The sequence below is a fragment of the Phalacrocorax carbo genome, chromosome 3 (assembly GCF_963921805.1).
Source record: "Phalacrocorax carbo chromosome 3, bPhaCar2.1, whole genome shotgun sequence".
Lineage (NCBI taxonomy): Eukaryota > Metazoa > Chordata > Aves > Suliformes > Phalacrocoracidae > Phalacrocorax > Phalacrocorax carbo.
Window position 1 is genome coordinate 64,128,881 of NC_087515.1, and position 144,179 is coordinate 64,273,059.

A 144,179-nucleotide genomic window follows, 5' to 3' on the forward strand; every position below is an offset into this window, starting at 1 on the left:
GAAAAACATCTTAAACCGAAATTAATCAATTGAAAAAATCAGTGTATCATGATTTTGCAGCACTCACAAAGATATGTCTGATAAGAAAACAGGGTTTATCTTTATGTTTCCAAATAAGGGGCTACAAAACTTGAGTTTTAACTAGTTTTAGGAAATATAAACTGTTTTGGACTATTTACATTTACTTTGCTTGCCTTTCATTATTTTTCAGGGGCCCAACAGACTTACTGCACATATTTCAGAGCAAAACTTGAAATGTACTGAAACCAGGTCCGCGGCTTCTGAATCCTATGGCCCACGAAACAGCTGCTTACACAAGTGGGAACAACACTTGCTGGTGCCAACCAGAATGCAAGGCTGAGGCATAACAGGAAGTAATCCACATAGAAAGTGTGTATGTAACTAATCTTGAGAGGGATACCAGCAAGCCTCCTCTGCAGCAAGCATTCAGGAAGGGAGAAGCACAGATAGGCATCTTCTACACTGAGAATGGCCTGTCTGAGCGAGATTAACCCTTGCCACAGAGAACAAAGATAACATATCTGTGTTCCAGAGAAAGACAATGTGAAGTGCTGGACTGAGATGAGACCCAACTTGAAATATAAATCCTCGACATAGAAGGTTGCAGTAAAAAGGGTTACAGGTTCCCAACTACAGAAAAGCAGTGAAAAACCACTGAAAAGATGGGTCAGACTGGAATGATTTCCAGATCCTTCATACTTGTAAAAGGAACCCAAACTGCAGAAGGTGTATGTGAAAGAAGTTGCCTAAAATGCTGAACAAGATGAGATGGTTTAGTGCTTACAAATTCTCAACCACAGCATATTCGTAAAGGCCTGGAATGAATGCTGCTGCCATTACCACACAGTACGCACATTATAATTATTTAATTTAGGAGAAAAAACATAATTAAATCAAAGGAGAAAATGTAACTGAAACTGCAACTGTCTGTTGACAATGTCTGACATGTGACCAACACCGCAGCTGCTTGTAACCCTTTATCACCATGAGGAGGATTAAACTAGTTCCCTATTTATTTGAATAAAATTCAAAGTCACAAGGATGCTGGAGAAGCTTTAGCGACCACAGCGATTATACTGAAGAACTACTTTCCTACATGCTACAACACTCTGTCGGCACACACGCGTCTGCTGTACACTGAGCCCTTGTAGAGTCCCATGGAAGTCAGTATTTCCCATGTGATCTAGAAAAATTCTGCTGCATGTGATACCGTCAGGTCTCATAAGCATGTCCAAACTATGTGCTTGCCCAAAACTAAATTGACGTTCATTACAGCAACAGAACATTTCTCTTATATAACTATTATGTTAATTCTACTAACATTTTCTTTGTGTCAGAAATATTGGAACTGCAAAGGGAAAATGTGGACTTAATCAAGGGACTAATATAATTACATTTTAGATGGGGCATTATTGAATTCCAGGCCAGACACTCACACAGATCAGTGTCTTAAGTGGACTGCTGTGCTGTAAAGATGCGACCACCTGGAAATCTAGTCCCAAGTACAGACCATCGTTGGATTTAAGTTGTGTCAATTTGATCAGTTGGTGGTTTGAGAAGTCAAGACTTTGTCACCCTTACTCATACTGAGAAGTATCTTACTTCCTGCGTAGCCTCACTGATTTAAAATAGAATATTTGTGTGCAGATGGGAAAGAGTAGGGTACCATGTAAAATGATCTGCCTAAAAAATGTGACGGTCAATCGTGTGTATAAATGTATCCTGGATTGGGGCCTGTATTTGTAATCATTAATCTTTCCTTTTTTGGAGCATTCCAATTCATTCTAATAATAACCTTCAATTATTCAGTGGACTTCAAATAAATTACTTGTCAACTACCAGTTCAATTAATTACAGAATATAGGCAATGAACACTTTGGGTGTAATCATCCAGGTCTAATACATACTTAGAAGTATGTACTCTGCTTTCTAATAAATCTTTAATTAAATAAAACATTTCATTCTACCTGAAGTTTTTTAAAAAGTCTTTGTTGACCCAAAACAGTATTCTTATTACTTGGCTGGGTCCCCAAACAGAACACCTAGCTGGTGACAGCCTTCCATCTCTGCGCTTGATTCGAACCTCATGTCATTTCGTTTACTACAGAAGCTACTGCCACTTTCTCAAAGGCACCTGGACATGTTCCCTTTGCTATTTCTTGCTCCCACTGACAGCCAAAAGTAAAGGTCAGCAAAAAGGTCCATGTCGGGGTTATGTGACAATACAAATAGAGTGATACTAGAGTAATGACTTACTTTATGGTTTGTTTATTTTTGTATATTAACATCTTCTTCAGCCTCTTCAAGAAATAATGTTCTTAATAAGAATTCCCATTTTTACAGATTTACTTTTTCAAAGAAAATACCTTGCAGTGAAATTACACTTAAGGAAGAACCTCGGTTGCGACCATAAGGCTTGAAGCACTGCACTGAGAGGGCGTACTGATAAAACAATGGAGCTTGTCACCCTTCCCAAGACACTCTCACAAGAATAAGGCGATGCAGATGAAGGGTGCAAAGCCACATTTGTCCTTACTGATATAAAATACACCAGCATATTACTATCTTGAGCCATCTAAACAAACAGGAAAAGGTGGGTGGGGAGAGAGTAACACAATTTGCATAGCCTGTGTTCCTTAATTTAGAACAGCACTTTGATGGGTACATCTTTGGCTCCTGGCACACCAGCAAGGGACGCAAGAACATGAAACCCTCTAACATACCCTCAAATGCTTCAGGAAGCTCCTTGCTCTGGGTAACTCTTTGCTTTTCATAAAGATTTGTTGCTAACAAGTACACTGGTAACCCCCACTCTCAGCAGAGTAACCATTTCCAATCAGCACACAGACCAATTACTTTGTACAACCTGGTCCTGGGCTGACTGGCGGAGACCGCCACGCTCTGTCTCTCTCTACATTTCCACCGATGCTCCCACACCTGCCAGCTGTGAGGAACGCAGTACAGATTTGCTTTGACATCACTCCAGTAGCTCCTTGTAACACACACCACCGCTGAAAGAAATCCCCGGTGGGTCATCTCCTCCACACTTGGGCTGCCTACCTGTACGTCAGGTGCACTACCTCACAGAAGGGTGGCCTTACCCAGGAGAGCAGACTGTTGAAATTGCAGGGCAGATGCTCAGCTCTGGGAAATGCCTGCCTATGCCTGGACCAGCAGAGGGGAGCTGTGATGGCTTTAAGAAGCTTGTGCCTGGTATCGAACTAAGTAAACTGAGTTAATCCTATGTTTTCTGCCATAGTCTGGACTTTGGTGCTGTACAAACAGCTGAATTTGCCAAGGTAATTCCTTCCCACCTGGATACTCAGAGGATCTTATGCTCAGACCCACTGCTAATATTGTCTCCACTCTTCCCCCAATCACATAAGAATAATAGGTCTCTCAGTAAAGCATGACAGAAAATGGAACTCCCTTCTAGCCAAAACCCGTGTGTTTTCAGCCCATAGGGAAAAAAACCCACTGTTCTTCCCACAAAGGGAATTCCGGGGGTGGGGGAAGGCATGTTGAGAAACCAGAACACCAGAACAGATTTCTCTGCTTCCTGGGTGCCCATCTGGAACAAACCTGTCACATTCATTTCTTTTCCTCGAGGTGGGCAGTGAAACCAGCAGCAGCCATCCAGCTCAGTGCTGGTAAAGCAAAGAGCTGGGGACCTCCTGCACCGCAGTTCCCTCTCGCCTCCCAAGTGCAGGTGCCCCAGGAAAGGGTGGGATTGAAGGAAGCTGTAAGGAGGTCAGAAGCGAGAGCAGCCAGAAAAACATGGCTTCTCTTCTCAATAGCAGAGCTTAATCATTTCTACAGAAAGGGCATTTCTTCCAGGATATCATTCTAATATAAAATTTCCTATCAGATAACCCTAGCAGATGTCCTGAACTGGGTTTTCCTGACTGCTTTGTGTTAGCATGGGAGGGAACATATACAAACTCACCTCCACAGTGATCTGGGACATACAAGTCTCAGAGACTTCGGGATTATATTTTCAGAGTTGCAAAAAAGGACTTAGAGATCCAAGTTCCTCTGAAATGCATTGCCCTGTGTATCTTGTTCCAGTGATACATCCCTGGAACTACAAGTATACAGCCGGCTTGAACGTTTCCAGTAAATACCTGGAAAAACACCATCTGGGATTCTCCTTTTTGATTTTTGCTTTCCTTCCTTTCGCCACACTCTCCAGAATTTCCAGTCTGGAAGGAGTGAGTGGGGCCACATCCGCAACCCAGCCTCAGTGCCTGCTCGACCTTCCGATCCAAAATGTTAACACCCAACTGAGGATCCATCTTTCCTTTTCTTTTCTGTTGTCGTGTTTGATATTTCTCAGTGATTCTTCCTAGATGGGCACAGCAGTCACATTCTGCTTTCAACTACACTCAGATTCTTCACTGAGGAGCGACTCTGTGAACCCTGCTGCTTTCATTCCTGTCCCCGGCCATCTCCGGCATTCTCCCGATAGGCAGTGCCCTTCTTTCTCGCTGTTTGACTGAAGAACCAACTCAGGTATGCAGAAGACTTTGAAGAACATGAGTGAAACGGTTTCTTTAAATAACTGTGGCTTAGATCAGGAGAGGCAAACAGATGAGATTTGGGGCTTCCTGCTAGCTCAGTGGTGATGGGCTCATGCTTTGTCCTGCATTCCCCTAGCTGCCTGTCACCAGTTTTCCAGCCATTTCCTGGAAGGCAACCAACTGATTGTGTTCCCACTTTGCTATGGCCATAAACAATGACAAACTTGGCTTGTCTGGCACAGCTCTGCTGAGCCTTATCTGGACGCCATTGCAACCCCTGATGAAGAAAGCACCATTCTGCCTAATTCTTTGCGTGTGGGCTGTAAATACCTGGAGATCTGTTTTGTACGAGTGAGGTGCCATGGAGCCTGTGACTTCCCTACTATTGCTTCTGGCGGTCTCATGCCAATTCTCCATAACTAACTCGGCAAGCTGGCAGCTTCCAGCATCTGAAAGCCAAAAATAGGAAAGGGCATTTGCAGGGCGGTGATATGATGTGTGCTTGGCTTTAAAAAGGATCACAAACTTAAGGCAGTGGAGAGCAAAAGGCATACCAGTATCACCATGGATATGTGACATTAAACAAACCACTTGTCACGATACACAGCTGACTACTTGCCAAATGGAACAGGATCTTCTTATTATTCATTGTTTTGCCCTGCAAAACCTGCACAACCATGAGAAGGAAAAATCTCCAGGAAGGTACTGTCAATTTTCTGACCATCCCTTGCCAGGCTGCAGGTCCTGGTTCAAGGGCAACTCCCAGGCATCCACCTACTCACATGCATTTGAAGGTCAAAATGTGAAATCATGGTGGGCACCCTACTTAAATAGCCACAGGAAACGGAGTTGCAGGATGAGGTCACTTCCTCAAGGTAACTCTGACACTTGTAAAGCTTCCTGTCTTCCCAGAGCTTTGATTCCATCCCTGCCATCCTTCGCAGCTGGGGTGTCACAGCCAGGTATTTTTCCAGCACCTCGTGTGTGCCTACCCACTGCCGCCTGCCCGCATGGCTTTGCTAAGGATTACACCAGCCACGGGAGCAGGGAATCACCCTTCTCCTCTCATCCTCCACACCTCGCTGCACCCAGGAACCCAGCTCTGTCTCCACCCCAGCAGGAGACGAGGTGGAGCTAACCCTCCTTTTGTTTCCACCTTAATAGGTCACTGCGGCCAGGTAAGGGTCCACCCAAAGTGGGTCAAGGGAGCTGCCACATGGACAGCATCTTGAAGCATCGCGTTTGCTCTCACCTCTGCCTCCCCAAGGAAGACCTCCTGCACCCCTGCGACCTTGTGGGGTGCGTGAAGGAGCAGAAACCTCACCTCAGCCTATGTGATGGATGCTTTGACCTCAAAAGAGGAGCACACAGTTCCTCCTGCCCGGGGAGGGTGTCCTGCCTGTCACTGCCCCCTCGGCATGCCCACTGGGCCGCGGAAAGGGGGAAAGCAGAGAAGGGGAGCGGGAAGCCCGTCGAAGGCACTAGTGGAAATAGGCCTCCATCCAGCGCCTCTCACAGCAGGCCGCCCCCGGCCCCTCAGCAGGTGGCCCTTCAGCCCGGCCACCCTTCAGAGAGGAGCTGCTGGATCTGGAGCGAGAGACAGGAGCACCGGTCTCGGGGCGCGTGGGGGTTTGGACACGCATGGCACGGCCCTGGCAGTGCTGCGAGACAGGGCGCTGCTGGGCTCGGAGGAGGACTAGGGGATGTGCCCTGCCAGGGCGACTGCCTTTGCAAAGCTCCTACCCACCCGTGCTCCGCGTGTTCTGGTTTTCTTTGCCATTCCAAGAAAAACAATCATAAATAATGCTGATAAAACCCATCAAACCGGCCAAGGGCAAGAGTGGGTGGGCACTCGCCCCGCACGGTCCGGGTGCCTGTGGGGCAAACACGAGGGGTGGAAGGGTGGGGGGAGTGTGCCGGCACCCCCACGCGCACCTCCCGCACGCGGCGCCCGTGCCTGTGGAAAAAGGTGGATGTCGGATCTGGCCTCCGGGAGAGGGGCCGGCCCCGGGGACGCCCACGCGGGGCCCGGGGAGCCAAGCCGGTGGGGCCGGGCACCTGCCCGGGCGGCGCGGCCGGAGCGGCCGGCCCCACGCAGCCGCCGCGCTGCAGCGACACGGGCGGACGGGGCGCGACAGAGCCCGGCCACGCCTGAGCGCCGAGCCGGCCGGGGCCGTGGGCGGCGGGCGGCGCCCCGCGCCGTGGCCGCCCGGTGGGCGGGTGAGCGGCGGCGGGGTGCGCGGGGTGCGCGGGGCGCTGCCCCCGGCCGCCACGCCGCGGAGCCCCGCTTTGTTCGAGGGGCGTGTGTGGGGGGTGGGGGGAGGCACACTGAGCGGGGCGCAAGCCACCCACGGACACACGCGTCGCCCGACCCGGGGGGAAGCGGGGTGCTCGGGTGCCCTCCAGAGCCGCCGGGCCCCTTCCCGCGCGTCTCCCTGCGCGCGTGTGCCCCTCTGCGCGCGCGCGCGCGCTGGGTGTTGGGTTTTTTTGGATTTTTTTTTTTTTTTTTTTTTTTTTTTCCCTCGCTTGCTCCAGGTTTTACTTCTGGTTGCCTGTAAGGGCTTTGCTCCTCCCTTCTGAAATCCTATATTAGCTGCGGCCAAAGCTGGGTAAGAAACACAGCTCATTGTTGGCAAGTGCCGATGAGCCTCGCAGAGGAGTGAGAGCCGGCGGCGGGGCTGCGGCAGCGATCTCGGCACCCTCCCGCGGGCGCCGGGGAGAGAGCGGGGGGAGCCCTCTCTATGCTGGGCGACTTCTCCTGACTGATTTCACCGCCACCTTTGAAGCAAAAGAAGAAAAGCAAGGCGGGAGGTGAGTGCGGCGGTTCTCGTAGCTGGTGCCGGGTGTCCCTTTTGTGTGCAACAGGAAAAAAATGGGACTGCCTGAACACGCGAGGAAAGGTATTCCTCGGCTGCCCGGCTTTACCTCCTCACCCGTGCATTACTGCCTTTTTACCAAAATAATTCGGACTCGGTTCCAAAAGTTGCTGACAGCGGCTAGGTGGGACTTCCCAATTCTTTGCTCCTTCCCCGCAAGTTCGCGAGAGTGCCGTGGGAATCCGCCGCCTTCCCCGGCGAGGCCGGGGGGCTCGGGCGCCTTCCGAGCGTGCGGGGAGGCGGCGGCTGCCGTGCGCAACGCTTTCCGCTGCGATAGGTATGCACGAGTCGGGGTGGGAAGGCGTGTTGTGGTGCTCGCCGGGTTAGCGGAGGGGACCGGGCTTCTCGCACCGCGGGCTCCCCTTCTATTTTGCCCTTTGTTACTCCACGGCACGGAGATTCTGGGGTTTTCCTCCCTCTCCCTCCACCCCCCCCGCCCCGAGGAGGAGCGGACGGCGGGACCCGCGAAGTCGTTTCTCCCGGAGCCGGGCAGATGCAGCCGGTCCGGGGGAGGGCGGCTGCGTGTCCGAGGCTGTATTTCGCCCGTGTATTCACACGCTAACTTTCCAGGTGGGCAATGGCAGACCACATGATGGCCATGAACCACGGGCGATTCGCCGACGGATCCGGCGGGCTTCACCACCACCCAGCGCACCGGATGGGCATGGGGCAGTTTCCCACCCCCCACCACCACCACCAGCAGCAGCAGCAGCCGCCGCCGCAGCAGCAGCACGCCTTCAGCGCCCTGATGGGCGACCATATACATTACGGAGCTGGGAATATGAACGCGAGCAGCGGGGTGAGGCACGCCATGGGGCCGGGGGGCGTGAGCGGAGGGCACCCGGCCGGCAGCATGCCGCCCCCCGCCCGCTTCAGCGGCTCCCAGTTCATGGCCCCCCCCGTCGCCAGCCCGGGAGGGCAGCTGAGCGCCAGCATGCAGCTCCAGAAGCTCAACAACCAGTACTTCAGCCACCACCCCTACCCCCACAGCCACTACATGCCGGACTTGCACCCCGGCAGCCACCAGCTGAACGGCAGCAGCGGCCAGCAGCATTTCAGGGACTGCAACCCCAAGCACGGCGGCGGCGGCGGCAGCGGCTTGCCGCCCGCCGTCCCCCACGTCCCCGCGGCAATGCTGCCGCCCAATGTCATAGACACTGACTTCATCGACGAGGAGGTCCTCATGTCCTTAGTCATCGAAATGGGGCTGGATCGCATCAAGGAGCTTCCCGAGCTGTGGTTGGGACAGAACGAGTTTGACTTCATGACAGACTTCGTTTGCAAACAGCAGCCCAGCAGGGTGAGCTGCTGATTCATTTAAAACAAACAAAGGACTTTCTATCGGTGCGAATGAAAACATTCCCCTAGACACGGTGTCTCACTTTTCAGGGCTTGAAAAGGTGAGAATCTGGAAAGCGGAGTCAACTATGCGCTTGTATAAATTCTATTTTTTTCTTTTGTTCTTAAATCGCTGCCACTTTTTTTTTTTTTTTTTTTTTTGTAGGTTTGACATTCACGTCCCCTCCCGTAGTAACGATTTCTAGCGAACTCTGCCTTTTTATGTTGGTCGTCCCCCCCTCCCCTCCTCGCTCTCTTAATTTCCTCGCAGTAACGTGCCCATAATAATTCCCACAGTGCTGAACCGTTAGATATTAATCTTGGCGAATTGCTTGATCTTGTGGATTTTGTAAACCATGATTTCCAATGACTTGAACTGCATTCAAATTCTGAGCGAACAGGGAAAAAAATTTGCATTAGTTGGTTGCATGAACTTTGAAGGGCAGATACTACTGCACAAATGCTGCCATCTTGCTTAATTTTTAACTATGCATTGCAGTGCAGACTAAAAAAATATTTTTTTTCCTTTTTTTTTTTTCCTTTCAAATACGCTAAACTGGAAGCTTAACAGATGTGGGCCAAACCTTTCCAGATCAGGAAAAGTAATACGGTTACTTAAAAAGTCTGCTACCCATTCCCCCTCCCCCATATGTACAGACAATAATATGGTGTGGATGGAATGTTGACTAGTGGCAAACATTTCACAGATTATTTTTTTTAATTATTATTTTGTTTCTGTCTTCGGCATTTTGACACTGTGCTAATATAGTTTATTCAGTACATGAAAAGATACTACTGTGTTGAAAGCTTTTCAGGAAATTTTGACAGTATTTTTGTACAAAACATTTTTTTGAGAAAATATTGTTAATTTATTCTATTTTAATTTGCCAATGTCAATAAAAAGTTAAGAAATGCTTTAGTTTTTCTAGAAGTCATTTACCAGTATTTTTCTTCAAAACTCTTCCCCACTGTCCCTGGTAAGTAGAACATCTATCTGTACAACCGTGTTGGTGTGCAAAAAGACATTCCAAAATAGAAAGTACACTACACCCATATATATGTCATGGTGAACTCGGTAGGTGAGCGGGATTTGAACATACTTACAGCATAAAGCCTCATACGTAACATTGTAATATGCCTGTCAGTGTGGTTTTATGAAAAATAAAGTTGCCGAGGCGCAACTTTTTTGTGACTTGCCAACATACTTGCTTTAAATGTAGTTGTCCAGAGTTATGATGCATAAAGTATTTATTATATTTATCTATTAAACTTGTAATTTTATAAATCTGCTTTCATTTATATAGTAGACTTTGTTCTTTTGTATATTTGTTATCTCACCTGGAAGAGCTGTGTAGAAAGACGGAGCGCTTAAGGTGCCAGTATTCGTCACTTGGGAGGGGAGGGTGGTGGGTGTCCTCCCGTCCCTCTCGGCCTCACAGGGGTAATGTGGGAGGTTGCTGCATCGACCCAGATCTGCATCACACCAGAACCGGTTTGTGCTTCATTTCCAGTGACTTAGGAGAAGGGGCGTACATCCCTAAAACTGTACACGCTGGGACATCTCTAACCCCTTTCTCCCAGCAACTGCTACCCACTAAAGCCACCGAGACAAATCCATACAGGTCTACACGGGAGAAAAATGCCGGTTTTCGTAAGGCGGTTGACACCTTGCTCCTTTAGAGCCAACTGTTGCAGCCTCCCGCCCCCACTCAGCCCTTGGCAAAGCTCCTGCACAAGTTGCTACTCCAGTGAGGACTGATGGATCGGGACCCTAATAATACATGTAATCCTGTTTAGCCACGCTTCCCAAGTTTGATACGGGAGCGATACCACCATGCTTGCTTTCTGCTGACGTTTTCAGCCTCATCTCCTGAACGTATTAGGAAGAAAAACAGTATGGTGGATGTAGTTAAATTTTAGACCTGGGCACGTAAACACGGGAGGATATCGCCACACAATGGGACTGTAAATAGCAGTGTTTTGAATCAAGCTGGGAAATTAAACTGATTACTGTTGCTAAAATTGTCCCAGCTGGTGAGAAGAGCGATACTTGGCCTTCTTTGCCTTACAGACGTGAAGCAGCTAATATGTTTTATGAATGTAAAAAGAAAATTGCTTGCATTAAAGTATTAGCAAAACTAGAAAGAAGGAAGTGTACGCTTCTGGGAAAAAGTGACGACAAAATGCTCTCTGCAGGCAGTAACAGCCTGTTCTTAGACAACTCTCAGCACCCAAGAATTTAAAAAAACAACCGTCCAGTTTCAGCCAGTGGTCGCTAATGTTTGTAATCGCTAAATTTAACATCAAATGGCAGTGAATCATAACTTATCAACTCACCAATAATGTAAAAGAGTGTTTAGAAGAATACAGCTGTAGTTTTAAGAGCTGTTGCCCAACTTGCCACTGTATAAATCCTCTTCCCATTTTAAGGCTGTCTGAGCTGCACACATTGCATTGCCGCCTTCTGCTGGAGTTTGGGAGGGTGATTTTTCTGATTCTAATCAACTTCTTATAATACAGCCTATCAAATTACGTGCATACCAAACTGCGTAGATGTTTAAAGCCTCCACGATCTCCTAAATGAAAGGGAATGCTCTCGCTTTAATGACAAGCACTTTTGCTTCATAAAGTTGGTTAAACAACAGATTCTTCACAGTTGAGACATCGCTACTTAAGTCTGTCAACATTAAATCCTTCCATATAAGCTTTCCCCAGAATAGGCAGTTTCACGGGCAGGCTGGTGGGGTCTATTTGCGTAGGATTCCTTGTAAAACTCCCCAGAGCCTCTAAGCAACAGCAGCTACTGGCGGAAAGCACTGCCTTTGGGCAAGGCATCGTCAAGGAGTTTTACGATTTCTTAAAAGTAGACCCGGGGGAGGGGGCGGAATCTGCAGAACAATCACATTGGCTACCTTGTTCCTTAATTTCTAATGAAAAGTCACGTCCCGGTAGCACCACTACACGTTTTCTTACTTGTAATATCATTCACCAAGCAATATTGGGGGCCTGACCCTCATCTTCCAACGTGAACCCCTTGGCAACGCTCCCACGGCTGAAGCAGTAACAGGCCTTCAAGTAGATCCTCCCTAGCCTCCACACTGTTTAGAAATACTCTGAAGTAATTTATTATTTGAACCCAGCGATTAGTGAGAAATGCGCAGCGACCCAGTTTTCCAGCTACCGCCAGATCCTCGCGAAGGACGTTGCCGCCTCGCGTCCCGCTAAGTTGCTCTCGGCACAGGAAACCTGACCTCTGTACTTTGGCTGTTTTTCAAGAACTCGCAACAGGGTACACGAGATCTGCTCCTCCTTAAGCCACGGCCACAAATAGACGCGCGGCTTTATTTGGAAGGGAGATCAGCCCTGAGCCGCCCCGCCACGCGAGACACGCTCGGCGGGAAATTAGGTGCCGATTAACGCAATCCTCTGCCTTTTTCCCCGGGGATAAGGAACCGAGGGCTGGGCGCCGGGGCGGCAGCGGCCCCCTCACCGGCGGGGCCCCGCCGCTGCCGCAGACACCTGCGCGCGGCGGCCGGCGGCACCACGGCGCCCCCTCGCGGGCGGCCGCGCCCCGCCGCCGCCGTCACCCGGGCGCCGCCGGGCGGAGCGGGGCGCGACGGGCGAGGGGGGCCGCCGCGGGGCCGGCAGCCGCCCACCCGGGGCCGCCGCGGCCTTGGGCTGGCGAGGCCTGCGGGAGGGAGAGGAAGGCGAGGGGAGCCGGCCCTGTGCCCTTGCGGCGCCGGTGCCCGCCACAGCCCAGCCCGAGGCGGCCCCGAGGGCCGGTCGGGGCAGCGGTGCCCGCTGCCGGCGGCTCGGCTCGGCTCGGCTCGGCTCGGCTCGGCTCGGCTCGGCTCGGCTCGGCTCGGCTCGGCTCGGCGGCCCGAGGGGTGCGGGGCCTCGCGAAATTTCTCGGCGTGGATTTAGAGAAGAGGCAAACAAACCTTGTGAAAACATGCCTGTTGGTCTCAGGTTTTATTAAAAAAAAATATATATAAAATAAATATATATAGATATAAACGAGGATCATCCCCTGCTTATCTTGTCTTGCTAGGGGGACTGGAAAATTCCAACATCTGGATTTGCAGAGTTACTTTCCTTTGTTTCCTTTTCTACTTTCTTCCCTTCCACCCCCCTAATTTTTTTGCCCTAGGAGATGTTTTCCACTCTCCAGGTCTTCTAGAGAAGTTGGATACGAAGCCCCGTGGAACACTGCTGTTTGCCGGAAGGCTGTGGCACGTGCCTGTGGAGCCTCAGCATAATGCCTCTTCAGGGCATGGGTAGCTTCTGCGACAACATCTTGCTATAGAGGCCGTGCTGTACCTACCCTGTTCCTCCTGCCCTCCGCCTCCGCTCCCTCCCGGCCGTGCAGCCCGGCAGGGTTTAACACGTGAGCTGGTACCCAAGGGACTGATACCCCTTTGTATTAGAAACCTCAGCAAAACCGGGGTGGGCACGGGCATGGACAGAAGGGAAACAAAGTCAGAAGCAGTTCTTGTCCCTGACCCTACAGCTATCGTATTCGAAGCCTTCATTGCCTCTAAAATACTCGCTGTGGGGCTACCGCCGGCAAGAATAAGATATGCCGATGTTACAGATCTAGGCTACACACACCGACCTTAACCCGATCTATTTCTGTACCATCACTCATAGGGAGAGCAGTGTGAACCAAGGACTAAGTAACAGTGGCAGGAACTGTTTAAATGACAAGATAAAGTATTTTTTACATAGGCAAATATATTTGTCAGATAACACTGCATGTGCAAGAAAACTAAGATGAGGAATCAAAGGAGTTTAGAACCCAAGGCAGCAGCATTTTTTCAGGATTTCATGTATTCTAAGTGCATCATTTTGTCAGCACAGAGGAGGTGTTTTACATAGTTTCTGAAAATATATTTACACATTTCAATATGGTGCCACTATTGTGCTCGTGCACAAGATAAAGCTGACTCTTAGTAACTGTAACAATAACAAGATACATCAAATGACTGAACAGATGAGCTCCTCTTATGGTAGGTTCTCTGTTAGTCTCTTTGCCTCATTTTAGAAAGACATTTGCTATACCAGGTTTTTAATAGAGATGGGTCAGGTATTTTATCCATCTGCTGTGCCCTTCCCCCCTTAAAAAATTACAGAGGGGCAATTTGATCACAAGCTTGAAACAGATTTTGAAAGGCGTGTGTTTTTCATATTAAAAATAAGCAAAAGATTTTCCAGCTTATCAGGCTTCAAAAAATGCTGACCACTTTTCTCAACTTCTTTCTTTCACCAGGCCATTTTGTTATCTCTGTCTATTGGCGTGTTCATTTGGCAATACTTTCCCTATTTTATCAGCAATAAAGTAACATGAAGGAAACTTTCAGAATTGTCAAGCTCCTAAAACTGGGGCTGAAGTTACTGGAGTGAGTACATAGCATTTCTTGAGCTCAGACACTAAATATTTAGCAGATATTAGTCACAATAAGACGCTGAAGGCGCACCTACTTATGTGCAGTTTTGGCCAAGAGCCTCCTAGCAATTGCACTGCTAGTGCCTTGTGCAGGAGAGGGTGAAGTTTCTGAAAGTCTATAAAATGTCTTATCTGCTGCCATTCAAACAGAAGTAGCACAGATTTCACACTCTTTCTCTCTGCCAGGATAAATATTTAAAGGCTTCTTACTCAAAATCTTTTCTGTTTTCTTCCAGCTACATTATTTAGTCTAATAATTGATATTATCTCTGGCTACAGACTTTGTACAGCTATATGTCGTCCATCAACTTTATATGAAGTAATGTATGTATTTGAAAGCTTCCTGGGATTTTCCAATGATAGGAAATGACACCAAGCCTCTGCACACATCTGCTTTGTACAGAAGCTAAATACTTATATTTTGGATTGCTTATAGGATTATAAGGGTTATATAGTTATATTTGGGTTGCTTCTGCGTTGCTTATCAGCAGGCCGCACTAAGGCTGGTGTTGATCTGAAAAGGAGATGAAGGGCAAGGTATGAATACGGGTATGGAGATGAATGTAAAGCCTTTCTAAGTAGTAGACAAAAAAAAAATATTAGTTATGATCATGACTGAGAAGGTTTTAGGGGATAGGTCTGAAAACCAGTCAGGCCTAACCCACAAGCTGTAAACAGGTGCCTGTCTGTGGAGTGATGGGGACAGTTTGGTTTTGCTTGTCACGTCTGACACGGTGCAACGTTGTACACTGGAGAAGTGGAGAATTTGAAAAAACATGACATGTTAACCTTCTTCACAGACCATTATTTACAATAAACCTGAATTTTGTCTGGTGGAGATAAGTGAAAGCTGCCATTGGATGGAGCCAATGAAGCCTGCAGTCCTGTGTGCTGGCTGCTCCTGCCTCCTGCTTAAGGATGGATATGGGATCCGTGTCCTCTCTCCTGGAAGATGAGTAGGGAGCAATCCCATTCCTAGTCAGCCACCATCCTGGAAACCATTGCAGCCGGCAGATGGCCTGTGCTCAGTCCCGCTTCTCAAAACCACCTTCTCTTCTTTCAAATCCCCTGAAATCCAGTATCTCAGCTGTTTCTGGTGGGTTTCTTTTCAGTGGCCGGGAAGCACTGCAGGCCCTGTGCTTTCTCTTGCCCTGACTTCAGTTCAGTCAGGGTGCAAATAAACCGTTGAAAGAGTTTCGAGGTGGTGTGTGTTTGTTTTGGGATGCGCAGCCGTCCGTGCAGTGCGTGGTGCGGTGCTTTGTAGCAGCCATGCCCTGGGGTGGCAGGGGAGGGCGACAGCTGGCCTGTCACAAGTCACCTCGTGTGTGACTTTGCCCTGAAAGGACAGGAGCAGCCTCAGACGGGTGTCTTGCCCTGTCCCCGGCTTCGCAGATGGGGACCTGCTGCAGGGCAGCCCGCTGTCCCATCCCGGGCCTGCTTCTTCTCTTTCTTAGCTCTCCCCTTTTGAGACGGGGTCCTCTTTGCCCGACCTTTTAATCAAGCGCTTTACAGGAAAGACAGCAGTGCACAGATAATCACACAGATTTTATTTTATTTTGTTTTGGAAGGAGCTGTTTAAATTGCCTATGCTTACTTGGAGGTGTCTAGTTTCAATTCGCAGTTTATTCCTTGAAACAGAGCAGGAGTAATTTAACATGAGAGACAAACCCACGTTCTCGGAGTGGCTGCAGAAAGGCTGCAGTACTCAGAGCTTGTCCACTAGGTGTAGCTGAAGCCCCGCTTTTCTTATTGATTAAAGTCTTAAAAAGCAGCCTTTTAATTTGATTTATCGTATACGTTTTAATGAACGAAAGGTAGTCAGAGTGAATAGTGATGGATGCTTATGGATTAGAGCCTTTACCTAATGCAAGAATTACATCTTAGCAATTCCACAACGCCATCACAAAAATGAGGTTAATATGCACAGGGGCTCTTTACTCTGGTTCCTCTAGTTTAGACCTTCTAGTCCAGGAGTCTTTTTGACATGGTTCATTGTACACCACAAGCAATGAAGTCCTCTGGTAGAGGACCTGGGTTTGGTTGTGTGTTTTTCCCCCAGGCTTTATTACCAAGGGCTGTGTTTAAAGGAGGAGGTTGGCACCACAGAAACCAGTGAAGCAGAGCACTTCTAAATTCCAAAGCTGAACTCTTAGTTAGTGTTTTGGCCTAAGGAAGAAAGGGAGAATACTTTGCTTCCTTGCCTCTCCTTCAGATCTCTCTAGCAATTTCTGCACTTAACAGCTTTGGCCTGAGTGGTATCCTCATAACTTTGATTGAAGATAAGGCAAAACAAGAGATAACCTCCTGTATAAAGAATGGGTTTCTGTTTTAGGAAAAATGTCTTTACTTTAGGAAAAATGTCTTTAATTTAGGAAAACTTTCTGTACTGAAAGAGTGGTCAGGCATTGGCACAGGCTGCCCAGAGAGGTGGTGGAGTCGCCATCCCTAGAGGTGTTCAAAAAACATGTAGACGTGGCACTTCGGGACATGGTTCCTAAACCATGTGGGCATGGTGGTGCTGGGCTGATGATTGGACTTGATGATCCTAGAAGTCTTTTCCAACCTTAATGATTCTCTGATTCTATAAGCCAAGTTCAGGAGGTCCATTCTCCATTTTGGTGTTTGTTTTTTTTTTATGGTTAGCTTTCAAAAGGCAGTGATCTCAATTTATTAATTTTGAAGATTAACAAGAATTAAGATTATTATTCACCTGTGATTTTCCCAGATGAGCATCATCACCAAAATCTAGATCAGTGATACTCTGGGTCTAGTTCTGACCTATGTAACTGCTTGGACAGCAGTGTCCAACTGAAAAATCAAGGCCTGACTGACAGCTTATTCAGTATAGTCCTATGCCTGGGATCCCTTTTGGAGCGCAGGCAGTACTTTATGCCAAAATTGCATTGCCTATTCTAAATCTAACACAGTTATTTCAGTTTTCCCTCAGTTACCCCACCAGCATCAGTGGGCCTAAAAGTGCTCTGAACACATTATTAATTTTAGGAGGACTGTACATTGCTTGGCCAGGGTACACCATACTGGTGTAAACCAGGTTCAGGTCTTGTAAGTCCTTCTTGAGAGTCTGGAAGGGTGTTGCTGGAGTCCCTGCTCGACCAAGTTGAAGCGTTGCATGAGCGCAGTGCCATAGGTGCAGATGTGAACCATCCTCTGTAACTCCAACCCCTCATGTAATGATGATAACTTCAGACTGGATTAAGTCAGGGTTCACAATGGTAACCAAAAGCCTGTCTGAGGTCCTTATTAACTTAATTCAAATATATAATCATGTATTTGAGTATATTCTTAAAGTAGTGTTCAGATCAGGAATGGATTAGAGTATTTTCTGATCTGTATTTTCCTCTGACATTAGCTTATTGTTTTTTATTGCTGTTAAAATCATTCTAATAATGACTTAGTGGGACCTTCTGGTTACTTTTTTCTTCAGCGTAAGGTAAAATAACTTGAAAATATCTTCTTTCTTAGTTTGGGGGGTTTGTATCACCCTTAACGGTGGCCTTTAACTACTGAAAAGGAAAGGAAAGTAGATGGAGAGCTGAGTTAGATGTTTTCTGCTAAATCTGATTGACTAACATTTTCCTAATTTTTTTTTCCTCCCCTACAAAAATGAACAGCTCCAAACCGCTTTTGGTCAGTGGCTTTTCCCAGACTCTTTCATTGTGAGGAAATTGCATGTTACTTTTTAAGGAAGCTTAAGTGTACGCATATTTCACTTTCATGTATGTCACATCTTAGGGGTATAGATGCTTTTGTCTTTCTGGTTGTTCCGTTAAAATACTGAAGAAATAAATATTTATAGTATTTAAAATCCCAACCTATTCAGGTTGCCAGGAAAGCATCCATTGTTATCGGGGGTTTCATACTTTCCTGTAGTTGCCAGCTTATACCTGCTTGTGCCAGCAGTTACTGTGTTCATGATTCCACAGTGTTTGTTGCTTGAGACAGGTGATCATGCTGAAATGCTGCATTTATCTTTTCTTCCACTTTTTGATGAAGGTTATCTGGAAGATTGATGACCTGTGAGTATGCTTGACACCTGACAGTATAGGAAGGAACAGAATGACAGAACAGGACTTTGAACTTGATAAAAGCCTCATAAGGAGCCAGCTAGTCAAATATTAGCTGGTGACAGAAAAGGAAGGAGACAGAGCAAGCCAGACTTAAGGGAACTGGATCTTCTCCTTGTTTGCAGTTGGCTAGCACACAGGAGTGTTTTGGGGGCCTTAGCGCCTGGTGTGCCTTCCAGTAGCTTCTCCTTTTTGTGACTGGTAAATATGTGAGAAAGAACAGGACTAAAGATAGAGTTTATTTTTTCCATTTTCTGATTGCTGCAACGGTCCACAATCTTATGAATAATGACTATCCTTCCTGCCTGCTCTGCTAGATGACCACCTAGTGAGAAAAGATTATGGCACAGAAGCTAACACTGAAGAGCCTGGAGGTGCAACCAGACAGCAGGGGCCTGCTGTGCCAGGAGAGTACAAGCATGCAGCAGAAGGGTGGCTCTGGAGGACTTACCCACTGGCTATGTTACAAGACAAAGAAGGCAGGTGGGAGAGCAGATGATGAGAAAACAGAAAACAAACTGAGAAAGATAATATTTATTAGTCATTAGAATAACAATAAGACAGCCCTGGGATTTTATTTACATTGTCCTGTGTGGGTTGTCGTAGTCACAACCCCTGAAATGGCTCAGAGAGCTCACAGGTGTCTTATGAATTTAATGAAAATGAGAATTTCAATTTTCCACGGTCATGTGAAGTACAGTTCCTTTGTACAGAGAAGGTTACTTTATGCTGGCTAACGTTTAGGCCCTACAGTCATATAATTTACGTAACTTAGCCCTCCTTTGTGCAAAGTAGTGTGTTTATTTTAGACTGTCTTTATTCAAGCTGTCTAGACAGGTTCTATGAATTTCACAACTGATGCAAACCCTGTGCAGAAAGTCAAGGCACATAAAGACACAGAACATTGTTATGAGGTGGACCTTCCCTTCACTCAGAGCAGGCAACTCTCGTCCTCCTGCATAAAGCAAGCATGCCACAATTAAAGTAGAAGCTGAGCACATCTTGTTCCTGTCTGCAGGCCCTTGGGCAAGTCATTATTTATTGTGTATTACAATGTAACACTTCATGTCTCAGTTTACCCTTTCAAATAATGAGTACAATGTGCTTTTTGCAGTTCACTGCTGCTTGATGTTGAACTTGCTTAAAAGGTTGTATTAGATCCTTGCATGCAAGCTGCTACACAACTGGAAATCACTGCCACGGGAGTTTGTTCTTACATCTTTAATTCTAAAATTTTATTTTAATATTATAACCACAGATAACTGTGATCTGTAGTAAAATACATTTTGGGTTCAGAAAACAGAACTAAGAGCCAAAGGAAAAAAAAATTAATAAGGTAAACTAACTAGTGATGTATCTTGCAGAGCTATAGGAACAGAGTCAATATTACAGGTTGGATGATGATGATTTCAGAGTGTGCAGATGAACTAGAATTGTTCTCCCTGATTCCAAGGAGGTGCTAAATAGTTGGGTTTTCCCTAGTTCAGCAATTCCTCACATTCCAACTGGTTTGACACTCTCCGAATTACATAACCTCTGAGGTTATTGAGAAGCACTGCGATCTAACCTATCCCCTCTTTTAGAGTACTATTGGAAGAAAAAACTTTTTAAATTCATGGTAGTAGTAGAGTTTTGGAGGTACCTCTGAAGATACCTGAGACTAAATATTATGCATATATCTGTCTGTATACTCCTATTCAAGTGAAGGATCTAAATTAGAGACCAATTTGCCTTTCACAATAAATATGACTTGCACAGGCTTTTTATGTACACAAAATGAAGATTTACTATATTCTAACAAATAGGTGACATTGGTGCCACCTCTTGTATTTGTCTTTAAGCTCAATAAAATATGAAACTCACTCTCACCTGATCTTTTATTTATTCATCCTTTCATCTCTTGGGTTCTATTTTCTTCCTTACTCATTTGGTCCCCCAAACATGTTATGTTTAATGAGGTGGTTCTACCTGTACAGCCAGAAAACCCTTGTAAAAAAATCCAATTAACACCATTTCACAGTTTTGATCTGTTAATGCCAATATATCTTTTGCAGCCTTTTGTGTTTTCCATGTAGTGATTCTCTTTCCACGCATGTCTTAAAATAGGTCATTGGTGTTTACATCAGCAGCAGTTTTAGGCATCAGACAGTAGTGCTGCCAGCTCTGCAGATCACCGTGTGGTTCTTTCTGAACTAACAGTTCATCAGCCACCCTGTCACCCAAAGGAAAAGATTCTCATTAGGACTTATTTCACCATCAATGTCTCTGTTATTTTCCCCCTTCTTTCTACACATCTTTATCTTTCACCACAAATGTCCCCCTCATTTCCAAGTGTTGTTTAAGTGTTATCTCCATCTGTGTCATTCCCATTGTGTCAGTCCCTATTCTTTCCCCCCCCCCCCCCCCCGCCGTGGTCTTAGGCAGGTTAGTCATAACCTCAGTGTTGTTCAGCCCAACTCCCCCCACCCCCTTTTATGACTGTCAGCAGAATTTGGACCTTGTCCTTTCCAGAGAAAGATGTTTGCCTCCAATTACGAGATGCTTTACCGCCCACGTACAGCCCGTACAGCTGAGAGAGCTAGCCTTCAATTTCTAATTTGCTTTATTCTCTGTGCTGCTCACCAGCAGGTGCTGCTTGGGAAATCAATGGCAGTTCCACACATGGAGCAGCTGCAGGACTGAGCCTTTAATAAGTCTTTTCCATCTCTAATTTTTACAAGCCAGCTTTAGCAGCAATCTGAAAAAAAAAAAAAAGAAACTGATGCAAGTGAATGTTACTAGCAAATGGAAGGGGCTAGAAAAAGGAAGGAAAAACAAAAAGCTACCTAGGAGCAAGTCAGTTTACATTATCTTACTGGAATAGATTATTTCTTCTCTACAAGTCACCCTTGACCAAGGTAATTCTGGCATTTGAAAGACTTCCAAATTATGCCCGATATGTGATTTACAGCATGATTACGTCTGAATTGGGCCCCGAGATTTCCCCTGGCAGGTTCACAAAATGTCCAGGGTTGACAGTTGACTTGGCCCAACTCTGTTCCCACAGTCTGTTGATAGAAGATCATTTCTAGCTAAAGGGGCACAATTATAAAAATAAATAAGATTAAAATTAGACAGTTTTAGGTCTCAGTACCTTTTTGAAGTTTTGTGTTTGCTTATAATGGTGTAAATCAGCAGTAACTTCACTGCAGTACCAGAATAACTGGAAACAACTAATACTGTTCTTTTCCTTCCCAATAAATTACCCATATATATTGGAGAAGAGTTGTCTCCAAACTGCAGAGGTGCATTCAAGTGTGACTGCCTGCCTCACCTGAGGGATTCCTTTACCTTATGTGTGATTTTTCAAGTGAAGCTATCCTCCACTTTGCCAAATTCTTCAAATAGCACATAGCATAATGTATTTATGGAGAGCCTATCTCCTGGGCAAGCTGAAGCGGTGGAAATTGCCTGGAGAAAATTGAAACCCTGATAATTGATTTTGCTTGCTCTTAAGGTTTCAAAAGACTTGAATCTTTCCAAGAATAAATCAAAAACTGTTCAGTAGCAAACCGTGGGGAATTTATCCAGGTTCTTAGAGTGGTTTCCGTGCTAAATTTCAGAAATTATATTCTTACTGATGTAGATTAAGAATTAAATTATTTGCTTAAAATAGTTAAGTCTGTTGCCTATTGGGATTTTCTGTGTCAGCTCATTTGGCTGCATTATTAACTGCCATTGGATCCTGCCTGGTAGCCAGGATCTTTGAGCTGTAGAAGAAAAAAAACTGGCAAGCCATAGGTATATGACAAACCCTTCAGGCCATAAAATCTTATTAGAAGGCAAATCATAACCTCCCAACCCTTTAGAGATCGATTTGGGACTCGGAAATCTGTAGAAAATTGATGCAGTGTGGAACACCTGCTTTGTGTATGCAAATAAATGCAAATATGGGGATTTTTTTTCCCCCTTGTTTTTTTGTTAGCACAGGACTAAGCAAAAGAGAAATGATTCCCAAGAGGTCACCATGCAAAATGTCTGATTGGTCCAGATGTTTACAACATTTCTATAGAAGTAAATTAAACCCAATGGAGATTGGTCTTGACAGACTTTGAATTGGGACCTCATAGGACTCTCCCAACACTGGTTCAGCTGCAGAGCTGCCCAAAGCAGGGAAACACTGCCAGACTCAGCAAGCTTCTGACTTCTAGACCACTGCTCACACATCACCAATCTTCTGTGTCTCGAGACCTTTATGAGGGCTCTTCCTAAATTCTAATTTTGCATTGTATGTTGTAGGCATCTCTAAATCCTTCTTCACACATGCTATGCTTTCATTATGTATCTTACATACCTGCTTGTTACTATATATTATCACGTTATAAGTATATTATATAATTATGTAATGGCATAAATATATTATCGTAAGGGTTTCAACAGAATGGATCCATTTTATTTCCAATATAATTAACTGAAGTAGTGGTATTGCAGGAATTGGTTCTGCCCAAGTACAATATAATCTGAAAGACTTGTATCTTTCCAAAAATAAACCAAAAGTTGTTCAGCAGGAAAGTTGTGAACAACTCCTCCAGGTTCTTAGCAGGGTTTCCTTGCTAGAATCCAAAAATTATGCTCTCACTGATATAGACCTGTCATTCAAGTGGCAGGCCATGGCAGTCCACTGCAGTCTGCATCCCCCTGTGACCAGAAATTATTGTCTCCAGATTTTCTTGTGCTGCTGGCAAACAGGAGCTCGTGGAGCAGAGCAGCTAGAGTTTGCAGAGGGGAGCATGTGGCCCTTTTCTGGCCAGTGTAGAAGGCATGAGACCCTCCCAGCCTCTTCACTTTCTGTCAACAGACTGGCCTGCAGGCCAAATCAGTCTGGATGGCTTCCAGGGGATATTAAGGCTTCTGTACAAATCAAGCTTTCGTTTAGGTGGAAGAAGAATAGAGGCTTGCCATTGCTCGTGGTGAAAAAGAAACCCTCAAAACTTTTTAAAGTGGTTTTATCCAACAGAGTATTGCCTTCAGACAGTCTGAATTTTGTAAAGCTCTTGAGCATTTGAAAGGGAGACTCTAAACTTGAACTGTCAGTCTTTCACCTAAACCTTCTCATGGCACACAAAAAGTATACATAAAACCCCCAAAAGTAACTGTTTCAATGCCAATGATATTAGCACCAGAGGGAGGGGGAGACCATCAGCAGGTGAGACCTGAATGTTGCAGTTGAGGAAAATGACCTGGGGAAAGGAAGTTATGCCAAAAAAAGATAGGAAGAAAACCCAAAAACTTCAATAGAATTGACTTAATGATGAACTCGTCCTTCCATTTGATAAGGCTGAATGCATTGAATATCATATAGAAAAAAATATAAATACAGGTAGAAATTCACTTATTAGATACATTTTCCCCTGGGAAGCCTGTTTCTTCAGTAGGTTTATGTTGTTGATGATTATCTTTAATCCAGAAACAGGCTGCAAGACAAGCAATTTTTGTGTAACTTCACCAATTACATCGGTGGAAATGCCACTGTGCACCAAAGAGGGGGTAGGGTTATGGATAGGTAATCCAGCTCACAACTGAACACAATGAAAAAAGAAATTCAGCCTTGTTACAGCGAATCTCAAGGAGGGGTCTGGCTTTAATATGGGGGAGGTACATTTGTCCTTTCTTGTGGATTAGCTTTTCATTCTCTTCCCCTAAACAGGGACATGAAACGCCCAAAGCGTTGCAAAAGCAGAAACCCCAGAAGCAGTGCAGGTTTCACAGAGAGGGTTTTCAGACAGCTCTCTCTTCAGCTTACCAGATGCAACCATGGCAGTGTGCAGTCAGAATGCCAGCTGGTCAGTCCTCAGCATGTAAATCGACTGCGTGACAGTTTCAATGCACTCCTCTAAATTTCTCAGTCTGAGTTTCCCTTTCCATTCTTCAGGTGGTTGTCTCAGTTCATGGGCCAAAATCCAGAAAATGCCTTTTAATCTTCTGGGGCTGTACAGACATACTCCCCACATACTCAGGAACACTGATTTTTATCTGCCCCTTCCCATTCCCTGACTATACCAGTGACTGTTTTCTTTACTTGCATGTTTAGGAACAATTCAGAACATGTAGCTTTGGATTTCTTGTAGCTAACTTTTATAATGATGACCCCAACTAATTTCTTCTTATCAGCGTGCTCTGGTGTCTCAAGGACTCCACCAAATTCCTACTGCCCAGTGAATCCTCATGTGTCATTTGAACTGCGATAAGGGTCTGTGCGCATGCTGTCAGGCTGTTGCAAAAATGAGCTAACACGTAATAGCTTTGACCCCAGCAGAAGAGGGTGAAGCTGAACGTGTCTTGCCTTGTGTTTGCCAAGGAGTGAGGATATGCTGGAGTAACTTTCTGCAATGCAGCTGTTGGTAGCCCAGTTACGCATTTTGATCTCAGAAACCCTGGAGCTGATTTTATTTCAAAAGAAAAATTACTAGAACAGGAGAATTCTCCAGTCAAAACAGAAGGAGCCCAAGGAACCTGCACACACACTCTTATCTTCACTGGTATTCTGCTCATTCACAGTGCCTTGTCACAAACAACCTCAGAGCTTTATCTTCTCTCAAAACACATCCAGATGGTTCCCAACCTCCTCCAAAAGATTTGCAGCAGAAGCGCCCGACCTTGCAAGCTCCCTTTTATGATCCTTAAATCTTTGACTTCCGTAGGAGTGCTACCGAGCCAACACCAGTGTCTGAAGAAGATTTGAAGAACTGATTTTTTCCTTAAGCCATGATGCCCACATATTCCCAGATAATATGAGATGACTTTTCCAAGTATACTAATAAGACTAATGAGAAACCAGCCCAAGTATGTTCTTTCCACCCCACAGACACTACCTCCAAAAATATAGCAGGACCTTTAGTCTATGATTCTATGATTCCTCTCCAGTGAAAGTCTGGCATGCTACTAACATATGGACTATTTCTAAGCCAGTACTTCTTGATACTGAGCTGCCTGGTACTTTTTCCTCTTACATCCCTCATAAATCAGATGCAAAACATTTCTGATCCTCTAGTCCCATGCAACAACGGTTTTGTTTGAAGGCTTACTCCAAATGATTGTAGTATACATGTGGTTTTTTCTCCTGTTGTTGTTCTGAGCCTTATTATTTTTCACTTTTTCTCTTCTCATAGCACTGGCTGCCACTTCCAGTACCAGCTTATTGCATCTCAGTTGTTTGCATATTTGTGCATTAAACTGACCTACATCTCTCTCTAGGGAGTGGGCAGCAGATGGTCCTTAGGCCATCTGGCATCTCAGGATGCTGCCTGAGTGGTTTGTGGGTCACAGCAGTGGGAGATGCTGGTTGCTGGATAAACAACATGCAGCTGAGCTTCCCGGGGAGTGCTCTGCTTGTTTGTATAAACAACTTTGGGCCAATGTGAGCCCACACAGTAACATGCAGAAAGTAGGTCAGGCAGGTTACCTTGACAGCAACAAGAACATTTGTTTGAGAGCTACTGGGGTCAGGGGAACAGCTACAACAGCCATCTCCTTTACCATTGCTGCCCCATGGGAGAAGCTGGTCAATTCACTGGAGGGGAACTGCGGTGGCTGGGGCTGGAACACTTGTCCCATGAAGAGAAGTTGGAGGAAGTGGGATGTTCAGCCTGGACAAGAGACAGCTTTGGGGGCCCCTAACTGCAGGCCCCCAGTGCCTATGAGGAGATTATCAAGAAGACAGAGACAGGCTTTTCATAGGGACGTAAGGTGGGAGGACAAGAGGCAATGGGCACAAGCTGAAACAAGGGAGGTTCAGGCTAAGTGTAAGGAGGAACTTTTTTACAGTGAGGACAGTCAGGCAGAAGAACAGGCTTCCCAGGGAGGTCATGCAGTCTCCATCCTTGGAGGATTTTAAGGCTAATATAAAGCCCTGATAGACCTGGTCTGAGATCACAGGTGAGCTTGCTTTGAGCAAGAGGATGAACTAAAGACCTCCTGTGGCCCCTTCCAGCCAGCGAGTCTATGATTAAGAATGAGTCTGGTTTTCAACAAATCCTGCCCAAATCCCAGGTTGCGAAGGGCAGTCACAGCTGGGAGTTCACATTATGGAAAGCCATCCAAGTCTTTCTGGAACAGACAGAAAAATTATATCAAGTCTGACCAATCCATATCAATACAGACAAATTTCACACAGCACAACACATCAAATCATGGAAGGATTAAGACTTAATTTTGAAGGGTAGCAGCTGTGTATGAACCCTTCAAAGGAAGGATTCTCTTTCTGAGGGCCCGAGTCTCTAATCTGTCATGCTATCTCTGTCGGAGCAGGAATAGCCAACATAGCTGGCTTACACTGCCAGCTAGCAAGCAGCCTCCCTGCTCGCCTATCAGAGCTGGTCCCCTGAAAAGCATGCATTAAATCTCTGCGGTGTTTGCTCCTGCTGTGTCATTCTGTCCTTCCCCCCATTGCTTGGTCTTCCTGTCCCTCTTCCCTTGGTGGCTGGATTACAGTACCAGTGTCCTGCTGCTGGCGTGCCCTTGTCTGAGCTTTCTGCCCGACTTTTCTCTGCTCAGCTCTTCTCTTTGCTCCGGTAAGTCTGATGAACAGCTTCCTTGCTGTCACTGCTTGGTGGCACGGCACAAGGACTTTGATCTAAGTACTTCCCTTTGGGACTGTCAGCCCACATTTTCTAGGAATAGCCTTAAAAGCCTGGGCAACTTGTGATGTGGAAGGAAAACAGGCAAGTATCTAAGGCTGTTGGTGAAAGTAGGAAAAGCTTCTCTAAAGAGTGATCAAAAAAATTTAAGCTGACTTTGGTAGAGCCTGCCTTTAAGTGAGACTAAGAGCTGTAGCTGGTTTGCTACAACAATAAGTGATCAAGGCTCACTTGAGGTGAGGCAGGGGACTTCAGAAAGTCTCTAAGTCTGTTTTTTTCCATGCCTGATGAAAACCTGCCACAAAGTCTGAATTTTTTTTCAGTTTTGTACCAGAAAATTGTGCATAAATCATAAAACTATTCAAATGTAGCATGCAGTTGATAAAGCTGATTTTATCACCACTTTCTGAAGTAATACATAGGACAGTGTCTAGGCCGTAACAAGGCACTTGCATTTTTTTTTTGAGGGTTACTGGAGCTACAGTAGTATGGGCCATTCCAGAGTTTAATATGTGCTGCTTTGAGGTGCTGCTGTAGTTCAATCTGGTGTTACGTCGAGGTAAAAATTCAGACTTTTATCAGCATATGCTGGCTGGTGTATGTATATGGAACACTTTGTTTTAGAGAATTGTGTGTGTGTTTGTGAATTTTGAGCATAAAGTGCTAAATACCATTACTTATTTTAGAAGTGCTTAAAATAACTCCTGGCTGCAGAGCAGGTGCCATGTGTCCTTCTGCTGGATACATGGGGAGGCAAGAGCTAAATATAGAGGGTTTGCAAACCCTCTAGAAGTTCAAGCTGCAAGAAGGGAAGGAGGAAGCAATTCCCATGAGAAGGAAGGCGAAGCTCTCTGTTTAAAAAAGATTAAACAAAAGTCTGTGACAGTATGCAAGACAGTCTGCCAGAGAAGCCAAGAAGAGGATGTTTGTTTTGTGCTTTCTTTGTGCCGGGACGGTGCCTCGGTATCAGGGTCCGCTCCGGCAGTGCGACAGGCGAGCTGACACGGCTCCCGGCACAGGGGACAGTTTTCCCAGCAGCAGAAGGATGGTTATCACAGATCTGCTAAATCAGGTGCTGGCTCTTGCCGACTGACCTTTTACTTTGGAGGTACTGGCTGATTTCAAAGCACAGCAAAGGCAAATCTTGCCATAAATGTGAAATGCTAAGGGATATGGTCAGAGACAAGCAAACTCGGCACATTACAAGACTGAGCGTAGCAGCACACCTTTTTCTGCTGCATCTGAGTGCAGCTGTGGCTATGCTATGTGCTCAGCCTGGTTTTGTGCCTTTGGGGCCAAGCACAGACTGCTGCTGCCCCAAGCACCAGCCTCACTGTGGGATGGCAGGCATGGCCACGAGTCCTCCTATAGAAAGGCATCAGGCTAGGACTGGTGTCTGTCACCTCCCACATGAGACTGGGGGGTCACCTGTGCCCCAAGGAGCTCCATTGCTCTCCTGGGTTATCCCAAGTTTTTAATGAAGGAAGGAGGACAATAGAAAAAAGCCTGTCCCGCAATGGGGAGGCAGTAGCGCCCACTGACTCTTGGGGGTGTTTCCTGCTGGAGGAGAGGAGGACCAGAGTGGCTATCTGTCGGCAGGAACTACAAGTGCCTGCGATCAAGCTTCCATCCAAAACACCAGGGCCATGACAGATGCTGATATCAGGGCTGTGGAACAGGTCCAAGATTTGGGAGCGCAGGAGGAAAAGAGTAAACAAGATGCAATGCTCAGACTCGGTCAGAAAACTGGTCAGTCACCCCCCTTTTGCTATAAAACAGAATAAGGCTGTGTTGGAAGTTAAGGTGCCTAGAGGAAACAGTAATGGTAGTAGGAGTTGCAAAACTCAGGAGGTGAATAGTCTAAAATTTGGCAAGTCTAAAATTCCTTGAAGCACCAAGGAATTTCTCTTCTGGGCTCAATCACCTAATTTTTAGGCATTACTGTGTGTAAGATAAGTGTGTAATGTAAACACTTTGGGTCCTGCTGAGATTGGCACCAAAAGTCTTTTATGGCCTGATAAGGAAGAATTCCTGATGTACATCAAGGTTAAACAGGCTGGAGCACAAGGAGGACCGGGGCCAACTGCAGTAAAATCTCCCAACATCAAAGGCTGTAAGTGGGCTGCTCTTAGCTGATGAGAGCTGCCCTGTCTCCCCAAATATAAACTCTGTGACGCTGGGGAAGCTGTTATATAAAAAAAGGTGCAGAAGTCTTAACAAGCATTGTCTTTGTGCTGAAAGTAGTTGTCAGACCTCTGGTTTAGCCTGAATAAGAATGGAATAAAGCATTAAAATATTCAGTTGTCTGTGTAAATATAATCCCCAGTACGATACATCAGGTGGGCACCTTTGGATTAAAGGTTCATTGCTGGGTTATGTTTGTGGTTCCTGCCTGCTCGGGCTGGTGGCCGGAACCCCAGCAGATGTGAATTGCTATGGTTTCAGAAACTGATTATTACTAACCACTTTCTCGCCAGGAATGTTAGGGAAGTGTTGTGGTTTAACCCCAGCTGGCAACTAAGCCCCACACAGCTGCTTACTCACTCCCCCCTGATGGGACGGGGGAGAGAATCAGAAGGGTAAAAGTGAGAAAACTCGTGGGTTGAGATAAAGACAGTTTAATAGATAAAGCAAAAGCCACGCACACAAGCAAAGCGAAACAAGAAATTCATTCACTGCTTCCCATGGGCAGGCAGGTGTTCAGCCATCTCCAGGAAAGCAGGGCTCCATCACACGTAATGGTTACTTGGGAAGACAAACGCCATTGCTCCAAATGTCCCCTCTCTTCCTTCTTCTTTCCCCAGCTTTATATGCTGAGCAGGACGCCATATGGTGTGGGATATCCCTTTGATCAGCTGGGGTCAGCTGTCCCAGCCGTGTCCCCTCCCAGCTTCTTGTGCACCCCCAGCCTGCTCACTGCTGGGGTGGGGTGAGAGGCAGAAAAGGCCTTGGCTCTGTGTAAGCACTGCTCAGCAGTAATGAAAACATCCCTGTGTTATCAACACTGTTTTCAGCACAAATCCAAACATAGCCTCATACTAGCTACTAGAAAAAAATTAACTACCCCAGCCAAAACAAGCACAGGAGGATTTCTTGTGAGAACAGCTTTTAAACACCTTGTGTCCTTGATTCTATACCTCCAGTTTCTCTTTCATTCACCTGTGTGTTCCCCTTATTACTGAGAAACACTGCGCATAAATCGATTGCCGCTGTTGATTTAAAGCCTACTGTGTTTGCAGGCAGGCTTAGTAATTCACATAGGACGAAACCTTTAGCCGGACAGTGCTGCTCCATGAGCAATGCAGCTGGGAGCTGGCAGTCAGCCAAGGGAGAGAGTCGGGGTGCACTGAGGACCACATCAATTCGTGCCTTCTTACAAAGAGAGGGAGAGAGGCAAAAGAGAAATTGGTGTTTGGAAACGGAGCATTTAGTGGTCCTGTTCTCCCTCTGCGATGAACATACTACAAAAATAGCTAGTTTAAATTGGGGATGTACTTTGTGAGACTTTTGTTCTGTCTAGACAAGAGCTGGTGATCCTGGGTTTTCTAGCTGATTGATCGCCAATTGCCAATTAGCTCAATTAATGAATACAATTGTAAACACTACTCTGAACATGTCAGAAATAAACACTTATTTTGTGGAGCTTCTAGATTAGTATTTACAATAATCTTACTGACCTTGAATTAATTAGCAGTCAATTAACCCTAGTTAAAACAAGATCACAAACTGCAGTCTAACATTCACACTATCTGTAGTTATTTACATAAATTGCACATGTAGGGTCTAATCTTTCAATGTAAATTAAACTAAATATGAAATAAAATCAGGCAGATATAATTTGCAATCACTTGGCCATGATATAATGACCATGCCACAAGCAGGAAGGAAAGAATGGGATGTGCCTGTCTGTCTGACAGGGTCCGTGGGACCAGGCCCAGCTGCTTTCCCAAGCCGTTCCTGCTGGCGAGTTGTACCTGTGGGAGGGCTGCAGGGGCAGAGATTTATAGCTAACAGTTTTCAAGCACATCCTGAGCCCTACTTTCAATTATAGCTTTCAATTATAGGCTTACAATTAATTGCTTGAGAGATGATAAACCATAACATTTTACTATCTTATCTGTAAGCCCAGACAAATAACTAGACAATCAAATAATGAAAAACGGTGCCTTAGTGATGGCCAACACTGCACTTCCTAACATCACTGTGACTGGGGACAGTTTGTTTAATAACAAACATCAAGTCATGTATCAGAGTAAATTACATCTCTCTTATTATATACTGCCTTTGGCCAAGTTAGTTTATGATTTTGAAAGCTGTAGAAATTTAGACACCATAGAAGATATATATTATGGCCAACTGAACAGGGAACTAAATGCTTCCCAGCTAGCTCCATCTTTTCAAAGCAAGTAGTCTTTTAAAAAACAAGAAAGCAGCCACCTCGGGTGCTGGAACAGAACTGAGAAAGCAATCTTCCTCTCTCCATTCCCTGCTGGCACCATTGTAAATCGTATCACTAAAAGGGGGAACAAAAATCAGCCTGAAAAAGAGAGAGAAAGGACCTATGGCTATAAAGAATACAGAGTCTGTAGTCAAGCAGAAGCAGAGGGTAGTTGCAGGGCGAGACCCAGCTGTGCACCCTGCACCTCATGAGGGCAATGCAGCAGCAACAGCAGCTCTGCTGGCACTCTGAGAAGGAAGGAACCTTCTCTACACTGAGTTTTCCAATGGCACACAGTCAGAGATGGTGTTTCTCCTGGCACACACCTTGCAGGAGCTGGGGAGCAGGTGCCCAGGACACTCTTGTTGACACCCTCATTGCCAGGTCCTGGGTAAGCCGGAGCAGCCTCCAGAGGAACACAAACACATCGGGGGGCTCTGGATTCGCCTGGCTGAGTGCAGCCACTCAAAGAGAAAACAAAAGCTTCCCTTTGCAAATTGGGAACAAACTATATGAAATTCTCCCCAGAAAACACCACGGACTATCAACCCATGTTATGCCCTGTCGGTTTTACTTCACTGATTTATTCTGTATTTGTACTTTGACAAGCTGTCAGCAGCACGCAGCAAGTACAAGAGAAGAGTGGTTTATAGCTGTTTATCTTATTCTTTGCTGTTGTTGTGACAGTACCAAGCCAGGCCACTTGTAGATCAAGCACCACGCTGGGCTCTCCAAGAGCACAGCGCAATTTTCAGTTTGCTGGTTTCATTTAAAATATTCCTTTTTTGTGATTATTGACTTAAGATGTGCCAACAGGGGAGAAATAGGAAATGAAACTGATGCAGCTCTGAAGTGAAACTGCCCATATAAATAGCCAGCATTGCAGATAAACAGATCAAGAAAAGTAAACATGTGGCAAATTGTATGTTCAAGGAGGGTAGTGGTATAAATTACTCAGGTGTCATTTCTTGTCTTATCGCTGGCAACACGAATAAGAGGTTTTGATTTTTAAGTATTAGGTTTGTGCAAGCTTTTTCCTCTTGGGAAGTATATAATTTGCTTTTCTCCCTGCAGGCAAATCACCTGGGTTGTTTATTTAAGTAAGTGTGACATATTTTTCAAGCCAGAGCCAGCAGATGAGCTGCCATCCCAAATTCCACAAAAAAACCACTCACGTACTAGCTGAGCTTTGGGAACAATTAGATGATTCCATGTGCTTTTAAATTAACCCTCCATTTGTTTGCTGTCAGGTACTGCACCAAGCATGGAGAATGACCAGTCTGCCACCTTGCCGGGCCAGGACATCCAGGGGCAGAGTGGGGACAAACCTGCCCCCGGCTCACAGCCCCCCACTCCCGCCCCTGCAGAGCAGCCAAGCGCCCAGCCTGAAGCAGCCGTGTGTGACATCTCGGAGGAACTGAGCCGGCAGCTGGAGGACATTATTAAAACCTATGGGTCTGCGGCAAGCCTGATGGAGAAGGAAAGCGCTGCTACAGGAACCGACAGGCCTGAAAAGGGAGAGCCAGGCAGCATGGAGGATGCGGAGTATGAAGATGCAAATGAGGAGGGTGAGAAAGAGAAGCTGGCTCCTGGGGATGCTTCCAGAGCCAAGGAGCCCAGTGGCAGCAAGGAGCAAAAGCTGGAGAAGAAAATCCTGAAAGGACTAGGCAAGTACTTATGTACTTACGCAGCCCTTCTGTGAAGACAAGTAAAACCTCCTTGGTCCTTGCTCTTTCCTATCTTAAGCTTCTGCCATGGATGGTAGGGACCTCTAGTTACTGCTGAAAATCACAGTCACTGTTACAACTTTTCTCTGACTGATAGTTATTTTCAGCACTTGCCCGACAGATACATGTAGGCTGCATCAGATGTTAGTCCTTTTAAAAAGACAAAAGTTTAGGATTATATCACACAATTCTGATATATTTTTGGGCCACCCAAACTAGTTAGCCAAAGTTGCTTCTTAGACAAAGGAAAACTTGACCTCTCATTTGTGCCTCAGTGAATTTTTCTTCCCCTGCTTCCTCAGGTATGACTTCTCAGCAGTTATAACTGTGCTAATGGCGCTGCTATGTGGCATGGGAATCTGCAAAACAAATTCACTGACATGCCCAGGTTATTTTTCATCTAGCAGACCTCCGGACTCATCAGGGGCTATATGAAATAAGCCAATATGCTTATTCTCTTTAAGTACAGTGCTGAGAGATAATCTTGTCCACGACAGAGCCCTGTTAGCTCAGCTAGAAAGGATTCTCAGTGAGTTTTTGTAAAGTATGTCCTTTCTGCTGGGCAGCCACTAGAGAGCAATGTAGTTACATCCCAATCTATCAAACATGTAATTTATTTCCCTTCCTACATTTAACTCCAGTCAATCTTCAAGCCTCTCCTTTGCATGAGAACTCAAACCCAACTGCAGGCTAAGCCTATAGAAAAATCACTGCAGGGCGTTCTTACAGACAAGGGACTAAGCATAGGACAGAGCAGGGGTGTTTCTTCCCAGTTTCCTTGAATGTCCAGGAGAAAGTGAGTTCCTCAGTTTCTATTGATTTGGCTTTGGTGTAGTTATAGGTGCCTCTTCAAGATCAGTGAAAACACTACCAAAGCACAGTTCTCCAGCTGCACTTGCAACAGTTTTCACTCCAGGATTTTATTCTAGCTCTCTTCAACTTATTTATACTGGTGCTGTAGAGAGAGTGAAATAGTGGATTTTCTTCACAGGCAGTGCTCCTGGACTGCACTAGACCTGAAGTAGAAAAAGTCCAGCCTAAAGCAGAAAGCAGATTTGCTCTCACAGCCTCAGGAAAGAGGAGCATTTGGAAAAGCACGGCCAAGCCCTGGCACCACAGCCATCCTTATCTCCAGGGATGCCAGGGACATTTTGTATTTGATGAACAAGTGGTGTTCAAGCTCCATCTCATACTTAGGGCTGAAACGAATATGAAGAGGTAATAGAAGAGCAGCAATACATAAATGTCTCCGCAGTGATTGAGCTATGCATGCCCAGATAGTTATTAGTCTGTCTCTGGTATCCATACTCTCTTCACCAAGTCAGGGAACTGATTTACACCACTATCATGTAGCCCAGACCTGGCTGGCAGTACCCATTGCTCTCTGATTGTTTCCACCCACACCATAGTCTCCATACCTAACTTGATCTTCCTTATGTCTTGTACAGGCTGGGCAGCCCAGGAGCTGAGTATGCCAGCTTTGATCAGTTTTTGCTGGCAAAGAGCGCTGCTTTCTGAGTCTTTGGGGTCCAGGCCCTTTCCATCCTATCTCAGTCAAATATGCCATATATGTGACGCAGTCACGTTGCAAAAACATTAAATAAAAATCAGATTATACAGGACAAAAGCATTTCACAGCCAATGCTTTTGCCAGAAGACAGCACATTACTGAGGTCTGAAATGGAGGAAAATTCAAGCATGTTTGTTCTTATGGGGAGAAGAAAAACCCAGAAATTCATAGCAAAAGTTATTCCCTTCCTTCCAAAATGACATATTTCTCCCTGAGTTTTTATAGATTCATGCATCAAACAATCAATTTCATAACAGTACATCAGCTACAAACCACCTCTACCATCAAACCTCTGCTTCTTTCTTTTTTTAAGGGAAGGAAGCCACCCTACTGATGCAAAGCTTGAACAAGCTGAATACTCCAGAGGAGAAGCTGGACCTGTTATTTAAGAAGTATGCTGAGCTGGTTAGTACAGCATTGGTTCTCTTCTGTGCAAATTGTCTATACAAGAAAGTATAAAAAAAACATACGCCATGCAGCATGGTCAAACCTCATGCAGTAGCATCTGTCCTGTTAAGTGAATCCCAAAATAATTGTCAGGGTTAAATAATCAATTATGGGTGAGAAGAAGTAAAAAAGTAAAAAGTAAGGAAAACAAGCTGGACTTTGGGTTGAAATGTTGATAAGGCAGAATATTTGTACTTAAAGGCAAATCTACCAAATCAACCACGCTGAAGACTAGTGCCTAGGCTTCCACCTTCACCTTCTGCAAGGAGTTTTGCATACCTCTGTATGCAGGTATTGTGTTAAATTACGTATCAGTGATTTAATCAAAATGAAAATAATACAGGGCTTAGTATAAAATGTTAGGAAGCAGAAAATAGAGAGCTGAGCCTAACTGTGAGAGAAACCACAACACAGTGAAATGAAGAGTTAAAGCCCCTACCACCATAATGTCACCCCTGTAACAATGCCAGCTACGTGACTCTGTTCTTTCCACACTTAAGATAGGTTGTTTTCAGATCAAGTATTTTATTCTTAGTTAAAGGACCCTATGGCCATAAGCTGTGGAAATCATACAAATGAAAAGGCTGCAGCATTTTATAGTTTGTAGCATACCAAAAAGTGTGCCAAGCAGAACATTGACTTTATAATTGGTTTTATGCACAGATGTGTTCATGTCTCATCATAATGTGAAGTTTAGTTTTTCCTTTTTCTCATGTAAAACTTTCTGATTTCATAAATTGGGATCAGGCTGTCTATGGTTTAGCTCATGCTTAAAGGGACTTCATGCCAATGGATGAACTGAAGTAGGTCGTCTTCTTCCTCTATAATGTACTCTCCATTGCATTCAAACATCATTGGAGCACTGTATAAAACAAGGGCCATATTGCCAGTAACCCATGCAGGAGAAAGGTGCTAAAACATAAATTCAGAACATTCAGTTTGGACATTCTGTGCAGTGTCACTAAAATAAATCATTTAACAAATATAACTAAAAGCTTGTTGCAGAAGGCCTTACGTTGCTCACTCAGCACAGCTGAGGGGTGTAGTGTGATTAATAACTTGTCAGCAGTCAGCTGTAGTGAACACCATGCTCTCTGCTCCCTCCTGTCCATCCCCAACGCACAGCTCAGGTCACTTCTTGCTTTTGCTGAGTTGTTTTCCAGCCAGGTCAGCTCCCTCCTCCAGTGAACCCTGTGGTGACACAAGCACTTGTTGCAGCACAGCCCAGGGGATGGTGCAGTCTTGTGCAGGCTGAGCTGGGTGCCCGCAAAGGCTTCAGCTGCATTGGATAGTGCTGCTGCTGCCTGTACTCAGGGACCCTACACAGCACCAGCGCTTCCCCACAGCCACCCACCTATATGCTGTTTGACTGTTAGCACATGCCCTGGCACAGTCTAGAACGATGGGTACACCAGAAAATGGAAGGCATCAGGGAAGAGCATGGGCTGGTGTGAAGGAAGCCATGCCTGCGGGGCCACGGGAGGAAGACAGTTTAGCCATTCGGGCACAAGCCATGCCACGCTACTCACCATCAGAAAGCATTTTATTCATTAATACTGGTGTAGGCAGAGTGGTTGGGGCTAGTAAAGCAGACTGTCCTTCAGCTTTTGCCTACAAACGTCGGTTGCAGAACTGCTTGTGACTGGTTTATTTTCAGAGGTCCTAAGGGTCTCACAAGTGCTGGGTGCAAGGGCTATACACTAATAAATAAATATGAGTGTTGTCATTGTCTGCAGCGGGGTCAAGATAAATTATTTTTTCCTAAATTGAGATTTTCTCTCCCTAGGTCAGCCTTCCAAAATCAGAATTCCTTCTATTTGTAGTTTATTTTAGCTAATATTTCATTAATCATTCTTAAAAATGGATCATTGGTGGCCCTTATGTTATTCCTATTTACCAGTGAATTCCCTTCCTCAGTGCAAAAGTTAACACCATGTCTTAGAAATTCCTGAGAACTTTGAAATACAAGTTTTTAGTGCAAGTCCTTTTTAGGGGGCAGGGCGGGGGGGAAGAGAAAAAAATCTGCTTGGAAGATATCTCATATCACGATTAAGACCTATTTTATTCTAAGCGCCCTATCTCAAGCACAGCTTGACTGAATCATCTAAAATTTGGATAAATCATTATCCGCTCAGCACAGGCTGTGCATGCAAAATGTGAAGCAAAAAGAACCTTTTTTGTGTTTTTAAAAGGGAAGGGGAAGGGGCCAAAATCAAGCTTATAAAGGAAAACAAATCTCAGCCTTAATTACAGAGAGGCTATTTTTTCTCTACAATACTAGAAAATTATTTCAGCTAGTGCAGCTTGATTAGATGCAAAAGCCCCTATTCTCATCTACTAGGGTAAAAACACTCAACACACGTGCTGAAAGTTGAGCATAAACTGTAAATATACTCCAAGCTGGTGATTGCATTGTTTTGTGGTATGCCTAGCTGTGATTTGATTGATAATACACAGAGCTCTGTACTGTAAGCATAAATTACGGAACATCTGCAGAAAACAGATTCTCAGGCAGAGAAAGTGTAAAATATGATGCCTGTTGACTGTCTTGTTTGTGCTGCACATCATTCCCCTGCACTCACAGACTTTTCCAGTCATACTGGGGTTAATAATTAATACTAGTGGTACTATATTATTAGATAATTTAATCTTAATAGCAACTATTATTGTTCGGGTTTGTACATTGCAGCTCACGTGCTGCTGGTTTTCAACCAGAAAACATCTGGACTTCAGAAGTGTCACAGAAGGTATGCACGCCTGTAATACAGCAAGGAGGGCTGCTGTGCATTGGAACAGAAGAAATCTTCAAAAGCTTCAGAGGTTCAATACTTCTTTGACATATCTGTTATGGTGTTAATTTGCAGTGCAGGAAGTTTTTTCAAAACAGCCAGTAATAGGCACATGACAGAAGAAATGACCAGTCCGTGTGGGGACTGCTGCTAGCCATTCTGTTGCTGCCCCTCTTCCCCTCTCCCAGCCCCCTAAGGCAGGCAGGAGCCACACACCCACAGGAACAGCAGGTTCCCATGGGAATGTCAGGGACCGTTCATATTTTCTTCAGTAATTACATGGTCGCAAAGAGCCCGAAAGAGGTTCGATTCCCTGCAACCCACCCCCATTGATGATGGGACCTCCAGAAACACAACTGGCAGATGGTTCCACATGTGCCCATGAGCAAGAGGAGCCTGACAAGAGGAGATGCCCACATGTTGTTTTGGGGAACTCTTAAGGGAAGAGCATTTTCCTCCATCAGCAGCAAAGCCTCCACACAGACAACATCCCTGATCTCCCGCGCTTCTTTTGCTGTTGTTTTTTCCAGCAGGTTCCTGGGTATCTAGGAAGCCAGTTCTTTTTTAGGTAGCCACAAAACAAAATGAGAAACTGTTGCGTTATCACATGATCTGAAGAAATTTCATCTCATGAAACACTACCGGCTGCTCCAGTTCCTAATGTTGAAACAAAAATAAAACCTCACAGCTGCCCTTCAAAGAAATTCAAACCAAAGAAGGAAGGGCTGAAATGGTGTGACGAGAGTATTAAGAATTATGTTCACTCACCCACACCACAGCACAGTTGGGACGGTTGCAGTGAGCAGGCTTGGGACGCCCCCCAGGTCACTCACTCCTCTTCCATTGGCACTGATAAATACAAAACATTTCCTGTGAACAGTTTCCCAAAAGCAAAAGAGCTCATTTTCTTTTCTTTCCTTTTCCTCTTCATTTTGATTTAATCACTGTTCCCCACCCAGCTTGAAGAACATCGCGCTGAGCAGAAAAAGCTCAAGTACCTGCAGAAGAGGCAGGCCCAGATCACCAAGGAGAAGGACCAGCTGCAGAGTGAGCACAGCCGAGCCATCCTCGCCCGCAGCAAGCTCGAAAGCCTGTGCAGGGAGCTCCAGAGGCACAACAAAAACCTGAAGGTGAGTGGTGGCCTTTTCAAGGTACCCAGCAGTGGTGGGGCAGAAGATGCTAATGCCTTCCCATTTTTCTTTAGTACCAAATCAAAGGGACGTTTGCATCTGCATATGCAATATACAATTATATATATGCTCTAGTCTTGAGGCCAGTACACCAAGACCCCTTTATTCCTCACTTGGAAATAACCAAATGCTTTTGAGCGTTGAGTTCGCCCACATTAACTGTAAGCCCTTCTCATGTTAGCAGGGAGGTCAGCACAGAGAAAACCAGTTGTGCTAATAGACCAGCTCTGCCAAATCTGCTGTGGCAGGTCGCCTCTACCCCCCAGCCAGGCCAGCCACCCAGCACCAGGCTGGGCTGTGAGAAGTGTCCTTGTTGCTCCAGCTCTCAGGCCAGCTTCAGCCATGGCTGAAGCTGGAGAGGGGGCAGCACAGGCACACGTCCCCCTCCTGGAAATGACAGGCAGCTGGGGAAGGGTGTTTTTTAAGCTGTAGCAGCTAGGTCTTCCAGACCATGCCTTGCCAGGTCCCTGAGACTGCAGATGCAGTGGCACGTGCATGGCCAGAATAATAGGAAACACCAGCTTTGCTCCAGGGCACTCACAGAAGGCTGGCCAGTGTTTTCATGGAATTTGAGCACTTGGGCATTTTCAAGTGGTCTGTGAGGTTAGGCAATCGGGACACTTGCCTCAACACATCAACTCTCAAGGCAGGAAGAACGCCAACACTGTGGAAGTCACAAGCATCAGTTCAAACACAAAATTTTCAGGAGTCTCAAAACGCTGGGATCCATATGCCATGTCTGCCTATTGCTTGATGCACCACGCCATTTAAATGTGAAATTTATAATATGATTATGCTTCTTGAAAAATTTTAGGTTCAGGAAGTGTATTTCTGTTGTGATCTTCCTTTTTTTCTGAGCGTGTATTAGTGATGGTGGCGTTATTACAGAAAAAGCCTCTGCTTTGATCTATCCAAAATCCTTCTTTATGGGGATATAGTTATGTATAGAATTACACATATGAATTCTCAGCAGCAAGAATTTCACCTGATATAACCTCTATAAACTGTAACAGATTTTCATTCATTTCCATCAGCTCAGGAGTGGGCCTTCAGTGTCCAGCTTTGACTTTCATTGTACATTGGTAAGAATATAGCTGGGAGGGGACACTCAAACTGTGCACTAGTAGAAGGACAAAAGCAGTTTAACAGTTAGTTAAGAAACCTAGAAGCAAATCTCTGCGTGCTCAGTTATAGTAGTGCAAAACTGGGAGTGTCAATTAAATTTGTGCCTGTTGTTTGTACCAAACCTGGTGCATATTGAGCTATACCTCAATATTGATCCACACTGATTTACTGGACCATTTTTGGACAAAATCTTTCAAGAGGCGTACAAACCAATTTTAAAGTGATTTAAGAGTACAGTTTAAAGTGCTTTGCATAGACTTAACTGAGATTTCTAAAACAAACAAATCATATCAGTGGAACAAATAAGCAGGAACTGGGGTATAGAGAAAGCTAATTATATTCAGAAAACATATTTGGAACAGGTTTTGTTGAATTTCCCAGCTATCATATGCATATTAATGTCAAAATTAGAGAGCATGGTTTTTCTTTTCTCTTTGCATATAAATACTTCATTACACATTTCAACTTTACATTTAGGAAAGTCTCTTTCCAACATCTTTCCACTCGTTGGACTGTTTTATTTTGGGACTAGGTCCCCTAAATAAACCTATCAATTTCAGATTCAGTTAAAATTTTTATCCTGTACCTATGCCAGGTGAGCCAGGAGAGGTACCCGAGCTGATCTTGTAGTAGGAAGTGTTCAGATTTTGGCCACATCTTTCTAAGAATTTGGAGACCTTTTAGGAAACCCAGAGTACTAGCTTTCCTCTGGTTTGTGTGCTTTCAGAGTAAAAGCAACAAAGTTAAATAAGACAGTAAGATAAAATATACTTGCAGAATGGATGAGGATTAAATTAGTAAACAAAGGTGTTCAGTATCTTTATCCAGTTTTGTCTCTCTAAGAATTTTAACATAATTCTTGGAATATTTTACTTTAGCCAAATAAAGCTTAGCCAAATAAGCTTTAGCTCCTGGACATCTGTGAATCTCCAGAATCTCATCTTCTGTTTATTTATATGAGTGCAATTTTCTTTTGCTTATGACTGTACTGAGATGGCCCAAAACAGGAGAATCCATCAAATGTTATTTTTAAAATCTCCTGCTTAAGTAATTTTTACTTTGGTTTTGGCAGGACAGAGAAGCTGATTCATAATTTTTTAGCGCTTGGGATTAGCACTTCTGATTATATTCCAAAACATGGAAAATAAAAACTGTAGGAGATTGTTGTCATTTCAATAGCAAAGGAGAAACCCAGCCTGTCCAGATCACGAACCTCCTCTGACTTGCCATGTGGTACATTATATGCACATCACGTCATGTAAGCGTCGTCTTCACTCATCTGGTGTGTGGAATTCCCATTAAGTGGAGGTTGGTGCAGCCAAGTGGTGATGAATATGCAATGCGGAGCTGTGCTGAAAGCAAACAGTGCAGAGCAGAGAAGAAAAATTTCTGGTTAGTATTGGATACCAGCCTCAAAATTTTACTAACTTACAGTCCAGCTATTCAGAGTATTTCCTTGCAGTTACAGTTCACGGCAGAAAACAGATGTTTAATTTTCCCTCCAAGAAAGGCAGAATAATTGTTCGTGAAATAGCAGCGTGCGTTCCCACTGCAACAGAGAGTAGCTCTGCTAAGACCAAGAGCGACTCATTTCTCTGCATTGTGTTTGCGTTCTGCCAGTTATCTGACAGTTTGGTGGCAACTTAGCAACTTGTAGTGACATGAACATCTCAGGTCCCTTGTCCTTCCTGCTGCTGGGCATTAAGCAATGACTTTCAAACAAATGTCAGAACAGGCAACAGCTTCGACTGTGGGCTCAGCTCCAAACTGCAGACCTTGAGGCTCAGACCGTGCTGCCTGGCAATGAGGAGAACGGGTTGTTGGGAATGGGGAGTCCACGCTCATATCGTCTCGGCTGATATGACTTCAGCAGACTAACAGTCTTCTTGGCTTGCCCCTGAGAGGGAGGAGGACAAGAGACAACCTTGCCCTTCTTTTTGCAAATTACCTCACATTCCAGTGATAAATCCCAAACTGCAAAATATCTTTGTCTGAATTTTACAAGGTTTCATTCAATGCATTCTTACATTCTTAGCAGTAAAACACGAGACTGATAGCAGCGTTGCGGTAGGACACAAGACTATATCTTTGATAGGGTAGATATGGAGCACAAAGATAAGAAAGGGCAGAGGAAAGGGAACAATAGTTTATGGCTGGACTTTAGGCTTCCACAACTGGAAATCTAAAAAGAATTTACAATGCTTTATTTTTCTCAGTAAAACTGAAAACCTAATTTAAAACTATTAAAAGAACAACCACAGAATGAAGCAGCTGACAAGGCCAAGCATGGTTTGCATGTTATGAATTCACCATGATGATGCCGAGAAGTCACCACCGCAAACACCCTCTGCTCGGCTCCGTACAACCAAGCAAGCCAGGAGCTCTGGACTCTGCACAGCTGCTTCAGCTGTAACAGCAGTAACACAAAGCAGAATTTGGTCTTCAAGCCTCCAGTTTGGGAGGAAACTTAAGGATCTTACTTTACACTATGGGGTGTTGAAATGGGAACACTAAGGAACCTATTGGGAAAAAAGTGCATTTTCTCAGGTTATGGGGACAGGTATAAGCAAAGAGTTGGGGGTGTAGCTTTGTGATAATAAAACTTGGGTGATGCTGATGGTTTGGGGTTTGCCAGACTATCGCCACCCAGGTGAGGTGGGCGCAGGGGAGCCAACCCCACAGCCTGGAGCAGAGCTGGCAGGGAAGCAGCGCGCTGCTGGTGGCACCATAGGTATCCAGCCCCCTCCCCGGCTCCAGCGCAAGCGCAGCCTCGGCGGTAGGCTTTTACAGCTAGTAAAGGCTCAGGTTCAATGCAGGAACCTCCAAAAACCCATCACTATTCCCATGGTATTATCAGTAGCACTTAGAGATGGAAATGCTGTTACCTTAGGGACTGGGCACCAGCCTACCGTCAGCAGTATCGTGGCCTGTTCCGTGGCACAGCAGACCACTGAGGCACAGAGGGGCTTGTTTCCTTGGCTCAGGGAAGAGGCAACACCTGCAGGTCTCTGCATGGTGCCGTAGCCACACACTCACCTTTCTGCTCAGCCAGCTCCTCTCACCCACACCCACCCTTAATCTGTAACTGGGATATCAAGGATTTAACAAATCCCTGTCATTTTATGACGGACTCTGAGGAGCTCTCTGAGACACACCTAAGCCCCCCAGGCAAATATCCTCCTCAAATATCTTTTTCCTCAAAGCAGAAGATGTCAAGAGAAATACTGTGCCCTGCAACCCAATGCTTCCTGGCTCAGTGTCTTCAGCCATGAATCTTTGTATTGTCTCTGTGCTCTGTATAATTATTCCACCTCTGAAGAGAGGACGAGAAGGAAATGAGATCCTCTGAGTAACGCATGCACCTTTTTTATATTCACATTTGCATGTTTGCCACTCTCAGGATGTCTCGTTTCACCTTGTAACAGAACTGTGCAGTGTGACTTATGCGCACAATCCACCATTTTTTTATTTTATATTCAGCTGGATTTATTACTCCAGAGAGCTTTAAATCACAGCATTGACATGCTATAACACCATTTGGTCCACTGAAACAATAAAGTATTTTTGAGGAAGGATGTTCTGAAGACATAGAAATAGGACTCCAGACGTGCAAGCTCAATTTCTCATTCTTGAAGTCCTTGACTTCTTGAAGTGAAAGCACCTGGTCACTCTTCTCCCTGCTCAGGGCTGCACCTATACAAAAGAGAACAAAAAGGCATGAGCAGTTTTTTAAACAGTGTATTAGAGGTAAAATGGAATTCTGACTTGATGGAAACTGTCTAGGAATTCAAGATAAAATTGCCACAGTTTCAAACAAAAATAAAAGGGATGACATTGTAAACAACCCCTTTCAAAAGAAAATTAAATGTTTCATTTTGGGAATGCTAAAGCAGTTGATTTAAAATACCTTCTGAGTAACATTTTTAACTCTACTTTCCACCAGCACTTCTGTTTCAAAATGGTCCTAAAAAGGGTTAAACAAAAAGTAGCTGCAGACAGAACACAGCTCAATTTCTGGTCAAGCAAAATGTTTCAGGCTAACTCAAAATCATTCTCACTTATTTAAAAAAAATTAGCTTCTTTTTCATCTTGCTGCAGATTTTTTGTGTGTCCAATTTCCAAGCCAGGTACTGAACCAGGACCCTCTCTGTGTCACTTGCCCAGCTCCATCTGAAATTCTTTCTTCCCCTTAAGAGTAAGAGCCCTTCTGGGCTCACACTCTGGTTTACTCTGTGAGTACACACACGTGTTCTTGTGCAAATTGCAGAGCACAGCAGGGCTTCATGGTGATTCCTGTGCACTACAGTATTATTAGCACTAATGGCTCCAGTACTTTCCTCCTGCCATCCGAGGTGCTGTCATCTCTATCCTTCCCCGTCAGCAAAAGGAAAAACATCCCCTACCTTGAACAGCAGTTGTCCAAGATGAGGCTTATGTTGTGCATGCTAAGTAGAAATTGGGTCATTTGGTATTTGTCTTACTTTAAGAGTAGGGCCTGAGTCAACACCTTTTATGCCACATTTATGATATAAATTACACTTCATTAGAGTCAGCTAAGGCTTTATTCAAGTATATTTATAGAAAATATCCATATGCAGTGTTATCAGAGATTTTTATGTAAATGACTATGCTAGTTGAAACCTTATTAGAGTAGGCCATTTGCATGCTGTGGAGAGGGTTCTTAACGTGGCTCTGGCAAGATTTGTAAATACAGCAGATATGGTCCTAGCCACTGTACTTCAGGATTAGATTCCCTGGAAGGGCAGACTGACCTGCAAGCAAATAAGTAGGCAATAAAACCAGTCCATATTTCTGGATCCAAAGCAACCAATCCAGATTCTTTTCTGCATTGTCTTTTATATAAACAAGTCCCAACCAGTATTTCAATAATTTTTTTTTAAAAAAAATTCATCAATCTTTCTGCAGGTAAAATCCTGATTCTCTGCTTTGATTCTGTAAGAAACAGCCCACAAGATTTCCTTGATTCCACCACCTAATAAATTAGTGCAAATATTGGTGTCAGTTAAAAAGTTAGGGAAGGAAAATTATGGAATTGGGAGGGATTTTCAGAAAGTGATGGATTTCTCTTAAAAATGAAAATCCCAAAGACCACAAATTTAATAAGATTCCTAGTTAAAAGGAGGCATTTTAGATGGTGATTTTTAAATTCAGTCAAAAAGAATTTCAATAAAATAACTTTTGACCACTTCCAATAAATATCTTCTTCCAAAGCAAAAGCTTGTGCTGCAGTATCATGAATTAAGACATGCATGTATGTCCCCTTTTCCAGGCTTGCTTTGATCTGAAACTCTGCTCTACATCCATCTTTATAAATGCAAATTCTTAGTTCCCTAATTTTTTCAAGGCCACTGTGTAATTTGCTCTGTAAATTTAGAATCATGCCTAATGCTGGAGCAGATGAAAGCAAGAAAATCTCAAAAAAGGAAAGCAAACATGTATAATCCTTCAAAGGGAAGCCTTATGCTACTCTGAAACAGTATCTTTCTGGAACCACTTATGCGTCTTTCTTACACGACTGCGTTCTCTCCCATTTAACAACAGGAGGAAACAATTCAGCGGGCACGGGAGGAAGATGAGAAGAGGAAAGAAATAACTAATCATTTCCAGGGCACGCTGAGTGAAATCCAGGCTCAGATCGAGCAGCAAAGCGAGAGGAACATGAAGCTCTGCCAGGAGAACACAGAGCTGGCAGAGAAGTTGAAAAGCATCATTGACCAGTACGAGCTGCGGGAAGAGGTGAGAGCAACGCCCTGGCTGCCCACGGGGAGAGGCAGCAAACCCGGCTTCCCCACGGGAAAGCAGAAAGCATTGCCAGCCTGGTCTCCCCACTGGGAGCACCTGCCAGCTCCCATCTTTCTGGACAGCCTGCTCTGCTGGTGATGCCAAATATACTTTTGTTCCCTCCAGACACAGGTTGCTGGGAAGGGCTCTGAAGTTAACGCTTTAACCTTTCCCCAGAAGCAGAAAATTAAGAAGACAGATGAAGGAGGCCCTTTGTATTGGAATAGATTCTTCTTTATAGGCACAATGCTTACCATAAGATCTAGCGGACAACAGACAGATGGGAAGTTATTCTTTCTTTAAACTTTAGAGTTGGTCAGAAAATTTTGACCAAAAAAACCACCTCCACAGTAAAATGCCCGGCTACCTTTTTTTTAATAACAAACACTACCAAATATCAAAATAGGTCTTTTTATTGTTTCTAAATACATTTATTGTGTGCCTTGGTGCAACCAGACAACATTATCTTACTGAATAAAACATAAGTAATCTGTCCCTACAATCTGGAATGCCTGATTCAATACATGCATTTCCAAATCTGTTGCATCATGTATGAAGTCTTAAGCTGAATGAAGGAAATGTATGTTCCTGTCTTGTGGTTTCTATGAAAAGAAAATGTAAAGCAGAGGGATGTGCTCAGAATATTTGCTCCTCTGAACTTTATCTAAATGAAGGAAGAGCAAAGAGGGCTATCAGCACCATTTACCCCCTGAAGGTTACCATGGAGCCAGATGTTTTACAGGCCAGAGGAGGCCTCTGGTTCACCTGGTCTGATCTCCTCCACATCCCCACTTACGTACTTTCACCCAGGCCCTCCAAGACCACATTATCCATGTGAGGCCAGAGCAAAGGGGATGTACAGGGCTTGTATTTACGGAGAGTATGGTATGAGCTGTGCACATGCTCCCAGGTACTGCTGGTGCAATGCGTCTTTACACATTTATCCACACAGTGGCTTAGATCCACTGGCCACTTAACAGGTCCAAAAGTGTGTCCCCTGCATATTTATTATTGATGAGCAATTATTTGATCTTCGGTTATATTGGATTATACTGATGATTTTGTATGTAGACCACAGAACTGGCAAAGATGCTAAGGTACTTTTTTAAAAAATTTTTTTGCTATAATAAATCAAAATAAATAATATAAACAGGTTTCCCTTCCCATGCAAGTTCTGGCACGGTTTGTTCTTGTCAGACTGTAGGTTTTTAGTAATTGCAATAGGTTGGGATTCTTCCTGTTTTGCAATGTTTTTATCTTATGAGTGTTTTAGTAGACAGCTGTACATGCATGAGCATGAAGACCTGTGTACACAATTAAACCTGCGCATTCAGCAGAATTTATTTTCTTACAGCACCTTGATAAAATATTTAAGCACAGAGAACTTCAGCAGAAACTGGTGGATGCCAAGTTGGAGCAGTCTCAGGAAATGATGAAGGAAGCCGAGGAGCGACATCAGAAAGAAAAAGAATACGTACCTATCCTTCTAATCTCTCTGTCTTTTATCTAACTTTAGGCCAAAACAAGACCTGCATGCTATTTCACTAATATATTGGTTCTTCAGGTCTGAGCTGGGATATGGTAGCAGAGACGTTTTTATTGCTACTGTCAATGCTCGATGTAAAGGAACAGCCCTCCAGAGGCTGCTTTCATTGGCATTTACAAGTTTTGAAGCAAAATGCAAGAGCAGTAGGTTAGAGTACAGACTGCTCAAGCTAACCCACCGTTGCTACACAGTTGATTCATTGTGATGTTGGGTCAGGTGATGCCATTAGTTTTCAAACAGCTCTGATATTTGATACTCCATCTCCCCACATGACAAATGAGCACATTTAAACAATCAGAGGAGAACAAAAACAAGGGATTGAAGCGAAATGGCTGAAGGCTGGTATCCCCCCAGGCTCGGAGCCTCCCCAGACGTCCTCCTGTGGGTCCAGTTTTGCCAACAGAGGAGGCCACAGGAGCTGCTTGCTGTGACGGAGCCTCCCCTTCTCTGTTGCAGAGGTTGACCTCCCCACACTGGTCTGCCAGTGCCTCTTTCAGGCAGGAAGGGTCTGGGGCCCTTTAGCAGCCTCCTCTGCCGTTCCTCCCTACCTGGCAGAGGGGGCAGCTCTAGCAGGGCCTCAGCAAAGAGAAGGAGGGATGTCGCCTGCAGGCACAGCTGGGATGGGAGGTGGGCACTCCTCCCTGGTCTCACACATTTTGCAACTCAGTCAGACCAAAATTAATTTTCTCAGGCTGCCTGGTATTTTCACAGCAATCCTAACATCTACAAAGGATTGGAGCTCAACACTGACAGCTAGTCCCTCTTCTCAGCGGTGGCAGCAGCTGAGACTACTCAAGGGGAGCGACAGGTTCTCATCAGTTGGAAAAAAGGTTTGGTTTTCATCAGTCCTCCAGCTAACTCAGGAGCAGCATGAGAGAGCTCTAGAGAGAGGATCTTTATCCCCTCCCTATATCTGGAAACAGATACATTAGCACAAGCATGGCCAAAGTGTCTTAAAATATAGATGAAAATGCAGGGCTCTAAGCCCTGTGGGTAGAGCAGCAGGGAAACACAGCAAACACCTCTTGCCAAAAATTGCCCATAAGAGCATTTATTCTCTTTCTCTGCACTGATCTTGTGGCTGGGACACCTACTCCTGCTCAGCTTTGCTCCCAGCTAAAGACTGAGGGGGAACAGGAGCTGGGGCTTCTGTGTGTGCACATCTGCATGTCACTGCATGACAATTTGTGGCCCAGCTGCGTCTTCCCTTTCACTGTTGGGCCTATGCAAAACCAAACCTCCAAATTTCATTCATGACACTGGATTCTTGGCAGACTAAAACCCCAGGAAACATTTCTAAGAAATCCCTTACAATGACAAAGCAAATTTGGGCTTACTTTACTGCAGTCACTGGGAGTTTTGATACCGAGTACCAGATTCCAGATACTGGGGGGAACAAAAATGTGAAAGACAGGGTACTGGCTCTGTGGAAAAGTGACCTGTCTTGCTGTACCTCACAGAATATGGGTTTTGGGGCTGCCTGTTGCATGTGACTGGCCCTCCAAAACTGATATGCGCAGTTTTGTTATTTTCATTTCTTCTAAAGCAGTGAAAGTCATCACTGTCTGCACTTGGGAGTGGGAGATTTTCTTTGTGGCTTTGGTTTATGTATGACTAGCACCTATGAAATAACAGGTTGGAAAACAAGCTACAAAGGCTTTAAGTAGTGGGTGTATAATGAAGTGCACTGTATGCAAAGAATATTTTTCACACCGTCCAAGCTAACACTCAAAACCACTGCCTTTGAGGTAGGCTGGTGACGTATGGCTAACATCACCTCAGAGCAAGGTAGATTTAGCTGCAGAACTTAAGTGACCAGCCAAAAGCCAAGCAATGAGTCAAGGCACAATTAACATGTCATGATTCATCACAGGTAGCCCAGCACCCAGCAAGCTGTCGTACACTTGTCTCCCACCTCAATCATATTGAGTCCCACCCACCCAGCTATTGTGCCAGTGTCTGTGGGAGTAATGGGTATATATGTATGTGTGAAACCAAAGTGGTTTTGCTGGAGTCCTCTCCTTTAGCTTTATCTGTCTCCAGCTCAGTAACACGCAAAGCCAGAGCCTTACTGCATTTCAGCATCCTGTCATCTGAGGGGAAGCCTTTCAGAGCTATATGCCAATTCTCTCCCTACCATTTTTTTATATCCCTGTGCATGACTTTTGCTGCAGGATTTTGAGAATGTCTTTAAATTAGATTTTTTTTATTCTTTTATCTATTTGATTAATCCTTGAAGGCTCACTTTGATGTCTTCCTATGCAATGCTCCCATTTGCCCCTATACAAAACTTCTTTACCTCAGACAAGGAGAGGTGTCCCCTCTTGCAGCCTCTGTACATCAAATCTCAATAGGCAGGTCATCTTATTGCTTACACAATTCACTCCACAAGTGCAACTAAACATGTGATTCCTTATATTAGGAACGATGGTTCATATTGTGTGGCCTTACCAAAGGGTCAACTTTACTTAAGGATGCAATTTTACTACTATTCTATAACTGGTCAATGCTTCATCCCCATACCATACATCTTTAGCACTTGTAATACAAACTTTGATGTGCAATTAATTGCAATTTAAAGCTTCTGCAGCTTTCAAGTATATTACTGGAAGGTATTGATCAGATTTCTACATAATTGGAATTTACAGAGTCTGGCAGCAAAAAGGGAAGCTTAATTTTCGCTAAGCCAGTCCCTAGTTCCATGTCATTAAGTGGGAATATATGTTCTTGGGGACTGGCTCTTTTAGTGTGAGCATGATGTGAATGTCTGGGCTTCCAGCAGCTATGATAGCTCTAATAATATAGTGTAACATCACCAGACTTCACTGAAGTGCTGCTTTGTAAACACCACATGCAATATTTATTCATTTCTTTATATTTCAGCCTCCTTGTTAGCACTTCATAGCCTATTAATAAATGTATCAGTTCTCCTGATGCGTTTTCTCCCAGCTTGGTGTTTGCAGATGACCTCAGGCTGCATAAGAGCGCATGTTAATTTGAGCAAGCCTCTCTGTGGCTTGTTTCCATTACAGAAGAGTTTATTAACTCTTGGATTTTTACTGACTGCTGAAGCTATGTGGGTCAATAAGAGAGAAGGATTTCATTAAGAGGCAAAAGAAGCAACTTTTCTTTGCCTTCTGTGTCCATCTCTTGTGTTGTGGCAGAAGACATAGCACAGGAGGTGGGACCTTTTCGTTATCCCAGGCACACTGGGTATGAAGGTAGCCCTAGCTGAGATTTAAGCAATACAGATAAAAGCCCAGCTCTTGGACTGACGACTGGCCTGGAGACTGGTAGCTCTGAAGATTTTCAAAGCTCTTTTCATTTAATCATTCAAACCAGACACCCTATAATTCCTAAAATCTAAAAAAAGAAAACAACAAAAAACCCAAACCCCGAACAAGTAGACATTAAAGAAACATGAAACTTAAAAATTCAGATTTCAGCCAAACTTTTAAAAATTGCATTATTTTTGAGTGTGTAAAACATAACCTCTCCTGAGAAAACAAATGCATGAACTGAGGCTCTTTTAACCCAGGCCTACTCATACCATCTCTTTTTACTGGCTATGACACAACCTATTTGAAATTTTAGTCAATAAGCTCTAAGCTCAAGAATTTGACTTATTTCCATTGAACCAAACATCAAATTAAATTCTCAAAATAAATTTTAAGAGGCAGGTAGAAAACAAACAGAATGTGGCATTTCTTCATACAATGCATACTTGAGCTGTAAAACATTATTGCCTAGGAACTTGTAGATGGTAAAAATTCAGTGGCTCCAAATCAAAAGGCCAAATTGATGGAAGAAATATTTTTCTAGAGCTTTTATATAAATATATCTAGTCATATATATATATATGCAACAAGTCTAATTCAGATAGTCTCTGTGCCACAAATAGCTGGACACAGGGAGGGAATTCATTATGTTGTTCAGTCAGCATTTGTAGGGTACGTCCTCAGCTCTTTTGCCAGGTGGTATTCAAATAGTTTACATGTGTTATTTCCAACAAAATGGTTAGAATAAAAGTTTTTCTTAGGGGTCAAATACATTTTATGTGCATGGTTCTACTCACCTTTCACTTCTAATATAATAGTAGGATCTATTGACTTACACAGTACTTTTATTTTCAATATCTTTTCAGAGCCCAACAGTGCTATTTTAAACTGTACAATTTAATCCAGCAGAAGAAAGTCCTCTGTAAACTAAGTTGTTTATATCTCATTTCTGAAGCTATCATTAGCATTCTTTTTCTAAAATACATTTGGCCTAACCAATAACACGCTTCATAAATGTTTGGTAGGCGATAGACACATTTCTGTAACACTTCAGTAAATGTTTCCTGCTTTCAGATTAAACCAATTGCTAGAATATTACTATGCACTTTGGAAGTGCTGACTCAGAACTGCAGCCAGAAGAAGACTCTGTACACCTTACTCCTACAATTCATTCAGCCTCAGTCGACCCTCCCATCCGCAGCCTGCACATCAGAATGTCATTTTGGCAAACACCTTGAAGTAGGGAATCACATCTTCCCAGGAGGAGCCAGGGATGAAACTGCAGTCAAGCTCTTCCTGGGCCGCCTCCTTGACCTGAGACATTTATTACCCAGAGCTGGGATTCTCCGTTGATGGCATGTCAATGCAAATGGGGCCCAAAGATAACAGACACCAATAAATGTATGACATTTACCCTGCATTCCCTTTCTGAAAGCTCACAGATTTTTTAAGGCATGTCTGACTGTGACCGTACCTCTACGCTAAGTCCTGATCATTAATGCAAAAGGGAGTTTGCCATTCACTGGAGAGCAGGAATTTGGCCGGAGCTGTGCTGAAAGTGTCAGAAAGAATCATAGCCGCTCTATAGAAGTCTGGCAAAGGTATGCTTAAATACCACACTTTTAGAGCCCACTGTGCCACACACTTCATTCCAAATAGGTGTTGAACTCCTATTCAAACATGCCTTTGGAAACTAAATGCCCTGTCTCACATCTTAGGATAGCACTAAATACTCTATCTTGCCTAACGCCTCTAACTACATTAATCTGAAAGTTAGATCACTCCTTATCAAGGTAGCAGTGGCAGAAGCATAGGTAGCTGGAGGATGAAGATTTCTAGCTGATGAACTTGGGACCTAACATTTTTCTCTCTGTTGCCCAAAACACAGCTCCTGAACCAAGCTGCAGAATGGAAGCTCCAGGCCAAAATGTTAAAGGAGCAAGAGACTGTCCTGCAGGCACAGGTGACGTAGGAGAGGTGATTGCATGGTGTGCCTTTGTTTCCCAGTTTTTAATCCATGAAGCACATTCCAGGTAAAGTATCCAAACTACTTTCTGTGTATTCCTTCTAGCCTCATTCTACATCCCATAGACTATTGCAAAGGAAACAGGTTATTTTCAAGCCAACAGTAGGGTATTGTCCATACTGCAAATCATACTGTGGCACGTGGGTTGTTTAGTTTAGAGAAGAGAAGGCTCTGGGGAAACCTCATTGCAGCCTTTCAATATTTAAAAGGGGCCTATAATAAAGACTCAGAGACACTTTTTACCAGGGTCTGTGGAGATGAGACAAGAGGTAACAGTTTTAAACTAAAAGAGGGTAGATTTAGATTAGATATAAGGAAGAAATTCTTTACGGTGAGGGTGGTGAGGCACTGTAACATGTTGCCTAGGGAAGTTGTGGATGCCCTAATCCCTGGAATTGTTCAAGGCCAGGTTGGATGGGGCTTTGAGTAACCTGTTCTAGTGAAAGATGTCCCTGCCCTAGGCAGGGGGTCAGATTAGATAATCTTTAAGGGTCCCTTCCGACCCAAACCATTCTATGGTGCTATGATTTATGAGTGTTTACAGTACTCAGCCACATAACAACGTGTGTGCCTTTGCTTGATTATTCACCGTAACTACCCTTCAGGCAGGTTTCTAATTCAGCAAAGCACTGGAGTACATACATATCATAAAACATATTTACCAGACTGGAGTTCATGTGCTTATGTGCTTTTCTGGACTGGGGTGTGAAGGTAGCATTTTCATTAACTTTAGCAGGAATTCTGCCTGCTAAGGGCTTATACAAAGGGGCCTCTATGATTTCAGTGTTTAGCTGGAATTTGAAACATTGAATAAAATAAAATTACTTGCCAAAATTACACCAAGAGCCAGGCTGGAGTGAAAGGCAGTAAAAACAAGAAACAGGCAGTATACACTTTGAGAGCAATACAATAATCAACCTTGAATACAAGTGAGAACACTAGATAACATGCTGGACTTTCACCTCAAAAAGAGACAGCATTAGTAGATTTTCCTAGACTTACATAAACAGTCATGCAGATCTATCTTCTTTAGCCTGCCTGTGAGAAAGGTCCCCGCCCCAAGCTCTGCTGTCAATCTTTCAGCCCCTCTGCAGCTGCCCATCTCCTCACCCATCAGGAAGCTTCCTCCTAGCCCTTGCTCACAGTTAATCACACTGGTAAATTGTTCCAGCTCTGCCCTTGTAGATGGTCTAATTCCTACCTGTTGAGCAGTCAAGAAAGGCTGGCATTAAACTGATAACCTGGAAAGATGTTATGAGCGGTTTGGTCCTTTACATGGTTTTCAAAGGCTAAGATAAGCCAGTAGCGCATGGAAGAATATCACATAAACTGCTGCTGACACCAGTTTGACAGGTTCTGCAATCAAACCTCAAAGGCCTCCAGCTGAGTCTGTCCCGACTGCAAACCTGCTCCCAATTTTCTCAGACTGGTTTTAATTAAACTTTTATGTTCCACCAGAAAGAGTTTTGTATGCAGGCAGACCTCTGTAGCCAGCTTAATGAAACTGAAGGTATTGATAAAAGCTAGAATATATTAAACATACATTTGAAACAGTAAAATCGGTTTTAGAAAAATCCAGTCAAACAAGTCTGCAAAGGCGCTGATAATACATGTGCCCCTTGCAGACTTGCATAGACAAAAATTAAGCGACTCGCTGAAATTAAACATGCAGTTAGGTGTTCTGCTCAAATGTGAGAGCTCTGTCACTTACACAGCAGCCTCCATTTGGAATGAATGGGATTATGATTATGATTATTATTATTATTATTATTTCCAGTACGGTAGCACTGGAGGGCCTCCCTCGTGGACCAGATGCCATCATGTAAGACATAGTGCAAGGCATTGTGGAAGCACAAAACAGAAAAAGCATAAAGAGCTCCTTGATGCAAACAGCACAAAACAACTAATAGATACTAAAGAGGAACAGCTGTTATAAGACATTGGTCAATGAGATAAGGAGAAGCCATAATATAGCCCTCACTGCCTGCTATAGTGAGTGAGATACCTCTCCATTTTAGAGGAGGTGATGAACACCCACTGTTTCCCTGAGCTGGAAGGAATAGGGGATACCAGCTTCACCCCAGCTTGCCTCTGGGCAGCACAGGGTGCCGGAGATGGCCAAATCCAGCCCTTCAAATGGTAACAGGGATCTGGCACCAGCTGAGGGAATACACCCAAACCGTAGTGGTGCTTCCCAGGACCCTGCACGCCCTCCCCAGGCACATTGCTTAGGCAGACTTATTTAGCTTCATGCTTTGAAACAAAGCAAGAAGATAAAAGTCAGCCAAGGCCTCTAATTTTTGGTAGCCAGCATAGTGCAACCACTGGGCTATAGCAACCAAGACGACTGTAGCAGGGCCAAAGGGGTGTCCTCACTGTAGTGCCCTCACAGCATGGCGGTGCTGAGATGCACCCACTTCCCGAAGCCGTGCACTTACAAGTTCTCACTTGGCAGCAGCACTGCCTCCACTCCCCCTGCCTGTGCTGTCAGGGGACCTGGATGGGTGGGGGGCAGCAGCGAGGGGGTCCTCCTCTCCCTAACTGAGGACCACAAGTGCACACTCCTAGTGAGAGACAGCTCTCACAGCCTGTTCCCAGCCACTATGAAAACATTCATTTATTATTCAAATTTAAATTACAGAAGCTATTTTTGGTGCTATGGTACTGCCTAGGGCTCCAGCTGAGATCAGAGCTTGCCCTGTTCAAACCTGAAAGGTTTTTAATCTAATTAAACAATAGGAAAAACTCGGAAGGGAAAAGCAGAGACGGAGAACTGAGGTGAGTTTTTTTAAGACTATGGCTCTGGCCTAGGAGCCCCGGTTTGCTGGCTCCCACCCCTGTTCCCTCACCTGGTTTTGGGATGCTTGAGCATTTTTCCTTAGAGTCATGATGTCCATTCAAAATGTATGGTACCAGTGTCCCGCTTGTGCTGTGGCACTCAGGGTTGCTAAAACAAACCCTTCTGTGCTTCTGTTCGTGCATAGGTCACAGCTCTGGCTATAGCCTAGCTGTAGCTGGTCACAGCCTGGCTACACACACTCAAGCTTCACATAAGCTAGCTCTGATATTGGCACCATAAAGCTCTGCATAGATTAACCTCCCATGCCTTCACCCAGCTTGGCGGAGAAGGCCTACAGCCAGTGCTGTATTCATGGCAACCGAGAGACTACCTAGTTCGAACTGAGCTCAGGCACATCCACACTACACTGCAACTAAGGCTATGACATTTTCTAGGGAGCATCATAACAACTAACCAGAATGAACATGAATCATAATATAACTGTATTAAACCCGCCCCACTATTAGCAACATTTTCTACATCTTCCTTTCCTCAGTAACTGAAGAGTACTGTCAGGGGAGGGTGTATGTTGGCTGGCACCACACAAAATAAAAGCTCCTAGCTAATCATTTAGTCAGCTTCCCACCAGTGCAGAGGGGGCAGCCAGCCTCCAGGCAGATGCCTGGATACCGCAGGCTGCTCTTGAGCCTCCCATTGCTCTGCACCCACCCCACCTCAGCCACTGCGTGCTATGCCAATCGCTCTTTTTCTAACAAGAGCTGTCAGGCTGAATAGATAAAATGTCCAGTCACCTCAACACTGTGGGGGTGCTCTGGCACTAGAAGGAGGTGGCTGAGTTGGAGCTGGTCTTCTTTTCCAAAGAGTAGATAATGATGCTTTGTCTATATAGCATCCTGCATTATTTTTGATCTTTAAAAGTGGTTTTCCCACTCAGAAAGCAGAAAAAGTGGAAACCAAGAGAATCTTACAGAAAAACTCAGTTCTTTAGAACAATTTTGTTCAAAACCATCCACATATAAAACTATGTCTTACTAACAAAATACACACACAGATGAACTTTCACGTGGCTACCAGATGTAAACTAATAGCAAAATACGGAACCCTAATCTTACATGTTGGCACATTGCAACAGAACTTTCTTCTGCCCTGCTTCATGAAGTGAAGTGAAGCTGGCAGAAGAAGCTGGCAGGGGATTATTTTTTCTGCCTTTGCTGGCCTTGCCCACAGCTGCAGTCCACACACACACTATAAAACAGAGCTGACAAGGTGCCCTCTCAGCTCATTCAAGCCACAGTGCAGGGATGCAGCTTGAAGGGGTCCAGTGCAGCATCATGGCAGTGTGAAGCGAAGTCTGAGCCTTGCTCAGTGGTGGGGCTACCCTGCATGCCAGATAGCATAGGAAGGGAGCAGCGATGCTCCTCTTCAATGGTGGAGTCCAGTGAAACACATCAGGTGCTGTCTGGTGCAGCTCCTGGCCACAGCCTGAGCCACTAAGTGAGGACTGGAAATATGGAAGAAAAGAAACTGTGGCTGCAGCATGATGAGGGGATGCCTCTTCCCCAGCTCGCTTGCACATCAGAAGCAGCGTAGCCAGGGTAGCACCTAGCTCCCAGCCTGGCTTGTTGGGTAGTCGAGAAGGCAGGTAAACAGCTGGGCAGACAGGCTGTACTGAGCTCCTCCCTAAGCCTGCCAGAGCTTACACCCTCAGGTCAAAGTTGGAGGTTGGCAATGTCTGCATGGCAAAGCAAGGCTTAGAGCTCAGGCACAGCTCTGACCATGCTGGCTCTCATCTTGAATTAATCCCACTGCCTGGTCCTGCACAGCATTAGTGGTTGGACCAGCTCAGGTTAGTCTCTGCCCACATAGATGGCCCAGGGATAACATTATCATTTTCCATGCTGTAGTTGACCCTAGGAGTCCTTTCCTGTAGCTGCCAGGCACAATGGTATACAGAAAAAAAAAGTATAAAGGGCTTGTGAAGAAAGGCAGGGACTGGAAATCTTTGTAGGATTTAATGCTGTCCTCTTGAGGTCTCCACAGGGTTCCCTAGGGAAATGTTTTCAGAAGTCTCCACTTATAGTGAATTATTTTTATTCTGGGCACCTGGTGTAGAGACACCATAGCTGCAAGATTCAGGAGACTACAGCATGCATAATTCCCAGACCTTTTTAAAATCACTGGCCCAGGCCTTTCTATTATTCCTCAGTTTACCTTTCTTCAACAGAGGAACCATAATAGTTTGCAACTGTAAAAAGATGCAGAGAGTTTCAGTTCCCTGATGTTTGTGCTTCATGGTCTCCAAACAGAAGCTAATTCCCATGTCCAAACACAATACTTACTTTATAATTTTCTACCAAAGTAAAAGTTCACCATCCTGGAGACTGAAATTACTGTGGTTATTTTTTTCCCTGTTAATGCAGATCACTCTCTACTCTGAAAGGTTCGAAGAATTTCAGAAAACATTAACCAAAAGCAATGAAGTGTTTGCCACCTTCAAACAGGAGATGGAGAAAGTGAGTAGCAGCTCATACCTGAACTGTGCTTGAGACTCTCTTTTTAGATTTCAATATTTCTCACTGCAATAATTTTATGTGGGATGGGGACATTTCTGCACATTTTGGAGAACAACCTCATCAACATCCAAATAAGATCTGGGGCACACTCAGCCACAACTGACAGCAGCTTAGACTTCAGCACTGCAAGCTCAACACTTCACTCTCACTTTCAGCTAAAACTGAAATTGCCTTGAAGAACAAACATTTTACCTAAAACCTAATGTGGTGGTTGGGTACAGACCCCTCAGAGATACCAGAGGGGGAGTCTGGAGCTGCACTTGTCAGCCCATGTCTTCAGGAGTGCCCAGAGCCTCCTGGATGACTGACACTGGTACAGAAAGGTTGACACAGGCTACATGTCTTCCCACTGGAGTGTGTGGGCAGAGCTGAAGCCCACCAACAACTTCCCAACATTAAGCCCAGGTGACTGTTTCCTTGCAGCTGGTGTACTTATCTCCTATAATGAATGGGAATCAAAAACCAAACGCACCCACTTTCATAATAAACAATGTTCTGTTCTGCCACCAGTGCCTAAAACCCTGGTGCTCTGATCCGGGCAACTTCTAATGATTTTCACAGAGCTTAGCCTGCAGAAAACCAAAGGGAAAGATGGTGCTATATAGCGAGCAGCATGTGTTGGAGGTAATATAGCAGTGTGTAATCCAGAGGGAACTTCCTTGACAGTGCTGGCTCAGAAGATACAAACACTTCTTTAACCTCCCAGCAATACAACCCTGTGGTCTTTGTAAAGAGACAAACAGAATAATGTCACCTTTTCTTTGCCTTTTGTTTTTGTGATAGTTTGTGCTCTTGAGTTGGCTATACTTTTACACATATAAATCAAGTGGTCCTACTTTAGGACTACAGACTGGAGTCTGAAAGTTACATGGCAGCTACTTAAATCTAAATCTGTCCCTTAACATAAATTATTACTTAGCACAGCCACTACAGCTGCTGGTAGCAGCGTTATGAGTACAGCCAAAGACCTAAATAAAAGGGTTGCCCTAATTTAATATGCAGCGTGGAATTCCTGTTGTGATTCACCTTTTCCTCCTGCTTCTATAGATGACAAAGAAAATGAAGAAGTTGGAGAAGGATACTGCTACATGGAAATCCAGGTTTGAGAACTGTAACAGAGCACTACTGGACATGATTGAAGAGGTGAGTGGTCTTTTTCTTCTCAGGACACGCATCTTCCTCCACATAATGCTTTCACTAGGAGATGAAACGATCCTATACCTCCAAAAGTCAATGAAAAAAATTGTTCTTGAATCTAAGGGTCTTTTTTTCAAGCTAGATGTCTTTAAAAAAAAGAAAGACAAAAATCCCAACTGCTAGGGATTTTAGATTGTGTAGAGACATTAATTTCGTCCACATGAAACTGAATTATGTAACTGTGAATTTTAAGTGCTCTAAAAATGTGTGATTGTTAATGCTCTCACATAGAAGCAAATTGGCATTAGTTCACTTCATGCTACTTTCTTTCTGCATAAGAGCATCCACCCAGGGAATTAATGTGCTCTATCTAGCTAATTAACTTTAAATTCATGCCTTTCGTTAACTTCCTGTGTAGGCAAACTCTAAGAGCCAAAAGCAAGTACTGTGGCTCACCATAGTTTTAAACATGCTGTCACAGGGGCATTGCAGAAAAAATTTATAGGCATATTGGAACTTGTTCAAATAAGATAAGAGGCTGCCTGAAGTTTCACCCAAACTTACACTGAACTTGGACCAGGTCTTTCTGGATAGCTTTGTAACTCTGTGTTACTGATATTTCTATGGGTTTCTGTATCTCTTGTTTCCTCACTGGGTGTAGAAGCAAGAAAATGTTGCAATTCAAGCTGCTCTCACAGAACCTAGAAGCAAAATAAACAAAAAATATAATACAGCTTCTTTTCCCCCAAATTCACACCTATGGCCACCATGCTTATGTATATAGACATCTGCTATGTTTTTGCATATCTACACATCATTAGTAGGTACTCCTGCAAATATTTTCGAGTGAAATTGATCTGAATCTGAATGGAGAATGCTAATACACTACAGTAACAGGGGTAAATTTCCTCTTGAAGCTTCAGTACAAAAGACCATAGTTATTGTAGAGCAGTTGGTAAAAGCCAGCTACCTGGCAGAGTCCTGTGAAAGCTGCCTAGATCTCAAAGTGTTTCCTAATTGCCAGTTCCACCAATTAATTGCATGCAGCCAAACTCAGTCCGTACCTTTGTCTGATATCTTTGACCACAGAAAGCCATGAGGTCCAAGGAATATGAGTGCTTCGTGCTGAAAATCCAGAGGCTAGAGAACCTTTGCCGGGCTCTGCAGGAAGAGAGGAATGAATTGTACAAAAAAATAAAGCAAGCACAGTTCCCTGAAGAGGTGAATGGAAATGGCATCTTGGAAGAAGAAGAAGAAGATGCTGATATAAGCCCTTCCTCCACTGAGCAGGCAAGCATTGAGCTGCGCACTACTGATGAAAGCATGCTGAAGGAGCTGGCTGAAGCTTTCAGGGTGTCCCATAAGGCAGAGGAGTCCCTCCCAAGCAACAGCAGCAATCCAGAGACCTGTGGTGCTCAAACATGTAATGCTCTCCCGGTGCCAGAGCTCCCCTCTCCTCTCACCCCGTGGTCAGAGGCTGGGAATTGCCGTGAGCAGCCCAGCATGAGCACACCAATACCCACTGAACACATGCCAGCATCCACTGGGAGCCCGCCAGCGCCCACTGAAAATACAACAATGCCCACCGAGAACGTGCCAAAGCCCACCAAAAGCATGCCCGCGCTCCCAGAAAGGGTGCCAACACCCACAGAAAGTGCACCAATACCTCCTGAGAGCATGCCAGTACCCACCGGGAATACACCAAAAACCACTGAAAGCATGCCAGCAACCCCTGAAAACGTGCCAACACCCACACAAAACATGCCCACTCCCCTTGGGAATATGCCAGTGCCCACAAAAAGTGCACCAAAACCTGTAGAATGTGTGGATGACCCAGCAGAGCAGTCTGTCCAAGGTCAGTCTGCAGAGCAAACAGGGGACACAGACATGGAAGCAGTGGATTAAAGACACTGGTGTGTCCAGGCTTATGTTCTCCAAGCCACAGCCCTGCTTTGTCCTCTGAATCGATACCTTTTTTTTTTTAAGAAACAAAAAGTGGGTGCTAAAACACACTCAGATATCTATAGGCAAATGTAACGCACTTCTCTTTGCTACCACTATTCAGTAATAATGGGTCTGCAAGTTTTGCTCTCCTTCATCTGCTAGAAGCATAATATTTTCTTAATGACAGGAAAATACAATGAAATTACAGGATCTTTTTTCCCAGGCAAAATGAGTCATCTCATTCAGCAAAATAATTTTAAAGTGTTGAAGTTTCATGTTTCAAAAAATCATTGCAATTCACATACCTATATTTAAAGACTCATAATTAATTGTATCTATTTTTTATGATGTTGCGTAAAAGATGGCCTGCTTGGACACATAGTGATTTTAATAAATGAGGTGAAAAGAATCTGTAATTATAAAGTAAAATAGTGAAATCATCGATGTGGACAGCCATATCCGAGGAGAGGTGCAATAATAAAAGGTGAATTTCTGTACAAGTAAACTACCACTCAGCACTATGTGACCTGAACACCCACAAGCTCTTAGCCTTACCTTGAATTGGTCTTTTCTGCTTAGTGCTTTAAAAGAAGTTTTGTTTTCAACAGAGCTACAGGGCAGGGGAGAAGATCTTTCCTAGATTCCTTATAAAGTGACAGAAAACAACAGCAATTTCCAAATTAACGGCGATTCTGAAGATAAGGGTCACAACCCTCTTTCTGCATCTAACAGAAACCTGCTAGTTTGTCATACTATTTGGGTTCATGAGCCCAACAGAGGGTCTCATGGGCGTTTCCAGCTCACAAATGAGGTCAGAAGTTCAGAAGTTGGTTGCAGATTCTGGCTTCTAGACCAGGAGCAGTAAGCAGAGTGGAGATGCACTAGAAGGTACCAGGATGTATTCCAGAAGATGCCCCTGAGATCGTGCTTCCAGATCATCCCACCTCTCCCGGTCACAGCCACATGAACATCTTTACCACAGCTTCCTCCAGGTGCTGCTGCATGTGCTGATGCTCCCAGGAGAGGGGCAAGCACGCCTGTCTATCACTCCGTTCATTGGAGTGGAGCACAAGTAAATACCCCAGAAGCAAACAGGTACCGGGAAAGCAGGAATTCCTCTCACAGACACCTTCAGGGACTGGCTACATTCTCATACCCTCTCTTGTCCAACCAGCTCTTCCCATCTGCCTGCCAACACACCACTGCTTAATAATGTAGCCACCTTGTCAGAAACTGCTTGATTCTGGCACCAAGAACAAAGGTAAAGAAGGAAAGAGGCAAGAGAGGGTACCTATCCAGGCAGCTGTACAGTCTCAAGCTGGGAGAGTAAGAAGGCTTTTTGGAAGAAGGTTAAAAAAATCCTGTTGGCATATTTCTTATTTCTCCTCCCTTTCTTCCAAATTCAATCTAGGCTTTTTGGAGTCTGAGCTGGATAGCTTAAGAATTTGAAAATTACAATTAAGCAAGATGTCCAGAGGCCAGAAAGGGAACGGTTACAATCAAACAAACCCATGTTTATAGGCAAATCCCAAGAAGCCCCCAAAGACAACGCAACTTATTCAAGCCAAAGTTGAAGTACAGGTGAACCAAAAGAAAAGATGCCATCTTTGGCAGACCTTGGGAGACTGTGGTCACGGAGTCCTTCTGGCACATCACCCTCCAAAAGCAGGGTTTGACTCTTTGCTTGCTGCCAACATGGTCCGCACCCCAGTTGCGTGTGTCTGTGTCTGCACTGCTTGGCTCAGCCTTTTCGAGAGCTAACCGTTGCAGCATGCAGAGTGTGATTTGCAAAAGTTTGTTTTGATATGGCCTTACCAGTAGCTATTATGGCTACAGTTTTCAACTGAGGAGGCCTTACTTTAGATACCAAGACCAACAGTATTTATTTCATGTCTTTAATCACCTGAAAGTAGATCATTCAAGTCTTAGTTAACTTAAGTTCCTTTTATAAGCAGTGGAGAAGAATAGGCATCTTCTGAGGACAAGTCATCTCATGGTAAGACTGGCATCCAAGAGGGAGGAAATTACTTTCTCTCTGAAGATGACATTTCTCTTCATTGACTCTAGAGCCAGCCTAAGACAACTAGCTTAAATTTAAAATATCTATTATTAGGTGTCTAAATTAGGCAAGAGGAGTCCCATCAAACGTTCAGATTCAAAGCCCTAAGCAAATGGCCATCTCTCCAAATTAAGCCACTTAAGTGCCTGTGAAAATGTTAACCTATAACAAATCCTTCTCCTAAGATAAAAAGTTATACTGACCTGATTTACTTTTTTTAGTTTCCATTGACTTGAGTCTGTAGAAATCTAGTTTCCATTACAAGTTTTGTTTGTTGTCAGGGTGACTTTTAAAATTAATGCAATTTATATATGCATTAATGGTGTTTTTTTTCCTTTCTTGGTCTTGTTTGATTCTGTTGCCATTTTAGTAATTACCTGCATGAAACCAACTTCTTTTTCTTCGAGTAGGCCCTTAGAATGCCTTTAATTGTTGAATTTTTCTTATACATTCAAATATTCAATTACATAATAATAATGATCAACATGGCCTTGCAACTTTAACTTGGTTCTATTTTGCATAATCATTATGGTCACATCTTTAATTATATAATTGTTGCCTTCTAACTTCAGCAAGCAAGGAGACAAAGATCCTACAGATAAAAACTTCCTACATAGTCATGATTGATTCTTACAGCATCATCCCTCATGAATAATTACACAACCTCCTGGGAAAATTACTCCCACTCTATTCCGCCTTCCTCATTTTCTCCCTTTTAATTCTTACATCTAAAACTACACTCACATACTTGCAATTCCTATTACTCTGTGAGTTTCCACCCACGTACCTGTTGCTCCTCTTCTTGCATACCATCGACCAACTGCATTTTATCCTGGCAGTTTCCTCCCCATTCTCAGTGCACACATACAACACTGAAAGCACAGAACAGTGACCCTCCTGGCTTTTCATTCCAGGATTTGGACTCACGTGTTTGCAAGAAATGGGAGAAAAAATTGTAGGCAAAGCTGTGGCTGGTCCAAGGCTGGATGGAGCATTTATAGTCACACTGTGGGGATGGTTTATATGTAACCTCATGGCCTATAGAGCTGTGGGAGGCTGGAGTACCCTCAGTAGAGATGGAAAAATCTATGAAATTTTACCATGCACCTGTTTGTTATCTATTGCATCAGACTGGCAGTTTAAACCACGATCACCAGCACAGATTTCTGTATGTTAACCTACCTTCTATCATTCTTTTTCAACATTAATTGCTGGCCTCCTCTTGCTTTCTTCTTGTACTGGTACCCAATACAAAAGCTGCCTCTGCATGGTGGCAGTGTCTTCATGAAAGCCTTTGCGACTGCAGTCAGTACGTCAGCTCTGCTGCACTTCCCTCAGGTACCTCTACGCTCAGGACAGAATCCCACCACATTTCTGTGATCATTTGGAGGCAGTAAGTAGCAGTGAGACGTGTGTCTTCCCTGCTGTTCAGCCTTATCATCATTCTCCTACTGATACGGCCAGTCTCATCAGTCTTGGTGTGTGCTGTGGTTGCCTCCTTTAGTCTTGCTTTTATTTCACACAGTTATTCTCATACCATGAGGCACAGATCTAGGAGGAGAGGTGGTGACTGTAGCTGTAGCTATATCCTCCTTACTAAAACCATCCATTGCTGCACTGCTTCTGAACCAGGAACACCCTTTATTTGCAGGAGTTGCAAGGAAAGAACAAAAATATTTTCCCCTTCTGCATGTCTGACCTTTGTCACCTCAAAAATTTAACAGCTCCCCTGCTGAACATGTAAAACACAACATTTTTCAATAACCCAGAGTTTATCCAAATGTGAGGAGATTTTCATGATGACAGCTAAAATCATATCCATGATGCTAACACGACCTTCTCACCTAATTTCTGATCCCTGTGGCAAACCGCAGTAATGCTAAATCTAGCTGATGAGAGATTAGTAAGAAAGAGCTGATCTGTTTCAGCTTAACTTTTCCCACAAAAGTGAACAGAAGTAGACGCAGGCATGGAATATACAATCCAGATGACAGAACTGCAGCAATAGTGCAAACGACCCAAAACAGGGACGTATGATAAAACACAGTGAAACTTTCATTATAGGCTTCACTATTAATTTCATCTTCATACTCACTTTGTCAGTCAGATTGCAATCAACCACAAACACAGCAGTCTCCAGATTCACACCACCCCGCTCTCTTTGCAATGAACATCATTGCGTTTATCAGTATTGAATTTAGACTTTTCTTTTTGCTTTATAAGGAAATGGCAGCAGGACTCATTCCTCTTCTGGGCCCACACACTACCCCTGCATTGCCATTCATATTAACTTCTAACCATGACCTTTGCTTAGCCAAGAGACAAGCATAAGGAATGGAGAGAACCCTGCCCGTGAGCCAGCCTGCCTGGCTGAGGCACCGCAACGCAGCACCTGCCAGCCGGGCAAGGGAGTGAGGAGGACAGGGAAGAGCAGACATGGAAAGAGGGTGTTTGCCGCACTGGCAGTATCCCTCTCCTCTGAACCTTTTGCACTAACACGGTTCAGCGTGCAACGCTGTTTTTTTCTACTTGGAAAAGAGTTATTGCATCCCTTTCAAAGAGGCAGGAGGAGATGATGGTTGTGGCTGTGGCAGGATAGTGCTGGACCAGCACTCAAACCCTGGAGAAACCCAGAAACATCAACATCCACAGTCCCCACTGGCTAACAGCTTCACATGGTTGACAGCTCAGGTCACCCTGCAGCCCCAGCCACTCATCACACTTGACCCAACACAGTGAGTCAAGCGGTAATTGCTTGTGGGCTGCAGATGGCTGAACAAACCATGGGCAACCTCCCCCTCCACAGGCACAATGTGGCAGAAGATCTTACACTTCGGCCCCGACCATGGGAGAGGGGCGGCAAACAAAGACGCCGGGGTGTATGCCATTTGTGAGCAATTTTCTACATTAGCAAAGTAGCTTCCGCACTCCTTATATTTGGATGTGGCCTGGAAGACAGAACGTGTGAACAGCCAAAAGAGGTAATGGTCCAGAAGTAAGCCCAGAATAGTGTCTTTTACAATATTGACATCACACGTGTATGGACAAGTGTCTAAAGCGAATGCTCTTTGCCCCTGCTCAAGGGAGCCACACAACGTAAGCATGCCCAAAGTCATGCATCCAGGCTAGGGCAGTCCTGGATTTACCCTGAGCATGGGACAAAGGCATTCACATGAGCCCATTCATGTTGCCTAATGAGGCGTGTGCTCTGTGTCCCATAAGGATGTCCGATAAGGAAAGGAGGCAACAGCCGCATCATCCTCTCTCCCCATCACAGCTGTATGTGGCCCTGACTGGAAGACTGGGAAAAGTTTCACATTTCCCTGTGTTTGGATCCTGGCTTCTTTATGCTTCTCTGATTTGAGGTTACTTTCTCTGTTTATCCCGTTGAAAATATTTTTATGCTTAAAAGAAAAAAGGGAGAGGCTTAAGTACAAGTCTGTCTCTGTCAAAATTAGTAGGATTCAGCTTTGAGGTGCAGATGAAACACTTGCAATCCAGCCTGAGAGAAAGGCAGCCTTAGCAAAACACTCTATGTGTAGCACAAAAAAAGATTCTAAAGGTGGGCTAAGATGTCACGTTTTGTGGCCACGAGCCATGAGACAAGGAGATGGAGAAAATATCTCATGTTCACTGATCAAGAAAATAAGTTCTGTATTAGCAGAATATTCTTCTTTTTTTCTGGGTGAAAAAAAAAAAAAAGGATATTAAGGAAGTCCTCTTATTTGCATGAATCATTTTATACACTGATAGTCAAAATAAACCACATAAAGTGCCTTCAGAGGATCCCAAAATGCTTTTCAAGCTATATATATTAAGAAATTACTTCACTTTGGGCTGAGGGCCACCTGCTCTGGGCTGCCACACTGCAGCAATACGCTGCAGAAATACAGAGTTAGGGCAGAGGCTTTTACTAGGTATAAACCTTCAGAGCAGAATCCAGCCACTAACTGTCTGGTAATAGAAAGAAACGTTTTCAATAAGCAGTTTATTCCCTAATTGCCTATTTTTTGTGCCTTGCCCTGATAATTCTGGTGCTGCCATCAGCAGAAAATACAGGTCCAGCTCTTTGCAGGTGTAAATCAGGGTAGGTCTTTTGGAGCCAGCTGAGCTCCACACATTGACATCCGATGAGAATTCCGTCCAAGGGGCTGAATTACTGGGCCATTAGCAAGTCCTCTGTTCCTATGAAGCAAACATTTTACCCAGCCGATACTTCAGGGGCTCTGAGAGAGACAGAATGGATTTACTCAATTAGATTTTGGCCAACACATTGCATTTAATGAAGCTACTTTTAGGAAAAGTGCCAAAAAAACAATCTTTATTGACCACAAGTGGCCATGGCCTCTGCTTTGCAGCTCATCCAAACACCAAGTGCTGCAGTGCTCCAGCTCACATCCTCTCCTCAGAAAGGATGAAAGGCAGAGTACCATTTCTTCAATCACTTCACCCTGCAGCTCTTTGCTCTTCCTCCCACTTCTCCCACCGAATGGCTGGTTTAAACCTATTCTGCTTGCCGCAGCTTGCTGGATAGACCTTGTTAAAAATAGAACAAAATATTATTAGATTCAGGTTTCATTTCACACGAGATCTAGGTCAGGGCTGACAATACCGTTTGAGCAGCTGCAACAGCTCTCTGTCTCCACAACAGGGGAGGTCCTGCTCCTCTCACCAGTTTACAGCTCTGCAGACCCTCCTGGGCACTGGCTCCAGTGCGTGTCAGGCTCTCTGACAAACTGATCTAACTCACCAGCCCAATAGAAAAGTAATCCAACTAGGAAAAAAGGATTATATTCCAGCATGTTATAGTGCTGACAGGTAGAGTGGGAATTGTCCTTCTGGCAGCAGAAAGCTACTAGGTCAGCTCAGGTGTACTGGAAACCTGCTCACTTACTATTTAACTGCAGTGCTACCTGAAGAGTGCTCTTCCCATTGCCACAGCTGGAGACAGAATACAGGACCAGATGGACAACTGTTGTGAGCAGCAGAGTAGTTTTTATGCCTTTAAAGACTAGCTACCACCAAAGGAGTCCTCCTCCCTCCACTTGTCGTGGATGTCACAGCCTCGCCTCCTGTTTGGGTGCTGGCACCCCTCTGACACAGCTGTGGGCTGGTTTGGTTTTGGGTTTAACCTGGTAGAAAACCAACCTTGCATGAGAAAAGGAAAATAATTTTTTGCCAGTGTAGCTCCCTGAACAGGCTTACTACAGGGCAGGGGTGCTAATGCTTCACTCAGTGCAGAAGCTGAGAGGAGCCAAGAGCTTTTGAGCATCCGTGTGCACATCAGTAACACTCAGGCTATGAAGGGTTCCTCCAGCAGATCACTCTTATTTCACATAACTTCCAGTTTGCAATGGTGGGCACTTTTCTAGGCCAAAAAAGCTACCTCAAATGGCAGGCTGTGGCAGCATCTGCCTTTGCAGCCCAGAGGAGAGGTGCACTCTACAACACCATGGACCCCTTAAAGAGAGGGTTATGGTCTAGGCACCAGGGGGACTGGAGAGGCCTCTGAGGTTGCACCAGCATGTGTCAGCTCAGCGAGGCATGCTGTAGACACAGGGCCGGACACCTCACTAAAATGATAACAGGGCTGAGAGAGTTGGTTTCTGCAACTTGGGCACATGCCAGACCTCGCCCAGAGAGGGAACCTTTCAAGGTCCCTCCCAGCTTTATCGTTCTGTGGTTTGCCAGGTGTCAGCAACATTAAAGTTGGGCAATGTGATGCTTAGTCCCCTTTTCAATCCACCCCTTTGGAAGGTATTACTGAAAAGAACAACAACAACAACAACAAAAACCAATAGCTTTTTAAAAATCAGCATTTGCTGAGATTTGTCGGTTTTCTGGAACTTCTTTTTTCTCAGTTTAGGTGGACCTGGTGCCCTAGGCTAGCATCAGAAAGCTTCAGCCTACAAACTGCCAGCTAGTTCAGTTTCTCAAAAACAAAGTTGCAAGCTGAACACCGCCGGTGTCACAGCAATTGTACACAGAAAAAAACTTAAGCAAATCCCAAGGGGAGAGTCAAGTCACTCTAGTCATTATGTTCTTCAGCTATCTCTCCCTCTGTGTTTCCACCAGTTTCCACAGAATAAAAAATAAAATTCTAGCTCTAGCAGTAACATGACTTACAGCTTCTTTCCCCATCCCTCTGTTCAAGGTATCACTCCCACTCACACGCTGCACCCACTGCCCTCGCCAGCATGGTGCTGCACGGCTGCACTTGAACTGGGTCGCTCAGATGATCCAGACTAAAAATATCCTCCCCCCAGCCACCCCAAGTAGAGCTAATTTTAACTCAGATCATTGCAGTGATCCAGTTGGGATTTTTTGTGGCAGCATCTCATGAAACTATGACCTGAATTCTGATCACAATAACTGCTAATTGAACTTCACCCATCCTTTGCTCATAAAGGAATCCACACGTTTGGATGTTAACTCTGGAGCCTAATGGTGTTCTTAGAGCTAAGGGTAGCCTTTCCATTGACTATTTTAGCAGAAATCTCCTGGACTGAAACTAGATTTTGAAAAGTTGTATTTTAAATCTCAGTTTGACCCACTACACAAAAGATGGGAAAGACACAATACCCAACACATGACAATAATGACCAGCTCCAGTGTTTGGACCTGTGCATTACATCTTCTACTCACAAAGAAAATGAAAGCTCTACTGCTTTCATACAGGCACCTTGGGTTCTCACACATGAGAACATGTCATGTGCCAGCAGTAAGGTGATCACTCGCACTTCAAGGATCATTTCTGTGCTCCCAGTCAGTCTGGTAGATCCTAATTGGCAAATTCCCTCAGCAATATGAGTGAACTGAGTTTCTTTCTTTGCTTATTGTACTACATGTTATTAATGTTAAAGTGTTATTAAATCAACATGTATAGACCACAGCATCTCAGAACACAAAAGGTTCATCTTCCTGTTACACTGGAGACTGAATGTAATTGAAAGAAAATGAGGCATTTCTTTCAAAGAAAGGAAAAAATAGTGGGGTCCATGTCATTTTTATTAGAAGCAGCCTTTTTTTGTGGGTTGGTGATGCAGTGTTACCTCCTAAAATTCAGGGTCACATCTGAATTACATCAACTGGAGACAGTTTTGGTTTTAAGTTTGTGCTGATAGACCATTGCTAGACTGCCATTGCACAAAACCGCGCTTTTGACTGGTGCTATTCTGTACAGCTAGAAAGGCTGTTCAGAGAAGTCTCGACTATGGAAGCAGCAGCTTGACATAGGGTCAGGAAGAGATAGACCTGCCACCATGAGACATGTCTTACTCAGCAGCAGTTTTCTGCACCTGCCTAGGTCAACTCATTCCTCTTTACCTATCATCTTCTGCATCATTAAATACACCTGCAACACTTTAAAATGTAGATTAAAAGAACTGCAATTTACAAGCATGGTACACAACAGCATGGTATATGCTCAGCTGGCTCCCCAGAAAGAAGACTGAACTTCTCATTCTATAAAAGATCACATTTACCTTGTGTGTGCAGAACAGTGGCTGTCATTAACCCACCCAGGCCTTCCACAGCTTCAGTTTATTATATTTTCCATTTCTATGTGTCTATTATGCACATGCCATGAGAGATTTTTGTTGGAACACAGCTTCATCCACAACTACCGGTGTAATTTAACACATACCATACTAACATCTTAATTATATATTAATGTAACATATCATATGATGTAGTATCTTCTATTATAGGTATAAAGCACAGAGACCTGCAGAGCCATAGTAAGACACTTTAATGCTGTAAGCTTTGTAGCACCACAGCTGCAGGGACACAGGGCAGCATCACTGCTCCGCTTGGTGCCCTTCTCTGGCAGGGAGGAGCTGGGATCTTTGCTGTGCCCTGGAGAATCCCATCGGCACTGGTAGTTATCAAAGGGAGACAATGTGGACACCACTTTGTGCACCTGAAACCCCTGCGAACTTTGCATTATAATCCCCGCTCTTCAGACCCTGTGTCTCAGACAAATGAATGATCCTTCTCTCTCAGCTTCCTGCATGTAACATTGGGGTAATGAATGTGGTGGCGAGTTACTTTGAGTGCAAACTTGCGTATAAACACTTAATTCTCAGCAAGATTAATTGATTTCATCTAATATAAAATGCCATAAAAAATTTATAATCTTAGAATATTTTACGTTGGTAGAGACCTCTAGAGGTCACCTCCCCTTCCAAATGGAAGCAGGACCAATTTTTAAGTTACATCAGGTTGCTCAGGTCCTGTCAGTTTTGAATATTTCCAAGGATCAAGATGGCACATCCCTGGGTACTTGTTCCCATGTTTAATTACCTTCACAGTGAAATTTCCTTCCTTCTACCTGATCTTCCTTGGTGCAGCCCATGCCCTTGGCCTCTTGCCTTGCCACAGTGCACCACTGTCTTCTCCATTAGTTCTCTTCATTAGCTGAAGACAACAGTTCATTACCCACAAGCCCTCTCCAGGCTGAACAAACCCAGCTCCCTCAGCTCTTCTTCTGTTGAAATGACATGGGACACCCTTATTTCATGACAAGAGAGGCCACGTACCTGCTTAAATGCAGTGAGTTCCCTGCCTGCTTGAGCTGCTGCTATCCAAGCAGCAGTCTTCCCAGTACCTTGCAATGGACTCCACCACAGCTTAACCTCTCACCGATTTTGCCAGTGTACCAGCTCGTGTGATCGTTTCCTAACCCAGTCTGGTGAAGACACATCAGTCAGCTTTAGATTTAGTTAGGAAAATGTTCAAGCAAACCAGATCATTGTGACCTGGCTTTGCTCAGGGGCAGCTGTGCCAACTGACTAGAGGAGCAACCATTGGCAAACAGGTGGGTTCATCCAGGTCCACTGGGAATGCAAAATCCTCACCCTCCCTGCAGCTGCAGCTCCAACAGGATGTGTGACACAGCATCAGCTACTTACCTACCTCCCATAAGCTCAGGTTCCTACACTCGATAAAGTTCTTCTCTTGAGGCTTTGGCAAATCTTTCCGAGTCCTCAGCAGAGTCGTAATTGTTAACAATAACATTTACACAGGTGTATGAACTTTCCACATGTAATATTCCTACTTGCCAGGCAAAATGTTACAAGGATTAATAAGAAGAAAAACGAAAAATGCAGCACCATGAGAACTTAGTTAATGCACACCCATGCATGTTATATCCAATCAGGGAAAACAAAACAAGCAAAAGTCTTTTCTAATTAGGTTAAGAAGCTTAAGTCAGTCCCGTAAAGGCATTTCGTCTTGTCATACCAGCCTACCACTAAGAAGCCACTATAGAATAGAATAGAATAGAATAGAATAGAATAGAATAGAATAGAATAGAATAGAATAGAATAGAATAGAATAGAATAGAATAGAATAGAATAGAATAGTTCAGCTGAAAAGGACCTACAACATTCATCTAGTCCAACTGACTAGGTCAGGTCAGTCCAATGGGGCTAACCAGAAGTTAAAGCATGTTGTTAAGGGCAATGTCCAAATGCCTCTCAAACGCTGACAGGCTTGGGGCATTGACCACCTCTCTAGGAAGCCTGTTCCAGCATTTGACCACCCTTTTGGTAAAGAAATGCTTCCTAATGTCCAGTCTAAACCTCCCCTGGCACAGCTCAGAACCATTCCCACGTGTCCTATTGCTGGATATGAGGGATAAGAGATCAGCACCTCCCTCTCCACGACCCCTCCTCAGGAAGCTGTGGAGGGCAATGAGGTCGCCCCTCAGCCTCCTTTTCTCCAAACTAGACAAGCCCAAAGTCCATAGCTTCTCCTCGTAGGAATGCCTTCCAGCCCTTTCACCAGCTTTGTTGCCCTCCTCTGGGTGCACCTTCACATGTTTCTTAAATTGCAGGGCCCAGGACTGCACATAGTATTCAAGGTGAGGCAGCACCGATGTGGGATAATCCCAATTTTGACCGACTGGCTGTGCTGTGTTTGATCCGCCCCAGGATAAGGTTTGCCCTCTTGGCTGCCAGGGCACACTGCTGACTCATATTGAGCCTGCTGTCAACCGGCACCCGCAGATCCCTTTCTGCAGGGCTGCTCTCCAGGCACTCCTCTCCCAGTTCATACTTGTGCCTGGCATTACTCCATCCTAGGTACAGTAACCAGCATTTGGATTGTTAAATTTCATCCCATTAATCATTGCCCAGTGCTCCAATCTATCTAGACCCCTCTATAAGGCCTCTCATCCCTCAAGAGAGTCAACAGCACCTTGTAGTTTGGTATCATCAGCAAACTTACTAATGGTGCATTCAACTCCTGCATCCAGATCATTGGTAAATGTACTGGACAGAAACATACCCTACAGGGCATCTCCCAGGGGTACTCCAACCAGCAAAGTCTGAACAATAAATGTGTGGCAACCATTTTGAAGTCTGGATAGGTATTTTTGTTTTAAAAACTGCTGAAACAGCTTAACTAAGAGTCACAGTCACAGCTGATTATTAACTTAACTGCTAAGACTTGTGAGGTGCTTACTACTTGTTCCCAAAAGTCAGGGGCAAGGTTAAGACAGTTTGGTGAAGTTCACATGGTTTGTGCCCTCACATTGTTGACTCCAGGACTCAAAAGTCTGCCTGAAATATCTCCCGGTGTGCTGGTGCAGTGTGCACCTAGAGCAGTCAGAGGGAGCGATGGTACTATGGAGGAAAGTCAGGCTTGTTTTGGGGTCCTCGCTACCACACTACAGGTTTTCAAAAGTGCAATACAGATGTTTCTGGGTCTTGTTCATGTCTGTCTATTTTCAGACTGATGCAGTTAAATCAGTGCAAGTTCTTGCATGCATATTTATTGTGCCCTGACCTCCATCCAAAACAATCAGAAGAAAATGAGAGTTCACAGTCACACAGTATTTTTCCTGGAGATTTTACATGCTCACTTTAAAATTTGGCCCACTGACTCTGGCTTGGCTTGCAAAACTACCTTTCTACTAATCAGCAGCTTAGCGCAGTAGGGAGGGAGGATTCAACGGTAATCTGGCCTGGAAAGTCCAGCTGCTTTAGGTGTAGGTGTGTGCTTGCACAGAGGTGGCAGCTGAGCAGCGAAGGGACAACAGGGCAGCCGTGTTCTCACCCCAGGAGCAGAACGGGGCTGGGCTCTCCAGTGCTCCTCTCCTGCCAGCACGTTTTCATCAGAGAAGGTCAGAAATGGAGCATGCCAAAAACCACACAAATAACAAACCTTCAGTGAGGCCACGACAACGTCACCATCCCTGCGGGGGAGAGTGCCAGCATGCAGACACGGTCCTTGGCAAAAGCTGAGCGCAACCCAGAGACTCCCCTCCCCTTTCAAGGCGTTCTTGCATTGGGCTGTGCGCAGTGCTACAGGTATTAACTCCTACTGGCTCTAGCAATGGTGACAACAAGTAAGAGGGATCAAAGTAAGCCCTTTGTACTTGACAACAGTTTCTCCCAAGCCAAATTTTATATGGCAAGTAAACTGAACTCGTCATCTAACATCTTGATTGAAGCTCTCCCTGTCTTCACCAAAATGCTAATTCCGCCTTTCCCCAGTCCGTTGTGTCAGTACACTCCTCCCTCCAACTGTGCTCTCCTTTAAGCTCTCCAGAGGCAAGTGAAATGTTTATTCTCCCATCACCTCTTTCATGCCTTCAGCCAAATGCCCTCACCTTTCTGTACGAGTCAAATTTCTGATGCTTTTCTTCCTGTGAAAGGGGTTTAGAGGGCAATTCCTCATTAATAAGAATATTATAATTCTTATTAAGGATTCCTTATTAATGAGAGATCGGCCAAACACATGACTAAACTAATTTATACAGTGCTTATTTGCAGCAATACCTGTACTCTGAATTTCTGATGGCCAGCAATTAACAAACTGAAGCACTAATAGAAATCCGCTCCTGGCATAAACAGGCACACCACCGTTTCCACAGAATTCAGGAGACAGAGGACAGCTATATTGCCAAAATCCTGGCTTGGCTTCCCGGCTCTGCTGCAAGCTACTCCTTTCTCATCTGTTTCAGCCACAGATGGGCAGTTCCTGAAAACTAATTCTATTAGGATCTTCCCAAAGAGCAGAAAGATGGCTGAGCAATCCTGCTCCACCTGTCGCATGGCTGTTCCACCTCTACGGGCACGATGCCTCGCACAAAGCATCAAACCACAGTAAGCCCCCACCCATCTCCTTCCAGCACATGTGTTATGAAACAAGGAGCCTCATGGCTCCTTACACAAGGAACTAGAGCAAGCTCGTGGTGCTTTATGTTCCTGTGGCCAACAGGTATTATGCCATTAATATGCAACAGCAGATGCAATTAAGCAGTGTTCCTTTTTTCCTTCCTTTTCCATGCAAACTTTAACATAAATAATCCTCAGAAGCAAGTCACAAGCATACTACAGGTGGGGAGGCAGAACAGAGAGGCAAAATAACTCAGCTCAGTCATACCCATGCTGGCCCTCCTCAGGGCCAGCTTCAGCCTCTCCCTGTTGCATCTTGTACTTGCAAGCACTGATGTGCGGAGCCAGTTTGGTGGGTCTGGAAGGAGCCAGGTCCATGCCCCCCTGGCCATGAGCATCCCTTCAGCCCCAGCACAGGTGGGAGGGAAGACGTGAAGAAGGGAAACAGGGACTTTTCCAGCCAGTCACGGGAAGTTAAATTCAACAAGGTACAAACACTGCCAATTTTTAAGTGAGGACTGCTTACAAAAACATTAGGAAAAACTGCCATAAACCTTTTGATAGGAAACACCCCTTTCTCTGCACTTGACTTGTACTCCAACCTGGCTGCCGCACTGCCTTCAGCAGTGAATCACAGCTTACATGGTATTTTGCTACTGACCATTCGGTTCCCATGTCCTCCCCGGCCGTACGCCAAGGTCTGCAGCCTGCTCTCTTTCCACCGTCGTCCCAGCCAGCCCATCTAGCGCTGACTGCACCGAATGGAAAGGCTGCCCGATGGCAAGGAAGGACTCCTACACAGTTCAATATATTCTTTGGCAGAAAACTGAGATTAAAAAGCAGGCTAAACTCAATTACTATTTGTGTAACTGAAGTATCCTGGTTACAGAGCTTGTAACCATAGCAATCATTTAAACAAAGCTTTAAAGAAAATATTCCTTCATTATTAAAATGTTGATCCTTGATTCTGATTCAGTTTCTTTATCTTTCTCGTCTCTGATCTCCAAGGTGCTGTCTGCCTCCAGGTCTTATAGAAGACACAGGAAAGGAAGAGCTCGGCTTAGAGCTGCCAAGTATCCTCAACTAGTATGTGTGTCTTGTGCCAATAGAATGATGCTTCCTAAACATATGAATACAAAATGATCACTTTGTCATGTGGGGATTGGGAGGTTTGTGAACATTGTATAAGTAATCTGCTAGCAGGGATGTTTATTAGAACAAGTCCCAAGCAATTAAACTGAGCCTACTATTAATGACATTCCAAACAAGGTATTAGTTAGGCTAGAGCCAAACTCAATTAAAAGCTCAGGCATTGAAAAAAAAAAAAAAAAAAAAGAAAAAAAGGCAGAAGTATTTGGCAATTAATATTATTATTTAAGTCTCCTTGATTTTATGGCTGGATTGCCTTCTATCTCCAAAGACTCCATTCCACAGTTATGACTCTTGTATTAGTAAGAGTCATGCAGGCATCGCACAAATGCAGCACTGATTTGTTATTCTGTAACTCTGTCTGGATAACCAAGGAGATTTTTATTTTGAAAAGATCCTGCTGGAGCTTTCTATTTTTTTCAAATGTGTGTTAAATGAGTACGTAGCCAAGAAAATGGGACACAGAAGCAATAAGATGGATGCGATCTGCACACGTGTTTTTCTCACAAGAAAACAAGTGCAGTGCATGTTTAACAAAAGGGAGTAGCTTCAGGGTTACATTATGTAATGGAGCCAGATGTAAACTCTTGAATATACAGCACTCCAGGCAGGTATGTTACAAAAAGGAAACATTTTTATTCGTGGGAGGAAGGAGCAAATTTCTTCTTGGAACATGGCTTGAGAGCTAGTCCTGGATGCCACCACATCTGGCTGAGCCCTGCAAGCTTTGCTCACATGAGCATTGCATCAGGCAGCCTGTGGGTTAAGGAGCTACAACAGCCACTGTAGTTTCTCTGCACGTCCCATTGATGTTGGACATCTCTGAATGAAAAGCAAACGCGCAGGAAACCCAGTGACTAATACTCGTATTTAAGGCCAAAAAATACTCATGTACCAAGTCAATGACAAAGCACAGCAGCTGCAGCCTTAACAGGAAAGCAGGTTTTCTTTTATATGGCCAGGTTTTACTAGCATCAGAATGAAGTTGCTTCACAGAATACTGTCAGAATAGAAATCAAATACGAATATATCTGTGTGAAACCTGGACATGTATTTTTAGGTGCACGCACCCACACACATATGCAGCCTGAATAGTTCATTCCCCTCCTCTGACACAATCAGGGATGCCTCCAGCAGGAACATGAGCCCAGGCATGCTCCTAACCCAATTTGCCTGGGCCACCCCTATTTTAACTACATACTATATCATGTAACAGCTTGAAAAGCTTTTTTTTCAGTGACTTTTTCTTTCCTCCACTTTCTCACGAGGCTACTCGGTTTCTTTTAGCAACACAGTAATTACTGCAGCAGATCAAACATTAAGTTCTGCAGTTTAGTGCTCAGTACCATATGCTTCCCAAAAAAAGCGGTAAAGACTGCAGTAATTAAAGATAGGGGAAGAGTCTCCCCAAAATACTAGTTCTGATTTCATTTCCCCCCCATAGGCTTCAGACTTAAACCATGACCTACAATCTCTTCAGCAAGATACCAATATGGAATCACTGTGTTAACTTACAATTACTTGATGCTAGCTTATTTACATTTCCACTTCATATTTTAAGAGGCAGCTATCCAGAGGGCTTTCCACAATTAGCACAACAGACAGGTTTTCAGCTTGAAGGTTATTCTAGCCAGCCACAGTATTTCCTTCTAAAATTAAACCTGAACAGCTACGGCTGGCTGTTTAAAGAGTGTTTCCAATCTCCAAATCACACCTCATCTCTCTTGAGCCATGGCTCACCTTCCCCCGCAGCAGGATTTGCTTTACCTTTTGTAAGTCCGGATTGCCTGGATCACTTACATCCCTCCCGAACTTCTCTGTGGTAATATGCGAAGGCTGAAAAAATCATGCTGTAAGCATATGGAGCAAGGTTTGCTAGAACGCATGATTAGATGATTAGTCAGACTGCTGAAAACCTTACACAGGAAGCAAGGATTTGAGGCTCCCTCCCCTGCAACAAGGTTTCAGAGATGAGGCGTTCAGTCGTAACGTGGGAAACCCTTTTGCCTAGTGCTACCGTACTGCATCCTCCCCTGCAGAAGCCCTTCCAATACTTCTTAGGAACCAGAGGACATATTTCCATTAACAGACTCAACCAGAAGTGAACAATTTAGCACGCTGGCCTCTATTCATCCCCACTGGCAACAGCTGGTGGAGCACCCAGGTGTTCCCGAAACGGCTCCCGCAGGACACGCTACACTGCAGGAGGAGCATTTGCAACATCAACAAAGTGAACAGGACTTCTCTTTTGCACGGGGACATGTCACACCCCCCATGCCTTTTTAGCATAGTAGTCTTCAAAATGACTGCATCAAAGCTTCATTTTAACTGACACCGAAAACCTGTTTTCACTGCACCCTTCAGTAATTAAGGTGACTAGAGTTAAGTCTCTCCAGAGAGAGCAGGTGTAAGAAATTAGTCAAGAGAAGACGGGGGGGGGGGTGGAAAGAAGAACCCACACTGTTAGCTGTCTGGTGTTTATTACTTTTTAATACAGAGAAGTCACAACAAAATATTCTCTAACAACACACGCAAATGATAACCAATTATTTTCATTTCATCAACATTCATTTGCTATGTACATATTCTTCCATCTGCAAAAGTGCAATCCAAGAATGTCTCAACAAGAAACCTTTATGGACAAGTATATTTTTGAGGGGTTTTCTCACCAGTGGCTTTACAACATGTTTGTCCTTGGTTACCTGGTACAGCAAAATGAAGAGTATACAGGGGAGGGAAAAAAAAAAAAACAAACCTGGGTTAGATGTGCCTCCCTTGTAAGAATATTCTTTATTTTCCCAACTAAATTCATTATGAACACACTGCTCACTACTGGAGATGTTAATGCAAATAGACTATAGGATAGTCTATGGCTGGCTAGAGAACACTGTAGTTTTAATGACTCCGCAGCATTAGACAGAAAGAGAATTTCAGGCTGATTACCTTGGTAGATGTGAAATTACACATCAGCATGTAAAAGATGTCCATTGTGTTAGTTATGGTTATCAAAATTTACTTGTAAGCATCCTACTGATGAGTTCATTTTTACACATCCAAAATATGAAGTTTATCTAAATGCAAGCCTCTCCTATGGAAAACAGAGTTAACTATTGGAAAGAAAAGCATTTGCACATGCAACTCCTATTACTATCACAAGGAGTATCGTGCACTTAAGAAGAGTAGAATGAATCTCCAAATCCAGAGGACTGTTCTTGTTTACAAAACATATTTCAGGCACAATTTAATCTGACCACAGGCCAGATTTAAAAGAATACACAGCATCAGAAAAATGAAAGGTAACAAAGAGTAAACTTTAGCCAGACAAGTAAAGCAAGCATCTCCCTAGCTAGGGAAATCATTTCCCTTTTGACACATTTAAAAGCTCGTGACTACTTCCAGTGCTTGTCAAGATGGACAGCAAACCAACTGCAGTCTAGTTCAACCTCTGAAGTAGCCGTTAGGTCCCACAGAGGTTACTTCCACCTTTGTACTTATACAAAGCCCAGCCGAAACTCTCAGGACCCAAGGGTGGGCCTGACTGCTTGACTGGAATCTGATGAACATCATAAAAATACCACATTTTGCAGTAACAAAAGACCAGTTTTCAGTACCAGCAAGAAGCAGGGAAAGCATTCTCTACAAATTAGGGACAGTTTACTTTGGAGTGAAAGTCAGAGGAATCTTTCTGTAGCTCAGCTGGTCTCTATCGAGGATCATTTTTACAGTGACACATGTGCTGCTAGCCTCCAGTTGAGAGATGTGTTTTGCAAGAAAATACGCATTTCCTCAAGCAGTAGATAAGACTCACTTAACAGCAGAATTAAAAGGAAAAGCTGATGGAGAATGAAATTGTTTTCTTGGATAGATTTGTACATAACTCCTTGTCACTGTTCAGGCTTTAAATATGTTTTCCCCTTCCCATTTCCTCAGTTTGCTGCATTCTAGGTTTTGGCTTGAATATACTGTACAACTTTTCGTAGGCCTCTGGTTTTAAAGGTGGCCAAATTCCCTTTTTCCATGTCTATTCATTCTCGATTGTCATACATACATGTCTGGAGAGGCATCTAAGTACTTAAAGACCAGAATTGTAAATTAAGCTACTCTAAGAAAAGCAGATGAACGAGTATTTAGAAGGACTTCAGATGACACTTCTCCTCTACCATGTGAATTGTACAGTGACACCTCCCCTCTCCGAACGTGTGAAAAAGTGGGTAGACACCACCATGTAGCCTTTGTGGGAATCAACACCCTAGACTCATGGCATGAGTGACTAGCACTCAAGACCAAACACTACAATTACAGATGCATCCTTTAATTTTCCTCATTACAGGAGCTTTATCCTTGCTGTGTGATTTCAGGCTGCTGGAACAGTCTAGCTGTTGCCTATCTGGTCTGGTTCTGCCAGGTAACGCAACTCCATCATGTTGTTCAACGCACTGTTAAAGCTGAAGGGCCCATCCTCCCCAAGGAGTTAAATCAAATTATAGCTAGATTGTTCTCTGTCTACAATGCACAGCTAACCAGGTTTTATCTGCTAGACACCTTCTTCTAGCCCAGGTATGCCTGGACCAGCTCTTGCTCCTATGGGCAACAGTTACAGTGCTGGTCCCCCTGCAACCGGGCTCAGTGTTACTTGGTTTGTGGTAGCCACACCAGACAGTGTTAGAAGTCCCACAAAGTCCTTCTCATAATTCTCCTTAAAGAGGAAACAGGTTTTCCCAAAACCACCACAAATAGGGAACAATCATACAAAAACCCAAAGATGTGCTCCAGACCCAAAACCAAGCACAGAGCAAGGACAGAAAAGGGAAGTGCCAGTGATGAAGGCTACCACAGCCTGCTAACATCGTTGTTCAGACCAGCAGTGGATCACCAGTGTAACTGTACGAGATAGACAGTCCAGATGCGAAAACCATTAACATGAGCTGGCTGGCTTCTACGGATGTTACCACTCAAATCAGCAGTAAGTGATCCGTGCCAACATAAGCCCGCTGTGCAGCTCAAGTATTATGAGAAGTGTGGCTAATGCTAAAAGGAGCTAATTCTGCAGCAAAGACAGCCAGGAAATAAAACTGTGAACTTGGCATTTTTATGCACAAAGAAACATGGATATTCAGTTTGAGTTTTATGTGCACATTAATTTCTTAATTTAGCAGAAAGCATAATTCTCAATCCAGCACATGAAACACTTTTTTGGCTTCTGACTTTTTTTTTTTTTCTTTCCTGGGGTGGCAGAGTATCAGCACCATTTTCAAGATCATTATTTCAACAGATACCTTATTTGAAAAGGTTCTAATTTGGGAAAACCAAACAACTTCAGAAGAAACAAAAAATAATCCCACCTCATAAACAGAAACAAAACCCACACCTCTCGAGTGGACAAACACTCCATAAATACACTATGGAGAAAAGCAAAAAAAAAACCCAAAACCCTCCCCTAAATCTCAATTGGCTTCAGAAACCACGCAAAAGATTAATGACCTGTTTTGATATTATTTTTTTTTTTAAGGAAGGGAGAAATAGGAGCCAAGAAACAACTGCAGAGTCTATAGGGCCAAGCCCTCTGATAATAATTCACTGCCTTATGCATAGTCTGTTATATACAGCACAGAGGCATGTAGAAAGTAAACATGCTAAGTTTGCTTTCTTAAAAAGTCTCAAACTTTGTAAATCATGGACTTAATGCAATTTTGAAAGACAAAGGTGCAGCAATTGTTTTAAAAAGCAATGCCGTGTTTCATAGTCAGTACCTCTCAGCTCTTGCAGGTCTGATGGCCCTGACCCCACTTCATGGTCCTCCTTCCACACCAGTCACACCAGCCCACAGCAGGCAGGCAAAGCCTCAGCCCCAGCAGACACGTACAAACATCCCCATTCAGCTCAGCCTGTTCCTTCCCTAAAATGTCTGTGAAGAAAAACCTTTAAATAAAGCATTTTAAGATCTCCAGCTTGTTTTGGTATGAACAGATGACCCGGCTGGGCACACGACAGCCCCGGTGGAAGCAGCGCTATTGCCGTATGGTCTGTCAGTGAGGGCAACGCACATCAAATGCACACGGCAGGAAGACGCTATGCCAAAAAAAAAATTCATTTCAAGATTGCATTTTCTGGCATACATTTACATTCACTTGTCACAATACCTTAGTCTACCCCACCTCGGGAAATCTGAAAGAAAGCCTGCTGAGGCGACTGGCAGTGCGGGGCCAGCTCCTGCGCCCGTGGGAACCAATGCGAAAGGCTGAATTAATTCAACAGTAACAGGACGGTTTCTTTCCAAGGATTTCCCATTTCCACCAAGCTGGAGGGACAACAGCCCTACAGAACTACTTACTTTCCAACCAGACATATTTTTCTGTCTTGTATGTCTCCCCACGCCCTTCTTATAAACTGTATTACAATTATACAAAAAAAAAAAAAAAAAACAAAAAACCTAATCATTTTTAGCTGAACTTTACCCCACACTTGGGATATATTCAAAGGCCATTAAATTGGCTTGTCTCCAACCTTAACAGAGATCTTGTCAGGAGAATTCTGGTTTTAACAACATGTATATATACATATTAATATGTACACAGACAAAGAAGCTGCTCTTTCAGTTAGAAAAGAAATTAAATTTCATCACAGAATGAATCCTATAAAAAGATATGTAATAAAGTTGAAATACCCATAAAATAGCTATTACTAAAGCAAAGCTTTCGTCAATAAGCCTCCAAAACTTTAAACGAAGAAAATGGCTTCACAAAGTGGTAGTCTAGGTTTCCACAGTGAGGACACTGCTGGACGTTGCTGTATTCAGAGAAATACTGCATGCCAATCCGTACATCTATTACTGGCTTCCCACAGTGCTTACAGTTCAGTCGAGCCTGTGAAAAACAAGGAAACAAACAAAAGAAACCTTTTGAAATAACAAACTCGCCTCTGAAAAAGAGAGCATTGCACGCAGCCCCCTGCCCTCCCCAGCAGGAGAGGGGGTAAGTCAGGAAACTGGCAGTAATGGGATCTGCTGGTAAGGACATTCCTCACCCAGACTGGTAACTTGCAGTCATACACAATGTTTTTCACATGAAATACCACCACCAAATTCTGGAGAGTAAGCTACCTCCCACTCTGACTGACAGGAGATACAGAATTTCAAAGTTTATACACACACACACACGATTGTTTTGTGTTGGTTAATCTCTGAGGCAGTTCCTCAATCCCCAGCACAAGTGCTGTCTCAATAAATCATTAATGAAGCCCCAAAGCGAAGAGAGAAATTTTACACTTGTGCCATGCAATTCAACCGTTTAGGTTGGTGTTTGAACGTGATCTGTCTATGACGTATATCAGCATTTTAATCTTTTGGCTTAAGAAATGTATAACTCATCTACTCTATCAGCATGGCATGGTATTGCATCACTTTAGGTATCTATTTAAACATTTATAATACATAGCAGGTTATACAAACTAAACATCACTTCAAGCACACAAACTATTCTACAAAATCCAACTGAGAAAGGACCAACATTAATGGGGTGGATATGAGAAATAATTAAAGGTCAAGGGTGAGGACAGACAGAGCTATTAATGTTCAGCAGTAACAAAAAAAAAAAAAGTAAGTCTTCAGAAGAAATCTAGCTGAGAAACCCCGTCCATTTGATGTAAAGAAAGCAACAGGCAGTGTGAAAGCTCAGCAGGCCATTTGAAATACTCAAGAGAAGCAGAAGGGATCTGAGACTGAGAGGAGTTTAAGAGTAAAGATGGCAAATGAGCAGTGAGGGCCTGAACTGTATCATAGCTTAACCTCGCAGCCCAATACGCTAACAAAAGCTTCAACTCATGACTGAAAAGAACAAAAAATTATTTTCTATGGCAATCCTGATTTAAGGAATTTTCCTGGGTTGAGGAGAGGAAGAAATTATTAAAGTACTATTACTGCTGAGGCGAGACTCTAAAAGAAACAAATCACCAGCTCTACACCCATCTGCTCTGCTTGAAAAGCAAAAATTCTAAGAAATATGATCTAGTAGGGCATGGATATACATGATTCTCTTAACCAAAGTGTTGGTTTCCCCCTTGCTACTGTCCAGCACATCAGCTAGCTGCTAGGAACATGACAGTAGCTGCAGTTCATTATCCTACATGCACATTTGTGATGTATAATTAAATATTTTGAAATAAGGTATGAAATTATTCAAAACAGAAATTAGCAAGGCAATGCAGAATTAAATTATATACTATATTTAAATGTCAGTCCTCTGTATGCACAGAATCATCTGTAACAATCACGGTGAAACAATAACGCGTATTATCTGGCAATCACAGTCACTGCTGCTAATGATTTCATAGTCAGTTCTATTACTTACCATGTACTGTCGCACTGTCCATTAATCATATAATTAAGGCTCCTGTATAATGAGACCTTAATTCTTGTATTGTACATTCAACAGAAGCATTTCAGATTTAAATTTGCTGGCTTTTACAGAGCTAGCAAGTCAGCATCAGTGTTTTATCTTTAAAGGTCCCTATTTTTAAAAAAAGATCTGAAGAGGCACTGAATTTGGAGGCAATACCTCTGTCTTGAGTTATAATTGTTATCAATGTCATTTTACCCAGTAGCAGCAACACCACTTGTCTTTTGAGCAACACATTTTGGTAAATATGTTAAGTTTAAAGTTAAATGGCATTTTGCATATTGACAAAACTATATTTTAGACTGCTCTTAAGCATGCACAATACCATGAAATTATTGTACTTTGAATGAATGCATCTTTGTAAGGCTCCTGTTCTCATCCAGTAACAACACCTGCATGTCCAAAGGCAACAGCCTGCTCCTGAGCATCCTGAGCAGACCACGGACCCGTTCCCAGACAAACGGCGCCCGGTGCTTTTCCCATGCACTACCTGCACAACAAAAGTGCTCTGTCCATCACACGGACAATCCTCTCGGATGCTGACCACATCAGTGCCTCAGGCACATCTCTACACTGGAATAACCCCAGGCCTTAGACCCTTCAGACCCAAGGTATAGATTAGGTGAGCATTTAATGAAAACTAAGCTGCTTCAGGCTGTTGTGAAGTACCATCGTGAGAGTCAGCTGCAGCAAAGGTTAAGGGGAGCTGGGTAATCTCAAAGCACAAAGACTCGTTAGACCTTTCCGTTCCCTTGGGTTTTTTGCTACAATTATCTTATGATAAAGCACAATTCAAGCAACTAAAAGAAACTGGAATACATGAAGCGCCTGCTAAAAATGTGTAACTGTTACTAAAACACTACTGGAATTACATCTGATGCCAAACATGCTTGCTAGCGACCATCCTAAGCATCAGACTTAATTGTGAACGCGTTTAAAGGGGGTTTATTTAAAAACACTGACGATTGCATTGGCTTTCATCTAGCTACAGGGCTTTGCGCCTCATAAGTCAAGACAATGGGTCTGGGACTTACTTGGTCAAACTTCTTGAATTGCACTCACAGGTACAGGCTGGAAAAGAAGGATGGTAGAAGGGAAGGGAGAAAGGAAACACAAACCCTGGCTTTACTTAACATCAATCAGAAATTCACCTTATGAGCCTTATTTACATACGGTACTAACCTGACAACAGGGAGATGCTGCCAGAATATCGTAGGTATACATAGTTCCCAGCTGATGCCAGCTTCCATCCCATCGGGACTTGCACTTAATGCAGATAATTTTGTGAACCCCTTCTAAGCAGTCTACACAAACAGCATAGAGGTGCATAAGCCTTCCTGTGGACAGGAAACACACTTCTTAAGGAGACCAGAACAGAAGATTAAACCAGACATTTCCTGCAATGTGTTCTCTGCCCTTTAGCGATACAAATCACACCTTATTAAATTATTTTTTTTTAAAAGAATTATGATAAACTGAAAAAAGTTTCTCTATGGGAAATACATAGGCTTTGACTGAAGCTATTTTCCATGGATGTAAAACTGAGGAATTAGTCATCACCCTGCCCACCCTCCCTCCCTCCCTCTATTTGCCGGTAGACCTTAGCAAAATATTTTATAAAAGGAGCTGCTGAAGCTCCATGAACAGATGCCAGGTTAAGCTATAAGATCAGCTGCAGTGTTTCCAAAATCAGGACTGTGCCCTAGCTTCATCCCCACCTGACAGAAAAAGTGGAGAAGTGTTGAAGCTTATTAGCAAGCTGGGTACAGATTCATTTAACAACTGGGTAAAATCTTCCAGCAACAAGGGGACTAAGGACCTAGTATTCCTCACAGAAAAAAGCAACAGCCAGAAGAGCAATTTTCTTTCATGTACTTTTTCCTGACCATTCATTAACAGTAAGTATATTTAAAAACATTATATATTACACATGCAGACTTTAACGTGCCATTCAGAACTACAAATCTATCAAGCCCTATCACGACCTTAGGCTCTGTATGGACAATGACTTTCAAAACCAGACTTATATTGACTTCCATAAAAAATCAAGTAGTTCAGACTGGAAAATGAAATTTTTTCTCTACATAAATGTGACTAAACTCACCAATACAAAATCCAAGATGCAAATTTCACACAAAACAAAAAGCCCTACACAAATTACAGAGATCCAGATTATGTCCGATTTGGAGTGACTGAATCAATTTGTAGTTTAATAGTTGGCTATTAAAAGTGGCCTAACATAGAATACTAATTCTGTAATATACCACATTTTGCACTGCTATATAAGACAAAGCTAAGTAGTGCAGTTACAGATCAGCTACAAAATAGGACTTCATATAATGTGTTTATTTTGGATTGCAATTTCTGCTCTTTAGCATCAAAGCACCAAAAACATCACAACCTGTAATTTAATGAACACACACATCTTGTACCTCTTCTAGATAAAAGGGAATAAATTATTAAGAATTTATGATTAGCCTCTGCTAGACACTTTCAAAATTAATGGTTTGGTTTTGTTCTGTTTGTAGCCAACTATTTTAGAAAAATAAGAAGAAAAAACCAGATTCTTCTTAAAATATATATACAGAATAAACTTGCCAGTATGAGCTGGGAAAAACTGAGTTACTCCACATTGGCGTGTTTGGCTCTAGAAAACGTGATGAGACTAAAGTGTTCCTAAAGCGAACACTCAAGACTGAAGACATTCAAATAATTCCATGTACAGAAGTTTTGTGTTGTGCAGGAAGATAAAATAATTTTCCCCATCTGAAGTTCTGCACTGTTCCCACACATTAAAATAGTGCATCCCCCCACCGCTTAATTTTCAGGATCCTTGTTATACGGGAAATGAGGCACCTAATATCTTAAACACGCCTGAAATAAAAGAAGTGATTTTTTGTACTGAAGAGAAAATAACACCCTGGAATAGCACCTTGCAAGCTTATTTTCATTTCAAAGCATACTCTTGATAACAAACCATTTTACACAGGACAAGGAGGTAAAAATTTTAGCAATTAATTACCCACAGCATCTTGTCTGAGCAAGTTTTTCAGATGTATTATCCAATGGGTAAGTAGCAATTAATTAAAAAGAAAAAAAATCATTCCGCAGTTTCATTCTTAGTGGCAAACGTTAACAAGTGACGAGTTTCACTATTGCTAAACCCGCTATTAGTACTGATAAAATCAGAAGCACATTGTGCATGCCTCCCCACCAAAGCAAATAAGCATTGTTATCTCATATACATATATTCTGCTTATCCTGGAGCTTTTTTAGCTTGCATATTTGCCTATCACTGTTTCTCCTTAAAGTACATTAGGCAAGACAGAAACAACAATGTTAGCATGAACACAGTTTAGTGACTTAGTGCACAGTGATTTAAGGTAAGAAAAAAAAACACAACCAAAGTTGTTGAGCAAAGGAATGTTATATAACACATATTATGACCATGCATGGGATATAATAAATTTTGTTGAAAGGAGAGAAATTTAAATGTTAAAATACCTCTCATTAATGGTTTCCCAATACACTTTTCAACATATAATTCTATGTTTTTGAACACCAAACCACAAACACTTTCTCTGACTTATTTCAGCCATGCTGGATGCCAGCAGACTGCAGGACAGGTGTGTTGTGCCATGTACCACCCTGATCCCTTGGTTTCAGACACAGCTTTCAGGAAGAGCTGAAGCTCATCCTAGCCCACATCTGTTTCTGTAGGAGAAGAAGAAAAGTAATACATGCTTTGGTCTCAACTCAGCTCAGAGCTGGGACACGATCAGGATGCAGTTCAAACAGGCAGGAGCTTGCAAATAAGTCTAAATCCCCCATTACACCCTTGCTGCTTCAACCCACCATAGCAAAAGCTCACTTTCACTCTGTCCAACCTCTCCGGGCCCATGCTAACACAGGCCAGACTATACTCTTTTCCACACACACACACACACACAAAATAGTCTGCTGTAAAACAAAACTGATATTCTCTGGTCTGAAAGCAGATGAGAGGCATCTTTCTACACAGCATTTGCTCCTTGTAATTCCTTCCTAAGTGTTTTGATCTGATCCACGTGATAACTTGGACGCGACTTCAAGCTGTACAGAACCGCTTAAAAATGCAGAATTAGATGAAAATCTAAAATGGGGGGGGCATGGTACAGAAGGCACTTCCATCATTTAATGAAGCCTAGCATGACTGACAGACAACCTGTACCTTGAAGGTGACAGGGAACATCATATTCAATCTCATCGTGTCTCGATGGGCTAAGGAACAGGGTCCCATCCACCAGCGGAAACTGTTCAAACACTGGCAGCGCCCTGTGGCATAGCGCACAGTTTACAACGTTCCTGTGGCTGGCACTAAGAGCAGCAAGGATAAACTTCCGAAGGTCCTCCCCTTGGCCCACCTGGGCATCGTCTTCCATCCGCACATGGAAAGTATTCAATTTGTGCCTGGGGATGTGAGTAAGCAGCTCAGATAGATCGAGCCTTCTCAAAAACTGCACAGGGGCATCGAAGTGTCCTGATCTATGCGCTTGCAAGCTAGCTGCCCCATAATCAAAATGCACATTCCTGAACATGCCCCCACTGGCCATGTTCTTCTTATGGGGCTCCAGGTGAATGGCATTCTTCAAAAACTCTCCCAAGTATCGCGAGGAACGAGGGCCACTGAAATGCGTGGGGGCAAGAATAGAGTAGCCAGTGGGTGGGGACTGGCCGGGAGACACACAAGGTGAACGAAGGGCGTAGCTGCCACCCATGACACCCTTCTCCTGGGAGTTCTGCCTGTCCATCGAGTGCCTTCGCTGGAGGTCGTGACTCAAGCCTTTCTGCGGCTTGTTGGCCGGCCTGCCCTTTTTGGCCTCTTCTGCCGACTCTGCCATCGACCTTCCCGTGCTCTTCTCCAACACTGATTTTTTCTTCTTATCATCCTGCATTCGCTTCACCTGGTACCAGTCAGTGTCCTTCTTTAAATGACCCTGCCCACACCGACAGGAGCAAAAGCGAAATGCCAGATCATATCCCTTCTTCGTCCACATGTTTTGGCGACACTGCTTTTCATTCCAGCTCCTGGCTCTGCCAATGCAATTGAACTGGACGAGAATGCTGCTTTCCCACTCGTAGAAGCACTGAAGGTGCATCCAGGTGCTGTACGGACAATGCTCGTTGTTGCATATAACCTTCTGGTAGTCATCCTTCTCCAGGTCCACCGGCCTTCCAAAGCTACAGATCAGTGGAGTAGCACAAGGGGCTTCTGCGGAAGATAAAACGGATACATTAATAACTTAATGGCCCACTTACTCCAATACTCCTTTAAATGCTGTGCCAAATATCCACACGAGCTCTTATTCATGATCCGTGTTATCGAAGGGCCCAGTAAGCACTAGCTGTGGGACAGGGCAAAAAGCAGTCTTTGCCAAAAAAAGTTAAGTATGTGAAAGGAGATACGGAAATAAGGGAGTAAGGAAACAAAATGACATTAGAGAGTGTTTACTATTCAAAGCCAAAGCACCTCAGAAGCATTAGCCCTCCTCAAGGGTTTGCGGATACCACTGCAAAGGCTTTAAGAAGTAAGGGGAAAGCTTTGTGGTTGTTTCTGGAAGGTTGCTTTGAAGCCTGAGAGGCAACATGGGGAGAACACACAGAGATGCTTGTTTGAAAAACAAATAGGCAATACAGCCTGGCTTTGCAACACAGGGAGAGGCAGGAATTAATCTTTTCTTTGGGACTGAGCAAGAGACAACAGCTAGGGAAAGAAGGAGGAAGCAGAGGACTTTGAAAAGCAAGACAAACAGCTTATGTTCCTAGTGCTGAAAGGTGGGTCTTCATTACATTGTTCAGGCAAACGCACACTATACCACCATCACTGACCTACTGGATAGCTAAATTTCACCAACCAAATAGTTCTGCAACACAGACAGGTTAAAAACCCAAACGCCATGTGGTCTTTTATCAGCAAAGTAGCAGCGTTTGCTATATCCTTGAACAAAGAACAGATTATTTCAATTCTCTCTCTGCAACAATATCAACTTCTACACAAAAGTGTTCTACAAAAAAATGTTCATTTATGGACCAATGACATTTTCCCCTCCCTCACCAAAGTACCACAGACTACACAGTGCTTCCATTTCTGGCTGCTCAGTTGCAGCTGGGCGGCACAGAAAGGACAGGAAATTTTCAGTTGGAGTTTCTACTGGATCTTAAAGAGTTTCTAATTATGAAGTTTTTAGATGCTTAGTCAAGTATTACAAATATTTTTCCTCTGTATTTCTGACTTCCTACTTCCTCCACTTCACCAAAAAGTACAGCTCCAACAGGGCTGGCAGGCTGCCTTTTAACCCCTGTACTGGTGCATTCACATACTAGCAGGCTTCTTCAGGGTCTTCCACGGTCAAGTGCTGTCTCACCCCATGCAAAACAGAGCAAATAGCTCCCTGCAGTTCCCCAGTCTCAGCCAGAGCTCCAGGACTTGCAAAACAGGTACACTGAGCGTCGTGGAGAGGGGCTGCCGTGATCCAGGTTTTTTTCCCCTCAGGACTTCAAATTTCTATCTGATAAGCACGGTAAAAAAAACACCATTTGGTTGCATTGCTTTTAGTCCTATTCTTGTCACTGTTAGCACAGATAATACAACATGATTTGCAATAGGATGATAGGTTTTATGCCGCTATGTTCACTTTTACTCAGACTTTCACTAATAGACACACTCCCCATCATCATCTGTGCTACAGCAGCAATGCACAAACCAAATGCTTTACAACAACAGATCTTTGCCATACTAGCGATTTTGCCCCTTCCCAACAAGCTGTTGTTAAAAGGCTATAAAAAAAACAAACAAAATCTTCAAGGTTACCTTCAGCAAATTCAAGGTTACGGTAGCTCTTAAGACTCATTTACCCAGAAGAGACGGGCACACAGAGTACGACAGAATTTTCCCAAGCTCTTCCCCGGAAGATGCCACATCCTTCAGCTCATTTGTCTGCCTCCATTTCTAATGCTAGAAGTGGCACAGCTGCAAGGAGAAATTTCTGCAATACCTTTCCTTCATGGACTAGACTATAAACTGCAGCGAAGGCACCTTCCCAAAAATGTTCTCTTATAGAAAGAGAAAAATAAAAAAAGACTATTTCCTCTCAAAATATGGACTTATTCTGTCATTAAAGACAAATTATCGAATTGGAGAGAAGAGAGGTAAGAGAAGCATTCCTTCAGGACTTTTTGGAAGTTCCTTCTATATATATGTCACTTATATTCTTACTAGTTGTCTCAGATCTCCGAAAAGCCCACTAAGAATATGCAGGTTTTCAGATGTCTTTGAGAATGTGAATTTTACTAGCTACCAATCGCTCATTTTTCTCCATGTTTTTTACTGTGTATTATTGAGTATAACATCACTGGCCACGAACAAAAGTGAATGATGACTTATCTGCTCCAAAATACAATCTGTCAGTTTCCCAGTTCAAAGAGCTCTCCCAGAACTCAAGTCAAGTCACACAATGCCACACCAAGCATCTCTGCAAAGTTGTTCTTCATTGTCAGTCATTCTTTCATTATATTTATGGTCTGAAAGCATAGTTTGCAATTATAGCATCCTTAAAAAAAAAAATCTACCTCAGAGAAGCCAGTTAAACTGAAACCATTAAAGGCAAATCATCAGAAGTCAGATGTGCAGCAAGATACTGAAGTACCAAAATGAAGAGTTCTCACACATGCATTTCCTGTATTCATCTATTTCGGCTCATATTCCTTCCACCACCGCCGGGAGGCAGGAAGAAAGAACATGCCAAAAATCCACTTATGCTGTCCCTGTGTTTCGGAGTGTAAATGTTCTAACAGTCACAGGTATAATTATAGCTGACAGCTGAGAAAGTTGCTATACAGACAAGTCTAGAGATCTCCACTTCAGAATAAAGACTTCATACTTGTTCATCCATACTGGCATAGTTAACTAACTAAAAAAGAAAAGTGTTTCCTTAATTAGCTTTTGAACATGTTTTTGGTTCTGGATGCAAAACCATATGATCTGTAGCCCCCTGAGAAGTTTACAGCCTCTTCATTACGTGGACAGAAAATGAAATTAATAAAATAAGTGGCTGAAATACAGAAAAAACACCACAGCCCGTGTATTCCACAGAATGGGACCACAATCATTTGAGTAAGATCACGTACTGGGTGTCTAGAGGCTATTGTAAAGGTGACTTTCGAACGGGTTTTTTCCCCTTTTCCCTGGTTGGTCAATGGAAGGACTGTGCAATGGGATCTTCTCCAGTTTACAGATGCCAGATTACCTGAGGACCTTCCCACACAGCATAAATACGAGCAAGAAAAAGCTTCAAGTTTTGGACAGCGATGCCTTTTTCAACATTTAAGTTAATTAGATGAGTACAAAGTTTTCAGACATTCCTTCATCTGATCTTCTATCTACTTAGTGTGAATCTGCTGGTCACACAACCACCATAGCAAACGCAGGTCTACAGCAGCAGGAAGAAAGCAACAGAGGGAACAAAAGCCTTCCCCCATGCAAAAGACTCCACTGAGTTGTTAAACAGTGGGACTGAGATCACTTTGGAAAACAGCGTTGCTAAGAGAAGCTGGACCCTACTCACCTCTTCTGGGAACTCACCTGACATTTCACTACTGTCACTGTAGTAGCACAGGAAATACTAGAAAACCAACAGGTCTCTCTGCCATTGTGCTGGTTTTGGCTGGGAAAGAGTTAATTTTCTTCACTGTAGCTGGTATAGTGTGTTTTGGATTTGGCATGAGAATAGTGCTGATGGCACATTGAGGTTTTAGTTGTTGTTAAGTAGCAGCTAAGTGTCCCTAAGTAGTACCTACACTAGTCAAGGACTTTTCCAGCCTCCCATGCTCTGCCAGGGGCACAAGAAGCCGGGAGGGGGCACAGCCAAGGCAGCTGATCCAAACTGGCCAAAGGGATACCCCACACCATATGACATCATGCTCAAGCATATGAAGCTGGGGGAAAAAGAAGAAAGGGAGGAACATTTGGAGTAGTGGCGTTTGTCTTCCCAGGTAACCATTACATGTGACGGAGCCCTGCTTTCCTGGAGATGGCTGAACACCTGCCGGCCCAAGGGAAGGAGTAAATGAATTCCTTGTTTTGCTTTGCTTGCATGCACAGCTTTTGCTTTTTCTTTTCATTATATTATTATTACTAGTACTGTTTTCCTTTATCCATTAAACTGCCTTTATCTCAACGCACAAGGTTTCTCACTTTTACCCTTCTGATTCTCTCCCGCATCCCACCAAGGGGGAAGGAGCAAGCGGCTGTGTGATGCTGAGCTGCCGGCTGGGGCTAAACCACATTGCCATGCTCCATGGCAAGGTTAATGCTGTGCTAGTCAAAGCACCTCCTTTCACTATACGGGTTTGTTATTATGAAGTCTGCTGATATGGAAAAGGTCTTGATAAATCGGCTGCAGTATTTCCACAACAGAAACTGAAAAGCCCGGCATGGCCAAATGAAAATTGTCTCAGTAGAAAGTTCTAGCATTTCTGTAGTATCCCCACATTGAAGAAAGCAGAAAACTCCGCTACCTGAAAAGCCTATAAAAACCTCAAGCCAACATTTGGTTCTGCCTAGTATTTCAAATTCCACCAAGTCTATCTGCACAAAACAGACTGTGCAGGACTGAACATCCCTTGCAGACTTCTCTCCATTCATGTCTCATGACAAACATAATCATACCACATGTTCCTACATAAAGAATAAATGAGAAACAGAAAAGAAAGCAATTTTTTTGTGCAACTTTCCTAATTCACAGCAACAGATATGCCTTAGGAGCAAAAGAGGCAGCATTCAGATCACTTAGTATGGGAGCCACATTAGCACATGTGAAGAGCTCTTCCCATCAATTCACACCCTTGGAAGTGCTCTGGATTATTTAATCATAATTTTATAAATGAGACAAAGCACTTATTACAGAATTACAAAACTTTAAAAATTCTTGTTATCAAGCCCTTCTATTTCCCATTAATTAGAAATGCATTTTGATATTATTCTTCCAAAAGTCAGAGCTAGAATCATCGTCTTAATGTTTTATGATAACAGTACAACAATTATTGTCAAGAGAGACAATAAAGGGGAGTAAACAGAAATACACACGGCCAAACTGCCCATCCACACCTGCAGCCCCAAGCTGATTTGCCACCTAAACACAATTTGCTTCCAAGTAGCTAATAGCTCAAGAGATTTCTGTTTTCCAAAGTTATGAAATTGAACTTCAGGAAAAATGAAGGATTGCCAGGTATCAAAGCAGCATCCGTTCCCCCAGCAGACCCTTCTGAAAGAATGCCTAAATGACCACATAAGTACCTCTATTTTACCTCTCAGTTTCAAGATGGTTTTCACAGCCTAAGAGAATAGAACAAGACAGCGTGCAGTTTTGTGTAGCAGAACAGCTTCGATGTTTAGACACAAGTGCACGGCTGTAACAGACAGGGTGGCAAGTGGCAACTAAAATTACGCACTGCTTCCTTATAGAAGTTATGTTTCACATAAAAAAATGTTTTCTCATACTCCACTGTAGTGATGTTGATCAGTAATTCTGAAAATAGTTGCAAGGGGCAGCACATAAACGTCCTTTAAAACAAAGGTAACATACAATAGTTCAAACAAAATGCACATTTGATAGCTCTTTGTCTAAACAAGGTTATGTTTTATGTTTGAAAGAACTACCACAAAATTAACTTTTCTTTCAAAAATGAGAACAGAAGACTGCAAGGAAGCTGGTTTGGGTGTTTGGCTTTTTCTCAGTTTTTTCCATTCAGGTTTATAAACAACAATAAAAGCCAGGAATAGAAAACAGACAGTTGAGATAAATTTCCTTCAACAAAGAAACCCCACATTAACCTGTTTCTACATTTTAATAAAAAAGAAATGGGGTATATGAAGGCCACCCTTCCCATTTTATGACTCAAATGAAAGCAGCAGAACAACAGCTGCCTGAGGAACTTCCCTCTGGTGAAGTAAATGGAGGAGAATGTTGTTTACTTCTGTTTACACACCCATCATAAAACCAAAGATGCACCCAGCAAGCCAAATGCAATGACTCCATGGCTTGTTTCATGATTGCTCTCATTTGTTCCAAGTTTTCAATGTGGACGCCTAAAGCAAAATTAGCTCTTCCCCCCCATGTTCCCACATTATCCATTGTGTTAAGCACCAGAGTCTTTCAGTCAGTGGACAGAAACAGATAATTATTTCCCGTACTCATCAGCGTAGGTTTCAGCTCACCACACAAACTTGCAATAGCTGGTAAAACTCAAGGGGGGTGTTAAACATGTGAGGCTGGGGGCAGAGGAGAAAGTAGCGCGGCGGCTGCTGGAAGAGGCAGCCCAACTGTCATCTTAAAACAACTGTCAGGCAACAGCAGGTTGTTATGGATCTGGAAAAAGAAATTATCAAAAAAACCAAAAAACACAAAAACCCACCACTCAAACCAGGTAAGGTCTTGGCACTGGATTGGCTGCAAGACACTTACTATGGCTTGCTTTTGGTCTACCGTTACTCCAGCATCCCATCATCGATGCCAAGGACAACTTTACTTGCCAGCATGTTACTTAGGCCAGAAGGGTACCTGTGAGACACATACCTTGCAAATCAAGCACGTTAACCCTCTACCACCACTTCCCCATGAACAGTGCGCCCTTCACAACCCTACACAGCTAGGAATTGTTCGCTCTGCCGGCTTCAACCAGAGCCGAGTCACTTCTGTGGAAGGCTACTCCCTACCAACCATCTGCATGAATCTTCTGAATTTCCTCTGCCATCAGCATAGCTTTATTTTAACTGAAGTCATGCAATATTATCGTGCGAATACTGTAATGCAGCTGCAGAAAATAAACCACCACAACAACATCAAAACAGACTGAACACAAAACTTATATTAATTGTCCAATGTGTTTGCTTCAGTGAACCTAGGAATACAATCTAATATTCAAAAGATTACCAAGACATGACAAAATGGTATTGGCATACGCATAACTGGTTAAACAGTACAAATACTATGGCAACACAGAAATGATCAGTTGCCTTCCTAAAAGCCTGAATGCAGCAGGAAGAAATGTTTCACAGGTGGATCCAAAAGGCAGGGTTGGATCTTCAGTGCAGCAACAACAACAAACAACAGCCAACAAACAGTGAGAGAAGTCTTTCAAAACTGCTCAGCTCATGGCTTATATTGATAACACTTGCTGATGATGACTGATGTCTCTCCAACATTTCTTAAGAAATCTTTGCAGACTGATAAAGATTAAAGTTTCCAGTCATTCTCTGGGAGGGAGGGGAAAAAACCCTAGTACCTGTAAGCTGCCTAAGCACAGGCTTTCTTCTGTGTCATGAAACTCCCTCTTACGTTCTTGGAAAAAGAAGCTGATGCCAGCAGTCCATCTTCATTGAGCAACGGACGGAGAGCTCAGGCTGGCATGACATCCAGCTGTAGACCCACCTGAATCACCCTCAGAGAGCCACTGACTCCAGACAACTCCTCATCGCAATGGGGGTCTGGCTGATAGCTTTCCACATGTAACCACCTATATATTGACACTTAGTTGCCAACCTGGAGCCCAGTCCTACCCCCAAAGACCAAGTAGCTGCAGTCAATAGCCACACTCGGAAGGAACTCAAAGAGAACAGAGCCATAAGCAGCCTGGCTCTACTTGTCACGCTTATCCCATGTGCAAGATGTCAATAGTTCCGTTAACTGAGTAGTCACATGAAGTGATTGCCTTCCCCTGGAAAAGATTTCAGGTCATTTGGAGCTCCTAAACCCTGGTTCGCCTGCTAATTCAGATGACAGGAGTCCTGGAGGGTCTCAGCAGGTGCTAGAACCATCGTCATGCACTTCACTTATGGTGAACTTCATGCTTGGCCTCTAAGGGACTCTCTTCACAAAAAAAAAAAAAAGTAAAATGAGAAAGGCCTAGCAACCACACAGCAGTGGAAAGATGCCATGGAAATCATGAAGGCTTAACTCATACCTGCCACGTTAACACCTTCTAACTCACAGCACAGTCAGAGCTAGGCCTGTTTATGAAATCAGCAATGAACACGTGATACAAAGCCAGTTACCCGTGGCTCTTACTCAAGCACCCAGCTCAGCCATCACCTCACCAAAGTAAGTCAGAAAGTCAAAAGCAAAACCGTACAAAGGAGGACAGGCACTTACACGTGCACAGTAGTTTTGCAGTTTTACACAGCCATCTGTGCTCCAAGCTGGACCAACTGCCTACGCTGCTGAAACCCATCACGAGGATTCACACGGTCTTGTAGAAGTCACCATAATCTGTACAGTTATCATCTAGCCAACCTAGCTAACTCCTTTCCATTTAACACCTGTCGCCCAAACACAAAGAACAACTATGTGGGTGGATTTTTCTGGTGACTATCATGGCAAATGCAGAGATTAGGGACCGTCTCAAGACTGGTGGGCATTATTGTGTTTTGAACCTTGGCTGTTACTTTGTCCGCACGTGAATCATCCTCAGATAAAAGCACTTCCACCATTAGAATCTCTCACTGTAGACTTCCAGCAGCTTTTAATACCTTGAAATGTTACAGGAAACTAACCCTGGTGCCTCAGGAAACAGTCAGCCTAATAACTAAAGCAGACTCTAACGCACCTGCCCTAGCAAGTTTTCAGTGGCAAATTCCAATTCATGCCAGGAATAGAGAGATAACTGTGGCAAGCAGTACATGCCCTAATACTGAGCACAGATGTAACCACCACAGGCTGGACTTGCCCAGATTCAGAGCCAGCTAGCCACCAGACCCAGTCCAAAAGCACAAGAAGGGAAGAGAAAAAGGAGAACAGGTTGAATCAAGTGGTATCTTCACCTCTTACTTTCAAGTCTAGGCATGTTTGTGTCAATGGTCTATCCTTCCCAAGTTTCAATATGACAGACAGTATCTTTATTTCCCATGCTAAAGGTTAAATAAAGAAGCTGGTATAAACGCAGTGGGAAACGGGAGATGCAGTCACCCTAGCTGCAGTACCCACATGTCTGCAAGACAGCAGCTCCTGAGTGTGGAGCTGTCGGTTCCAATAGATATCTCCCTCATGTCGCTGTGCTGGCTCCCAGCTCTGCCCGTGTGCCATCTTTGGCATCTGTGCAGTACACAGAGACCTCGACTGTACACTGCTCCCAAAATGGGTATCAGTAGCACAGAAGTGGAGATGGGGAGTGCCAAGCACACTCAATAGCTGGGCTCTGACCGAAGCTACCTCCTCCCCCAGCAGGCATTTGAGACAGGAGCAACAGCAATATCCCTCTCAAGCCCTGGAAGGAGGACTGAGAGACTCCACTATTGCAGGAGAGACAGACAGAAAGAGATATAGGTTAAAGTGAATGCTCTCAAGATAAATGTCACTGAAGTCTACCGGGAACTTGCTCAAAATCCCACAAGCTTTCAAAATGGAATTACCCACTCCAGTGACTAAATTGCTGCTTCAAGAGGCCTCTCTGAAATTATATGAATTGCCATCAAAACTGTTTAAAGAAAGCCCATGCCTTAATAATGCTGTTGTAACTTAAATCCCTTGAACATTTTACCCTGAGCTGGATGCAAGCTTTACCTCTGTTTTTGTCCCTCACATACTCCGCAGGAAGAAAAGCAGAGAAGGATGGACGTCTGGCAGTCATCATGGTACTTCAATATCAGAGGGTGTCTCAATATGCAAGGCTGTAAGTGAGGCTGAGAAAAACAACTGTCTCCAAGGACTAGCAATCGTTTTGTCACTACTTGTTAGATCACTGGGAGGAAGATATGGGAGGAGTACAAAGCTATCACTTCAAAAAACTGTATTTCCTCATATGAAACCTAGCAAACATCAAGCCTAACCCTTACTCATGCAAGCACTACGCTTGAGCAAATGACTAATCACATGAACACAGAATTCTGTCAGGGCACCAATAACCATTTTGATAGCAAATAACTGTTTTTAAAAAAAATTAAATGGGTGTGTACTGGCTTGCATGAAAGGATAGTATCTACTTTATTCAGTAATACCATAGACTTGATTCCATTTGCAAAGATTTGCAGAATACGAACTGCATTTGCTACAAAAGCATGTAATTGCAGTTTTAAAAATCCTGAAACAAACACGAAAGTCCTTTCGAACCTGATTTGCATTGATAGACACAGTGATATTTGCATTCAATTGACTTCTGCAGTTAGAAGAACTCAATAGAATTATGAAGCAAAATGGTTTTTCTTTAGAAAATTAACAGGTATTAAATTTTGTAGTCACTGCAACAGAATAGAAACTTAGTTTTCCAGGTGGTCTCACTGATATCAATGGGATTCCCTCAAGCTAAGTAATAAGGTGCCAATACTGAACATCACTAGAGTGTCAAACTGGAATTATATGTTACATGCAGCAGGGAAATTTGAAAGCAAATATTAATCCATGCTTAAATACTACTGCAATTCATGCTCTAAAAATATATTTTTAAATTAAATATTGCACTGAAATTTTCTGGCCTTCTTTAACTGTCCCACCTCCGGGAAATAATCTTTTTTTATTTTTGTAAACCTTAATTGCTGGCCAGTCACAGCTTTCAATACGTTAGTCACTGTTGCGCAGACTGATTTTCTTCTTCATACACTTGTCCTACATTAGCATTTTATTTGAAAGTAAATCAAAGCCCTAGAAACTTGTGAAACGCACATGAAGAGTGTGCAAAAGCACAGCTGGCCATTTTAAACCCAGGTAACCACAGGCAAGTTCAGAGCCCAGCCAGCACAGCAGGCACTGCTCGCACAACCCCTCGGCTGCCATGGCAGGAACTCCACCCCTTGGAAACCACGCTCTAGTGAGACCTACAGCAACCACCTCCACCAGCTCCCCCACAGCCTTTTTTCCCCCCCCCCCGAAAGACTCTTATGCCCTGTACAAGTTAACCTCTGGCAACTCCACCTGACAACCCATCAACTCGCCAGCTCTGCCACTTGTGCAGTTCAATGGCTCACCTATGCCAGAGGGCAAAAAGTATCGTCTTAAAACAGGTGGCAAATACACCATGAGACAGTGTTTTAGAGACAGCCATGCCATATTTTTAGTTTGATTTAGCTGGCTATAACGAACCCCATGTTAAAGGGCAAAAGCACAGATAAGGAGAGCCAGCTTCTCCTTTTCTCTCATCTTCTCATAGCACCAACGCTGGAGAGACTAGAGTGGCAAGGACAAGGGGATGAAGCAGCAACATGCTAAGATAGTGACTATCAAGAAGAGGAAGACGACTTGGGTCTACTGGACTATGAGACCAAGAATGGAAACAAGGCAAAGAAAATGGATGGAAGAAAGAATTTTAGGGTCAGAAAGAACTGTATGTGGAGACCAGAGCAAGAAGTTTATAGGATAAAGGCATAAAACAGCTGGAGCTGATGGTGTAAAAGCGCCCAGTCTTAGCAAGGCAGAAACAGAGAAGGAATCTGCCACTCAGAGGCCTCAGATCTGAAGTAAACCCTGTGGATTTTAGTCTGCTGCTGCTCAGGGCAAAGTATCTACAAAATGTCTTGCCCCCTCACACTTGTTTATGTCCGCAGATGAAGGTAACCAACTATTGCCGTTGGGAATGCTGGTAATCCACAAGGCTGGAGTCAGTAGGATAAGAGCACAATCCCTTGGAGCTGTTTGTATTATGTTACATGATGACAGCTCAGATTTTCCTGTTTGGTTGAGAAAAGTAATCCAGAAAATTAGCTAGAAACCTAAAAATTTATTAGGAATACCGTTCAACCACTCTGAAGAGCACGAATCCAAGCAATTAGGCTTTCTGCGACATCATGTTTCAGCTTCCCCGTGTACTGCGATACTGTTAAATTTGTCTGGTCCCCCCACCCCCACCCCCATACCTGTGCCTCATTCAATGCAGAAAATGGATGCACTCTGGTCAAGAAAGACTAATCTATCATATACAGAATTCCTCCTTGGTCTGATGGAAGAGATAGGAAAGGAAGGCACAGCTACAGAACGTGAACCCCCCCGTGGGCTCCATCCCAACACCTGCTGAAAAGTTACAGTGCAAGATAGAGAAAAGCCATCACATCTGGGCAGCGGTTACACTCGCCACCTTCCCAATTCCCATGTGGGAGTCTAGAACCCTTCAACTGCAGTTTGAGCTCTGAACATGCACACGTTAAAACACCACCAAAAAAAAAAAAAAAAGCATAAACAGACGCCCTCTTGGGGCAGGGGAAAAAAAAAAAAAAATAAAAAAAATCAGCGTACGTTTCTCCATCACAATGCCAAAAATTGACGGACACTTGGAGGGAAAATTGTGCAGGGATTGAAGCTAAATTTGTCAAAATGTAAAAGGAAACAACATCTTTCCACTGTAAAGGGGTGCTATAACAACAGTTCCGTATTACATGGTCAGAGCTGCACAGAAAAGCCCAGAAGAAATTAAAAATTCTGTTTCATTATGGCACATGGATGGGGAGTGGGGCAGAAACACTATCTGGACCACATAATGAACTGTAACGACTTAAAAAAAATAAAAAATCTGAACCACTATCCTGTCCCTGAATGAAGCAGCGCCCCGACAGGACTGTGTAATTAGACTGTCATACTGACACCATGACGTAAAGCCAAGGTTTGCACAGACAATCTTAATGTTGCAATTATTAAATCCGCTGCTTTCATCTCCGCATAGTTCTGTCTTGTCATATTAATGAAAGAAAACAGGTTATGTTTTTATGATCATCTACTGCTTTTCCAGGGTAAAAATAGAGTAAGAGAGCGATAATACCAGACACATGCAAATTACTCTAGAACAACATACGGTGATGATGCAGGAGAGAAGAGCGAGCCCAGGGACGACGGACTGCGGGGACCGGCGAGCCTGGGCAGCACGAGTCACAGCATGCAGCTTCACAGTCCAAGAGCAGCATGGCAAAGACCTTCCCTGCACCCAGCACGCTTAATCCGCAACCCAGATAATCTCCCATGAATAATCGAGAGTTGACTGTGTGCAGCAGAACTCTATTAACCTCACAACTCGCTGCAGCAGGCCGCGTCCTCCGTGAACTGCTTAGGGATCAAGTAACTGTAAGCGCACGACCTCTTACAAACGTCTTGAGTCTAGTAATGGGATACTTGCCTCCAAGGCCCTGGCTATACTACCTAGCTTCATTTCAAATTCATCAGTTTTGAAGACTTGGGGGAATCCGTTATCATCATCTAATCTTGTCCCTGCACATGACAGCCAGACTCCCAGCTCTCTGGCATGACAGCAGCAGTTTCTCCTTTCATCTCCTGAACCAAAGCTGTTGAAAGCTTTGGACTTATCAGTAAGAATACAATTTACAAAACTTCCAGCTCAGGATTATTTCACGGGCAGTAGCCGACATAAAATAAAGCTAGCAACCACGTCTACTCCTCCAGCCTTTGTGATTATATGAAATGAAAGATATGACCAGATGCAATGATTCTGTCAAGGCAAAGATCAGGTGTGCTGACCAGGCGCTTACAGCAAATGCCAAAGCCAACGTTGTACCTCTGTTGTGAGAGAGGGGAAAAAAAAGGGTAGGGGGCGATTTTGACAAAAGAATTGAGGATGTTTCTGACCACTGAAGTCACATGGCAGCAGGGAGAGAGAGAATAAAGGAGCATCTCAGGGAAGCTCTTGTAAAGGCAGCCTCAACTTGCGAGGAAGCTGGCCAGCACAGAGGAAGGTACCTGGGACACACAGACTTACAGCTGAAGAAGGCTGACAACCTGTCCAGCTAGCGAGCTGGCATCGCCTTCAGTGGCGTCTGCACAAGGAGCAATGCTTCCTATCCCCATGCAAAACAGCCACACCAGAAACGCGCCTCTGCTTTCACTTGTGCTTGAGGGAAAATATTTGGAAACACTGTTTCTCCTCACCTAAAACCCACAAGCCAACGGTGCTGCGTATGAGACACTACCTGCAAAACGGATGTCCCACATGTTACGTCACCAGACTGAAGGCATCGCAAAAATGCCCTCGAAATTCTCCAACTCCTGTTAATCTTTCTTTTTTCCCCCCTCTCGTTCACTTAGAGCAAATAGTCCAAAAAAAAAAAAAAAAAGAAGAAAGGAAATTCTAAGCATTCTCCATGATTCTCTGGAGTAAGTCATACTCTTACAAAAGCAGTCTGGCAAAGACCTTATGAGCTAAAGTGATTCCCAACTAATTCCTAATATTTCTAAGGAAAAGTTTCCATTAAATAATACAAGGGAATCAGACATCTTGAAAACCAAAGTAAGATTCCTGGAACTACCTTTGGCTAACAGCAGCCAGGCAAAACTACCGCCACAAAGTACAAAACCAGTTGTAGCTTCCCTCACGGTTTTTCCAAAGCACGGAGAGTAAAAAGCTGAAGTCCAACTTGGGTGGGCAAAAAAGTCAAGAGCAAAGAGTCTGCGCCGCTGTTTGTAAATGTAGCTGCAGACCTAAGATGTGGGTCTAAGCAGCAGACCTAAGATCTAAGATGTGGGGGGGGTCTTTTGTTTTGGCAAAAAGTGTAATAAAACCCCAGCCTACCTTTAGTGCTAGCCTGAAATACCATTTTGCAGCAAGACTATCTCCAAACGTGGACAGCCATGCAAGTTTCTGTAAGAAAACACCTTAGCAAAATTGCTCTGAACCGAAAACCAACCCACCAACCGAAGGCAGCATAAAATGGTTGATGAAAAGTGTGTTACCCTGACAAGCCCAACTGCTGTAAAACGACAAATAAAAACGGACCGAGAAGTAGGACTCCATTTTTAATTGTGCTGAAATAAACTCGGGATTTTGCAACTAAAGGACGGAATATGCCGGGACGGGGCCGGGGCCGGCGGGCGCCGCACCTCCCTCCCGCCGCCGGGGATGCGCTCTGACCCCCCGACCGCGCTCCCGGGCGGGCAACCCCGGGCCCCCCGGGCCCCGGCAGCCGGGCGCTGCGGGGCCGGCAGCTTCCCGCCGCCGCCGCCCTCCGGCGGGTCACCGGGCGAGGACACCCCGGCGGGCAGCCCACCGCTCGCCGCGCATTTCGGGGAGATCCCGGCGGCGTAGGGCCCCAGGCGGCACCTCCCCGCCGCCGCCCCCCCCCCTTCCCCCCTCCTTCCCCCCCCCCCGGCCGCCGCCTGCGCCACCGCGGGCGGGCGGGAGGGAGGAGGGAGGGATGGAGGCCGCGGGGCCCGGCCCGCCGCCCGCCGCTCACCGCTCTTGACGTCTCCGGGCGCCGCGCCGCCCGCGGCCGCCCCGCCGCCCGCTCCGCCGCCCGCCCCGCCGCCGCCGCCGCCTCCGCCGCCCGCCGCCGCCGCTCCGGCTCCGCCGCCGGCCGCGGCACCTCCGCCCGCCGCCGCCGCGGCTCCGCCACCGGCCGCCGCCCCGTTCTCCTGCTCGTCGCCGCTGCTGTTGGCGCGCTTGTTCTTCTTGCCCTTGCCGCCCTTCTGGTTCGGCATCGCGGTCCCGGCCGCCGCCGCCGCGGCGGGGCGGGAGGGAGGGCGGGCAGGCGGCGGCGGCTGCGGAAGGCGCCGCCGCCGCTACCTCCGGCTCATGGCGGGGCCGCGGCGACCGCGCTGCGCTGCGCCGCGCCCGCGGTGGGCGGCGGGGCCCGGGGGGCCGGGACGGGGAGGGCGAAAGGCGTGTCCCGCTCGGCCGCCGCCGCCCCGCGTCCTCCCGGAGCAGGCGCGGGCGGCAGCGGGGAGCGGAGCGCCTTGCGGGGCGGGGTGGGGGGGGCTGAGCCAGGCGGGGGGAGCGGGAGGGGCTTATCGGGAGAGGGAGCGCCCCGCTCCCGCCGCTGGCGGCTCGGGGCGGGGGGCGTCAGCACGGCACGGGAGGGGCAGAGTGCGCCCCGCCGCCCCCAGCCGGAGCCGGAGCCGGTCCCGGCCCCGGTCGTGATCGCCCCGCGGCCGGGGCGGGGCGGGGCGGGGCGGGGCGGGCGCCTCGGACTGCTGCCGCCGTGGGCCGTACCGCGTCCCGGGAGTAGGGCGGCGGGCGGCGGCAGGGGGGGACGGGGACGGGTGAGCGCGGGAGGTGGGCGGCAGCTCCGGGCCCGGCGGGTGCCGGGGGGCTCCGTGGGCGCTTCTCGCCGGAGTCCTGGTCCCGGCCCCGGCGGTCAGTGGTGGGCTCCCGCCTCGGCGTCCCGGGCGGTGGGAATGTCCAAACATTGGGAACGGCTGGATAGTGTCACCTGGAGATGCAGGAATAAAACTGGTGGGGGGGAGGAATCAAAATAATGCAGTCTTGTGTTTGGGGGGGGGGTGGGGTGGTGGTGCGAGTTAAGGGGCAAAAAAGCCTTACGACATTACAGGCTGACTTGAGGGGTTTCATCTCGTGTATTTACTGGTAGGGGTAGCTCCGTGGGTGACGGAGAGCGGCGGCGAGCCGTTAGGATACGAGGTCGATGAAGGCTGTCAAACTGCTGCGCACGCCCGGAGCAGAGCTGGAAGCCGCCGCGCCGTAAGAGAGGCGTTATGGAGGGGCAACGGCCTCAGATCTGCGGGAGTCCGGCCTCGGCGGGAGGCACAGCAGAAAATTGGTAACAAATATTCACGGGATTCCCGCACCCAGGGAGGCGAGACGTTGCCAGTTGGTTGCAAAACAGCAGCACTCACGGCATGTCTTTGCCTCACTGATGAGCAGCAGCTCCTCACTCCTAAGTGTCGCCTGCTGGTGTGCTCACGTTCATACCTACCAGCTAATCCAACCTGAGAATAAAAAACACAACCTATCCTAAGGACGGTGTGCCAACTCCCAGGCTGAGCAGTTATTCTGAGCCTGGCAAGCTTTTCCCTGCACATAAATTAACTTTTTTTTTTTTCCTTTCTGACCCAGATCTTGCAGATCAGGTTTCTGTTATTTCCTCACGGAAGAAGTACACAGGCGTGCAAGAATGTGACCTTGTAGAGTAGTTATAGTTAGTGGTCTGTGACTGATCCAGGCTGGGAGGACAGGAGCTTGCATGAGCTGTCTGGGCTCTAGAGGTCAAGTCGACGTGAGTAGGACAAAACCTGTACTGAGTGAGGTCTGTCTGATGGGAAGGTGCCACATTTTTTAAGTTACAATTTATCTTCAACAACTGGCCACACTACCTGGAACAGTTCCCAAATTTCTTCCTATTGGAAACTGGACATACATCCTAAATCATCTTGTATCTGTAGCCGAGGCCTTAGTTTTCCAGGAAAATTAGCCGCTGTATTTTCAAATACTCTTTGAAGCAGCTATCACAGAAAGTTTTGAGTCACATGGTCTAGTTTCTTTCTTGCAGACATCAACATTTTAGAGAGATTTAAAAGCAGTTTCTTATGTTGGTGGAAACCTTCTGAAACGATGTGCTTTTCAGTGTCTTGCATTCCCTTAGCTAAATGTCCAGCTTACCTTAGTTCTCAGCTTTGAAGCTTCTAAATTGCATTTCTTCATAGAAACCAGAGGAACAGAGAAAGTGTGGCCCATTTCTGAGGCCTCAAGTCTGGGCCATTCCTGATCCCACAAGTCTGGGCCATTCCTGATCCCAGCCGTCTCAACTGCAAAATTTCCGTTTGTTTTGGCAAGAGCAGATTTCACCCCTAGTTCTTTAGGATTCCAAGACCAAAAACATTGATCCCTTTCGCTACCACACTCTCAGCGTCATAAAAGTGCTTGCCTGCAGTAGCAGGGGATCAGACCTCCAAGGAAATGTTTTCAAGTCTTCGTGTTCCCATAAAACCAGTGAAAACCCCATGGATGCGAGATAGGGGCTTGATTCTCATGTTCAGAGTAGGTGTGGAGTGTCGGACTAAATGGTTCAGTTTGAGCCAGGAAAATAGCTACTTACCATGCGTCAGAGAAGCTGGAGGAGTAACTGCTTAAATGCTGTTGCTGGCTACAAGAGTGTAACGTCTTGAATACCAGTTTTACAAAATTTAAGCTTCCTGGTTTGCAAGGTCAAATCTTGGTGATGTCCAGTCAGACTTTATGCGCTGTGGGGGTTGTGCCATGTGTAGATGAGACCTTCTCGGGGTGAAATCATAGAAATACAAGTGTTATCCCAAAAAGTGGGTTCATTTGCCTGGTGTGCAAAACGCCAAACAGCACACAGAGTGGAGGTATTTTATTTAAGCCATTTTTGTGCAAAAATTGGTGCTAGATGATAACCCACAAAGCCATCACACCACAGCGAGAAGCTACAAGGCCTTTATCCAGTTAAATATGTCAGTCACAGCTAATATTCACACGCCTCAGCTAATAATTGGTTCATTTCTTTCTCACTTGGATGTAACAGTACAGCTCACTTCTAATTTACCATGTATGTTCATGTGTTAAGGGACTTACCAGAGGCGGGGAGTTTTCTGGCCTATGGGCCTGATTTTTAGTATTATAACGAGGATATTTCCCCTACTGGGCACTTTGTTTTAGTTCTTATCTACATCCCAATTAGTTGTTCTCCTTGACTATACACTTTATCACCCCATTCTCAGCGGCTCCTGAAGCGGGATGTTTGCTTTGATCAGTCTCTCAGCTCTCCTCAAGGATAGAGTCATAAAACAAGTGCTCAGTTCCTGGCTCTGGCCTTCAACTTCTGTTTTGCCAGGCTGGCAGAGTTCATTGTTATGTCTTTAGCGAACAGTTCCAAAAATTCCATTTTCTTAGGGATTTACATGCAGAGATCAAGTGATTCATGGCGGTTTCAGTAGTCATGGAGATCTGCCGTAATGTTCTGGGGGTGAAAAAAGTCATCCGCAAGTGTGGCAAGTACCTGCTGGCTCACACAGAGGCGGCGTCTGCCTCTTGGGCTTTTCTTGCTCAGATCTACTTAATGAAGCAGTGACAAGCCCTCTGTGGGTACAAAGCACCGTTACTAAATGCATATCCAAATGAAAGACCTCTTGTTAACATTGCTGAGGACAGATTTGTAGCTATGTGGCAAAACTTGGTGAACCAAAGTCCTATGTCATTTAACAAAGAGCAGAAGTGTTGTGAGTTAACAGCAGGACTCAAGCAGGTGTCCTAGGTAGTCGCAGCAAGGTGAAATTTCCTCTCTGAAGTATGATGTCTCTAAGATGACTTGGTAAAGACAAACTGGGCAAATTAAGACAAATTAAGGGTATGTCTGTGGTCAGCACCAGAAAAAAAACCCAAGGCATGGGAGAGGGAGTAGCACAGATAGTGGCCTTCCTCTAGGCGATTCGGGGATTCCTGTGGCTCTGAGCCAGCCGTGAGCCAGGTTTGTGAGCTAGGACAAGTTTTTGGCAGAGCAGTGGGTAGGAGCAGGCATGTCGGGCAGAAGGCTTGAGGTACATACTAGTTTTGGACAGGGAAACTCATCTCAACTGTTTTGATGCTACCATGCATGCTCCCTAATTTTCCTTGCCTGGTCTGGCAGGGGAACTAGCCTGCCACAGTCCCCCAGTACATGCACTTTCCTACTTAGCCCCATGGTCAGTTGTGGGGTGTCGTGGTTCAGCCCCAGATGGCAACTAAACACCACGCAGCTGCTCGCTAACTCCCCCCACCCCGTGTGGGATGGGGGAAAGAATTGGGGGAGCAAAAGCACAAAAAAAACTTGTGGGTTAAGAACAGTTTAATAATTAAAATAAAATAATAATAATGATAATAATCATTATTGTTATAACATCAATTATAATACAATAAAAAGGAGAAGGGAAAAAGGAAAAAAAACCAAAACCACAAGCGACACAACCACTCACCACCTGCCAACCGACGCTGCCCATCCCCAAGCTGCGATTGCTGCCTGCCTCCCCAGGCCAGCTCCTCCCAGGTAACATACTGGGCATGACGTTACATGATATGGAATATCTCTTCGGCCAGTTTGAATCTGCTCTCTTAGCTGTGCCCCCTCCCCTCCCGGCTTATTGTGCACCCGGCAGAGCGTGGGAAGCTGGAAGAGTCCTTGACTAGTATAAGCACTACCCAGCAACAAATAAAACATCGATGTGTTATCAACATTGTTTTCATACATGTTTTCATATGCCAGCTACAGTGAAGAAAATTAACTCTATCCCAGCTAAAACCATGACATGGGGTCATGAGGATCCATCTGTGTGAGATTAAGGGGTCTCCACCAGCATCTCCAGGGGGCCCTCCCATTCCCTGTCTCATGGAGGCAAGGTGGCTTTGCTTGGGTCTGTAGGTCCATACTGCACAGCATCAGCCAGGACTTGTCCTGGAGATGCATCTTTCTGACGAGTGCAATTAGTCCACACTGACTGGTACTGCAAATTCTCTCTCCACAGTCCAATCCTTTGCAGAAGCCTCGTTTTTCATAACTCAGAAATAAGCATCTCTTTTTCTTGCTATATATAGTGCAAAGACTAGTTGTGACCATTTCACTCTGAAATTAGTTATTTTAAAAGGCAGGTAAGCAGTTACATTATTCACACAAATTTTGAAAAACTTAACCGGATTTCTGTTCACACCTGGATCTTTTCCATTTATCACACTTTCTTAGGAGTTCCTTTATCAGAACAGATATGGTCTCCTCCTTTAATAAATAAACAGGGAAGATGTTAGCAAAAAAAAAAAAAAAGCCACCTTTCACAGCCTTTTATTCTTATTTGTTCTTATTTTTTGATATTTTACTTATTTCCCTATACAAAGGGCTAGCAACAGTCCCAGAAAGCTGACCTGATCTTACTTGTTCAATCTCACTGAATTTTGATTTAGATCATAAAAGGCGCCTTAACACCCAGCTGTAGTAGCGTAAACAGCATCACATTTGATACTTCAAAAGAGATGCACATACAAAGGATCAAGAGGCTTGGTGAAAATGTACCAAGGCTGTTTTCTACAGAGAAGAAAAATTCCCTTAAGCAATATATTTTGGCTTTGCAAGATTGGCCAGTATTTCATTCTTGGTATAATCCCCTTTGAGGTTAAAAAATAAGCATGAAAGCATCAATAACAGAAATAAATGACTGCATCTAATCAGTATGATGGTATATGAGCAAACAAGACTTTCTCAATGGTTGCAGACTAGACACTTGAAATCAGGGTCATACTCTGAAAAGAGACTCAATTGACAAGAAATGGGAGTAGATAAAATAGTGCCATTTTACTTAAATTGCTGACAAAGAGAGAGCGAGCCACATTCCACTCCAATGGCTGTCAAAAAACAAGAGAGGTTGTGAATCATTTTGGGATCTTCCTGTCTGAAATATTTAATACAAATATTCTGTATTATAAACATTCTATTTAGGTATTGTTATGGAAGCATAGGGTGAAAAAGGAAGAATTAGATTAAAACAGTGAAAACTCAAACTCAGACCTCTGCAGCTCTCCTGCGCAACTTTAAAAATGTTCGTTCAAGCCTGATTTCAAGCTGATCAAATAGAAATACCCATAACCAAGAAATAAAACCAAAACATCCTTTGTGGGAGACAAAATAGACTACTTTGACAGGTCTATTTTATTGCTAGTTGTTCCTGTCACCTCTCCAGATAACAGGCTGCTGTTCACCCAGCTACTTAAAATGACTGAAAACTCACCTCTGGGCTCCAGTTAGTTATTTTTCAAACATACTCTCTCAGAAGAGAGGTGAGTCCCTCGTCCTCTCCCTCTGCGGTCCCCATCAGTGATTTCCACTGGTGCCGCAGTGGTCTTTCGCCTCCCACCCCCTGTTATTAAAGCCCCTAGCTGAGTGCCTGGGAACATCTGCCCTGCAGCTCCCCTCTCCTCTATGGCTTTGGCCGAGGCTCAGAAAGCAAGAGATGAAGTGACTTTGGTTCTTCAGCTCACTCTCTCTAAGCAGTTTGGGTCCTACAAGTCACTTATTTTCCAAAGTACTGTTATATGAGTCCTTCCAATTTTTAAGATACTGTCTTAAGCTAGGTTTGCCGAAGCATCTTTCTCTGCCTTTAATGTGGAATAATGGCAAGCAGGCTGTTCCCGTTGCAGTTGGTCAGTGAAGTTTGCCGGGGAAAAGTGGTTTAATCAGAAAATGTGAGCTTCTCAGCTCAGAAATGATTTGTGGCAACTGGCTGAAGGCAGACTCTTGCAAAGCCCCAAGTATTTTTCAAGTCCTGGGAGCTTCTGTTCCAGAGCAGCACATTCAAAGCTTTTGCAACTACTGAGGAAAAATTGGTGTCATTTTTTGCCTTCACTGCTGCTATTCAGAAGTGGGTAGGTGATGAAGTTAAAGGAAATTATATCAGTTTTACATAGTTATTCCTGAGATGACAGGCAGTGCACAGATATTCCAAGGGAATATCACACGTCTGTGAAAAAGACCCATTTTGTGGGAAGTTGCAGAACAACTTATCCACAACCCGGAAATTTTTCCCGTTCTCTGCAAGTGTTTACTGCAGAGAAGTTGTTAGCATTTCTTCCAGGCGTTTCTTAACAAAAAAAGGGAACGCAACATGTAATCCGTGGGCTGTTACTCATTCTTTGAATAATGGATGCTATTTTTTGCAAAGGTCCCAAGCGACGCACGGGCAAATTTTCTTGGTTTCTGTAGGAAGACGGTATAGCAACAGTTGTTGAAGGAGATGTGATGAAGAATTCTTCATATTGCTTTTGTGGTGTTTACTTTTGAAAAACTGGATTGAGTTTGGGAACATCCAGTGGGGAAGCATTCGTCGTCCCTGGGATCTGTCTCCTGTGTTGAGGGGAGTGACAGGCAGGGGATCCATCTCCTGCTACTGCTAACTATGTGTAAACGCCTGGGTTTGGGGATTTATAATGAGGTCTCAGGAGATGGAGGTCTGCTATTACTAATTGCTATCACTCATTGGAACAGGAAGGTTGTTTTAGACGTGTGGTAGGGAAACTGCAAAGCACTGCAGAGCTGTATGTGAAATTAAGGAAAGTGGTGTTGTGTGCAGTTCCTTGTGCTTAAGTGAGTTTGAGCGCTAGCGACCCAAGGTGAAGGCCCTGACTCCGGCAAAGCATGGGTGTGATGTTCAGCTTGTGCTGAATCCTGTTCCTGTCACCCCAGACCTTATTTCCTCATACAGGAACCAGGGCAGCTGCAGCCATAGCACAGGCACGGGGTTTCTCCAGCCTCCTGAGCACAGCCAGTGCAGCAGGCTTACCTGTCCCTTCCCAGTCACAAGGTAAAGCCTTGCATGGTGATAACGGTCAGTTATTCCATATTCCATGTCTGAAGTCATCGCCGATGTTTGTAATAATTGTGTATGCCCTCCACTGTAAGTCACAGTTCAGTACTTGCTGTTCTCCCACCATCTTCGCTCTTACAAACAGATGGGCCTCATGTCAAGTCATGTCTCAGTTGCATTTAGCTAACAAAAGCAACAATCAAAATCACCACTGCGTCCACAAAGAATAACGAGGATTAGAGCCTTGTCCAGTGTGCCGGGAGGCTCATTTGCATTCCCTGATCTGGCTACTCCCTATTTTCCCATTTCATGAAAGGACCCCCCCAACGTCTTTCTGTCCCTAAGACAAGGGAGCTAAAAAGCTTTCGTTGATGGGCGGGAGGGGAAGATCATGTTCATCACGTCTCCTTTATACGTAATTCTTACATATCATACACTTCTGCCACAATTATCATTTAATTTATGCCTCTCCAGAAAAATACACCAGTCGTCTCCGTGGTCTCCCTGTTTATCATCTCCGGCTGCGGGAGCCGGTACTGGCCAGGTGCAAGGACAATGGCTGGCTATTCATTTCTCTGCACCAGCTGTTCTCCTCAGCATGCACCGAGTCTGGGTCCTGCTGATGACAACCCTGTTACGGCTGCTGCTGCTGTGAGTTTAATTTTATTTTAAGAGCTAATCCAGACTGATCGTTCTGAAAGCGTGTGTAAGTATAGCAAAGGTTAAGTATATTTTATAGAAAGGCATATATATTATAGAATAGCTTATAGGTCTGTGTGAGCTTTTGGGTATTTTTTTTTCCTCAGATTCATGGGAGATGTGGACAAGTGTGATTAGATAACACCAGGTATTGAATCACTATCCTGCTATTGGCACCCACTGAATTCTGTGTTCCAGTATATGGGTCAAATGATGACTTAAGCCACCAGCAACAGCTGTCACGAGTCCAATACCTGATAAAAGTGGGTGGATGACAAAGAAAAGCCTGTAGGACATATCAGCCCTACAAAGACCCCAGAGCCAGCAGAGCCTGTTTCCTTGGACCTGCTTGTGACCACCAGAACCGGTCTGCCCCAGCAGCTTAGGGGTCCTAGGAAAATGCTACTTCTGGCTTTTTGTTACATGGACCCCCAAACAAGAAGAGAAGTAGGTGCTGGTGTTGAGGAGTCCCTAATGAATTGATGGCACAGGAAAGAAAATAAAATTTGTGTACTAAATATCACAGGGCCTCTGAAGCCCAGACGGAGGGTCCAAGTCCCAGTCATTCGCTTTCAGGAGCATGAAATCCATAGGTTCCCATTTAAAAAGCAAATACAACTATCTGGGTTTTCAGGGAGTTTCTGGTTCTGGTTTCAAGTTCTGCTGTTCACCAACACATTATCAATTAAACAATTTAAAAATTGCTTTGAACAACATGTTTTGCAACAAAGGGGGAGATCTAATTTGCAGCTGTATGAACACAATGAAAAAAATGAGAAATTAGACTCAGAAAATCTTTTCTTAACCTCAGTGATGTAATTCACAGATCTCTTCCAACTAATTGTTTCTAAATTAATTTTTCAACTAATTGTTTTACTTCCAAAGCTTTTTCATTACTATTAAATGGAAACAAAACTGACGGTCTTACAGCTATGGCAGTTACATTTAACTTATATCAATGGAGATTGTCCTTCCTCTCTTCTCCCAGCTCAGTCAGTCTATTATATTATCAGACAAAATTCCCCACTGAAGAATGTACTTCTGCCTCTAAGATTTCTGCTCGCTTCCCTGCAGCTGAAAGAAGGAATTTGCCAGTACTTTGACCTTTCTCTCTCTACTAATCTAACTTGTGTCAGTAAATGCCAAAGGTAGCTTAGTTATTTCATATTTTTCCAGTTTTATCTGTTGATGAGTCTGTCATTCTTTGTGTAGACCCAAGTGCCTGCAGAATAGCACATTCTGTTCTTCTACAGGTCAACAAAAACGAGACAGATGGGATGCTGTAAATACAGTAATAAAACCCTCAAATAAATGAAACTTTGAGAGGTCACTCAAAAATACCTTAAATTCCAATAGACCCTGGATTAGTGACTCAAAATTGTGTATATAGCCAGTTAAGCCTATAATTCATGTTGAGATACAGAGATGTGGACTGCTGGCTGTTTTTTGTGAATATTGACTTTCCTTCCAGGAGATCTGCATTTTCTTCCCAGCTGTTCCACATGTTTGTGGTGTGATGTTGAGAAAATCATTCCCTCTCTTTAGTTTAAAATTTCCCATTCATTAGAATAAGGACCGTGATATGGCTGTCCTATGCAAAATGCCTTGAAATCCGTGCATCAAGTCAAGCCTTACACTGAAAAATCAGCAGTATGGATTTACAGAGCATCTTCTAAGAGCCTCAGAATGCTATCCTGAATTTATACAAAAATGCATGCATTAATTCAGGAGAGTTCTAGTTAGGTAAAGCTGTCTGAAAAGACCATATTCCCAGTTCATGGACAATTATTTTTTTTTAATTCTGTTTTGGCCCAAATCATACCAAACTGAGAAATTATTAATATTTCCTGCAAGTGGGAAGTTCCAAAGGAAAACAATAAAATAATCAGAAATACCAGGGAAGGATGGCTTCCAAAAGACATTACATTCTCGAGTGAATCCTACATTATAGACAATGGGTCCCTTGGGTGGGGGGTAAGGAGGAAAAGAAAATTAGTCTTGCAGGATGTCTGAAAAGAACCAGGCACTGCTTGTATATTTAAATTACTGTTCCTCTTCTTTTTGTGTTTTAATCCTAACGGTAGCCAAAATTCAAGGTTCTATAGTAATATTCTGTTAGGAAAAGAAATTAATGATAAAAAAGGCGGGTGTCTTTGACACAGCTCCACTTGTTTACAAAAATGTACAAGATCTTTTTTCCTTGAGCAAGGCAGAAACCAGCAAGCTGGAGACAGCTTCTCAGAAGGGGGTCCGGCACGGCCAGCTGCCAGCACTCGGCTCAGCAAGATCCCAGGAGATTTTCCCAGCACCATCTTCCCCTTGCTTATTCATGATGTAACTTATGCTTGGCTTTACCTCCTCCCTCTTGGGTACACAGGTCCTCCTCAGCTGCTCTCATGGAGGCACGTCCAGGCAGTGAGTGTTACACCTTGAGGTCTCTCTCAAAGCCCCTGCTGCTGGGCACAGCATCGAATTAACAGAGTCTGCCTTGGATTATTCCACACAAAAGTTGAAATAAAGGTCTCAAAAAGCTCAAAAAGGAGAAGATAAGAGAACCCCCAATGTACTTTCATTACCATAGCAAAATACCATTACTGTGAGGGCGTTCGTTACTCTGGGCCTGGCTGCTCCTTTGAATGTCTGAGATCAGTGATTTTCAGGAGCAGACTCCTTTAGGTAACAATTCAGTACACTTCCAGCACAAGAAATAGTCAGGATGACATGGGCAGGATGGGGATGGGTAATGGTGACAAATAACTTAACACAAAGGTGGTACACAGAAGCAAACAGCATTTCCACTTGGCGTAGCCATCACTGCCAGACTGAACCTCCTCACCATTCCTGTGACAGGCTGAAAGGTCTCTTTTGCTGTAAGAAGTAGAAATCATTTTTTCAGCTCACAAAGGACAAGCGGATCGTGTATCACCAGGAAACATGCGTGAACTCAGTATAAATTATAATAATGAAATTGTAATATATATGCAATTTCCAGCAAAAAAACCCAAACCTGCTACCAGTCAGGAAGGAGGAACTAGAAAAAAAAAATTGAGAGCCATTTTTCACTATCTATTTTGTCATCATTCCTTGATTTCTCCAAGTGAGGCTGCGGTCTCTGGCGTAGATCATTAGGTTCCTTCCCTCTTTTCTGTAGTATAGACCTCTGCACTACAGAAAAGAGAAGCTGGCATTGGAACCTGTAGGGATGCCATGAGCTCTAGCAATTCTAGAAAATCCATAGAGATTTTACGGAGGATAGCCCCAGGCACGTGATCAAAAGACCAGAGAGAGTGAAGGTGATGTTCAGTCTTTGGAAAAACTGAGAATAGCTGAAGTTGCTTGGAAGAGGTGAGCTTTTTCCTAAGTTCCCTCATCTCTAATGAGCAAGAGTACTTCTGCCAGGTATTGAGTTTAGATTTAGATTGCAGTGTTGTTCACTACTCTGTTGCAAGAGTCAAATAGATTTAACATCCAGACCTGTAAATCCTCTGCAGTGAAACAGGGAAAAAAATGAAGTTACAGAATGAATACCCGTTAATGGGAGTGTATGCATGAATGGCCTGTAGGGTTTTCTCATTAACTGCTGTGTAGATTTATATTGTTGTCATCGTAATCTTTTTGTATTATGTTTCATTATATTCAAAGAATATTGTTACAATTAGATTGAAATTTGTCTTCATGGGAGGCATTGCCCTCACTGAAGGACAAGCATGATATTCCTGGGCAACCTGTAATGCGATTTGCCACCTACAGCTGCCAGCTCACATCCACTGGACCTTCAACTTGATGCACAGGGCCAGCCCAGAATCTGGGGAACATTTAACAAGGTGATTTCAAAACACCTACATCTGCACTAAGCCTTCAGCTGAAAGACAAACAACCACCTTTGTTCCGGACTGAGGAAGGGAAAACCCAGCCCGCTCCCTTCCTGGTTCAGGAAGGGTCGAAAGCAGCTCCTTCTGCTGGGGTTCGTGCTCATGCTGCTGAGAGCAGCTTGAAGATGGCCCGCCTGGGGGGATGTGTGCACACATTGCAACTAGTAACACTCCATATATCAGACTGCAAAAACATGGACCGATTAATCATCATTTCACCTTGCCAAGTAAGTGACTACTACTACCCTCATCTCACATTCAGGAAAAACAAGTCATCAAGATATCACAGAAAGAGCTGGGGCCAGTGCCAGGACTGGGAAACAGGTATCCAAACTCTCCAGTTTGCTTTCACCCCACTTCTCTCAGGCAATAAAACTTATTTGCCATGGAGTCAGACTCAAGCTGGCCTCTCTGGACCAGGGGAAGGCAGCAGCCAACCCGTCCTGATGTCCCATGGATCATTATGGGCAGCAGGGCCCTGGTCTTTGCCAGGATCACATTGCATTTCCTAATTTTTGGCTTCTCGTAACTTGTCCTTTGTTTGTTGAGGTGAATTGGAGTCTCAAGGAGCCCCATGCTCTTTCTAGGTTCTAGGGGCTTCTGGTTGCTTCTATGGTAGCAAAATAGCAGGCACAAAAAATAAAAGCGAGCTTTGAAAAATAAGCTTTGAAGACCAGCTAATGTTTCATTTCCATTTAATTTTCAACATTTTGTACATGTGCATACAAACACAGGTGCAGATTAAATGCTTCTCATTAAAAAATAAAGCCAATAGCCTGAACTTTCCTTAAACTCAGAGGCATCACAGTAGATGCATCACAGGTCCCATAGCTGGCTGTCCTTTTCAAAGGCAGGCCAATAGAAACTTCTTGCTCCTGTTGTTATAACTCAGTTTGTCCTACAGACTCACAGCTTGTAGGCCCATGAGACTGCCTGTCTTGAAATAAGCATGCAGGTATTGTTCAACTTGCAGCCCTTTCCTCTCACAACAAAACAAAGAAAGAAAATATCATAAATAAATAATTTTATACCACACCACACACACCCCAACATCAAACTTAGCAGAAAAAACAAGATGCTTGGCCAAACCTAGTTCTCTGGGGGAGCTGGCAGTTGATTTACCCAACTAACACGTCAGTATTTCTCCATGCTACAAAAGAACTATGTGGTTCAGCTTGTTCACTCTCAGGGTTGGTGCTGAAACCCCCGTGCCACATACTTGGGAAGGGATCCTTTTATCAAAAATCAAAAAAGCTTTGCTCTTTGCATCACAAGTATTGTACATAGCTGACATTGCCCTTCCATCATACTCTTGAATGCGATTGACTTTACTGATGCAGCAGCGATGTGCTGACAGCAGAATTTAGCCCCAGTTTGATGGGATAAGGCAAACACACAGATTTGGGCACTTACATTTGGGAGTGCTAATATCAAGGTGTAGGTCTCTGTGGACATTACTAGCTCAGTGGCAAAACTCTGCTGATCCAGATTCAGGAGACTAGTTTCAAGGAGGATATTGTGTTAGGACACTGGGAGAAAAGGAAAGAAGGGTTGAGAGGCTGAAGCCACTGGCCCAGCAGCAGCAATTAGAGCTCACTGTAGTTCTGAGGTTACGTATACCAGTGGGGACTCCAGCTGTATGGGAAAACAAAAGTGCAGTAGGGCACCAGGAGTATGAGGAAGAGAAAAGGATTTGCACCTACCTGGAGGAGTTCCTCTCCAGACTGACCCAGCCTGAGTGAAGTTGGTGTTTATATGGACAAGGATAGAGGGGACAGATTTTGTGCTTGCAGCTGGTTAGGGAAGGCAATAAGCTCTGCCCTTCTCTTTCTGGAAGGTAAAAGGACACCCTGTTCTACATTTTAAAATTAAAAAAAAAAAAGGAAAACAGGAGAATTCCCACACTGGAAATTCTTACAACACCTGTGCAAATACCTTTGTATCCATTGGCAACAAATCTGGAAGGTCCATCTGCTTCCAGCTAACACACCAACACCCACTGATCCAACCTCACATGGTCTTACTCTATGCCCCCTCATTTTACCAGATCACAGAAAGGGAGGAGGAGGGAGAAATCCAGCAGATTTACTCTAATCCCTGAATGCAGCTTTGGATCTACTTTGTATGGTCTCTGACCCACCCCATTGTCTGTATAAAGAATAACCCATGCTGAACAGGCAATCCTGTACTGCCCGTGGAGAAGAAAAAGTAGAGAAGAAAGGGTACTGAGAAACAGAGACAGTATATAGTTTAGGTAAGCATCATATAATAGTGGTAGAGTTTGCATTTTATGCCAAAAAAAATCCCACCAGTTTTCTTGGCTATCTCACTAGAACTTGCTGAAGTTAAGAGGCAGAGGGTAATTTTACAGACTGTGACACATTTAGCCGAACGATAGAGCAAGAAGCTTGGGAAATACCTATCACATTTGAATGTACCAAATACTACATCTTGTGGTTTATATCAGGCTGCCTTTCTGCATGCTTAGGATTTAAATGTAAAGCTTTGCCAAACATAAGGAGGTTTTAAGGGTGTTAATCACATAGCCCTTTTTACAGTGTGTGAAGTGATTTGAAATCATTGGGGAGCATTAATACCTTGCGGGGAGAGTTCCAGGTTCGAAGGCTGCAGTTTGCAGCACTGCTAAGGCATATAAATCACTTCAGCTACGGTGGAATGTGATGATTTGAAACCACCAGGTTTGGAAATGGAAAAAAGATGTGCTCTTGAAAGATTCAAACCACTTTGAATATGCTGAGCCCAATCCTACAGCTCTGATTGAGACATATTCAACAAACATCAAAGTACACGCTGCAAGATCAAATACTTTCTGCTGGAAAACTTCCAGTAAAACTTACCCTTTCTAGCTCTGCATATATTTAGAAACACTGGGCCTAATTGAACAGCAGTTTGCACTTGGTGTAATCACCTGCTGTTGTGCAAACTGAGCATAAAACACCCTTTCTGATCTAGTAATAATTGTACATCATTTTGCCATCTTTGTGAGGTGCAAAGCCACAGTGAATGAATGCTTTGTTCTGCAAAGAGAAAGAGGTTGGAGAGCCAATGTTCTTGCTTCCCAAGCTCACCAGGCTATAATAAGCAGAAAAAGATGGCAAGATGAAGGTCACCCACAAAATTGTGGAAGTTACGTAAAATGGAAGTAGAAAAAAAATGGAAGCGCAGCAGCTTCATTCCTATGAGCAACATCATCTGGAGAGTAGGAAAACATTATCATCTTTACAATCTTGTCCTCTAACCTTGCTCACAGGCAGTCTTGAGGACTGGAGGGAAAACACAGCTTGCATCCAGTTTATGTATTATTTATGCTGGATCTGCACTGTTTGAGACCTAGTACTGTGCTAATGGGAAATTTTAAGAAAAGAAAGCTCTAAAAAGGATTTAGGAACAAACAGCTGTCGATTGTTGATGCTCAGTAAGATGTAATTAGCGACACTGGATCAGACGGGATGTGTTTAAACATTACACTTGCTTCCAAAAGCCATTACATATCCACAGAGAAAAGAATAAAACACATTTCTAAGTCTACCAAATTTCTAAACATACCAAAATCGAAATAATTCTTCTCTGAAGAAGTTTACCTGCCTTTTGTCATGACTTAGTTTAGCAGTAAGGATGGTACAGGAGCAAACTGGACTTGTATGTGCAGGTTGTGAGGAGCTGCATATTTAGCTTTATTAATATTTGCTATTGCAAAAGATATCTGATGTTTTTTGGAGGAGTTCAGTTGCTACCTCTGCCTCGTAGCAAGCCTTTGCAAGTCGGGAGGGGAGTGGTGACAAGTGCTCTGCCAGCCTTTCATGGAGCTCCATTCAAGTTTGGACGACAAACAGTGTTTTTCAGGTTGCTGTAGTCCTCCTGCCATCTGCATTTGCACTGCCAAGATCCTGCCAAAATAATTGAGCACAAGCCCTTCCAAAGGGAAGGATGGAGTGTGCTACCAGGAACAACTCATACGTGGATCCAGAGTGAGCCCCTGCTTGTCCATCTTCCTCACAGAGGGCTTGTATGTATACATGCTTATCAATATGGGGATAATGCTTATCAGCATGTATATATGCTTGTACATACAGCACTTACATAATATACTCCAGACTGAGATTAAACACTCTAGAATTATAAATGACACTTTCCATGCAGCCTTAATTTGGTTCCTTATGTATGTGCAATGGAAGATAACCTTTAATTAAATGTTCTTGGGTTTTTTTTCCACAGGGATCTTGTCATATGGGGAGAGCAGTGATAAGAAAAAGAAGCAAGACTGGGAGTTAATGAGGCTCCTTGCTTCATTTGCTCCACCATGTAGGAGATGAAACTTCTGCAAAGAACAAAGGCAGGAGACTGCATGAGAGAGCATGTCTTTTGGAATAAAGCAGGTGAATATTACAAAATAAAACTCAGTCATGTCCCTGCCACTGCTACAGACTTCCTCCCTGACTGTAACCACAGTTCCCTCAGTCTGCTTCATGGACAGTGAACTGACAGTTTAGGCAAGACAGGGAGGAAAAGAAGTGTGTAGGTCAGTATAATGTGGGCCGACATTACAGCACCTGACAGGTTTGAAAATCAGAAAAGACTGACTCTTTGTAAGAAGAGGAAGGCACAGAAACAGGACATGACGACACCTGGTCGTCAGCACTTGTCAGTCGACAGTAGGATTAGGTACCTATTAATATCCTAACTCTATGTCATACGATATAGTTCTTCCATAATAGAAAATTTTCATTTGGCAAAATTCCCCTTGGGGCAGTTTTTAAGCTGCACTCCAACATGGGAACACCCAAGTTTTCTGAAAGACCAGTTACTCCACTTGAAAACAACAACAGAAAGTACTTCCCCAATTTTTCTTCCTGTTACCACCAGTGCGTTAAATAACTTCATTTCGGAGGTGAGCCAAGGAGTAGTTTAGCAGCTTGTTAGAAGGAATAAACCAAAGATTTGAAAGCCTCTGTGTAGTGATGCTGACCGGGAGACCCCTGTGCATCGAGGAATCGGTCATCCACATCACAGTGAACCTGAGCAGTCCCACGCCTGTGCCGTGCCGTGCCATGCCGCATGTCCAGCGTGGCCTTCAGCCTGCATTGTGCTGCACAGATCCCTTGGCCGTGGGACAAACTCGGCCACCTCGTTATAACAGAGGAGCCTGTGGGCAGCTCTCACTTGGTACCAGCAGTTACACCACCCACTTGGCCTTGCCTTTATCTGTAAGTGCAGCAAGAAGTTCTCCTGCAAACACCCTTTAGCAATAGAGTTGTGTTTTTGTAAGGAAATTATTTAATAGCTTGAAGGACCAAAAAGAAGGAACCTCTCCTAGGAGGGATCTGCGATGGGAAAATCCATCTGGGGCCCACTTGATGCTGTGCAAACATGGGGTGCCCAGTGTCTGAAGGGACATAAGAATTACTCACTATCTATGTTTCTCTCTTTATTCTTTCTTATTAAAATGGCTATTTTATTAATCTATTTGTTGTTGGGCCTCTTAACTGAAATCCAGAAAGAGCCCTGCACCATCTCTTTTCATCTCTCTCTTACCTCACCACCACCCCTGGTGCAAAACAATGTCTTATGTGGATTTTTTTTTTTAACCTTTTTGCTGCATTTGTGGGAAACAAACTCCGACAAGAAAAGAAGTTACTTGGAAAGCTACTAATGTACGCTTAGATGATACTATCATTTGTACCATTACATCAGGAAAGCAGATGTTCCAGTCAGGACTAGGTTAGTGGTGCATAACGTGCATGGACAAATTCAAAGAAACAATACTTACTCTGGAGAGTTTCCACCAAAAAGCCCTGGTGCTACCTGGAAAGCCACAGGGATGGGCTGCCTTTACAAGAGTTTTTTTCCAGGATTTATGGGCTAAGACCTTTCAAAAGGATATTTTTGTCTACCTGTGATACAAAGACAGAGACATTTCGCAATATAACAGGTAGGGGTATACTGCTTGGGCTTTAGGGGATGGAAGAGAGCACGGAGGGATGTAATTCTGTTTAATTTAAATGTTTTCCCTAGAGGTAGAAACTAAAACAAAAAATAGAGACCTGTAAAATGCTGTTGTTACAGGGACACTCTCACACTTTACTTTCTAAAACAAGGGCAGAGATAGTCACCCTTTTGGGCAGTCACCCAAAATGTCATGTCCGAGAGCCGTGGGAGGTGAAAGCAGTGTGCCCACCTCTCATACTGTGGACCGACGAGCAAGGAAGAGTGAGGCGGGTATTTCTCAGGTGGAAACGGCAGCATCCCTGGAGCAGAGCCCCACCTCAGAACATGGGCAGGACTGGGCTGAGTACCCAGCACGACCTCCAGCACACTCAGGAATTTCAGCCTGGGCTTCCCCCCCAAGACTGCTGCCTTCCTGCAGCTGGGGTACCAGGTCGTCCAGCAGCCTGGTACATCTCATGCCAGGTGTATTTTTTAAACAGTAATGTCAATGGGTTAAAATGGTAATATAAACCTCTCCCATGAGACAAATATATCTAGAATATGATTGTATGTCCAAACTGTGGCCTTGGTACCATCTGCTCAATGGTATGGTATCACTGACTACTGTGGTCATGAGGCCACAAGGTCATGACATCATGACTGAAAGGCTCACAAACTACCTGTGCTGAGGATGGAAACATGCATAAATAGTAACTGCAGTGATGAGACCTGTGATTTTCACACTGATTGCCCCTTGCTTCTATAGCCACAGCCACATACATGGCTTGACTGCATGTGAACTGCCCCACTGACTCCTAAACATTTGCAAAAATAAAGGTCCTGTGAAATGCAGAAACATTCTTAGAAACTTGATGAAAAAAAATCATTTCTCTTACGGCCTCACCTTAACCATAGAATATCCTCAGATTTTAGATTTAATAAAAACTTTGCCCTTGTACTGCAGACAGTGGCTTAGAAATATGACCCATTCAGAGCCAGGAAAAAAAAAAGAAGGCAAAGAAAAAGCTCCTCAAGCTCTCTTTACAAAAGAACTTTCCAAACCTCATCTTTACATCAGCCTCTCGATATTTTCGCAGCCTGACTCATAAAATGCTGAGTGTGTGTGGGAGAGGTAGAGTGGGAGTGAAGGGATGGCACTGCCATTTTAAAAATGATTATAAATAGATAAAATGCCAACTGTCTGCATTTTACCCTCAAGACATCATTAACTGGCCAAGATTATTGCCGTCGTCTATAATTAATAATGCAAAGATGATTAGTTTTGTGAAATTAGTGTCATAAGACTTGACAGCAACACATGTAGCTTGTAAGGTATGGCTCAAGTCAGGATCTTTCTAGACTGTTTCAGTGATGTTTCTTTTTTTGTTTAAAATGGAGATCAACATTGCAATTTAAAATATGTGCTTGCATGATCACTAGCCGTCTGGATTGCAATAAAACAAAAACTCACAGTATCATTTACTTTGCAGTGTTTATACCATTTACTTCCTCTTGCTTCTGCTGACGTCAGTTGGTTTCGTTTTCCCTTCTGCAGAAGCCCAGGGTATGTTTCACCCCTGGCTTTCACCCACTGCCACATCTTGCCAGAGCTCAGGCTGCAGGCAGCGAAGGGGAAGGTCTGACTTTGACATCCAAATGCAAAGCCTGCTGTCTTTGGCTGTTTTAAAAATGAAAGGGAAGCACGTTGGGTACAGGCCTAACTTAGTGATGACAGTGGTACAGTGGTATTGCCATATTTTCACCCCTTCTTCTTCTTCTGGGCTGCATATTGTTATACTTTTAAGATAAGATGCGCTCAGTAACGTCAGCAAAGCTGTCATGACTCCTCCTAGGGCACACATCTATGAATGGGGTCCCAAGGGTGATTGGGAGCTCTTTTACTCAATGTGCAATATATGTATTTGAGAGGGAACCAAGCTGATGTGTGCTACAAACTTATGGGTCCCTTCCAACCTGAGATATCCTATGATTCTATAAACTGCCAAATGTGTTTATAAAGAAGGAAACAATTCTGAGAAGTCCGACTACGGCAGTTCCCTGCTATCAGGCCAGCTGGCTGGGCCTGCTTGAGTGTAATACAATACAAACGTACGCTCACAGAGCAAGCGTTGCTTTCCACAACACAAAGTAGGACACGGGTTAGGAAATCCCACTCTTGGCTCTGAGCAAACTGTTCAGCCTCAGTGTTGCTAAAACAGAAGCACAGACCAACTTCCCAAGGAGCCCAAGGCACGTTTTTTTACACAGCAATTTCTCTTCCTCTGCTGACGTGTTTTTCGGCGCACTACGTGCCATGCAGGGGGAAAGCATCCAGGGCCTAGCAGCCACCTGCACTTACCCGCTGCAGATGCTCCCATCCCCTTCCAGCCGGAACCATTTGCCAAGATAATGAAAGGTCTCTTAGTGGACTCTTAAGAAAATACCAGACATTTCTGCAGGGCTGAGGACTACTCAGTGTCCATGCTTCCCAGCACGGATCCTGGGCGAGTTTAGGCATAAGTGTGCGCTGATCCCCTGTGGATATAAGCCTGGGACAGACACTGTGGTGTTCTGCACAGACAAGGTGGCAATGCTTCTGGGTGTATGGAGGCTCACGTGATTTTAGGTTCCCAGCAAAGTTTTCCAGTCAAACCTTAAATACCCATGGACTTGGAGCTGTCTGAGTACCTTGCAGATGTTATGAATCACATACTTGAATTTAGGTACTCAAATGCCACCAAAGGTACCTATAATGCAATTATTTCCATCTTTGGATCTGTACTTCTCTGTCAACTGCTATGTGGTGTTGAACTCCTGCTGAACGGTGGTGAGGCAACTGCCGTTGCTTTTATGCCCTTTTTTTTTTTTTTGAGAACTGAAAGCAGATTTCCAAGAAAATCATACTGTACTCCAAAATACAATTTTATAAAGGAAGCTTTTCAGAACATTAGCTACAGAGACAGACCAAGGCCTCCAGACTAATAAAGACCTGGCAATAACATGTCTTCTATCACCAAAGCTTCACAAAAGACCTAATTCTGCAAGATACAAACTCTCAATTATTCTAATGTGATCTTCTGTGGCATTTACTAGACTTAGCAAAGAACAGAAAATGCAGCTCACTGTATTCCCATTCAAACATAATTGTCCTTTACCGAGTGTTCACCCACTGGGAAAAAATAGTCAGGTTTTGAGTACATGTTGTACCAATACGTATGTATAATATGCTTATACAAATGCATGGTACATACTATTGTCCTCTCTGGAGAACAGCTTTAAGGATGGCAAGGTGGCCATAAGACTGAGTTTCACTCAGCTTGCAGTGGTTGTACAGGAATAAGCTCTGAAAGGGAGGTCATGGACATAATGCTGTTATAATTGTGAAAATGCTGTACTAGAAAATGCCCAGGTCTGACTTCAAGCGCTTCTCTGAAAGGAAGTTTGATCTGGATCTGATCTGACAAGACTCTGGAGTGTGTTTGTTGATCGCACTACTCCCTCCCCAGGTACCAGCCTGGTATTTAACCTCCCTGAGTTGCTCAGGTGCTCTGGCAGAGATAAGCATAATTTGCCATGACATCTAGGCTACACCGCAAGGGAATGCTTCCTCTGGTGCGTTATTCAAAATACCTGCCAAGAGACTAGCTTCAGCTGCTTAAATATGCATCTACAGTGCATTTGTGGCTAAAGCTGTACTCAAGAGTGGCAGAACTAATCTGAACTGCCACCCTCAGGAAAACTTTATTAGAACAATTTCATATTAAGCAATTTACATAACTAGATCTTAAATACACTGGCTTTCTAGACACACTGTCAAGGTCTTATGCTTAACTAATCCATTCAGCTTTTTTATTTAAAAAATGAGTACCTGGAAATATTGACCATACAATTTCCTTGAAATCATTGCACTGGAGCAACTCTTCAACCTGCTATTGATTTCCTTTGAGAATGCAATTTCAGATCAAAACACTGAAGATACCTTGCCTTGAAAACCAAATCCCTGGAGATCTAAGTTGGTATAGGCACTGGACCTCTGAGCAAAGGCAGACCATTGTTTTTTAGCATCACCTCTAATACTGACAGTCTTGACTTGGATCCTGTCTGCATGTATTGGAAAGCAGTAAGCAGTCCTTTTGTCCCTGTCTTCTTCTCTTGTATGTAATAAATGCACCAAAGGGGACAGTTCGGGTCTTTTTCATAAGCTTCATGGACAGTTTCTGAAGTAAAAATTGACTGGTGTATAGGGAAGCATAACAAATCCTCAGAGTATTTTGGCATATGTCATCATCTTTTGGGTTGCAAAACAAAGTATGTCATACTGACTTTTGTCCTGAAAGGTACTCAGGCTTAAATATGTCACTGGGTCACCACACTGCTATTCTTCAACCTAGCCAGATCACCTGCTCCAAATAGCTGTCAGAGCACTGAAACTTGTTTTTTGGTCTAGTGGGTTCATTTTCTTTCAAATTACTTTGTTCATATTTAGTTCTACCCTTTGTGGCTGGCTTTGGAATGAATCACTTCCTTACGCATCAGAAAAAAGATCCATTAGAGACCAAACGCCCCATATTTGTTTGAGAAGGGCATGAACAAGAACATGAATTTTGCAAAATTATTGACTTTGCCAGCTTCTGAAAGAAATGCATGTTGGGCTTTTTTGCCTTTTTTAAGTCCATGAAACCATGAAATCCTATCATACAGTTACCAGACAGAGTATTTTCAGGCAATACCAAACATGAATTATGCTGCAGGGTGTAGACCAAACATTTAGGACTATTCTTTTATACTAGGTGGAGGTGATACAAAGTTACCACTAATGCTTAGTGTTTTGATATGGAGCCATACAGCCAGTCCTGTGGCATTCATTGGTTCATGCTGTGTCATCTTAGCAAAGGCTCTGCAACTGCCTGAACATGCTTAATAGTCACTTTGTGCTGCTGGAGTAGAAGAGAATATTAGCCTATTTCTGAAACATCCAATTATTTTCAAATAAAACTGCTAAGTATCAGTGGCAATGTAATCAGTTTTCAGCATGTAAAAATGCTCCTCTTACTCTTGTTCTTTCATTGAAGTGTTTTTTGTGACAAAGAAACCAAGTAAAGAAAACCAACTCTACACAGATACGAATGGCAAAAGTGACACTGCTGTCACTGAGAGAAATCCCTTGAAGCAGAAAGGACACCTCCAGCAAAGCTTTGGAGGGGAGATGAGAAACGAGCAAAACACAACATATGCTTTCAAAATTCATTCCAACATGAAAGAGGCATGGAAAAGATAATATTGCATACATTTCAACCCTTCCTTTGCTTAAGTTTCCAGCAAAAACCTATGCTCATAAGAGAAATAGCTGTTAAGATGTTACCACCCCTTGCCAGAGGTTATGCCAACCTGTGTCTCAGCGCCTTCACAGCTTAGTCAAAACCACTTTGAAAAGTGCATTTATCTCCTGTCGCTGGATTTGGCATGGAAACAGCTGAGGTGAGTGCACACACTCCAGTAAATCAGTTTCTCTAACAGTCCCTGCTGAAGACATACAGTGGTAGCATCTTAAATTGTATGAGCTAGGTTTGCCTCAAGCTCATCTAACCCCTTGTCAAGGTTCCACCATGCTCTTGGATTTTACACAGAGGAAGACTGAATTAGCTAAGCTACTCTTTCACTAATTTCCCAGCATTATCATAGGCAGGTAACCGCCCTGCTGACAACCCTTACACTGTTGTCAAAGATCTCTGTATAGTCCTACTTCCCATTAGCCAGGAGAATGACTTGCTATTTTGGAGTCACTGGTGCTCCTGGCTGACTTACAAACTTCCTTCCGACCCATGTCACGAATCCATCACAGGGGACTGCTGATTGTCCTGCTACTTACAAAAATAGGTAATGCTTTCCCCATAGTTAGCTTTTCTATTATTGTGTCAAGAGCTCCAGGAACTACATCTTGTGTCCAGGCCATTTGCTGCGGTAATTCTTTCCTTCAGAGAGACGTGGTCCCACATGTGTGTAGCAATGTTAGTATTGGAGTTTCTCTGAAAAAAAAAAAATTTAGAAATTAAGCCATCGGTGCTCGTACGTAACCTGAAGAAGGCTACGCAGTTCTGGGGCCAGTAGACATAGTAAGCGTTGCACTGAAGGTCAAGTTCTTCGATACACATCCTCATTCACGTTGTTTCTCTTCTGCTCCCAGAAACAGAGGGAAAACAAATCTCAACTCCCCTGGGCAGTCACACAGTCACACTCTTGTCTGGTTGTTACGGATTTGTATTAGTGCCAAGTTTCCGTGAGTCTTGCTACGTGGTGTTCCCAGAAGCACTGAATACATTTATTAGCATTATTAAGAGGATAAATCCAAAATGAGAGAGACATAAAGGTCTCCTCAGAGTCCCATCTCAGCTCCAGCCCAGCACACAGCCTTAAATTTACTAGTACCTAAATTTTCAAGATGGAGGCCCCTTCTGTACTTAAAGAGCTGTCATGAACATGCACAGAGAACCACATCCTGGCTGGGGCAGGCTGGTGCCCTCCTCTATCAAAAGCAGCATCTCAGACAATCACAAAGCGCTCAGTATCTGTCAGCACACTCAGGCTATATAGTGAACCCAGACAATGACTCAGGCTGTCAACAAAATAGAGGCAGAGGAAAAAACAACTGTGGTTATCCAGTCACGCAGAGCTGTCTGGTCTCACCCCTAATGCCAAAGGCTGGGGTCTCAGTCCTCCTTCTTTCCACCTGTGGGCCGCAGGGGTGCAGGCACTTGTCAGCTCAGGTCTGGAAGCAGAATAGCTGCATTTGAGTGACAGGGCAGTGGAGCCAGTAAGCTGTGCTGAGCTCCTGCTCTACTTCTCTGCTCCAGCTGGCTTGGACCCAGAAGGCTCAAGTTTCTCTGCGTATCACTTCCATGCTCTCCAGATTCTGGGGCCAGCACAGGCAAAGGCAGCCCCGATCTGTTTGCACACAGGATTTAAGTTGTTTTCCTGTTGCACGAGGCAAAGCAAACAAAGATGAAAGGGGCAGCAGCTGGAATTACACAGCTTTGTAGAGATTCCATAACCATGCGTGCATTTCCTGTATCTGGAAATAAGGAGACACTTTTCAAGCATTTTGCACTTGTAAAAGGCTGCTAAGTAAAAGGAAATTCACACATCCTGCAACTTTAAGAGCTGCAGCTGCAGCCCGGAAGCACTGAGCAGTAAGCAGTTTGCTTACCCACTGCTACTTTCCCCATGCAGCAACTTCTCTCTACTGGAGGCAACATTTTTACTTGCTAAGAAGAATTAGCAGTAAGCTAGAAAACAATCAAAAGGGCATTTTTTTTTCCTGCCCTCCCACTTTCTTCCTGGAGTGGTTTAGAGAAAATATGATTTCTATGAGGAAAATACAGCAGCTTCAGGCTGTGATTACCATCTTCTGGTTAACACTGCATAAAAGCATTCAAGGAGCTCCTCACCCACTTCCTTCAAGTCTAGAGGACAAAAAAATGAAAGCATATTACACTGCCAGAGATAAATGAGGTACATCTATCATCATTCATGGCTTTTTGTGTGCAATCTCGTCCAAAGGACAGTCACTCTTCAATTGTATCATGCTACAAAATCATTTCTTTCTCACTGTCATCCCTTCTGTACAGTTACTTAACTATGTTCCTTACAGGAGTTCAGTTTGCTTTTGTTCCAGAATGCAAATAAAAAGAGAAACAGCATAAGAATTACATACATTTAAGTAAGTGCTTTTATTTTATACTTTCATGGCACAGTTTGATTTGTAAACATTGAATTACCAGTCCCCTTCTTCATCTGTTGAAAATAACCACCAGACATTTGAGAGCATTACCTGAGATTTAAAAAAAAAACAAATGCACAAGATCTGGCATCTTTTACCTTACTTACATACAGTACCATTTTAGGAAGAATTACAAAAGGGAATGTTTTCCAAAATATTACAGTTTCCTTTTGACTATAAAGATATAGAAAATACATCAAAACACCTTAGAATGATCAGCCTTATTCAGAGGATGTTGCAAACCACTATCTCAAACAATTCCATTAACGCATAGCTGAAACACTGCATCAGTCCTGCAGCAGCATGATATCAACATCATCATGAACACCTTGTAAAAGTAGCTCCCCTTGATAAGTGACAATCTTCCGCCGTTTTGCAGCCTTAAGAGTTCCCACTAGGGCTTCAAAGAGGTTGGCACACTTTTCATCAGCAAAGAGCACACCAAATTTCACGCTCACTTGTCCATTAGCATCTAAATCAAAGATATAACATGAAAACACATGCAGATTTTCTTTCAGTTAGGAGATTAGCAGGGAAACAAAGTAACACACAGTTAGAACATTGAAAGTAAATCCCATGGTGTTTCCCAATTTATTGGGGAACTTCTTACGAATGCTGATGAGAAATAGTAGGCAAAACTCCTGCCTAGTATGACTTTCCCCTATTTCCAGAGACTCGTATCAAGGCCCATGTATCTGCTATGTTATTTTTACTGATGACTTTCTGAAACCTATGATCAGCACAGGCTACTGAACCTCTTCAAAGCATAAGGAGGAAATTAGTTTTAAGTATTTAAAATGTTAAATATTTTTTTCAACAATTTATTTTCACTTATTAATACTTAAGGTTCACACTGGAAAAGGTGAAATGTGAGTTCATTTCTCACACAAAACAAGAATTTGAGAATCTATGTTGAGGTTAGCTAGTTTATTCCTAAAAGGCATATGCAGTCATACAAAATGCAAGATGTATGCATCCATTTAGGCTTTGAAAAACAAATGGAACTGAATGAAATTGCATCAGAACTTAAATATATAAGCAGATAGCACACCCACAAATTGCATAAATATTTGTAAAGAAAGAAGAGTTTTAACAATGAAAAACAAACTTCAGAGAAAAGGCTACTTCCTAAGCAAGTTTAAGGAAGGTTGGGACTACACCTGTAACTCCTGGATTAGTTTTAGACATAGAGATCAACTCCTTCCAAGGAATACTATCATGAACCGAACTGTATCAATTCTGAAGTTCAGAATTTACCAAGGAAGGAGTGGAAGGAAAAGGTACAACTTTCTTCTTTGATGGCTGTAATGAGTATTGCAAGTCTGAATAAAAGGGTAATTTCCCAGTTGATTTTAGTGTGAGCAGGATTTCAAGCCTCCATCATCTGTGCTGCAGAGGCTGAAACATTTAACTTTGTAACAGAACTACTTCAAAGGATGGGACACAGGGACTACCATATACCCCAACATTAAGTATATATGCAAGTCTTCAAGTTACCTGAGCCTGCTTAATTAAATTTGCCAAATTCACAGGTTGATATAACATGACTACATCTGTATGACATGTATGTCATATACATGTGTGTATAATATGACTACATCTGTACGGTCAGGGATATTACAATACTTACTTTTGGTTCCCAACCGCCGAATCTCCTCAACTAAGAGGCTAATTTCATGTTCCACATTCATGGTGGTCTAAAAAGTAAAATACATTTTGACAAAGTTGTTAGGAGACCTGTAAATCCTTTGCGCCATCCAGGCCTGTCGATCAGGAATGTCACAGCATTTTGTAAATCCCAGTAGCCTGGAGACACATGGCTCCAGGATAATCTAAGATTTCAGTCTTGAACAGATCAAGAGCCTCCACACCACTACATTTGAGTGGAAGTGAACAGAAGCTACAACCTCGGTACACTCTACACATAAATATAAGGAGTTAATCTCAAAATATGAAAAATGTGGGAAGGGAAGGGCAGGGTGAGGGCTGTGTTTGTTTTAAAGAATGAGCTTAGGCTGCCACAGAATCCAGCATCCTGGACACGTCACAGGTCTCCAGGGGCTCTGCAACTTTCAGACTCTGTTACAAAGGAAGATGTTCAATTTTTACTGAGGGCACCGTTAGATTTTCAGATCCCAAATTCACTTGCAAAAATCATTTTAACATGCAAAACTGAGGAAGCTTAGTATCAGCACGGGTTTCAGGCAAAGCCTCATCCAAACCAGTTTCATCCCTAACGCAAGGTAACAACACCCAAAGGGATATTAACACACTAACAGGTAACACCACAACAGGATGCGCTGCGTGGTACCACCTCTGCAAAGCTGCCTTAGAAGGGCACAGCAACAGGACTGCAGAATTTTAATTGCCTTAGATTAATTCCACAAACTTTTAGATTTTGTTTAACTGAGCACTATATATATATTGTTACAGGTCACCAAGGAAAATATGACCTAAAAAGCTTACACTATCATTATTAATATGTCAAACTGCCAATTTTAATATTGGTCATCACAATGGCATAATTGGCTTCTCTTTAAAGATGTTCTTTTAACACTAAAGACTTTTTTACTTTAACTTTTGCTTCTTTAAATTTCCATTAATTTACAATTCTTTTCCCTCATGCACATACAGTCAATTTAAATAGCAACGTTTAGAATTAAAAAAAAAAACTCCACATTTTTATGCAACGCTTTTGAGATCAGAGAACGGTGGCTGCGTAAGGAGTAAGGAAGAAGGCCTTCTAGGTATTTTAAGAACACTTAAATGTTTAAATTATACACTCAACACAACAACTATCAAAAATGCATGCCAAATCTTAAACTGGAATTCCGATGCCAATACGCTGCTGGAAACCAGCATGATTTTTCAGTACGCAGTACAAGACCTGAACTTCCCTTTCTTTGCTGGAAATTTACTTAATCGTTCTTCAGCGCACACACTTCTCTGTAACCGACGGCACCGGCCCTCCGTTGCAGACACCGCCAACACCGGGGAAGATGGCTCCCCGGCGAGCCCGCCTTCGGCGCCAGAGCGCGGTCCCCTTCCTCCGCCGAGGCCCCCGCCGGCGGCCCCTCTTCCCGCCTCCCCGGGCTCCGTCAGGGCACGGCCGGGCCGGGGCTGCCGCCGCCGCCCGCGCAGAGCGCACCGGGAACGGGGTCCCGCCGGGGCGAGGGGCAGCCGCAGCCGCCCGCCACTGCCCGCGGCAGTGCCTCTCCCTGCCCGGGGCGGGGGGAAGAAGTGCTCCGAGCCCCCCCGCTCCCGCCGCCGCCACTCACCCGCTGCCGCCGCTGCTCTGGCCGCGAGGGGCCGCCGCCGGCGAGAGCCGCCTGAGGGAGGGCGGGGGCGGCAGGAGGCGGGCGCAGGGCCGGGGGGCGGCCGGCCGGCGGTTACCCGTCCTCCGCCGGGGCCTCGCCTCGCCCCACCCGGCCGCCGCCGAGGTCCCCGGTACGGCGCCCTCGGCCATTTTGGGCTTCGCCGTTGGTGGCTGCGGTAGGAGCCTCCCTGACCCACCGGGTTCCCTCTACCCGCGGCAGGCGAGGGCTGCCGGGAGGCGGCGGCCGGCGGGCACCGCGCCCCTGGCGCCAAGCCCGGCGCTCCCTCGGCCCCTCGCCAGAGCCTGGCCCCGCGCTCCCAGCTGAGGGACCGCGTCTGTCGTGTCCCGTGTCCCCCGTGTCCCCCGTGTCCCCCGTCCCTCCCCCGGGACCACGCTCTGTTCCACATCAGCGACTGCCAACTTTGTGCCATCGATAGGTTTCCCCAGCACACCTCGTTCTTTTCGTGACAAGGGCATTGGCGAGTTTGTTAGGTAAAATGCCTTCCAAGGCCAGCCCTTCGGTAACCCCCTCTCCTCCAGCAGGTCAGCTCTCAAGACCCTGTTGCGTCAGTCACTTTCTGTTACCGCACGGTGCCCCACACTCTCCGTCTCAGAGGGCTTCTCAGGGTGACACCATGCCACATTTCTCTTCTTCCCCTCCCCCCCCCCCCCCCCCCCCCGTTTTCTCCTGGGAAAACAGTTCTCTTTCCAGAGAAGGTGTATGAGCTAGGTTAACGTCATTAACCTTCGATAAAGTCGTGCTGCAGTTTAACTTTTCATTCAGCGCCACGTCCTTGCACTCTACGCCGTGGAGAGAATGCAATTTAATTTTTTCCGTCTTGTATCTTGGTATTCGCTCCTACTCTTGTCTCTCTTGCTTCCTCTTCACCTCACAGAAATGTTTACGTCTTCTCTCAAGGACACAGGCATTAAAACTGAGAGCTGCATTAACTCCTGCAAAGCAACGAGGCTGCCGCCAACCCGCCAGTCATAGGCAAGGCTCACACCAAACGTCTCCAGAAAATTCTCACTGGCACAGCTCAAGGCATTGCCGTTCCTGGCTGGCTCTCCCACCTCCTTATTGGGCATGACTGCCCATGTAGCAGAGTTGTTGGTATGAGAAGCTATTTCCAGTCCTTGCAATTTACTTTTTCGTGCATCAGCTTCTGAAGGTGAGGCTGAGATACTTTCTCAGACTGTGAGCTGTGCTGGTTAGGTCTGGTTCCTTACTACATTCTCCCATCCCTGGTGTAAGGATGAATAAATAAATAGCTAACAGCACCATAAACCACTACAGCGAGCTCTGCTAGGGCTCGTTTGGCAGAACCTGCAGCTAGTCAAATTGATTTGCACAGTGGAAATGATGCCAAGAAGATCACGTTTTTATCACTCCAAGGACAAATAACTAGAATCCAAGCCCTTTGCTTTTCTGAGGGATTTTTTAAAATGTTGGTGTTCTTATTAAAAGATTAACTTTTCCTTAGAATAATCACTATCAATCAGTAACAGAATCTTCGGCTAGTCAAAAAACCCCACGCTGCTCTGTGCTCAAGGAGCTATATATTCAGCAGGCAATAGCGTATCAAAACATTTTCCTGAACAGATTAGCTGTATTTAACATCAGTAAGGGGGGCTCTTTAAAAAAAAACCAAACCCTGATAGAAAAAAACCAGTTAAGACTGAAAGGGCTACATTCCCAAGTCAATAATGAAATTAATGACATTCAAAAATGTCTGAACTGAATCAAAAGACAGTGGAGAATTCTCAGAAAAAATTTAGTATCTGAAGAGCACTGATGCTCTGTGCATATGATGGCATATGTGCTTATATTAAGGCATACTGCTTTTCCTAAGATCTTTGTTTTGTTGGCCTACACAATGCTAAATACTGCATTAAAGAGGATAGACTTTTAAGGAAAACCTGAGATAAACCTTTTTAAGGGGAATCTAATTTGTATGTTAGCAAATATGGCAAATCTTCCAGTTACTCAGCAGCATAGAATAAGAGTGCTTGTCTTCTGTTTTTTATTGTTAACAACATGCTTTCAGTTGTATCATGCACATACTCTAGATTTCTTAATCATCAGAACACCATTACATCTGCACAAATAATGTAGGCCTTTGCATAATGTGATTGTTATTATGGATAATTTGTGTTTGACTGAGTAATAGTTTGGGACTTTTCAGACCAAAGGTAGTATTATTATGATGATGAAATCTATATTAGAATTCCTTTTCTAAGTCTGTTTTGAATCATAGCCCCTAATTTATAAGAAGCAGATCAACTATACATCTGAGAAAGATGAACAAAAATCTGCAATTCCTGGTATTATTTTATTTTAACCTTTTTATTTGAGGAAGTAATATTTTTTTTTAATTCTGTCTTTTGAAAAGAAAGTGTTACGAACCCAAGTATTGGTCCCCAGGAACACATTACGTATTGAAACACGATATGCTTTCATTACTGTTTCTTTCATGGCCCTTCCTTGTCATGTAATCTTAAAATAATTCTAGGTAAATAAGTGATCAAAACCATCTGTTACCATGACAATTAAGGGAACAGTGATACTGCCAAAGTACGAAAATGAGCTGGGCAGCATCAGGCCTAAGTGAGTGATTATGTCCTTAGAGGGGGAGCAGCAGAGCAGGAAATGTAAAAATTATGGAGATGGTGATTTTCAGTCATTCTGCTTCCACAAAATTATACCTTTTTAAAAAAAAAAAAAAAAAAAAAGTAGTGCAATGTAGCTGTACGCTTCTACGGGAGAACTTATCTTGGGCCGCATATCTCCGGGACACAGGGCTCTACCCACCCTGGGGACAGCGATGCACAGACATCAATATGATGGATGCAAAATGTCCGTCTATTTAGCTGCGTCACACGCTTATATAGCTCTTGCGGTTCCTGTTCCTGCCACTCCTATGGGGAGGAGTCTATCTTTCCGTCACATCCCGTAATCTTCCAGTCGCTGATCCCTGTCTATTCCCCTACAGTGCAAAATTGTCCTTTACAAGCTCACAGGATAGACATGGAAATTTGCTCATACATATTTCATATCACTGGTTAAGGTCATCATCAGACTCATAATTCCTTATGCATTTTAGCTGCATTTACTAAAAGTGCTCCCCAAAAGTCATGAGATTCTGCCTTAAAACAGACTATTCTAATCTGACCTTCCTTGGCATCTCCCTGTACTGTTACTGTCCCCCAGATACACAGTTTTACATGAAGGCAGCCAAACAGGAACTATGCGATGCAAGATCTAAAAAACACGGCTTGAGAACACCACAGCAGACGTACTGGAGCTGATCAAACAGTGAATTTAACCCAACATGTTGCCTCCAGCAGCAACCAAGAGCAGGCATTTGGAAAACCGTATAATCAATGAAAACTATCAGTCCTTCCCCTGGTTTCTCTGCTGGCTCCTGGCACTTACTGGAGCAAGTAATTACTCCATCTTCTTCTTTCTCCATCACATTCATGCCTATCGCTCACCCATCACTCATCTTACTTTCAAGCTGAAGAGACCTAGATGAATGCATTTCTATGTTGCTGGTCATTCTTGTTGTTCTTTATAATTTTTCAAATAATTCCATGTTTTCTTCTGGGACTGAATTAGTGGAACTGTCAGCATTATTCAGCATGTGGTATAGTATCTACAAAGACGTAATGATGTTTTCTGTTTTGCTCTTACTCCTAATAATTCCCAACATTTTACTTGCCTTCTTGAAAAGTCCTAAGCACTATCCACAGTGGTTTCAGAAAGTGTTTTCCAGAGTGGTAGTAATTAATTGTTCTGTTATACATAATTAGGGTTCCTTCCCCTGCCCCAACATATATAGTATATACATAAAGTATTGTGTGTATATATATACACAATATATAGTGTATATATAAAAAGTATCTATATAAGTATTGCATTTTTCAGTACCATCAGCTGTTTTACTGTGTGATTTGAAATAGGATCACACAAACTTTGTCACCTCTTTTCCCATGTCATCAATGACAGCTTTGAACAACACAGGTCCAATCAGAGATGGTACTAAGAGCACATTAGTCACCTCCCTCCCTCATGGAAGGTGACCATCAGCTCTACCTCTCTGTCTCCTCCTACCTTTCAGCTGTTTATTGATTCTGAATGGAGCCTGTCTTCTTACCCCATGAGAAATTAGTTTTGTAGAAGTATTTAATGTTTACAGTAAACATGCTTTAAACATATCTGTTGTAACAGGTTTATCCAGAAACAGGTGTGTAGTATCACGGGCCAAACTTGAAAAACACAGGAGAAAGTTGCAAGGTCATTTGCTAGGTAATGGCCATTTTTTTCTGTTTCCCGGCATATATTAACTAAACATTCTGACTTTTCTAGTATATTTTGATTGCCCATGCTGCTTTTATTCTGTATAATACTGTTCTCTTGAATTTTTCTTGCATTATATATGCTTGTGAATAGGCAGTCATATGCACTACGCACACACACATACACACACAGTTTTCTGTTGAGATCCTTCCTGGCTAAAAAACATTAGAACTGCCACTGTGATTCACAGATTTCAGTGCCAGAAGAGATCATCTTATCTGCCTTTGTACATAGTCCAAGTCTTACTTTGTTCTTTCAACACATTTTTATGTGACTTTTTGATTTAGTAGACATGAGTTTGTGTCGCATGTGCCTGTGTTCCTTCCCTTTGCTTTAACACCAGCCACTTATACCAGTGCAAAGTGCCAGAGCTTCTCCTCACTGTCTCCAGAGCTGGACAGAAACTACAGTGCTGTGAATCAACCAGGAGTGCACATATGTGTCTTGGCCTAGCCCAGCCCCATCACATATCACGGCCTGCCGTGAGTCACTTCTCAACATGGGTGTGCCGTATTATCCAACCCACTGCAGGGTTATGACTCAACATGAAGTTGTAAAGCCACTTACTTCAGCCCAGGCCAAAACAGGTCTTTGAAAATACATTTTCGCATGATTTAAAGTTTTCAAGTGGTAGAGGATCTACTACATTCCTTATTCCTGTGGACTTTGTAACACCACTGGAAAAGTAGGGTTTCCTAGAACAAGAGAGGGTCCTTGGCCACAATAAGAAAGAAAAAACCACAGGAAGTCGATGCTGTTATAGAAAGCTGAGGGAGTAAGTAATATTTAGAGATTATGGTTGTTAGAGATAGTCAGAAGAACAACTGTATTGTTTGAGACAAGCCAATCAACAAGGAAAATAGCACTCCATTCTCTTACGAACCCCATATTCCAATCATCTCCATCATTCTTGGTCCAACCGCTAGTCCTGTCTGGCCACTCTCTCTGTCTTAAGTCAGCACTAGTTTCAAGGGAGAAAATTATTTTACCAAAATGAAAAGTATAGTGATGCTATGGAAAACGTTCTAAGAATTTTCCTGTAAAGCCATGTTTTCAAATATTAATTTTGTGGGCTCTTAGCTTTACTTTTCCTATGATGACCAAAACAGCCCAAACCAAAACCAAAAAAACCCAACAAAATACTCCCCACTTTCTCTTTTTTTCTGTCTCAGTGAGTTGAAAAAGTACCCTTGCAAAACATACGCTCTTCTTTTAATGTAAAAGCAAACACGACGGACCAGCCTCAAACAAGAGAGAGTACAATCCCAAACACAGTGACTGCTGACAGTCTTGGCACTTGAATGAGCACTTCCATTGCGGTAAACAGAGTGTTTCAGGCTGTTGTGCACCTGTGTCTGTCCAGGAGAGGGGAGTTATTTCAGAAATGGCCGGAGGGCATCATACCCTTCTAGTTATCCACTAGGTGCCTCAGGCAATGTAATGCTGCTTCTTCCTAAATTAAGCATGTAAGTCTTTACTACAGTTGAATAGGAAACAAAAGGAGTACTTAAAATCTTGATATAAGTCACCAAAATTACTTGCTCTACCCCCCTAACCCAAGAGTAAACCTCTGTATGGAATGACAGAAAGTTTCTGTATCAGTACAGGCTAAAAGACCAGGCCCACGATGTTAGTCATACAGCACGCACTGCAAAAAGAACTACAGGATGACTACAGGAAGCACCTGAGAGTAGTTACTTGAAAACTGTAAGACTGAACTCAAAACCTCCCTAAATATGCAGAGTCAGAATTAGTAGGGGGTGTATTTTGAGCTTGGGTGATGCTTTTCTACGCAAGAGGATGTGAAGTAAAGGATATGCAGTATTTCTTGAGGGAGCAGAATATCAAAAAGTGTTTGGAGACAATTCACAGAGAAAAAGAAATATATAAACAGCTGATTGTATTTAATGTGTTTTATGATGTTCTTTGCTGTAACAGCTGAATATTTGAGAGAGAGGAGCATTAAGACTAATTTCTCAGATTCCTGGTATCAAAAAATCTCTTGTAGCAAGGAAACAGCAGTACATCTCCTGATCTCCAGACAGCATGGTTAACAGCTGAATCATCCAGTTCCTCTGTCCTCTTGTTTGGTATACATGATGAAAAAACCATCACCTCCCCTTCCCCCTTTCCCTCTGCACATATACACACACATACTGACATTTTGGGGAGTTTGTCAGAAAACCAAAACTACTGCCTTTGCATGAAGTTGTCAAATAATGGTAGCAGAGATGACAGTTACATTAATACAGATTTACTATTCACATCCACATCAAATACAGCTCTAGGTGTAATATCTTTATTTATTAGTTTCATATAAATTTCATTCCTAAAGCACAGGCATTTATAATGACTCACGACAGAAGTACATCACATCTTTTCCTGAAGCAAATCTTATTGAAATGGAACTGTGGATTGACGTTTGTCAGAATGCATTTACTCAACATATGAAATCTTGTCATGGCAAAAGTAATTACATGAATTTATTTTTTTTTTTGTGAAATGTCAAGACCTCCTGCTGGCGATGCAAGCATGATTCACAGAAGTTTACAGCTGGCTAAAAAGCATAAGAAAACTTTCTTTATCACTGGATTAGTATCAGTTAATAAGAATTTAATGCAACAATCCTGTTTATAAGCATTTTTAGGGATAAACCTGTAATTTTCCTAGTATACGTTCCAGGTTCTCAGCTCAAAAAATATGCTTAAGGTGCACATTGAATCATTTGCACCTGACAATCTTAGCAATGACACTGAATTTATAATATATTTTGAGGTCATGTACAGGAGCACTTTATTGGTTCCTGCATATGAGGAAGTGTATTTTTAGGTTCAAATTTATATATAAACTACCTGTTAAGAGTTCGTTTCTGGTTTCAAGATGGAATGCCAGCCCTAAAATCCAAATGGGGCTCAAATTCATAATTGACCAAACTTTATTAATTTCACTGGCACTGCAGCCACAAGTCTTTTGATCCTAAATCATTTGATTTCATGCTGTTTGAAACTGCAACACAAAACAATGATCAGACTCCCAACACGGCTTCCCAGAGAGCACTGCTAACGGCCTCACCTATTGACCTAATAGGTTAGGTGGAATTTCTGGCACTATGTAGAAGGTCAAACTGTGTTACATGTATATAAATAATATATAAATTTAACATATATATAAAATATACAAAATATAAATAATATTTGCTTCTCAAGGTGTTGTGACATAGTATTTTGAAGCAAATATTATTTGTTCTCTGTCACACAAATAGCACAAATGAATCTCACTTCCCTTACCTTTACTGAAGGAAAGCACAAAAGCTATTTTGCACATAGACAAGTGTTTTCTTTGAGAACTGTTACAGAAACTTCTCAATGCACTTCCTCTGAATCCAAGTCTTCCTTACACAAGTTTAGACCTGCTTCAACTTCCTTCTGCTATTAGGAACCAGTGTATTCGTCCATTTTAAAAAGTTCATCTCCACTCTGAATTTAACAGAAGCTTATAAAATAAAATTAGATTACACGAAAGTATGTTTCTGATGGTCTGCAAATTCGAGTGATGATTCCAGAATTTATGTACGTATTTCTGCTCTAAAAACCATAAATAACTGTGTAATTGCAGTGCTAATAGGAAACAGAAATGGGAGGGACAGTTTTATTTTTTCTTTAGGCAGTCAGTTGCATCACAGATTGGGTAAAGTAAGGATGAGGAACTTCCCAGCTCCATAAACAAGGTATGCATGTCCATCAGAGGGAAGAGGTACAGGTGGTCACAGGTACAGTATCTGGGATAAAGACAGAGGAAATAGTAGCCGTCTTCCTCAGGAGTACATTCAGAAGAGGTGGGTGTCTTAAAATGGAACTATAAAACAAAACAAGGACTTACTTATTCTCAGTTATTTTACACAGTGGCATAGCTGGAGCCACAAGAGGACAGTTGACAGAAGTCCTCTGGGTGGAGGAAAACTGGGGGAAGAGTCTCTAAAACAGGGGCAACTACTCATGAGGTCAATCAGTGGATCAGTTCTGTCTAGTTCTCAGGAGGCATGCAAAGGCAAAGACTCCAGCCAGCCAACTTTTCCTCTTTCCTCCTATTGAATCATTCCACTTACCAGGGGAAGCAAAGAAGGAAAGAGGTATGATGGGAAAATGTAATGAGAGCCTGACCTCTTGTTTTTCCTTAAAAGGGTGGGTTGTGACCCTTCAAGCTCTAATCTTTTAGAAGGCTTCCCTTGACCTCACTTGGCATTTTCTTCTTGCACCTTTCAGAAGAAAGACTGACCACTATGCACACTGTTTAAAATGGCTGGCATTGCACTAGGGTGTACAGGAGCAATGGAAAACTATTTATGTGCAGATGCTATCAAAGTAGGACTGCTATGAACTGCAAGGAGAACAATTAACAATCTCCCTGAAAAGTCAGCAGGCGTTTAAGAAACCATTGGGTAAAGTGCAGTGACTAAGATTTTGGGTAGGAGTTGAAAGATCCCTAATTTTCAGTCAGGCTTTTAAATGGTATTACCTGTGCATACACCTTACATCAGCATTCATCTCACCAGACTTTACTGACCTGAAAGTAAGGTGTCTATTTTAAGTTAGTTACTTGACTAACTCTCTGAATGTATACATAGTTACTTCTCTATAGTAAAGAAGAGAGATAAAGACCTCCCCTTCCAAAAAGCACCACTATAGAGAGAGCTTCAATAAGTAGGTCAGGGATGACAACGAACTTTTAGATAGCTGAAGACACATGGAACGAATAATAGTTTTTTGCTCACAGCTGTAGGCTGAGAGATGCATAAACTAAAGTACCAAGGCTGTATTTTTGACCCCATTCTATCAGTTAACCAGAGATTCTCTAAGCAAACACACAAATTATCCTCAGTATTAATAGCTTCTCATAATAGTAAATAGCCATCAATAAGCACTTGGTATGTCAGTTAGTTGGTTACTACAGATCAGAATGTTTCCTTCACAGAGGCAAACAGAAGGTGGAAAGACTGGTATCTCACACCACAAGAAATGCAGGCATTTTTTCGTTCGTTTACTTTCTAAGGAATACACATCCATTATTTCATTACTGGCAAATAGGGTTTGTGTGTGTTCCCAAGCTAAAAACCAACTGCACGGACTATTTTTCTCACAGGTCAGATGTGAGGAAACAGG

The 144,179-nt window shown here is 43.9% G+C and overlaps 4 protein-coding genes and 1 long non-coding RNA gene across 5 annotated transcripts; 3 read left to right on the plus strand and 2 right to left on the minus strand.

The window, feature by feature from the left end:
- Window positions 1-6,925: 6,925 nt before the first annotated feature.
- Window positions 6,926-10,056, plus strand: CITED2 (Cbp/p300 interacting transactivator with Glu/Asp rich carboxy-terminal domain 2). The gene is made up of 2 exons (XM_064447152.1): window positions 6,926-7,352; window positions 7,988-10,056. Exon 2 carries the CDS (start codon window positions 7,995-7,997, stop codon window positions 8,727-8,729), a length of 735 nt encoding a protein of 244 aa, XP_064303222.1. The 5' UTR covers window positions 6,926-7,352; window positions 7,988-7,994; the 3' UTR covers window positions 8,730-10,056.
- A 16,694-nt stretch (window positions 10,057-26,750) lies between these two features.
- TXLNB (taxilin beta) lies at window positions 26,751-63,738 on the plus strand. Its single transcript, XM_064447153.1, has 10 exons — window positions 26,751-26,835; window positions 32,590-33,006; window positions 34,950-35,041; window positions 38,832-39,002; window positions 45,750-45,944; window positions 47,344-47,463; window positions 52,702-52,776; window positions 58,060-58,152; window positions 59,260-59,355; window positions 60,439-63,738. The coding sequence occupies exons 2-10, from the start codon at window positions 32,604-32,606 to the stop codon at window positions 61,252-61,254; spliced, it is 2,061 nt and encodes a 686-aa protein (XP_064303223.1). The 5' UTR covers window positions 26,751-26,835; window positions 32,590-32,603; the 3' UTR covers window positions 61,255-63,738.
- Window positions 63,739-79,089: 15,351 nt separating this feature from the next.
- Window positions 79,090-105,687, minus strand: HECA (hdc homolog, cell cycle regulator). The gene is made up of 4 exons (XM_064447154.1): window positions 105,211-105,687; window positions 89,230-90,270; window positions 86,202-86,356; window positions 79,090-83,489 (listed from the first exon to the last, which is right to left on the minus strand). The coding sequence occupies exons 1-4, from the start codon at window positions 105,452-105,454 to the stop codon at window positions 83,325-83,327; spliced, it is 1,605 nt and encodes a 534-aa protein (XP_064303224.1). The 5' UTR covers window positions 105,455-105,687; the 3' UTR covers window positions 79,090-83,324.
- A 6,789-nt stretch (window positions 105,688-112,476) lies between these two features.
- Window positions 112,477-118,244, plus strand: LOC135312863 (uncharacterized). Its single transcript, XR_010372482.1, has 3 exons — window positions 112,477-113,047; window positions 113,525-113,701; window positions 115,959-118,244. It is a non-coding gene; the product is annotated as an uncharacterized LOC135312863 (long non-coding RNA).
- Window positions 118,245-131,275: 13,031 nt separating this feature from the next.
- On the minus strand, window positions 131,276-134,778 carry ABRACL (ABRA C-terminal like). The gene is made up of 3 exons (XM_064447155.1): window positions 134,623-134,778; window positions 132,975-133,041; window positions 131,276-131,816 (listed from the first exon to the last, which is right to left on the minus strand). The coding sequence occupies exons 2-3, from the start codon at window positions 133,033-133,035 to the stop codon at window positions 131,632-131,634; spliced, it is 246 nt and encodes an 81-aa protein (XP_064303225.1). The 5' UTR covers window positions 133,036-133,041; window positions 134,623-134,778; the 3' UTR covers window positions 131,276-131,631.
- Between the last annotated feature and the right edge of the window lie 9,401 nt (window positions 134,779-144,179).

What these genes read in the sequence shown, in the direction of transcription:
- CITED2 (XM_064447152.1), top strand. Translation starts at nt 7,995, where the DNA reads ATGGCAGACCACATGATGGCCATGAACCACGGGCGATTCGCCGACGGA.
- TXLNB (XM_064447153.1), top strand. Translation starts at nt 32,604, where the DNA reads ATGGAGAATGACCAGTCTGCCACCTTGCCGGGCCAGGACATCCAGGGG. An exon ending in ATCAGAAAGAAAAAGAATAC is followed by an intron (nt 47,464 to 52,701) that starts GTACCTATCCTT and finishes CCCAAAACACAG; the next exon opens with CTCCTGAACCAAGCTGCAGA. An exon ending in TCAAACAGGAGATGGAGAAA is followed by an intron (nt 58,153 to 59,259) that starts GTGAGTAGCAGC and finishes CTGCTTCTATAG; the next exon opens with ATGACAAAGAAAATGAAGAA.
- HECA (XM_064447154.1), bottom strand. Translation starts at nt 105,454, where the DNA reads ATGCCGAACCAGAAGGGCGGCAAGGGCAAGAAGAACAAGCGCGCCAAC. An exon ending in GCCCGGAGACGTCAAGAGCG is followed by an intron (nt 90,271 to 105,210) that starts GTGAGCGGCGGG and finishes TATCTTCCGCAG; the next exon opens with AAGCCCCTTGTGCTACTCCA. An exon ending in TGTTCCCTGTCACCTTCAAG is followed by an intron (nt 86,357 to 89,229) that starts GTACAGGTTGTC and finishes TCCTGTCCACAG; the next exon opens with GAAGGCTTATGCACCTCTAT.
- ABRACL (XM_064447155.1), bottom strand. Translation starts at nt 133,035, where the DNA reads ATGAATGTGGAACATGAAATTAGCCTCTTAGTTGAGGAGATTCGGCGG. An exon ending in TCGGCGGTTGGGAACCAAAA is followed by an intron (nt 131,817 to 132,974) that starts GTAAGTATTGTA and finishes TCTTTGATTTAG; the next exon opens with ATGCTAATGGACAAGTGAGC.